This window comes from Lagopus muta, chromosome 2 (genome assembly GCF_023343835.1).
Source record: "Lagopus muta isolate bLagMut1 chromosome 2, bLagMut1 primary, whole genome shotgun sequence".
Lineage (NCBI taxonomy): Eukaryota > Metazoa > Chordata > Aves > Galliformes > Phasianidae > Lagopus > Lagopus muta.
Window position 1 is genome coordinate 43567813 of NC_064434.1, and position 144179 is coordinate 43711991.

The 144179-nt window shown below is 40.3% G+C and overlaps 2 protein-coding genes and 1 long non-coding RNA gene across 8 annotated transcripts; 1 reads left to right on the top strand and 2 right to left on the bottom strand.

Annotated features, from left to right (window-relative positions):
• The first annotated feature begins 2054 nt into the window (after positions 1 to 2054).
• ARMC2 (armadillo repeat containing 2) lies at positions 2055 to 66909 on the top strand. 2 transcript variants are annotated; one of them, XM_048937626.1, is made up of 18 exons: positions 2055 to 2162; positions 7069 to 7290; positions 8394 to 8466; positions 10389 to 10557; positions 11754 to 11961; positions 24836 to 24906; positions 26389 to 26481; positions 27670 to 27845; positions 30639 to 30741; positions 32018 to 32238; positions 37181 to 37326; positions 39716 to 39815; positions 53568 to 53889; positions 55153 to 55275; positions 57095 to 57208; positions 58569 to 58701; positions 60933 to 61090; positions 66133 to 66906. In XM_048937626.1, exons 2-18 carry the CDS (start codon positions 7097 to 7099, stop codon positions 66282 to 66284), a joined length of 2556 nt encoding a protein of 851 aa, XP_048793583.1. In that variant the 5' UTR covers positions 2055 to 2162; positions 7069 to 7096; the 3' UTR covers positions 66285 to 66906. The 2 variants fall into 2 exon arrangements, with proteins under 2 accessions (XP_048793583.1, XP_048793584.1); XM_048937627.1 differs by lacking the exons at positions 2055 to 2162; positions 37181 to 37326; positions 39716 to 39815 and having other exon boundaries at positions 66133 to 66909.
• A 2671-nt stretch (positions 66910 to 69580) lies between these two features.
• SESN1 (sestrin 1) lies at positions 69581 to 143901 on the bottom strand. 5 transcript variants are annotated; one of them, XM_048937630.1, is made up of 11 exons: positions 143599 to 143901; positions 77853 to 77918; positions 76779 to 76979; positions 75658 to 75840; positions 74680 to 74922; positions 73290 to 73437; positions 72731 to 72843; positions 72326 to 72516; positions 71917 to 72061; positions 71134 to 71187; positions 69581 to 70699 (listed from the first exon to the last, which is right to left on the bottom strand). In XM_048937630.1, the coding sequence occupies exons 1-11, from the start codon at positions 143860 to 143862 to the stop codon at positions 70613 to 70615; spliced, it is 1695 nt and encodes a 564-aa protein (XP_048793587.1). In that variant the 5' UTR covers positions 143863 to 143901; the 3' UTR covers positions 69581 to 70612. The 5 variants fall into 5 exon arrangements, with proteins under 5 accessions (XP_048793587.1, XP_048793590.1, XP_048793591.1 ...); XM_048937633.1 differs by lacking the exon at positions 143599 to 143901 and adding an exon at positions 143561 to 143581; XM_048937634.1 differs by lacking the exon at positions 143599 to 143901 and adding an exon at positions 83515 to 83534.
• LOC125689906 (uncharacterized) lies at positions 108578 to 116886 on the bottom strand. Its single transcript, XR_007375451.1, has 2 exons — positions 112765 to 116886; positions 108578 to 108799 (listed from the first exon to the last, which is right to left on the bottom strand). It is a non-coding gene; the product is annotated as an uncharacterized LOC125689906 (long non-coding RNA).
• Positions 143902 to 144179: the final 278 nt, after the last annotated feature.

The following is a 144179-nucleotide window of genomic DNA, read 5'->3' on the forward strand; positions in this document are numbered from 1 at the left end:
CTAGGAAGCAGATCTACAGATGTTCCTGTGAAACTTCATATCTATTATCTCAATAAAAGAAAGGTTGAGAACAAAATAACATAGAATGAGCTAACTGTGTATAATCTGGAAATAGCATATGCACACACAAATGTACATCTTCATTCCTTGGGTGTTTAAGGAGAGATATAAAAAGAAAAGCAAGTACAGCATTAACAAGGCTTTAGTTATTTCTGAGGTACTGAACTTTGCTGGAGAAGAAGGATGACTAGATATCTCATAATTGGAGATAAAGTGGAAGCCAGCAGACGTGAAGGCATATGTTATGGAAACCTGATAGGATTACATGTGGAGATCTTTTTACTATCATGTTCCTGTCAGGACTGTAAGAAGAGCATTTTTGTTCTAGAAGAAAGGGGTGAAACAAGTTTTTGGCAATACTGAGAAACATGAATTAAATTTAAAATGACAGCAGGGTTTTTTTTTTTCTAACAAACACGAGAAAGTAAATGATATCATGCAGAAGCAATTAGCAAAAGAAAGTTTAAGTCAATAAGATATATCGGTATATACTAATTTTAAATATACAGCTTGCTAACTTAAACTTTATGCATAAAATGAGCTTATTTGGAGATACATGCTTTCTGATATATCTTAAGTTTATTCTAAGGGAACCAAGGAAGAACCTTGATCAGATGAAACTATTATTTTTAGATTTTTCTGTTATTCACAGATAATAAGCATTGTCACATAGCAGATTTTATATAAATTCAAAATACATTCAGAGCAAGGTAAAGAAGAGTCACAGAATTGTAGAGGTTGGAAGGGACCTCTGGAGATCACCTAGCCCAACCTCCCCGCTAAAATAGGTTCCCTATAGTAGGTTACACAGGAAGGTGTCCAGGTGGGTCTTGAACAAAAATGAAACTCCACAGCCTCTCTGGGCAGCCTGCTCTGGTGCCGTCTCCCTCACAGTGGAGTTTTTAACTGACATTTGCATGGAAATTCTTGTGTTCCTGTTTGTGCCTGTTGTCCAGTTGCTGGGCACCACCAAAAACAAAGGCTGTTCTTGTCAGTCACAAACAACATGCTTACTGTAACAGGGCTGTCTTTGTTGCTGTTACATGTGTGGAGATCTTCTGATATGGGCCATGATCACATTACCTACTTACGGCAGTATGAGGGGCCCATAGGAAGATGCCTGGTGCAGTGGGAAAATGGGGTCTCATCAATGGGGTCTGGCTTGGGAGACAGCTTGGGGGGCACACTGCCAGTGACCCCCTCATGCCACCCAACCGCATGTGCGCATGTGTGTATGGCAAAGCTATCCAGCCTGTGGGATCCTGAAGAACAGGGTATCTCTGCCATATGTGCATGTGCATATGTGTAGCAAAGACACAATATGGAAGAATAGGAAACCAGTCATTTCTCAGTTTCTCAGAGAAGATGTGAGGAGACGTAATAGTGCTAACTGGAAGCTGTTGAAGTTGAGTGACATGCCTAGAGAAGCTGTGGTCCCCCTTCCCTGGAGGCACTCAAGGCCAGGCTGGATGGGGCCCTAAGCAGCTGAGCTGGGGGGTGGCAGCCCTGCCCACAGCAGAGGCTGGGGCTGCTTGGGCTTAAGTCCCCACCCAAACCAAGTCATTCTGAAACTGGTGCATGAGCTGGGTTTTCGCAGATGCAGCTATGCCACGATTTGGTCACCTTGGCATGACCAATGCTTGTAGCTGCTATAGCTTACTGTGTCAAAAAGGTTTAACAACACTCGTTTCAATCAGTACAAATCTGAACTTAGAATGCAATATAAAGGCACATCTCCAACTTTACCTGAATGAGTAACTTCTGTCAACACTAAGTAGATTTCATTGCCACCTGTTACTAGGTCCTCAATGGAGGCCAGGACAAACCTAAAGAAGCGCTTGCCATCTGAACCCCCCGCGGAGTCCTTCCTGAAGCAGGACCCCTATCCCCGCCCCTCTCCCGTGCGCGTCCGCCACAACCAACACCGCGCCGCCAGAGCGATGGCCCCGCACGCCTCAATCCACCGCGGCGTGCTGCGCATGCGCCCGCGCAAGCGTCCCGACGTCTCGGCGTTTGCGGCGTCTCCCCTCCACTCCCGCAGGTGCTCTGAGGGAGCGAGTGAGACGTTACGGCTGTGGCGGGGCCGCCGTCCCCTGCCAGCGGTGAGTGAGGGGCCCGTCCGTCACCGGCGCGCTGCCCGCGGTTCGGCGGCCATGATGTGTGCGGTTGCCATGGGAACAGCCGGCGAGCGGGAGGGGAGCCGGCAGGGCAGCGCCTGTTGCCGGCAGCAGCCGCCCCCCGCTAACTACCTCAGAGTGCTGGTTTGGCAGGCGGGCTGCGGGTTCACTCATCACCCGTGAGGACACTGGTGGCTACAGCACGGGCTTTCTCCTCGCTGGTGGCGGTGAGGCAGTGTGTGCTGCCTGTAACCGGTGGGGCAAAGCTCGCCGCCATACCTCGTTTTCATCCAGCGTGGTTGTTTAGTAGGCTTTGGAAACATTTTTGGTCTTCCAGATCAGGTTGGTGTCTGCTGAAGGTTATTTCTTTGCTGTGATGATTTGGTGCTTTTTTAAGCCTGAAGCTGGTACTGCTCTGAGACGCAGTGCTGAGCGTAGTGAGCGCCCAGAGCTCTGTGTGTATTTTAGTGGTTAAATGATCCCGTTTCTGAGATCTGAGCTACACGTAGCACGACGCTGGCTGCTGTCCTGATGTACTCAGCCAGGTTTTGCTGATTGACACAGAGTGAGTGCTGTGAGGGTGCAGCTATCTCACTGCTAGTGATAGCTGGGTCTGATCTTGGGTTCTCTGAACCATACTCTGAGCTGGGGCTCTCTGATCCTGTACTGTTATCTGCTGCTTTCAAATCTTTCTGTACAGTAAAGACGAGACCTCTGGAGGAAGCAAGTGAGGGAAAAGGCAAGAGACTGAGTACAGCTTTTCAGAGGCTGATGAGAGACAGAGAGGAGCATCACCTGTGCAAGTTAAGGGCTACCTGGAAAATGGTGACAGCAGCAGGGACAAGATCTGCACATGCCAGTTATGTTGATCTTGAGTCTGCAACATTGCCTTTATGTGTACCTGCTGGACTAGCGAGCAAAATGGGAATGTTGCTGGATTTTCAAAAAGAGGCACAGATAATTAGAATTATTTCTGATTTTTACCTAAGGTATTGTATTTTAAAGAAAGGCATAAGTAGAGTTTTTGAGAAGTGTATATATAGAAAATCTTACCAATAAATAAAAAACCAAATAGAAATAGTCTCCTTAAAAACAAAACAAAACCAACAACAAAACAAACAAGAGTAAAACTAGATGGCAATCTAGGCAGCTGATGCTGTCATCCTTCCTTCATCCTGTGTTACTGCTCTCTACTCATTGCTTCCCACACTACTTAGAAGGAAACTGGCATGATATAGCTAGCTTAGACTACTTGCTCAGAGCTTCTGGGGTTTGGGATGGGAGAGAGCAGGTGAAACTTCATCCTGGAGCGCTGCTGCAGCAGAGCAGCTGCTTGATACTTGAATGTTTCAGCCTTAGGCATGATAAAATAGGGAATAATAATCTTTCTGTTGGCCTTTTGAGAAAGAGACAGTGGTTGTATTGTCTGTGATGGCACACCATGTTGGCACAGCAGCCAAATTCAGATAAAGAATTTCCATGGTTCTTAATTGCTTGCAAGAAATAATAACCTTTCTTATCTTATCATGTATATATACATCTAGTTTATGACATTGCTTACTTGTTTCCCTGTGCTTTATTACATTTTCTGGCTAATAATTATGGGATACCAATTAATAATACACTTGTATCCTATCAGTACTACAATTCTGAATGTGCATAATAGTACTATATGCCAAAATTAGGAAGAATTAAGCTGTCATGGGATTGGTGCTAAACTTAAGTTGTGCTCAGGACTTCCCCTCCCCATGAAAGCTCCCAAGCCCACTGCTGTCCTTCTTGCTGGGTGCCTGAAAGCAGAGACCTGCCAGCTGCCACTCCTACAGCAGCAGAAGGGAAATGTGATGCACCAGAGCAGCAGAGTGAGCTCAGTCAGGCATTCAAGATAAATCATAGGTACCCTTTGAAATGTTAATTATTAAAACTTAACTCTTAATGAGTTGGAAGCATGATCCAAACAGTGGCCAAATGGTAGAACTTAGTAGTTAAGCTTATGGTTGAAAAGTTCTATTACCAGTTAAAATGAAATAGATAAGAAGTGAAGACAAATAAAAATTATTATACTGGAAATCTTAATTGCAACTTACAAATAAACGTACTTCTAGGATGGATGATTTGCAGTTGGTAATAGCATTTACAGCTGAAGGTAGTTGTATCAGAGATGGTACTGATTCACAGAAATGCATCGTATCTCTCAGGTGGCTTCTTAATACAACTATGGAGAACATGGGTGTAAATGCAATATAATACACATTTTAGTGGACATATGGGGATGATTGACAGTTGAGCTGGATGATCTTAGATCTTTTCCAACCATTGTGATTTGATGGTGTTCCAATGTCAAAGCTCCGAGACTTCAAGAGCTACAGAACATAGCACTCTTTAGAGATTGAATGTAAGATATTTAATCCTAAAAATTCAGCAGGACATCTGGAAATGCATGGACCAGAAAAAGAAAAAATGTGAATTTCTTCACATTTCTGATGTGTAGAATCATGCTGAATACAGTTTACTATTGTTTCTGTTCAACGTGGTTCTCGTTGCCCTTATGTCCTTACACATAAGGCCTGCAATTTGTAGGTCAAAACCTTGACTTGTTAGTAGCTGGGAGAATAGGGAATAGTGGTCTACCTTCCCTGTTCAGTGAGAAATAGCTGTATAATTGTTCCAAACACAATTCCACAGGAATTCCTTACTTAATGCTCTTGAATCATGATAGGAGGAAGAGTATGAATCGTAGCTAAATTCAGTTACAGTGAGGAAAACTAATGTATTAATTGTAATAGGAAAGATTAAAAATACTGACAGGCTCAGGCTCCTGATCTGTTCCTGTGTTGTGCTGTTCTGCATGCTGAAGTGAAAGATGTTGGTGCTTCTTAATTTGACCTTGTGTGGTTAACCTGAGGGGGTTGTATTGTGTATTAATTAAAGAGACTGCCAGCATGTGCACATCCTGAAAGAAAGAACAGAAGAGGCAGCTGGAAACTTAAAATTGTGGATAGGAAGAAATAAACTAAGAAACTAGAGAAATAGGGCTTTTTCTCCATGGTTCCTTCTGGTACTTGAGGAAAGCTTATAAGCTGGAAGGGAATGATGTTTTAAGTGGCTCGATAGTGGTGGGACCAGGGGGGGTGGTTTTAAACTAAGAGAGGGGAGATTTAGGTTAAATGTTAGGAAGAACTGTTTTTACTGAGAAGGCAGTGAGCCGCAGGCACAGGCTGCCCATAGAAGCTGTGGGTGCCCCATCCTTAGAGGTGCTCAGGGCCAGATTGGATGGGACCTAGGCAGCTGAGCTCGGGGGTGGCAGCCCTGACCATGGCAGGGAGTTGGAACTGGGTAGGTTTTAAGGACCCTTTCCACTGCAGCCATTTTATGATAGTTCAGAAATAAACAAGAAAGCAGTTTCTGATCTACTGTTGGCTCTTTAACAAAGCGCGTGGATAGAAGATAGGTCTGAGTCAAAGATGGTGCAGAAACAAGTTTATGTTTAGGTAAGTTTGAAACACAAAATGAATTTGAATGAATTTGATCGAGTATTAAATGTGGAGGTTGGTGGCCCTGCATGTGACAGGGGGATTGGAGATTCATGATCTTTGAGGTCCCTTCCAACCCTGGCCATTCTGTGATTCTGTGAATTTTTGATAGCTTAAAGTTCATGATAGGTTTGCTGCAAAATTACAGGAATGATATCTACAGAGACCTGCACCAGGATAGCCAGTGATTTTTTGGGGAGTTTTGAGAGACTGTTGAAGCAGGTCTTCCATTGCTCACAGCATTTGATGGAAGATGCAGCAGAACAAAAAACTGGTTGAAAGTTTGGGTTGATAATTTATGTTAGTGTTGTCTTTGTTTGAATATGCTTGGGGTCTTTGCTAATCAGTTACTGATAATAACACCTCAGACTTATTATAAAGCTTTCCTTGGTAAAATCAGTAACTTGCATTGTTTTTTTTCCTAAGTTCATTGGAAATAAAGTTTCTTTAAAAGGCTTATTATTGAATTCCTGTTTGGACTACTATATTTTATAAATATTCAGGTGTTCAGAAACAGATTTTCTGTTGTTTTTGGGAATTCAGCGTTTTGCTGAGAAAACACTATGGTACTAACATGGCAATTTTTAGTTCCCATTGGAAAAATACAGGTTCTCCATGTCATGTTGACATAGAGATTTTGGAAAGGGTCCAGAGGAGGGCGACTAAGATGATCAGGGGGCTGGAGCACCTCCCCTATGAGGACAGGCTGAGGGAGTTGGGCTTGTTCAGCCTGGAGAAGAGAAGGCTGCGGGGTGACCTCATTGCAGCCTATCAATACCTGAAGGGAACCTACACCCAGGAGGGGAGTAAACTCTTCAAAAGGGCTGACAACAGCAGGACTAGGGGAAATGGTTTTAAGTTGAAGGAGGGAAGATTTAGGTTGGATGTTAGGGGGAAGTTCTTTACTAGGAGAGTGGTTAGGCCCTGGAACGGGCTGCCCAGGGAGGTTGTGGATGCCCCGTCCTTGGACGTGTTTAAGGCCAGGTTGGACGGGGTCCTGGGCAACCTGATCTGAATGTGTATGTTTGGTGGCCCTGCTAGGCAGGGGGGTTGGAACTACATGATCCTTGGGGTCCCTTCCAACCCGGGTGATTCTGTGATTCTGTCAGATGCTTTCTGCTCTGCTTCTGCATTTTCCTGCAAAGCTGAGAATAAAGGAGGAAAACATAGAGCCAATAACTGCTTATTTTCCCTTATTTTTCACCACTTTTTATTCTCTGATACTTTTTTTTTTTTTTTTGTAATACCTTAAGGTAGAAGAAATATTAATATATATTAATATTTTGTAACTTAAAAGTTCCATTGCATTCTCTGCCTTTACATGTTGTTTTGTCTTCTTCCTGTACATTACTTTACAGACTAAGGCGAGCTTCAAAGAATGAGAACATGGAAAAGCCAGAGCCGTTCTACAGACTTCCAGTGTCAAAGCAGAAGACCAGTTCTGAGATTATAAATGAAGCCAGAAGTGTTCTACGAACACTAAGAACTCAGAGGCCATTTACACCTGCAGAGGATCAAAGGAAACTTTTTGGATCTGGATCTTCACGGGCTCCTCAAAATAGACCTCCTTCAGTTTTTAGGTACTGTGACTTTAAGATTTTTCAAACATCCTTTAGCAGCATGATTTGAATCTGTAATTATGTTTCTGGTGATTTTTCTCCTGTGTTAATCTGTATTTCTAATCGCATCCTTTGCCTTTTTCTAATGATGCTTACTGTTGGTGTTAATCTGCATGTCCCAGAAGTTCCTGTGGATTAGAGCTACCAGAAGCAGTTGTTAGAATAGTTTTGTATGCAGAGAATAGTGTAAAAAATATGGTCTGTAACACACCTTTCTTTTTAAGACAATATTTTAAAAATTGAATAATCTTTATATTTTTCTCTAGAAACTGAGAAAGCGTGTTTATTTCATCATAAACTGTTTGTGTTTCAGCACTTTCTCAGATCTCTTAAATACAAAATTATAGTTCTTGAAATTAAAAAATGCTTACCTTTAAACAGAATTTTTTGTACTGAAGTATTTCTTTCAAATCTATGTATGACTTTAGCACCTAACATGATTCACAGAATGCAATAGGTCTCTGTCTTTTTTACAGAAGAAAAAACTCTTTTACGTTGGGCTTTGGATATGATCTTTAATATTTTCTCCCCTTCTTTCTCTCTCTTTTTTTTCTTTAAATCTGTCTCCCCACTCATTTTTTAACTCTCCTTGTATGGCAATTATTTAATAGCTGTATGGAGCTGTATATCAGCTCTATTTGTAATGTTATGTGTGAGGCATGCCAGAAATGATGCTAAACCATGTCTGAATTGTGATACAAGTCAGTCAGTGGCCATACCATGTTCAGGCACTCTACCTCTTATGTTTCATGTTACATAGTGTACCCTTACATAAGAACCTGAGAGTGACTTGGCTGTTCATTGATGATCAAGTAATAAGATAGCTCAGGCTGGCATCCATGCTTGTTCTGCATGTGCTACAGCAAGAAGTGTGCTCATGCCTGTACAAACCTGAGTTTTCTGCCCTGCAGCTTATGTCAGATAGCTTGGGTGCTAACCACAGTTGTGTTTTTGCATGAAGTTAGGCATATATTGGAGAACTGTTACAGATATGTATGAAATAAACTGTCCGGTGGCAAGCATGCATCTGCTTTATTAATTTATGATTAATCTCTTTATCCTAGTCTTCATACTTCCAGTTTTGATTTGGCTGAATCAAGACCTGCTTCTGGTGTTCGTCTCAGCCCATTGGATTATGTGAGTACTGTGGATGTAACTCCATGCAATGCTGACATAAAATATGTAAGAATTTATGCAGTGCAATGTAATTCTGGAGTTTGATATTGTTGAAATAGATTGGAGAGAAAAAAAGTCTGTTAGAATATTAGTCTGAGACTTAGAAAGTCATCTTTGTCATTTTTTTAAAAATGAAGCTGGAAATAATGTCAACTATACCAATATTACTGTATTGCATCAAAATTATAAGTGACATTAACAAGAATTAGAAGATGGAAACTTTAGTCAGCTTTCTCATTTGAGATTACTAAAATACAGAAGGTCACAAGCATCAATATGAGTCAACAATGTGCCCTTGCTGAGTAGCATTCTGGTCTGCTTTAAGAAGGATGTTCCTGGCAGATTGAGGGAGGTGGTCCTTCCCCTCTGTTCAGGGCTGGCAAGACTGCACCTGGAGTGCTTGGTCCAGTTCTAGGCTCCTCAGTAAAACAGTGGTACAGAGCCTCTGAAGAGTTGGTCCAGTTAAACCCACAGATATAATGAAGGGACTGAAGCGCCTCTCCTATAAGAAAAGGCTGAGAGTGATGAAACAGTTCACTGTAGAGAAGGCTCAGCTGGCTTCCATCAATGTGTATAAATACCTGAAGGGTAGGGTGCAAAGTGGACAGAGCCGGGCTTTTCTCAGCCATGTTCAGTAGCACCAGGACAAGAGACAGTGGGTACAAACTGAAACACAGAAGGATTCCTCTGAACATCAGAAAGCATTTCTGTGCTGGGCAGGTGACAGAGCGCTGTCAGAGATTGCCCAGAGAGGTAGTGGAGTCTCCTGCTTGGTAAGATTCAAAAGAAATATAGTATTGTCACAATTGTTTGTTCCATGTCCAGAAGAAGAAAGCGTGCTAAAACAATGAAGTATGCTTGCTGTATATATCATTTCTTAGGTGGTATTCTAAATGTGATGTTTCATGGGAAAGTAGGAAAAAAATCCTCAACAATTTCCAAGAAATGTCATCTTCGTAATTTTGATAAATAGATTGTTTACATCAATAAGATTAAAAATACCATACCTACTTGTAGAAGAAGTGTATTTAAATTCAGATTTAAGCACTGGTATTAAATTTTTGTTTAGTTTGTGTGCGAGTGGGTGGAAAAAACGAAGGCTTTTTGCATTGATCTTATCAGTAGTTAAGCTGTCTTTTTCATACACTGTAAATACAGAGCTTGTTGTAGTTGCGGTGGCTGTGGGGTCTCACCTCTTGGGCTCTCTTCACTTAAGCTCCTGAGGGTTAAACTGAAAACCTTCAAATGGATTCTTTATTGAAGGGGAAAAAAAAAAAGAAAACCCAAGTATTGAATGGTAATATATTTATGTAAAGCATGAAGAAAATTCTAGATGTTCAGAGTGGTGTTCATATACTCTAAGATGCAAGATACTGGCCTGAATAAAATGAGAACTTGCATGTTTCTGGATCTATATGACTTGTCACAGTATGATAGGAAGTGGTATAGGGGATAGGAACATGTTTGAAGTGTTTTGGAAATGCTACTTTAGCTCTCAAAAAGAAATCACAAAGAAGGGATTTGTCTCTAGAATTGCACACTGCAGATAATGTTAAATGAGTATTTCTGAGGGAAGGAATTTCAAGTTTTAGTTACTCTACTGAACAGCTTAGGTTAGCTGGTTAGTTTCTGGGTTTTTTTGCATCCCCAGGTGTTTGCTTTTAAATGGCTTTCTGGGGTGATATTAGTAGAAGTGCTCCAGCTTTTTCAGTGCAATATTATCTTTAGATTTTAGATGAGTTTTCTTCTCGAGTCAACCTGTGTAACTCTTACTATTCTATTCTGAATATACCTCTTTTCATAATTTTTTTTCATTTTTTTTGTTTAAGCAAAACATAAAAAAATAGTGTTTTTATCAAAAATTTCTTTTATCTTTATGACAGAAGCCAATACTAGTCATTTCATCTAAGGATGAAGATTCTTCTGTTTCCCTTCCAAAGCCTGCTGTGGATGCTGCAGAGATTAGGAAAATCAGCAATGCTAGGGCACAGTTATTCAGAAGAACTTCTCAGGGAGATGCCTTTCCTGCTAAAATGGCTCCACTGGATCACCGTAAGAATCTTACTTCCTACAAATACAACTGTGTGATGTGTTTTGATATCGTATTAATTATCATATTAAAGAACCGTCCACTCCTTTCAGAGTAAATTTTTAAAAATACTGAATGGCTTAAAGCCAGTCCTCAAAATGATTTCCAAAAATGGTACTGGATTTCATTTCTGAAAATAAGTTGGAAGACTCTCAGATGCCTCTTTTTTCCTATAGCTTTTTAAGTAATTGAGGCTTTTTCCTGAAAGTTTTCTTCAGTGGGTTAAATGATGAGTAAATGCTGAAATATTTGAAGAGATAACGAGATGGCATCTTCTAAGGAGATTCTTTGATGGATTCTTGAGCGTAAAAGGAAGAGTAAATAAGGGTAATAAGTCTTGACAGGTCTCCAGCTACATCATATTTAGTGTTAAGTTTCATTAGCGGAGACTTAATAAAGGTCACTAAACATGTTGCTTAAGTCATTTTCTGTCTGCAAGAAAATTACTTTTGTGATCTTGATTTCCTGCACACAAACTCATTATGGAATGTGCTAGAGCTCTGTCTTTAATGAAGACTCGTTTACAAAAATGATAATTCTTCCATTGCCTGGGATTGTTACTTTATATGATAAATTGAATATCACTTTTAAAATCTTACTGCAAAATAAGTCTTATGCAAAAAGTATTAAATTTTACTGTGCTACTGTGTACCTCTTTTACAAGGTCCATTAGCCCTGATATATTGATGAAGAAGTTGAGAACCTAATGTAGCTATACCTCTTATTGCCTCCTTTGGTCATTCTGGTGTCCTGTAAATGTTTATGTAGCATTTGATTTCTTCCGTTTCTTTTCATAACGGGTAGATACTGAGGTGCAGGATTGCCAGTTACCTTTTACTTGCCTTCATAGTATTTAGATCCTGAAAAATAATCACTTCTTTTATGAGGTACAATCCTCCAGTCTGTAAAGGGGAAATAAAAAAAGTTGAAAGATTGAAAACATAAAGTAAAAATAAAGTTAAACCTTAAAGGAGTGATGTTCATAAAAATACTTTGAATGCTTTGCTGAAAATAGTCTCAAGTGCTCTCACTTTTCAAAGTGATGCGAGAAAATGTTGATACTATAACATGAGAAACAAGTAGTTCATTTTGAGCTCCCTCCTGTGTATTTATTGTGTAAGAACACTCCTACAAAATATATTTTCTTTGTCTGTTTCAGATGAAGAGAAGCTTGATTGTGAAGAACCAGCTATGATGAGTAGTCTTCATGGAACTAATGATAACTGCTTAGCAGAGCAAAGGGCATACACACCATTTAATGACAAAAGCAGGCAATTAATTTGTAATGAGCATAGTGGTAAACCGGAAAGGGAAGATGTTCTAAAAGGCACAGCAGGAAAACTTTTATTTCAGCTAAAAGGTGAAAGGTCAGTATTGTTTGAGTATGGTAACGTGCTATTTCCACACAACCTTTCTTTCTAGTCACTCTATTGTGTGAGTATCAAAATGTTTAGAATTGATGGAATTTTAAGGTAGCACTAAAACATTAAGACAAAACTTTGTTCACATCACTAGACAAAATATTCTTAAGTTTTTATAGTCAAAAGACTGATTTGTCCAAAAATTGTAGATAGGCAGTTGCTTTATTTACAAAAACTTTTTATTTTTTTCATCATCATCATCTCAAAACTAACTCTTCTAGTAATTGCATTTAAAATATTCGAGTTTAAATTCAATTATTTTTTTCCTAGTTCAAGCCTGTTGTTTTAAGATACTACATGTTCTTGCCTCATCTCCGTTGATGAGTAGAGGTAAGATTTCAGCTCTGGCTTTGAGGATATATGTTCATACATAAAGAATAAGCTTAAACTCATTGGAAATGCGGGCAGATTTTTATATTTTGTGAGCTTTGAATTTTTTTTTAAATCTTTTTTTTTTCTGTGATCAAGCAGCTGTAACAGATTAATGAGGTTTATGTGCATTTAGTCTGATTTTATTGAACCTAGATTATATCCATTCTGCAATTCAGAAGTCTTTTTTTTTCTTTCTTTAACTCAGATCTGAGCTCTTGCACAGGGTGGAACGTTGCACTTTGTAATCAGTAGATGTATCGATTGCTGCAATAGTAGCTGGGCAGACAGCTGTGAATAATATTGACAGATCTAACAATCTCTAAAGTAAAGAATAAATAACACTTAAACTTTGTAACACGTCCCATAACACATCCCATAAACAATTGTTCACTGTTTAAAATAAATGTTTACGAGTAAATATCTTCTTTCTAGCTCATTATTAGGCTTATGAAGAAATTATTTTTCTGGATATTCTAATGCATCTTCTATATTAAGGAGAATTTTCTTAAAGTTCTAAAAGAAAAAGCCTTTCATTAATTTACTTGATGATGATATAAAATACTTTAGAACGTGTTGTCTGCTGAAGGTGTTTTAGGAACTGATATGTAACAGAGCTATCATAATGCTCTTCTTTTATATTAAATTGAAAGCAAAATTAAAAAAAAAGATTCTAAAAGAAGGAGCAAACAAGAAGTTTCATGATTGTAAGGGGAGGGAGAAGGATCAAAGCTCAGAGATGGAAAAACCATGAGTGAATAAATGTAAAACTCAAAGAAAGCTTTGGTGTGAAATCATTTTCTCTCATTAAGATCAGTGACCCAAAGGACTTTCTAGCTAAAGACTGTATGAATTATCACACTACATAAGTTACTGTAATTTGACTTTTACTTAGTAAAACCGTGGCATGAAGTAATTTGGTACAGCAGTTGAAACAGATAGTTACTTAATGGTGTCCAAGCATCTCTAATAAGAAAAGGTCATTTGCTACTTTTACAAACTGGAGAGAATGACCTTTCTTCTGAGTCTTAATTTTAAATCTTGAATGTCTGCTTAAATAGGTAACTTAGAGCTCATTGTGCATTCCTTCTATCTGTTCATAAGGTATGCGCTTGTCTCTATAAGCTTGAGAGCTCCACACGTTTTTGGTTTGGATTTTTTGCTATTTGTGCTTTTCAGAGTTACACATTTTGTAGGGCATTGTGTGTCATAATCACTGTTTTCCAGTAACTCGAAGCACAGAACGTTGTGATTTTTACTTTGAAAATAGTTTAAGAGAATTATTGACTTCTGTTTTGAAGTATTTTTGTGAGTTGGCAAAAAAGGCCTGTTGCTGACAAGTTTGCTTATTGCAACATCCAGTCTTATGGCCACTTTCAGTTCAGATTCTCAGTGTAAGAGAATTTTAAGAACACAAAAAATAGAAAGAGGAAAATGCTGTTTTCAGTTCTTCAAATATCCTTATGCGCATTTGAAGGATAGGTTATCAGTGTTCATTTTTCATAAGCTCCACTTGCTTAATTTCCTTATGACTTATTATGTAATTTTCTCACATAATTATAGTTAGGACGCTAATGATTCTAACCATAACAAGTGGACTTCTAATGCTTCTAGCTTGTCATGTATTGTGTTCAAACTAGGGAGAATAATCCTAAAGGTAGTTGAATCTAAAACATTACTTTAACTACATAGATATCAAATACAGAAAAATGTTTTCGAATCCTGTTCTAAGATTTTTCCAAATCTGTTTTCTTCAAAACAGAAGAATATCGTAACATTCTTCTATCTTTTCTGTGTTGAACACAGGGTCTGTGTTTTGGGTGTGCATGCTATCTGTACTTGAGAAGATAATTTTTGCCAATGCAGCCTAAGAGATCTGCCTGTGCAGCTTATACCCCTGTGCTGGAGGTCACTAAGAATATTTAGGAACCCATATGGTTTTGAATACCAGAATACCTGCAGTACTGCAGTGTGTGTGAAAATAATACCAGGTGCTTTTCCTTTAGTAAAGTACAGATATCCCTCAGGCTGTTTTCCCAACTATATCAGCCCAAGCAGTTCACGCTGTTGTATGATGGATTGGCTCTAGGTAATCTTAGCTGCTCTCATACATTTGAAGTCATTACTAAGACTTACGCCAATAAACGCATTAGTTCAGTACTCAGAGGATACTACATGAGCCAGGCAGACTTTGATCTATATCCTTTTCTCAGTTCAGAGAGATCATTCTTCATCTGACAGAGCAGTTGAAAGCTATTGCAAATCTGTCCTTCAGTATATTTCCTGGAGTTTCTTCTGGATACAAATTGTATCGACAAGGTTCCATTACCATAGAGGGATCCCTGCAATAGAGTTTTGGTGTTCTTTCTCAATAGAACATTATATCTACGAGATGATAGCTGTGATTAAATTACGGCTATTTCTGTGTCATACATACTTAAATCATCTTGTACAAAGTTAAATGATATATTGCACGTTATATTCAGGAGCAGACTGAACTTACAGAAATGTGAAAACTTTAATATGGATGACTTTAATGTCATCCTTCCTTTTAAGCAGTTGTGTAAGCCACAATTCTATATCCTAGTGATTTACAAACCCTTGCAGGAATTAAGCATGAGGAAATACAGGAAAAGGTGTCTGAGACTCCTCATTAGGCTTTGCCTGCTTCTCCTATATGTGTACCAAAATATTTTTTCTAATAGTTGTTTTTCTGTTAATAATGAAACTGCAAAGCATGCATAAATAGTATGGCAGATCCCTTTTATTAGTGCTATTACATTTATTTCAAAGGGAACAAGCAGGAAGTGCTTTGTTCAAGCAAGAGGATTGTTCACTTTCCATCTCAAATTCTTTTGTCCCAAGGGCTGGTGGAAAGAAGCAGCAGCACTGACGAAGTCACTTTATAAAGGGGCTTTAAACAAACAACAATGACAAATGAGAAACCTCAAGACTTCTTAGGGAACAGTTATTTGCCATTTAGTTTACAGTAATGTTTTTTTTTTAATAACCATCTAGTTGTAATAGAAAAGGTATATTAATTTAAGCAGATCTGAATGTTTTGATGTGTTGCCTCTGGAAAGTAAGGAGGAACTTCTGACAATCATAAGGAAGCTGAGTTTTGTTTATATCTTTATCCAGGCATTGTGTCTTGCCGTCTATTGTGATTGCTACAGAGATGAAACTTATAAAATGCTTTCTGCATTCAAATATTTCAATGCAAGTGTCACTGGGAATGGCAGATTTGCTGACCAACTGTTTCCATCCTGAGAAAAGACAAATATTTTTTTCCTCCTCCTCCAATTTCTCAATATTCTGAAAGCTTCGATGACATTTCAGGGCTCCTTAGAAACACAGACGCCTTCAGCGAGGAAGAGCTTGGTGACAAACAGTTTACTTCCAAGTGGCCTGATCTGTGCTTCTATTAATTAAAGATTTCTATAAACATCTACAAAAGGATTAGATGGTGCTGTAAGGACGATGTAGTATGCTTTATTTTCTATCAGCATCACTGTCCTTAGTGAGTATGTGTTTGACACAGTCCTAAAGTGTTCAACAACTTCTTCTACATGATTAGTTTCTCTTTTTTGTGCTTTTTAGAGTTCTTGTAAGCTTTAGTAGAAAAACAAACAAACAAACTTGTAGACAAATGAATTTTGGAAGTAATTTCTATCTGATAACTTGAATGGGCTTTAAAATACTCTTTCCATTTGTCCTCAAGGAAGAGGAATTCTAAGGAGATAGAATGGATGCTTCTTTCAGGAAAGAAATCTGTTTTGCTCTGTTTGAAGTTTTTGAATTAACGGCATTGTATGAATATCAGATTGTGGTATAGTTTAGCTGATATTGCTGCAGATTATCTAGACTTCCTTTAGGATTTGTCTTTTCTCATTTCTCATTTCCTCAACTTTTTGTGTTCTTATGAAGACATGGAAACAGGAAACCACTCTACTCCTAGACAATCTTTTTCTAGTTGTGCTTCAGTTCCATTGGCTGTTAAGACCATTTAAGAAGGAAATGATAAAGTGGTGCAAAAATTTTCACAGAAATTTCTCAAGTGTTTGACAAAGAAAGTGTAATGCTTCCTCCTTCAAGAAGGTGTCTGTTTTTATATAGCTTTAGAAGATGTTGAGAGAAAATTGAAAATGAAAAGCTCTTTTTTTCAGAGTAGAAATTGTATAGACTGCTGAAGAAAAGAGCATGAAGCAGCAGTTACCTGTGATATTGACTCATGAACAAGTGGAGCTGAGGCTTGTTTTTACTGCCTACTGCAGAAGGAGTCTTTCCACTCTAGCCCTTAAATTCAGAGTAAGGTTATTAGTCTCCACTTTTGGGAAACCTAGGTCTTGAGAGCCCTTATTACTAATTGAAATTGAGTTGCCAGAGTGGAAGGGTGTGCCATGGAAGGAGTCAAGAAGGAAGGGCAATTCATAGTCTAGATAAGGTTTTAATAGTAATGAATTTAGATTGACATTTTCTTTAGAATAAGAATGCTTATGCAAGATTCAAGTAAGATAGATGAAGATGCCATGCTTTTCGGACTGAAATATATTTAGACTTTTATTTTAGGTGTTGGTTTTTTTTTTTTTTTTTAAGATTGTAATTCATCTATCAGTTGTCTGCTTGCCTAAAGATACTCTTCCACAAATAGGTACTGTTAAGGGTATTTTTTATATTAAGTATTAAATGCAAAGACTGTGAAGAATAAGAAAGTCGAGGTGAAAGTGTTTTAATCATCTTCTCTTATTCTTGTAAACCATACTATTTAACACGTACACAAGGTTCTTTAATAGTCTGTATAAACAGAATGCTGTATTCTTTTTATTGCTGGAGCTGTCGTAAGTAATGGACTGTGCTCATGATTGTTTTTATAGAAGAATTGTTATTTGTTCATCTTCAGGATGACTCAGAATATAGTTGGCCTATTTGTCGACATACTCTTTCAAATTATGTTACCTTTGTACTATTATCTTTTATCAATGGTATCAGAATCTCAGTTACAGTTTTCACTCCTTTTCTTCTTTTGTCTTTTCTGGTGATAAAATAATTTCAGGACATTTGTATCATCAAGTACACTTTTTCAATTATTTATGTGCACTTGAATATCGTAACCAAGAAACAGGACTGATTGGAGATTTATCTAATTGGTTTAATACTCTGAATTATGCTTATTTTAGCTGTCTGCAAGTAGTACATTGTCTCCTTTATGTTTACTAAAAGAAAAGTAGTCTTTAAAAATTGGGCTGTTATTCTTTTTTTCTTTGAGGCATATTGTGTTTGTATTTACAGTGTTTGTCTCCTGAGGTGACATCATAGAAAGTTTAGTAGTTGAGCTAAATAGAAATACGTTCTCGTAAGTAGCTCAGTGAAGTAGCACTTTTTATAAAGCCTTTTAGGTACTATGTTATGGGTCAGGAGGAAATCACCTCGTTTAAAATAAAACAAATTGAAAACCATATTCCCTCTTCAATCAATGAGTGACAAGACGGAAAACTTTTAGCAACATAAAATATCTGGATAGTATAATTAAGTGATAATAAATAGATTAATAGGAAATGCAAATATTAGTTGGCACGTGGGCATTTTTGCTATCAGAATGAACAGTAAAGCAAAATATTTTTTTTTCTGATTCTGCCAAAAGATAAAAACAATTCCTATTAGTTGCTTAGTTTCATAATATCAATTGAATTTTTTAGTGAACAGCATTTGCATAATAACATGCAGGTTTTTTTACATGTATCATCTGAATAGTTTCTTAAGTACCTATGTAACTGGTCTTACCTTTCAGGTTGTTTTATTATTATTTTTTTTTCTTGAATGCTTTTTTAAAACATTGTAAGGCCATCTTTGTGTTAAGACAAGAATTACAGCAGGCTAGATGGCTGGAGAGACAGGCTGAATTTCTGGTCCATTTTTTATCTGTAATATTCACAATGTTTAGATGATTGATCTCACTGTGGAGTACACTTGTTTTTATTAGAAGGCTTCAAGTAGAGTGTGTGTTTGAGTCTTGATCAAGCAAAATTGAGAGCCTTGGTGTGTGGTGCTGTGTTGTCTTGTTTTGTTGTTGTTTGTTTTCCTTTAGTGTGTTTTGGTTTTTGTTTTTTTTTTTTTAATTAATTAATTAATTTTTTTCCCCAGGGTGTCAAATTCTGATTGTTTTTCAGCTGGTGTGAAATTTGAGTTGAACTATGGATGTTAATCGGTGCTCTATTGCTGGAATACTGAGTGCCCACATTGGTCCCCTTGTATAATTTTCTGGTCTAGTCCTCCTGACTACTGCTTTTCTATCCGAGTGATTTGAGTGGTTTTGCTTCAAACTCAAAGTGTGAAATTTTAACAGCCATAATTTCCATTGCAATGGGAAAACTGCATCTTAACCTCTAAGTTACCATTGTCTTCATGAAGCACTCACATTAGAAGTATCTGGTTGGTATTTTTTGATGTTTTTTTGTTGTTGTTTTTATAATGGATAGCTTTTCTAATTGTATATCTAAAAGAAGCAAGGATAACGATCTTGAATAGTTGGCTTGCAAACTATAATTACCCCAGTGGAAGTTAGATGTTCAGTATAACTTTAAGTGGTGCATCTTTATTGAATCTTGGGGAAAACATGCAGGACTCAGTACTTAGTTTCCCTATAAACATCAAGAGCTCTAAGAGCAGTGTTGGACTGTTCAGTGTCTAACCCATTTCTGCCTTGAGATAACTTTTCGATTTAATGAATATTCTAGCACAGATGGGCTGTATTGTTCATAGCCAGTGTGACTGAGCCTTGTGTGAAATAAACATATAGCACACACAAATGCTTCTGAGTTGCTTGTTTTCTTAATGTTTACTCAGTAAAATTTGTAGCATCTCTTCTGAGTCAAATTTGCTACTGTTGATTTAGTGTTTTGTACAGCTGTAGCCCTTTAATTTTTTCTGACATCCAGAAGCCTTAAAAAAGTTACCCTTCCTCTAGGATAAAGGGGGAACATTTTTGTGTTTTGAAGGCTTAAGCTCCTTATCTGATAGAAGCATTCAGTTTTTCTGTCAGTGTACCGCGGCTAAGCAGGAAATTATGTCAGATATATGCATTGTTTATTTCTAATACTGATAAAAAATACCAGTGCTATGTTTCATATCTGCAAGTGCTGTGCATGGATAACATAAAGAATTCATTTTTCAGCAGTGTTTTTCTTGGAGGTTTGTACAGTTTGTGGGGGTGGGGAATATCAGGTGTTTAAAATTGGTGGATCATCTATGGTAGGTCTACAGTGACATTGAAGAATTTTTTTTAGAACCTGAGTATCCTGATATTCTGCTTGTTATACACATCAACAAAGAAGTTTTTGGAGGGAGTCTCCTATTGTCTAGTAAGGGAAGCATGTGTGTGTCTCCTGAATAGTTCCAGTTCCTCTTACTCAGTAAATTATTAAAGGTAAGATGTGGCAAGATGTGGTTTACATTTGGTGCTAACATAATCTATCCTGGTGGTTTTTAGGACCTCGTCTGTCTTTAAGTTTGGAGACACAGAACCCTTCCCTTGATTCAAGATCTCTTTTCAAAGCACTTGTATGCACCAAGCTCCCTGTCTCTCATTTCTGATTGTGCAAAAGTACTTCGGTCTGCTGTGAACATAGGAGAGCCTTTATTCTTAGCCTGTGCAAGAACGTATGCCTTTATCATTGGATAGGGGAGCAGAAGAGTTTCAGGCTCTTACAGCAGGTCCTTTTGTTTTCTTTAAGGACAAGACTACTTTTTTTACTGGCTTTGTATTTTTCTATAGGGGAGTATCAAAGAGTTTATTTTTCAGAGAGTTGAGTTTACCAAAGCTATTTGTCTGTGAGGTGTTTCCGTAGGCCATATTTTCCACAATTAGATCTACTTAGCAAGTGTTAGACGTTAGATGTAGCATTATTTCTTCCTATGTAGTCGACACAAACATTTTCAAAAAGACTTTATGGCTGCTGTTGATTTGTACTAGGAAAAATGCTTTTCGACCAGGGAAATTTATTGTTGATTTGTATGATAAGAGCTCTTCCTTCTCCCCTCCACCCTCCTGATTTTAGCTAAGTCTTTTCAATCACAGTGCAAGTAACTGCATGCCTGTAGATGAGTTCTGCATGGCTGTCAAGAAGTTCTGTTGTTCTGTTCATATTTTAATAGGCAGTGTGATCTTTCTGAAGCTTCACAGTGTAATGTTGTCCAGCTGAATGAAGACTCAAAGACTGAGACACTATTCCAGATTGTATTTTTTATGCCTGTGAAAATCATCACAATATGACTCCTTTTATGAAATCACACACAGAATGACAGGCGCTCGAAAGAAGAAAACTAGTTTACTTACCCATGAATGTTCTTATTAATAACTTACTGGTTTTGTATTACTTTCACAGCATATTCTTACAGTTTTTCCATTTATAGCCCATACAGAAATTTGGAATCTTTAGTTGAAAGGGAAATGTAGACTTGCTTAAGTAGTTAAATGATCTTTGTCAGTAGAAGGTATGTTGTCCTGTATACTGCTAGCATTAAAAATAAACCTAAATTATGGTGTACATGTAATCTCTCCCTGAACAGATAGGTCAGTAACATGTCAAACAGTCTTTCTTAAATGGCATAATTGTTTCAGGATTTCCCATTATTGGGGGAGACAGCTGTGATCTACTCTGGCAGGATTCCCTTTGTGCTTTGTAACCCTTTTGATACCTCTGGCTTGCCTGAATAGGCTGCCAGGATCTGCTTAGCATTGTTCTGAATCTGTTCTTATTACTGAGAACCAAGAATCCTTGATTTTGGATGTAGCTGTATCAAGTCTGACTTCCCAGTGCATTCAACGTATGTTTGTTTAGTGCTTTTACTTATGTATAAACAGTCTGCATCTTATTTCATTGCCTATTCTACTTTCAGAGCTTAAGAAAAGTTTGATTTTCTTCTAGATATTTGAAGACAAGGTTTTGGTTACTGTAAGTTAGCATTGAGGCCAATGGAAGTATGTGGGTGATAAGAGATCTTTCATGTGGCAGCAACACAGACTAGGGCTTATTATCAGGAAAGAACTTCTAAAGAGGTCTATCTGTGTCCATACTTACAAGCTTTATGATGTCTTTTTGTATACTATAAAGAGTAGTTGAAGATGAGCTTTTGGACAAACTAGACAATGTTTTGTTTCATATTTTTATAACGTGTGTGTAAAATGCACATGTAAGTTTTAGTGTTACTGTATATTCTGCAGATGGCACCTTGAGCAGACAGTGTAGTGTTTGTCTTTCCAAGCTGTCTTCTGAGTTGCCTTTTCTGGACTAAATGTTGCTGATGTTTGAGATTTACTAATATTTTGAATGTTTTGTATGGAGCTGAGGGAGGGAAAATGTTGTTTTGTTTGTTAGTCTCCAGAAACTCCTTGCATGTTAATTTCTTCACTTTTTGTCAGTGGAAAGCAGTTTGGTTCTTTTGAAATCTTCACACACCTCCTGCCTCCTAAGAGTTATTCTTATGCAGTCACATAGAATTCACAACAAAAGATGCTTATAAATGCAAAGTTAAAGGGTGCTCTGTGGAATCTAGTTATCTTCCAGATCACGTAAGTTGATAATTCATCTTAATTTCCTTGATTAAAAATGGAAAACAATCATCATAGTTAGAGCAAGCAAATGTATAAAAGTGGTTTCTGAATGAATGCTGCTTTCAATTCAATATACACTGTTCTACAGAGGAAAAATACTGCTGCAGTTCTCACTCATGTTCTTTTTGGAAGTCATCATAGTCTGAGTACATTCAAGAAAGCAATGTCCCTTGTAGGGAATGCTATCATCTCCCTTGTATAAGAGGGATAGAGATGAACCAGTTGTCAAGTTATTTCTCTTCTGTAAATCATCAGAGTCTGTCAGTTGATTTCCTTGATGAGTCCCTTCTCAGCTGATCAGATTTCTGCCAATTGACTTTGTTTCCAAGGCAACCACTCTCTTGACAAGCCAGTTCCCTTCAATATTAGGTAACTTGTTTCTTAGAGTAGGTTGATTACATTTTAACTGCAAAGTTCTTAACAAGATCTTGCTACTTAAGTTTCAATCCTACATGAAAGTAGAAAGATAACAAAGAAGCAAAAGTCTCTGACTGAAATGGAGTTGACAGCATGGTAAAGATACATAAGAGATTTTGTACTCTCACGAAACTCATGAATTGTACATACTCCCTGAAGATAAACAGGCCCACTAGTTTTAATGTATAGCATTTATGTATATATTCAGGGTATTCTCTTTCTGCAAATAATGAGAGTTCCTGGTAAGCTAATTAATTTATGAGGACATTTCTCAAGAGTATAGACAGGCTGCCCTGGGAGGTGGTGAAGTCCCTGTCCCTGGAGATGTTCAAGAAACATTCAGACATAGTTCTAAGGGACATGGTTTTGTGTGGAAATATAGGTGGTAGGTGGATGGTTGGACTTGATCTTTGAGGTCTTTTCCAATCTTGGTGATTCTGTGAATACCAGCAGTGCAGCAATCTCCTTTTTATGCATGCTATGTCTGTAAACCTATTGATACTATTGTGTAAGGAAGCACAGGTTCCAACCAAACTTTTTTTCCTCATTTTTTTTCACCCTCCAAAGTTCAAACTTTGATTGATATAGTCTTTCCTGGCATTGCCCATATGTATACTCTGTATCTGGTAATTGTTCAGGTTATCACATCCTTTCCTTCAGTGTCTCTTCTATTCGGCTCGTTTTATATCCTACAAAACTTGTAGGATTGTTTCTGTTAAAGTTTCTTGGATTCTTCCTACGGATTAATGTTTTAGGGGAAGAGACATGGATGGGATAAAGTTTAATTTTTTTTTTATTTTTTATTTTTTCTGAGGAAAGCAAACTCAGACATCTGTATTCATATAGGCAGGTAATGTCACCATGCCTGCATATCATTGTTGTTATTCTGATTTCTGAGTATATCTGTACTAGATGAGTGAAGTAGTTATTATTATCATACTTACTTGGTGTCCTTTGCCGAGGTTATAGTCTTCATTTCAGGGAAAGCAAAACCTCAGAATGGTTTGTAGGACAACTCACGTAAATGGCACCAAGTGTTGATTTGTATTAATACACTAAATTGTATTTAACATGTCCTGTAGAACTGTTTCTTAAACTATGTATCTACACATATTGGTCTGCTTTAGGTGTGCAAGTGCTTGTCTTTTTTTTTTTTTTTTTTTCCCCATCTTTCAAGTGTTGCTTCTTCAGCTGACTATGGACTGCCATACATGAGGTGAAGGAATTTCAGGATAGTTTGTATAAGCATTTGGATTTTAGAGAACTTTAATATTCATGCTCTAAAGGAAAGCATGACTCACCGTTGGCCATAATGAAGTGAATGTTCCTCTGTAATGATTGCTTGGGAAATTTTGACTGATAGCAGTCAGCTTTCCAGTCTCTTTGATAGGGAAGTGATCTTACACGAGCTTTGTGTTTTATTCTGTCTCCATCTGTTGATAGGATGACTTACAGCTCTGTCTGGACTGGCAGACAGGATTTAGGCCGCAATCCAGCAAACCACTTAAAAAACAGTTTAGCTTTAAGCTTTATAGCAACTAAGTTAACGGGTTAAAAATAAAAATAATAACGTTACTAACATGCTTCTATTAGCCTTAGAAGGAAATTTAGGGGATCAGGTTGTGTTGGTACATGGACTATAAATGGAATAAGGAGTGTTAAATTAAACATGTGCTGAAGACAAAAGTCTTCGTCTATATAACTTAAGGGAGGAAAGATTTCTATTTTAATAGCAAATTAATAATAAATTTAATAATATATGTAGATCAGTATTACTTGGGTGCTTAGGCAAACAGACAATACATTTATCAAAGATGTATGTAGTAGTTTCTTTTGGCCAAAGACTAATGATATAATCAACTAGAATCATGGTATTACTAACAAACAAACCAAAAAAGAGATACAACAAAGCATGTTTCTTTTACTAACAAAACCAGTGACCCTACTGTTAGAAACAGTTCACAGGCTGAATTTACATTAAGGTCTATCAAGGAGTTTGTTTCTTTGAAAATTCTTCTAATTGAATTTCTTAGAAGTGTTAATTCTATCAGAAGAAGCAATTGTCCTTGTGAATGAACAAACCTGCAGTTTAAAATTAGTTGAGCTCATATTCAGTTAATGATACTGATGATGAAAAATCGAATCTCTGAGTTTAGTTTGGTTAGCTTTCGGTGTTACTGTAACAAGTGGAAATGTGTTAGTTTGTATTCCTTAAGGGTGACCTCTTGTGGTGTAAAGCAGTCAGTAATTCTAAAAGAGCTTTCTGTAATACATGCAGGAGAATGTTGTTTTTATGTGTCAATTAACACATTAGTAAAGATAATGTATATTTTCCAGTTAGCAATACACAGATCTTGTATTGCATGTGAAGTAGGCATTGTATTCTGATGTACTTTCTGTGTACATGTATGTTGTTTCTTTTAGTAACCAGATGAAAAAGCATGGCATAGTTGCATCGAAGCCAAGGAGTATAGACTGGAAGACAAGATTAACAGGTATTTCATATAAAGCATTTCAGTCTCCTCTGGCCAAAAACTTTTTTTTTCTTTGTTACATCTTTTTTTTTTTTTTTTTCCTCTCCAGATGTGAACTACATTCAAACATACATCATCTAAATATTATGATTTGGAAATTTTTTTATTTTTTTTTCACTGAACAATATATTTGGTTTTCTAAATATATTGCATTTTTAGTGTTGTTGGTGTACAGGAACAACGTTCAAAAAGTTTTCCATTAACACTTCATCAGCTTATCACTTTGTGTAAGCTGACATAACTACTTGGAAATTAACAAAGCTTTGTCCTGCTATATTAGCTGAAGATTCTGGATTCCCTTGTAGGGATGCATTTTGCTAATTTTTATAGAACAGATTTTAAATGTTATTTTCTGAGAATTGACATGTTTCATGCATCTCAAGTGTATATTTGAGAGTCTGATATGACAACTTGAAGTTTTCTACTTTACTGTTACTTTATTACTGTTTTACTAGAACTGAGCAGTTGTGTGATTCTGGATCATTCTGACAAAGGCTGTGATGTGCTCTTCTTCCATTTACTTAGAGTGGGAGTTGCTATTTGAGGCTTTATCTTCTCCATTTACAAACCTTATAATTTATTTGTACTATTTCATAGGTAGAGGTTAGACAAGAAAAATGGAAATGGTTTGACTTCAAACTTTGTCATGCTTATTGGAGGCAGGGCATATTTCAGATGTCAGGAGTTTGCTATTTATCTCCCAAAATACCAGCTGTGCTAGAAACTGTCTAACATGTAACAAAAGAATAAGAAGTATGTATTTTACTTGAACTTTAGAAGATTTTAAAAACTGGTTGTGTGAGGCGGTTAGAGTTATTAACAGAATGTAATAAGTAGTAAGAATTTTTCCCTTACTTCTCAGTTGAACCTGATCTAGTAGTGGTTGGCAATCTTGGACATAGCAGGAGGGGTGAAACTAGATGATCATTATGGTCCTTTTCAACCCAGGCCATTCTATGATTCTATGAGAACAAAGTGTCAGCTAATCAATTTTAGTGTAATATTGTACATGTGGACTAGATAAAATTGTTACACTTAGAGGACTGTCTGTAGTATGGATGTTTTTAACACAGAATAAGCTGTCACATAGATACAAAGCTGAAAAACACAGTGATGTAAATGTAGTTGTTACCTTCCAGTTCAGCAGTCAAATGAAACATTGTCAGCAAACAGAAACAAATCTGGATTATAGGGCAGCTTTATATATCAAAACATTTCTCCATCTAATTTTGTGCAAAACTCTTGTTTTTGAGGAATTGTAGACAACAGCAACAACAAAAGCTTGAATTGGTAGAATAACCCAGAGTATAGCAAAATCAGACAATTTTAGCTTGCTTTTTTTTTTTTCCCCTGAGCGATAAATGAAGTGTTTGTAATTATTTATTTGTGTAGAAGCTGAAATCTTCACTGAATATGCGCTTCTGTTTTGAATGTGTTTTGAAGGATTAGAGGATGGTACGAGAATAGATGAATCGGAAGAGGAAAAAAGCTTTTGGCATTTGAAGGTTCTACCAATTCTGCAAGAACTGGAAAGTGGTGGGTAATAATGTTCTTGAAAGTATGTATTTTCTGTTTTACTTCCTGGAGGAAACACAAGACTCATTTACTCATTTACAGAAGAATAACTGTAGTTGAACTATGCAGTCGTTTATGCTTTAATATGTTCAGTGACTTAGTAGCATAAAATAAAAAACACTGGCTAAGAGAACATCTTGTGTAATGAAATTAGCTTGTTTTAGAGGCCATAGCTCTACCAATTTAACAGTCAGTGATGAGGTAATAGTTATAAAAATAAAGTACTTCGTAGATTCACTATTTTAAGTGTGGGCTGTATTTGAAAGTCTGAACTAAGTTTAGAAAAGTGAGGAATTCTCAATGAAAATTTCCCCTTGTGCTTAAAGTGTTAGATGACTCAGAAAAGTGTACAGTGACCCAGAATACTGAAGCAAAATTGAGTAAATTAAAGAAGGCTTGGAAGTCTTAACCCTGAAATCCATCTTTAAGTTTTATTTAAAAGTTTTTTTTTTTCTTTTTTTCCAGTTTCCCAGTATGAACATTATATAGAATATAGAAGTAGTTTTGTTTTTACAAGTAGTTAAAAGTAAATGTCAAATAAAGGGTTTGATTCTTTACAGTATCTTGAGCAGCATTCATTGTAGTATGCTACAGATTAGATTTTTTTTTTGCATAATTTTGCAGATGTAGATAAGTCTGGAACACTTGTACAGTTCTGAGTGATTCCCAAACTATATTGTTATCTTAGAAAGGCAGGATTCCGACACCTGTAACTGATGTGTAGAAAAGGCAGCTGTCAGAGAACATGAAAACAGCTGTGCAATTCAACCTTTCCTTGTTTAGTGCTGATACTGTGAAATGTGAGTTGCTGAACTTTCTTAAACTTTTAAACTTTTTCATAGTGACATGTTCTTTATAGGCAAGCAAAATATTATTCAGAAGTAAAATCGAATCATGTCCTTCCTGTGAAATGGCTGGAACTAAAGAAAATCATATTGTTGACCCCTTTTCTTTTTGAAAGGCCAACATACAATTGTTTCTGAGAATTGCGTTATCATCTTTGAAGATTTATTGGTTGCATTATTTTGTTCTTATGCAACGCATTCTTTATCTTGTTCTCTTGTGCTTATGTCTATTAAGATGCTCTGGAAAAGATGACAGTGACTATTATTTTGTGTTTTTCTCTCTTTTCCTACTCCCTTCAATTAGAAGACAACGTAGAAAGTCTTTGTTTGGCTTGCACCAAACTCTATCAAGTCTTGAATGAAGGAAATATGCTTGGAAAAAGATGTAAAAGAAGAAGTATGCTTCTGAAGACATTGTATAAACTTGTAGAAATTGATTCAGATCCACTTTGCCTGAAGCTGGCAAAGATTATTCTATCTGTAAGTTTTTCAAAATGCTATTTGATAGAATGTGAAGCTTAACACTGTGAATTACAACTTATATTTAGCTTTTCATTTCATCCTTATAAAAGGTGTTTAAAACTAACAATATGCTAGTTACAGTTTCTTGCCTTACAAATACAGCCATTCATTCAGATGGGCACCCGTTGGAGCCTATATTTTGCAGGGAAATTGCATCTGGGAAAGGAAATAGGGACTCAAAGTGTGGTAGTTGGTGTAGCGTGGTTGGCATATTCCTTGTGCATGGAAAAGAGATGGTGTCCTAAGCTGAGATACATATACTGGGATTTTAGAAACAATTTAAAAAGTTAGGTCTGGAATTGCAGTTTAATTTTGAATAATATATTGACTTTAAACACATTTATCTGAAAATATTAAAACTTTTTTTTTTTTTTTTTTTCTTTAATTAAGTAATTATAATTGTCCCTTTCTTTGTGAAAGCTGGAATAGCCAAGGACATTTTCCAAGGTCAGATAATGTTAGTGGCAGCCCTCTTGTTAAATTACACTCCTAAGGACTTTGTTATCATTTTGTATGATATTTGTATAAGCGAGCTAGGGAAACATGGTCTAAATGTAGCTGATAATTAAGGGAGATGAACATAAGCTGAAAAATTATATCCGAAGTGAAGTCATTTAAAGTACATTAAAGTAAAATACAATTAAATAAAGTAAAATACAAATTAAAGTACATTTAAAGTAAAATACAGTTCTATTCAAAGCCTGCAAGTATGTCTTAAATAGCCAGAGATCTGAAAAGCACATTTGATAGAGACCATCAAGTTTGTCTGACATAGAGTAGACTGAAGAAAGGTACATGCTAAATCTCGTCAATTATTTTGGAAAAGAAGGGAAATAAACTGTTTTTCCAGCATGACTGTGGAAGGAGCTGTACACTAGCGTAAGATATCTAGGGTGGATATACTTAGATTCTCATTGGAGTCACAGTGTTTGATTGTGAGACTGTGGATGCCTTAAAATAAGGTTTTTAAGATAGAGCTAGCGATTTTCATTTAAAAAAAAATCAACAAAAAAACCAACCAACCAAAAAAAGTACAGAAAGAACAGGATATATCCAAAGGCACAGTCAAGTGATTTTTTTATTTTTTTTTTATTTTTTAAGACAGATGTATTGGGATTGAAATAAGTAATTTTAATTTATGCTAAAACTAAGGCGTAAGATCAGAAGTAATATGAAGGTAAGACTGAATTATTAGTAGAATATGAAGTAGACAAGTGCTCAGTTTTATAGACGTGCACTCATGTGAGTCAGTGGTTTGGTAAGAGATTGTTTTGAATTCATCATTTTTGTTGCTAGCAGTGTCAGTATGGTGACAAGTCATCTCTGATTTAAGTGTGACACAACAGATGTGTGCTTCTAAAAGCTTTAACTATTTCTCATTCACGGTAAGGTGAGTCACCATGGTGCCATGTCCCAGTAGTTCCATTAATGTAGTTGTACTTAAGAAACTGGATGGTAATATATTTTTCTGCAATATTCCATTCTGTTTAAGATTCCTTTTCTTTTTATAAATTTGTGATTTACAGATTCACAATATTTCTACAAGGAGCAGGTTACTTAGTCATAGCATCAATACTATACATTGAAATCCCAGTATTGCTATGTTTTTTTGTATAATCAATAGGTTAGGAGTTTAAAATTATGAAAAAATACTGAAATCAGTGCTTAGCTTTAGCTTGTGTTACGTGTATACCTGTATAGTGTGATCTTGCTTGAATGCATTTCCTTAGGAGCTGTCCTTACATCCCTTACAGACTGCTTTTTCTCCCTCAGTAGCAATCTGCATTTGATTATTTGTCTGATTTTATGAAAGATTATATGTAGAATCTTTAATAATCTATAATTTTAGGCAGATGATTTACCCTAGGAGTTAGTTCATCTGTGCTGACTGAGAATTTTTAAGAACTGAATTTAGTCAAAATGTTGATGTGTTTTAAGATTTAACTTAACATGCTGGCAATGTTTCCTAATAGAACTCTCACTTAAGTTGGTGCTCTTAAACCTTCTAGTTCAGCTTCTATAAAGTATATATAGATTATTACTACTGAAGTGATACCAAGTGTCATTGCATTGTAGACATATTAGTAATTTTCTTCTTTAAGTTGATATATATTATTTTAATCAGAAAATATATATTCAGATACCGCATAGGTGTTACATGGTGCTTAAAAGAAATGTTCTGTTACAAACATTTTTTCCTTCTTTTTTTCCTGTCTTTTCTTTCCTTTTTCCATCTGTTAAAAATCCTGAGCAGCAGGAACTTGCCCTTCAAACCTTCAAAAGCAGAGACAAGGAAGAGATTGCCATTAGAGATCTAACTCTTGCTTTCCTTTCTTTCAGTAACCTTTAGCATGTTGTAAGATCTTTTCTGATATCTGAGAATTACTTTCGTTATGAGATATATTGTTGCATTGGATTTCCTTGTTGTATGGCCATAGATGCAGAACCAGTGAATCCTGTGTGGAATTTCTTTAGATGAGTGAATTAGGAAAAAGCAAAAAAAAAAGTACAATCATATACTACATGAAAAGCTTATATATAATCTGTTATTTCAAAGTCAGTCTCCACAATTTGCTGAAGAGAGCATAAACTAGCTAGTGCCTTTTATTTTTGCAAACTTTTCAGTGTGGCTGTGTATCCTATCATGGTTTTAACTGGATTTTAAGAGTTCAGACACTGCATTCTCACAGTAAAACTAGTATGCAGGTATTAGTTGAGATTCTTATGATTCTTATGACTTTTATCTTGCAGATGAAAGTGGATGGAAAAAATCTTCTCGGAGCCTGCAAGCTTGCATTTAAAGTTTGCAGGAATGGAAAAAATGACTACCTCATTCAAAATGATACATTACTAGGTATGTAGTTTCTTATTATTTATATTTTAGATGTCAAAACATCCACTGTCTTCTATCTCCTGCCCCTGAGTAGCACAGGGGAATGGAGCAATTCATAACCGGCTTTCTTTCACTCCTTCGTGGTCACCCTTTCCTCCTGTTCCTCGAGCTCCTCCATGTGTCTGCATGTGGAGACCTGCTCTGCACAGTGCCTAGTTGCACAGGGACAGGCTGGTCCTCCATGGGCCTCTCCTGGAAACTTCATTTTCATGCCTGGAGCACTTCCTGCCCTGCTGCTCTGACCTTGGTGTCTGCAGGACTGTTTCTCTCACATTCTCCTCTCTCCCATCTGCTGTCACACAGCAGTTTTTCTTCAATCTGTTCTCCCTGAGATGCACCCAGCATCACTCGTGTCTCAGATCTGGCAGCAGTGGTTCCTTTTTGGAGAATCTGGAGCTCGCTGAGATCTGGAATGGGTCAGTGATGGGTTTTGCACACACAGGCCATTCCTGCAGCATCTCTGCTACTGAAAACTTGCCGTGTAAACCCAATGCAGACAGAAAAACTTTAGAAATCTCTAATATCAAATAAGGTGGGAAAATACTTCTATTCAAGTGGATGAAACATAGGAAGAAGTATACGTAGCTCTCAGTCAGTTACAAGAAATTCAAAAGCATGATATTGGCTAGGTTTGCTTATTTAAAATACACCTGCCAAATTCAGAATATCTCCATTTGAAAAGATACACTAGGTTTGTACTAACAAGCATTCATTTAGCATTTCAGATGTCTGACAGTGGTGTCATAATGCAAAAGTATACAGTAACTTTATCAGTATAGAGAGTAAAGCTAAGAATTGTACGGACAGACTTCAAGTGTGAGATTTGAATTGCTCATCTGTGCTTTTTAATGCTCCACGTGAGAGTCTCTAACACATTTGATTTTTCAGCAAGTAAAAAGAATAAACCCCTTTGAATGTCTCAAGTCTACTACACAAAATTCCAGGCATATATACTTTTTCAAATCTTGACTGAAGAGTTTAATGATTACCACAGCGTGCTTACAACTGATATTGGTTCTTCAAGTCTGGAGAGAAAGAAGTCAGTTCTGTTATTCATCAATAATTGCTCCTTGGTTTTGATCCAAATACCTAATTTTTCTATCCTATTTATTAGAAAAGTATAGGATTTCAACAAGAGGTTTTTTTTTTCTTTTCAGTTGTTAATCTTTGTTGACTGAACTATATAAAACGTTAAATTATTATTCAGAAAGCCTAAAATTAATGATTTTTGTTTTAGATTGTTTGTTGGAGGTCCTGAGAACTGAAGATCTACAAAAAAACAATGAAGCTATCTTGTATTGCTTGGGAGCTATAAAATTTATGTCTGGAAATGCAGTGCTCCTTAATGAAATGGTCAGCAAAGGAGCTGTTGAAATGTTGCTGCAGTTAATGAAGCAGATTAATAATATAAAAGAAAATGACTCACATTTCTCCAGCTTGGGCCACCTATTAGTCCAGGTTAGCATTTACTTTCATTTCTAAAAGCAAACATTTCACAGGGAAATAAAAAACTTAATCAGAGGAGATAAGCTAACCTTGTTGCGCCACTGACAAGAGTTGTACCTGCATTTGAATAGAATTACTTTTAACAAGTTTGCATTAAGTTGTTCAGCACCAAAACTGAATTATTGCACATATTTTCAGTAGTTAATTTTAATGGCTTTGGACTTTCTGAGTAAATAGAAATATTTTTAGGTATTTAATTAAACAAATTTGTGATTATTACAGTATGGTGCTGACAGTGTTCTGGATCTTATAGTAAATGTGTTCCCTTGTAAATTCTTTAAATTGCAGTAATAAATACAAATGTATTCTGCTATGCCCTAGAAGATTAAGAAAAAAAAAAACAAAAAACTTTATGCATTTTAAAAAAAAATGCATTTAAAAAAAAAAATAAAAAAGGGTAGGAAAGCACATCTCCATTGGTTTGACAAAGTGTTTTTTGCCAGAAATAGAATTTAAGGAAAAGGCCAATAATATAAAAGCCAGCAGTAGAGCAACTTTTTAAAGGCAGCGGATTTCTGGTAAGGTAATCTTAATAAGCGGTGACTATAAAAAATAAAAAAATAAAAAATAGTCCTTTGCCCTGAAACTGAGTTTAAACTGAGGTGTTTTACAAAATAAAAAATAAAAAATAAAAAAATTGGTAAGTACATCTTAAGTTATGCATAGCTTGTGGGTTTTTTTATGTATTTATTGAAAATTTGCCAACTGCATTTGTGAAGTATGAGGTAAAGATTAGCCAGTGGGATAATTGTAAGCTACTGGCCCTTCACAGGGAAATGGATTAGGTGATTTTCTGAAGCAATGTTTAGAGAAATCTGTCATTTAGTATAATCACTTACAAACATGGGATTTGGTACTTGAAATTATATGAGAAAAGAATAGCTTATACCATCACCTTATTCTTACTTATTTTTTTGTTTTCGTGGAGCAATGTCTCTCCATAAGTGTGTATAATCTTTATATAAACATAAACAGACCGGGTGAGTTTGCAAACTGCAAATTAATAAAACAAATGAATCACTGTTTTGGGCTGGTTGACCGGCTGTCTGAACTTCCCTGCAACTTTGGAGGATTGCCTTTTCTTCCTTTCTTTGTAATTTGTATTCTGTATGTCTCCTGTAGTAGCACAGTGATTCCTGCTGCTATGGAATTCCTCTGTGACTTTCTCATGCCATTTTCTTTAACAAATCTACATAAAAGTGCACAATTTATTCTGTGCCAATTAAATGTTCAGTCACTGTCATAAATATAGGAACTGCTCCATTTTCAGGGATGTTGTATTGAAGACCTCGTCTTCAACGATCATATTTTGAGAATAAAGAAGATTTTGTGCCATACTTAACTTCTAGCAAAAGGTCAAATATGCAGTGTTGTACAGAAATAATGAACAAACATAGGTTTTCAGGAATGGAAGACAATTACAGTGGAGAAGAAAAACATGCTAAATATTCACAGTGATCTCTGAGGGAGTCTCTGCTGGCTCTAAATCCTAAAAACTCAAGTATTTCAGTTAAACGGGACTGACCCTTCGTTCTTTAACTGTATAATTGCACAATCACCAGATGGCAGTGTTATACATAATCTTGCCAGCTTGTTTTTATGGGAATAAACTTTCCCTCAGATGTCTTCATTCTTAACAAAGTATTTGTTATGCAGAAGTTCCAGAATACAAAAATAAAAAATGTTTGTAATAATATGTATTTTTCCATAATAGAAGACAAGAAACCAAGACAATCTCTGACTCATGTTGCTGCAGCTGATCATATTCCTATGAATTATGGTAATGCTTATTCAAAAGCCAAAGCTTTTGAAGTTTCACTGACAAGACTTAACAAGTACTCTGTGTTCCTTAATTGAAAAGCACTTAAAATGTCTTTCCCTTTAAAAATAGCATTTATCTGCTGTTAAATTTCCAGTTTTCATGAATTTGATCTTTCATGTGGCAACATGAGAATTAGAGCTGGTAAGATTTGCTAGAGTCAATTGTTTTGCATTTCTCCCTGAATCGTGTTGTCTGCTTGAAGAAATTAGAATAGCTCTTGAATTTGTTTGGCTGGCTTCTGTTATTTTGTGCTTTGTTACCTTCATATTTCACTTATGTGCTAGTTGTTGTTTATGTATTACCTGCACCATCTTTCTATGCAGCTGTTGTTTCAGACTGGCCTTTATTGTCCTTTCTAAGATTGTTTTATAGTTCTGTCTGAGCTTTCCTGCTGAAGTGTTAGGGGAAATGGGAGTACGTTTTCAGTAACTTTACACATATACTTACTTTTGTATTTTTCATATATTTAGTAGAATTACTCCTGGGCCATGCAGAGACTGCATGATACTGGTCACTAATAGTAAAATTCTTGATAGTTCAAGTTCATCAAGGTATTAGGCTTTGTAAATGCAAAAAGGCAACATGATTTTTTTTTTTTTTTTTTTTTTTTTTTTTTTTTTGTAATATCAAGAAATGAGTGAGGCAGAATGCTTGGAAAATATTACTAATGCTCTTTGAAAACAGGGTTTTCCATAAGCAGTAAATCTGAGGTTGTCTGATTCCAAATGGTTTGGGAACCTATGGAAGTTCATAACTTGCATAGTGATCTCTGACCATTTCCAACAGAATATTTCTGGATATTTGTAGGATTTTAGGAATGCTGTATTTGGATATTGCTGTTAAAATGACGTTTTTTCGTTTAAATAACAAAAACCAAGAATTACTCCACTAGAAACTAAAGGAACTGCTCTAATAAAATAATAACAAAATAAATGGTGAGTAAAGGAAGAAATGCAAAGTTGTTCTTGATACTTGAGCTGAGACTGTAAAACTTACAGAATTTGTGCTGCCATTGTGGATCTAGTGTAGATGAGGGCCCTGGTAGTTAAACAGCAGGACTGGAACATAGTGGATGGGTGGTTATAATATGCTGATTTTTGTAGAGACCTTCCATGTTAGGTTTAGAGAGTCATTCTCACTGCAGACCGTGTGGGTCTGTTTCTAAGTCTTTTCAATTCTTACGTTTTTCTTTTCCAGAAGGCTTTCAGCCTTGGTCTGAATTGTTGTAGATTTGCATTAATTACTTGAGGTGGTGTTTCACTTCAGCTTTGCATATCTAGAGATTCAGAAATGGTCCCTTAACAGAAGTAATTACTGTGTATCTTTGTGGAGTTTGATATTTTATTACCTTGATTTTTGTCCTGTGCTAATAAAAATAAATGGCCCATAGGATTTGAAGGGAGTGAAGTACTTTATATGTATTGATCAGTGAAGTCTGTTTTTGAACAGATTAACTTCTTGCATGTCTGAGCAAGCAGTACTTCCAACTTGCTTGCTCAACTTCAGCTACTTCTAGCAGCCCTTGAGCTCTTTCTCATTTTCTGTGCAGTCTGTACAGTTGGTTGTTGTTTCCTAAAACTTGTAGTGATTGCAGACATGCGTTTTTCATCAAGTGTATTGGAATTGGACAGAAAATTTAAAAGCAGTTGGAAAATGGTAGTGTTGTGCTTAGTACCATCTGAGCAAAAGCTGCTCAAAAGCAACAACGTAACCTGCTCTTTGACAGATTTTTCTATAAAATGATGTATTACTTATCACCAGACAATCACTGCACCTCAGTGATATATTTCATTTCAAGTTTTATGTGATTATGAGCAATTGGAACACTTAATCTTGGCCCCACTTTAATTTTGTAGTTTCTGGTTTTGATTAACTGTTCACTTACCTGTCATTGCTTTTCTAACATTGGTATTTGAATACCCTTGTTATGAAAGAGAACCACAACATCTCAAAATATGCAAAGCTGATTCATTGTGTATATGTATAGGTGACAGAATATTTCCTGTTTGAAATTCCTTGAAATAGAACAGTATCTTCTGAAAATATTTTGATTTCTCCAAAATAAACTTGGACTTCAGCTTTTCATTTTCTATACTGATTGTACGCTAGATTTCTCCTGGATCTAGATTAACTTTGGAATGTGTTAATCAAAGTGAATAAATCATATTGCCTTTTAAAATCAGTTCATCATCATTATAACTCACAGTTAACAAAATATGTGTCGAATGTCAGTATAATTTACAGGACTTACATGTAAATTTACAAGATCAGAATCATAGAATGGCCTGGGTTGACAAGGACCACAATGACCATCTAGTTTCAACCCCCCTGCTATGTGCAGGGTCACCAACCACCAGACCAGGCTGCCCAGAGCCACATCCAGCCTGGCCTTGAATGCCTCCAGGGATGGGGCATCCACAACCTCCTTGGGCAACCTGTTCCAGTGTATCACCACCCTCTGTGTCAAAAACTTCCTCCTAATATCTTACCTAAACCTCTTCTGTCTCAGTTTAAAACCATTTCCCCTTGTCTTATCACTGTCCGCACTCATAAACAGCCATTCCCCCTCCTGTTTATATGTTCTCTTCAAGAGCTGGAAGGCCACAATGAGGTCTCCCTGGAGCCTTCTCTTCTCCAAGCTAAACAAGCCCAGTTCCCTCAACCTTTCCTTATAGGAGAGGTGCTCCAGCCCTCTGGTCATCTTATACAAAATATCACTTAAACTGTCCATAGCATTTCACTTAATTTTCGATTGCTTTATGATCATATTCATGAATAGAAGATTTTAAAATAAGTGGAAGATGATGTTTTCCTCACAGGAAGAGTCTGCATGCAGGCAAAGACCAGTGTCAATCTTTCATTTTCAAACATTCATTTTAATATGCACTATTTTTTTACTTACATGTTTCTGTTAAGAGTTACTGATAAATACATACCTGCAGGATGTTAACAGGATATTCAGACTGCCTTTGACATTATAAATGAGACCTGAGCTTTATTATATTTTCAAAACAGTATGGATTCTGTAGTAAATAGCCACGGTTAATGAATCTTTAAATATTCTATATGCAGCTGACAGCTACTTTGCGAAACTTGGCTGACTTACCTCAGACGAGATGCCAGCTCATTTGCAGTGGTGCTGTCTGTGAGCTCTGTGTGGCACTGGAGCAGCACATGATTGACAAGGATGTGTGCACCTATATTGTCAGGATTTTCAGGTGTGTAGTGAATACAGTTCTGTTGACTTCAGCTTGCAATCAAGTCAGTGTTTCTGCCTCAAGTGACCTTAACAAAAGCAGGATCAAATGCTAAAATTGGAAAATTTATTTGCATTCATTGGATTAAGTTTGATTGATTTCATATGATAATGATGTCTTTATTAATAGCAATAGAATTGTTTTATTGCAGGCATACAACTTGGAGTCATTGTCCCTGGTATAAAATGTTTTGTTGCATTGTGTCACTCTTCATTCACGCAGATTCAGATCTTTAAAGTACCATTTCTTAAATTTTAGAACTGCATAAGTGATTAGATACAAATCCTATTTTAGGCCATGTTTTTTAGGAGGACTGTGTAGTATAAAATTCACAAGGGAGAAAATATGATCCATGTTCATTATTTTGAACTTTTTACAGAATGTTTGAGATTAATCTGTAGGATCAAGACTTGAGTGTGCAGGTAGAAATGCTGAAAGAATCTCTGTTTTATGAGCAGCTCAGTGGCTTCTTCCCAGCGTGTGCTTTTTAGTGGAAGATTGGGATGAGTGAATCACTCCAAAAGTTTTTGTAATCTGAAGTTGAATAACTCCCAGTTACCAAGCACAAACTTGCAATACCCAGTGCTAAATGGACTTGACAGCAGTCTGAGGATTTTGTACAAGTAGTGGAATTAGTTGTTGGCTATTTAAGGAGAAGTTGGATTATAAACACTATTTATGAGTGCCATTCTGGTTGAAATATTTGCCTTTGCTGCTTTACTACCTACGTGAGTCCTGTTGCCTTTGAGATTATGTGCATTGAGAAGCCGTCCAGCTATGGAATCTTCCCCTTATTCAGTTCCTCCAAATCATCTATTGCATTCTCCTTGATAGATGAGACTGAGTTGCACTTTGAATAGCTGCTATGTAAGGGTTTCTCATTCCTTCCTATTCACAGATAAAAGCAAGTTAAGTCTGATCCTTTGTCATGTATGCTCCCTGTAAAGCATTCAGATGAGCTTCCCCTTCTTAAGGGGAGTTTACAAACAGGAGGGAGACATGATAGGACAAGGAGAAATGATTTCAGTCTAAGGGGAAGTTAAGGTTAGGCATTAGGAGGAAACTTTTTACTTGGAGTGGTGAGGCACTGGAACGGGTTGCCCAGGGAATCTGTGGATGCCCCATGCCTGGCAGCATTTACATTCAAGGCCAGGCTGAGTGGAGCCTTGGGCTGCCCTTGGCAGTGGGTTGGCTTTGGATGAGCTTTAAGGTCCCTTTCAGCCTAGATCATTCTGTGATACTATGAATTGTCTCCCCAGCCCCCTGCCATCTTGTCCACTTATGCTTCTAAATTTGCTCCTAAAAATTAGTTGACTTCTAGCAGGGATCCCAGCACTTTCAGCATATTTCCTTCTAGGGAGGGAGCATTTCTTTTACTTGGGAAAATGCCATGGAAATTGAGGCTGGTTAGGCGATGGTTTTGTAATTGGACTGTAATTCTGACAAGGACATTTACTTGATCTAGAATTCAATGTGGAGCAAAAGTAATTTGTTTTATTTAAAGTTTCCTGCTGCTTCAGTTTTCGGTTTTTTTCTTCTTATGTTCAGTGAACTGCAGGTTCTCAAGGTAAAAATTTGATGAAAATCAATTTAATTAGCTTCCTGGAAATTGCAGTCTCAGGAAAAAAAAAAAAAAGTTCTATGCAGTATGGAACACAGATTTAAATTTTCTTCTGTATCATAGCAATACAGAATGATTATTCTTTTTTTCTTTCAGTCACTTTTACACAGCTTCTCCAAAGAGAATATATTCCAATCTATTCAAATTCTTCATTTCTCCAAGTTTATAAGTCTTGCTGGTAGTTAACATCAGCACAGACGTTTGCTGGTTTTGACTACATGGGAAGTAAGACATTACCATAGTTACTGTAGTATTTCTAGTATGACCAAAGCATGTCTGATTCTTTTTTTTGTAATGATAAAAATGAGCAGCGTAGGACTGGAGCAGTTAGGGAAAATGCAGAGGTAATATTGTGACTGCAGAAATATCTGATTTCTGTGTTTGGTAGTGACAGACGTGTTCTGTTGGTGCTGTTGCTAGCTTCTATTACCATATGTTAGAAAGGGAGTCTGACTTCCCATTTCACCTTAAGCTTATGATTCTACTATGAGCTTGTTGTGTCATAGTGGCAGGCAGGTTGGGAAGCTCCTTACAGTTCTTTCTTTCCATTATTCACACTCTTACATAACTGCATGTGCCTCTATTAGAAGTCAAAGTATTGGCATTTATTTAACATATTGGAAAACAGGGCTCTAAGAGTCAAAAGAAGAGTGATTTTTTTTTTTTTTAATCTTTTGTGGGAAAAAAAGTGCTTTCATTCATTTGTATGTTGTTTTTGTACCTTTGTAGCAAACTTTCTTCGTACAATGACTTCTGTGCAGCTTTAGCAGACTGCTCCAGATGTTACATCTTATTTTTAGCCCTACTAAACAAACACCAGAAGCAGCAGGTCAGTTTTTTTTTTATCTCTCCATTTTTATATATTAATCCTCTGATGCGTCTGTGCATTATTGTGTGGAAGCCTGTTTTCAGTGACCTACTTTTAGGCATTTTCCAAATAAAAATTTTAAGTGGTTGATGGCATTTTAAGTAGTAAATAATTGAAATGAAATCACTTAGATTAAATATTCAAAGCAATACAGAAGATAGACAGTTGATTCATTTATCTGTCGGCCGCATATGTCTTTTAGATACTTAATTGTTTTTCGTAGTTAAAAAAACCAAAAACTTTTAAAAGAAAATAGTTTATTTGTGTATTTGATAGTAGGAAACTGTAGGGATTTCTTCTGCTCTCCTCTCCTACAAAAGGAGGGTGAATTTTCCAGAGCTAAACAATTTCAAAGCAGAGGAAAGCTTGTTCCTTGGTAACTGCATAAGGTATCAGACTGTCTCTCTTCTGTTAGAGAAAACCATATGCCTGTAAGGCTGCATTGGAATCTTGCACCTAGAAAAACATGTTTAGAGTTTGTTAAAATGCCTCATCCTACTAGCTAAAATTATACGAGTTTATTTGTTACCAGATTCATTACAACTCAAAGTCTTTGTTGCTCAATTTTCTTGCTCTATTGTAGGGATCTTTCTTATGTTTACTGGAGCACTAGGCTCTGGGGATTTGGTGTAGGATCATAGTTTGAAAGATTGCCATGCTGGTAACAGCATTGTGCCCCATTTATGGCAAATTACACAGCTGTATTGCCAGGTGAGATTTAAGAAGAAAACTTCTTTGTAAAGCATAAATATTTCAAAAGTGGAATGAGATTTCAGAACATTGAGCATAAAGATTATTTTTAGAAGTAAAGAACTTTCTTAGCTGCTCCAGTGTCTAAACTGACTTGAGCACATTTATCTTGCCTACACAATTTGACACGTTTAGTAACGCGTGGTCAATTGTTGGAAGGTCCTTTTTGCTGCTGTTGTTAAAGATAGTTAATGAAGGTAATGATATCAGCTGTGCTATGCAATTTATTCCTTCTGTTGCCAAATACAAAAAATATTTTCTCCCTTTCCTGTTTACCTGCCTCTGTTTTCTGTGATAGTGGAAAGAAGGAGATGACTGGAAGAAGGAGAAAGGAGAAAGATTAATTACTTTCATCTGTTGGTTAACATTTCAGCAGCATTCTTAAGTATTTCTGGGTTCAGAGTGCTTTTGCATTGTGTAGTCTATAAAGATATTCAGTGAAGGACTACATAAATAATATGAGAAACCTTGAAGATGTTATGTTTCACTAGATTTGTAGCTATACTTCCTTGTGAGCACTGTATTAAAATCTCAACAAATGTTGGTCCTATGGGAGTAAGGAGCTTAAAGCGAGTAACATCTTCCTTTCAGCCTTCATCTGTAATTGTAAAAGGAAATGTTGACTTGATAGTTTTGTGTCATAATGAATTCTAGGCTCATATATAATTTCAAATTTCTTCAGGTAATTGTCAGAATTTAGCTTCTCATTTGTCTGCTTTCTAAACTAATCACTAGATTAGCTTTAGTTTTTATATTAAACTGTCTATCAAAATATAAGTTAGAGAAAAAAGAACTTGTATGTTAGAACAAAGTAGTTATAGTATTACAGTGATTATGTTCGCAATGTCTTCAGAATAGTTATTTCTTAACTGCAGTTTTTAATCAAGCATGCAATTGCCATTTGTCAGCTTAGTGAAGCCCTGCAGAATCAAGAAGAGGGCCGTGGGTAAGGCACCATTTTTTTTCTGTACGGCGTAATGAACACTTGAGCTGTGAGAAGCATGAGTGCTTTTCCTGGGGTACAGTTGGCACTGCTAATACTGTAAAATGCTGACAGCTAGTGAGTTATAGAATGAGGTGGTGCCTGTTGAAAAGTAAACAGCTAACAGCAGTGTGGGTAAAATTGTTTGCTGTGGGAAGAAGAGGAGAATAAATCAGCATTATTAACTCAAACCATTCAAAATCCTTGGGACTGAAAACTGATATGTTAAGAAAGAGGAAGTGTGTGTGTGTTTTGAATTTTAAGGTTGCAAAGTTCATGTTTTTTATTTATTGGCAATCATGACAGCTAGGAACATACTGGGGAAAAAAAAAACACCAAAAAACTTTCTCAAGTGCTGTGACTTTAAAAATAAACATTAAATATCATGCAAACAAAAATGTGAGCACTGGAAATGGGACTAATGACTTGCTCCCACACCATACACTGAATTCCGTAGCTGCCACCCAAATAGTCTCTGTTCTTCTCACCACACTGCAGTTCCAAGTCTTTTTAATTTTTTGTTCAGCTCATGCTCTCTCTTGAGTAAAGGAAGCAGAAGGAATGGGAGAGAAGGAATTTATCTCTGTTGAGAAAGACTTTGAAATTGAGTTGGCAGGACTTGCTTAATTCCATGTGTCATAATCTTAGGTAAGGAGAGGAGTACTGAGGATTGAATAAACTGGATCTGCAAGGTAGCGCTCAGAAGTTCAGCAGTGCTTTTCTGGGCATCTGTAATGTATTTTCTGTTGGACCGACTTGTGGTCGGTTTTGGAGCTTACTTGTGTGAAGTAACAAAAAAATCTTTGGTGGTTGCCAGATTCCATGAAAGCCTATCAGAAATGTTCTCGTAGAGCATCTATGTTGTGGGGTGAGTTTTGCATGCTTCAATTTCTACTCTGCTTTGTAGTCTGGTGCTTTACCCATCTCCAGGAATCTTTGAACAAGGTGTTGTTCCCCTTACCCAGATCACTATCATCCATAAGCTTTTCAGATAAGCTAAATAAAGTTTAGTGTTCTCAGTTTGTGGTTGATGTTACAAGTCGTGAAGAGACCGTGCTTTTGGAACAGGGAGATTACCTAACTAGGGCAGTAGCTTCTGTCAGTAGGTCAAACGCTGCCTGAGCTTAGGTGGCCTTGTGGAGGCCTGCCAGCACTTGTTATCTGCTCTCAGTATACAGTTAAGAGTCTGTTTTCATTCTTAAGTGCACAAATGCAGGGTGTCATGCTAAAATGTGCATGGAAGGATCTTGTGAAGAAGAGTCTCTTTATACTTCAGTTTAGCCTACTCTTTCTAATTAGAAAACATTTGTGAAGCATCTGCCATTACTAGATGCAGCAATTGCCTGCTAAGTAAAAGAATAATCACACCGAGTCTCGTGGAAGGTTCATCCAGCCTAGTATCTATGCTAAATAGTGGAGAAAATCAGATGCCTAGAGAACAGCAAAACCAGAACAAACCTATACGATACTTCTCATGCAAACTTTCCAAACTTTCAGCTCTTTCCAGATTTGAGAGTTCCTTAGCCAGGTGTGGTTCTCTTGTTCAAAATAAAATTCAGTGGTGTTCTTTTCCACAAAGTTCCAGTCACCCCTGCAGAACTTGTTATGGACCTATATATCACACACAAACTTCTAAATTCCTCAGCATCCATTGGCAAGGAGTTGCTGTACTAACTGTTACACAAATAATTTTTTTTAATTTCTTTTGAGTTTCATTTTTAGTATCTTTATTTGATACCCTCTGCTTCTTGTTTTGAAAAGCTGATGAAAATTTAGTCCCTAGTCATTCATTTTGCACTACTTCTTACTTTTTTGACTTTTATCATACAGTCTTTGAGTTCCCTCTTTTCCATGCTAAAAATTCCTTGCTTACTTAAGAGTCCTTACTTGCTTAGTGATTTCTGATATAGATTCCATACTGTTGTGCATCCATATAGTGTTTCTCTGAGCTTTTTACAATTTTTAGTCCTGTATCTTTTTTGAGATGAGGGGACTAGAAGTAGCTGTTGAGATATGGCCAGATCATATTTTTCCATGCTTGCATAAATTTATTTCTCAGTGAAGCTAAAAATTTGATTTGCTTCTTTGACCTTCTATGAGTACTACAACTCTGAGGAGAATCCAAAAAATCTCCCTCCAGGTGGTTATGGTTGGTTCAAAGGCTGTAATTTTGTCTTGTTCTGTTTCATTTTTATCCACATTTGAATTTTGTCTGTTATTTTATTATCAATTTATGCTCTTCAGTCAGCCTTTGTCTTTTCTATTTTGAATATCTTACTGTCATCAACAAAATCTACTGTATCACTGTTGCCACCCACTTTTCAGTGTTTTTTTATGAATCTGTTGAACAAAACAGGTCCCGTCACAAAACCAGGTGGAATTCTGATGGTGCTCTGCAATTGCAGGAACCATTAATTTATTGTTTCCCATCCTCTGAACATTTAGTGGTACAGAACATTCCCCTTATGGTATGACTGCTTAGTTTCACTAAGATTTTGGTGAGGGACCTTGTCAGAAGTTTTCTGGAAAGCAAAATAGATTCTGTCAAGTGGGTCTCCTTTATGTCTGTTGATTCCTTCAAAGAGCTCAAGAATTGGGTGTCAGAACTCAGGAGTCTTAAAACTGATTGCACGTATCCGACTGTTCACAAATTGGCTGTTCTTTTCAATGGTTTCTTCAAATTCATCAGACTTGAATCTCTTGGATCCCCTTCTAATAGTTGATTTCACGTTTGTTACCTTTCCTGTTCTGAGACATCAAGGCAGTTTTGAGTGAGAGGTTGCTCATCACTGTTAGTCATTAAGCTATTTAGTTAATGAGTTAGAACTCTTGAGTTATTATCTCTTCCTGGTGATTTGTCACTGTTTCATCAGTTTTTTCTTTAGAAGTTTGTGATCACTTTGGTTTTCAGCAGATTCCTCCGATGACTCTTCCCTGCAGAAGACTATAGCGTTGAGATCTCAGTTTCTTTCATAGTGGGCAGGAATCAATGCAAGGAACTCATCTAGCTTCTCTGGAATTGCATTTTCTTCACTGGATGCTCCTGATCATCAGTTAGTTCTGCCAGTTCTGGCAAACATCCTGGTCCTGATATGCATGAAATGATTTCTTATTATTTTTGTATCTCTTGCGTCAGCCAGTAGAACTGCACTAACTAACAATTATAATTTGCATGTTGTTTTACCTGTTTGATTTAACAATTTGTCACAATTTACTCTATTAAGTGAAGAATAGATTGAAACTGCTTTGTCATCCTCTTTAACAAGATGTCCACAGTTATAGGGTTCATTCTGCCTGGATCTGCACAGTTTTATTCCCAAGAGCATCTACCAAGTAGCAAGTATCAAATGAGTTTCGTGAGCAAGCAGACTTCAGCTTGTAAGAATTTTTTTTGTCTCCCTCTGAAAAAAAGTTATGCTTTTAGGGCTGTTGAATATTTTTTTTGCTCTTAGGATTGCTGCAGTGGGAAGATTGCTAAAGATGGCGCCTATAAATGCAGAGAAATTCTCTGCTTTGTTTCTAGCATTATTTATTAGGGAAAGACTTATCTGTATGCCCTGATTGACCTTTCTGAATGGTTTTTTGCCTGGCTTTTGGACAACTTTGTGATGAGCTTCCAAGAACTTGATATCTGTTTCAGTCATATAACCTAATAATACAGCCAGAGACTCTTAACAAGAATCCAGCGATACAGCCATTTTTATTTCAGATTTTCAAGTTTTTTTTCTTAAATGCTCTGAAAGTATTACTGGCACTCTGCTCAGTGGCATCGTCAGAGATACTGGAGATTTTCCATTTTTTTTCTTAATTATTTCTATATTTTAGGGGTGGGAAATGTTTGTACTTTTGTGTGAATAGCTTTATCCCTAAAGAATTGGCCATCACTGCTGTGTTTATTGAGCTTCCACGACTCGCTTTTCATTGCTTTTCTCTTCTGTGCTATCCCTCGTTTGGGATGAGGACAGCTGTTTGTATGACTGCATGATACATCAGCTCATAGAACCAACACAGCTTCCAATAATCTTAAAAATGGAGGGGAAAAAAGCAACGCTAAAAGAACCCCAGTCCTTTGCTGGGTTATGATCTATATCTCATTTCCCAGTTTAGTTTGATGAACAGCCACACAAATAGTATCTCAATCACAAATAGTGAGGAAACAACATGGGGCGGGAACCAAACTGCAAATGGCAAGTAGAGTGGGTGCTGGAATGCTTGGCAAGGTAATCCTATGAAATGCATTTTGGGGTAATGTGGCACTTTTCTGCTGTGTTTACAAATATGTATTTCACTTATATTCCTTTTGCCCAACAGTGTCTCTGCGATACAATAGTGTCCTGGATAATTTAAAAAACAAAACAAAAAAAAAACCAAACAAACAAACATGAAAGGGACACAGAAATTAACTCCTGGAAGAAGAAGAAAATATAAGAGTTATTTCTCACAGATTTCCTGCATATTTATAACCAATCATTCATTCTTTCCTGAATATTTTTCCAAGAAAGAAATGTCCATTTTAGAATAAATATTATGGCAACCTGCTAATAAATCTAAATGACCACATAAGGTCTTTCTCTACAGTATAATATTTGTGATGGTGTGCTGAGTTGATAGTTTGTTTGTATCTTCCTAGTATTCTGTGATTTATAGTTCATTTATTTAGATCTGAAAGCAAAAAGAGGGAAGTGGAATGCAGAAAATGGGATATGGTGAGGAATCTAGAACTCTGTAGTCAAGCAGCCTTTTTGGTATGTACTGAATGGAAACCAAATGCTTTGGTGTACCAGAGGATACAGCAGTGTAAATGTAGTTGCCGGATATGTGAGTGTTAGACTAACAGATGATAAGGAGATATTACTGCTTGGACGACAGATACTCTTAAAATGTGCTGAAAGCTTGCAAGCAACTCTGAAGAGAGCTATAAAAATGATGAATTTATTTGCTTAATTGTGGGGTGTTTTCTTTGGAAATCTAATAAATGCCTAAGATCAGCAATTATTAGCAAGTTGCCTATTTTGTTGAATTGTAAAGGAAGACATTTTTGTTTATAAACCGTCCTTTAACTTAGAAAGGTGATACCAAGAAATAGTTGTTGAAGCAGTAGAAATTCAAAGTAGTAATAAGAAGCAAGATTTTAACCAAGGATACCAGCAATCATTAGAGCAATACTATGGGGGACATAGTTTTCAACTTTTTTCAGTTAGCGATTTCTGAAATATTTTTCAATAAAGCATTTACCCTGCTTTTCACCAAAAGTTGTTCTGTTGAGAGAGTGATTGCTTTGTTACCTTTTCTAGATCTCCAGGTGTTGACAAGCCTAAGGACATGAGCTCTTCATTGCTAAAAGGCACTAAGTGCAAATGAACCCTTATCAGAAAAGTTACCTTAACAGGTTTTAGGGTATAAAAAACTGTTGGATATTTTCCTGTAGTATGTGGTATAGAGAAGCATACATTTCTGGGCAGCCTGCTCTAGATGCTTCTGCTTGAGCAAGGGTTTGAATGCCTGTCACTGTAGTAAAGCCTTTCCTCTCTGTTCCTTGCATCAGGTTTCTCAGAATCTTCTTAATTTGCTTTTGATACTTCTGATATATTCTCTCCCACTCCTTTTCTTTTTTCTTTTCTTTTTTTCTTTTTTAAACCAAGTTTCACATTGGGTGGTTTAACCAGGTGTTTTCACAGTCAAAATGTCACTGCAAGATGAATCCTTACTGTGTTAGCTTCAGGAAAGCGTAAGTGCTGCTACTTTGTTTTTAGACTATCAGGCTACGCAAAGAAAGTCTTCATCTTTCTTTCCAAGGATATGTAAAAAAACAGAAAGATAAACTTGTTAATTCAATTTGAATGAGCAGTAGGTGCAGTTTATACAGTACCTGAAGGGGATCTACAGGAAAGTTGGTGGGACTTTTTACGAGGAGCATACAGCGAAAGGACAAGGGGTAATGGTTATAAACTGGAAGAGGGTAGATTTAGACTAGTTACAAGAAAGAAATTCTTCACTGTGAGGGTGGTGAGACACTGCAACAGGTTGCCCAGAAAAGTTGTGGGTGTTCCCTCCTTGGAGGTACTCAAGGCCAGTGGGGCTTTGAGCAGCCTGGTGTCCTTGTACATGAAAGGGAGATTGGAACAAGGTCACAGAATCACAGGGTTGCATGAGTTGAATGGGACCTCAAGTGATCATCAAATCCAGTGCCCATGCTAAAGCAGGTTCCCTGCAATAGGTCTCACAGGTAGGCATCCAGATGGGTCGTGAATGTCTCTATGGAAGGAGATTCCACAACCTTTCTGGGCAACCTGTGCCAGTGCTCTGTCACCCTTACCATAAAGAAGTTGTACTGCTTGCTTATATGGAACTTCCTGTGTTCAAGTTTTAGGCCATTACTCCTTGTCCTATCACTACATACCACTGAGAAGAGTCTGTCTTCATCCATTTGCCTCTCATCCTCCTTTAGATATTTAAAAACATTAATCGGATCCCTCCTCGGTCATCTTTTTTCCCAGGCTGAACAGATCCAGGTTACTTAGTCCTTCCTCATAAGGGTGATGCTCCAGACCATTTATCATTCTTGTGGCGTTCTGCTGGACTTCTTCTAGGAGATTCCTGTCTTGTTTTTAACAGGGAAGAACTGGACACAGATGATCTCTAACGTCCCTTCCAACCCTTCACCATTTTATGATTCTATGATACTTCTGGGCATATGAGTGTTTGTTTTTTTTTTTACTATTGCTACTGATTTTGTGTAACATGAAAAAGCATAATTTATATACAGCTAGAGATTCAGTAGGAACCCTAATAGGAGCTTCTGGCATCTTGATTTCTTGTTTCATATCACCCCTCCCCTTCTGATGGATCCAGATGGACTAGCAGGTATTTGGCCAACATGTACAGATTCTGGAATAGAGTTCCTTCCCTTGTTTATCTATCTTGTTTTAATTAGAAATTACTGATCTAATGGTTGTCCTTTCTTACTCATTAGCAAACCTGTGCTATTTGTAGGTCTGTTCATCATGATATACGTGGAAAAGCAGATACATTTTAATTGCTCAGATAAACTGCTGTCAAGTTCTGTGACTCAGCAGGTACACTGAGTACCTTTGGTATTAGCACAGTACAAGGAATAGATTTTTAGAGTTAGAGAAATAAAGAAATTGTAATACTAGTAATAAAATTGTATGACTCCAGATGTCAGAAAACTAAGAGTTTGATGTTGATGGAGTAAGCGGTGCCTTTCCCCCTTTAAGTATGAAAATATTACAGATTCTTGATAGATGAGAAGAAAAGAAAAACATCACTTCTCCTTCTGGAGCTCTTCTTGACATGTTTCTTCAGAGTTGTTTTTTCCAAGTGAAGCTGTGTGGTTTTATGTATATCTTTCCCATCAAGTTTGGGTCCCTCTATGAGCAGTGCATCTCACATGAATGCCTCTAAATAAAAAGATGAAGTAACTGAGTATAATTCTCACCTGTAATTTGCCTTTCGTGCCATACGTACTAAAACCTATATATTATATAAATGAATGTAATAAATAAACAAACGCTGTAAGATGAGCCAGTGGGAATGAAAATCAGCGTGGATCAACAGGGAATTTTTTTCTGAGGCTCTGGGAGAAAAAGAGAGTCTCCTTCCTATGGAAGAAGGGATGGGCAACTTAGGGAGAATACAGAGATTTTGTTAGGATATGCAGGGAAAAAATCAGAAAGGCAAAAGCCCAACTTTAACTCAATTTGGTCATTGGGATAAAAGAGAACAAAAAGCTTTATAAATATTTTAACAGTAAGAGATGGGCTAAGGAGAATCTCCATTCTTTACTGCATGCAGTGAGGAATGTGATCTCTGAGAATAAGGAACAGGCTAAGGTTCTCAGTGTCTTCTTTATGTCTGTCTTTAAAATTAAAATTCCAATTATTCTTAGGGTACTCTACCCCTCTATACCTGGAAGTCTGGGATGGGGAGCAGAATAAACCCCCCACAATTCATGTGGAAACAGAGAGCTACTACTACACCTGGACTGTCACAAGTCCTTGGAGTCAGATGGGATGCACGTGAAGGAGCTGAGGGAGCTAGCAGAGGTGATTACCAAACTGCTTTCCACCATCTATCAGTGTTTCTGTTCAACTGGAGAGTTCTCAAAGGGTTGAAGGCCTGCCAGTGTGGCTCCCACCTACAAGTAGGGTCATAAGGAGGATCTGGGGAACTACAGGCCTGTGAGCCTGACCTTGGTGCTAGGAAAGGTTACGGAGCAGATCATCTTGAGTGATATCATATGGCACGTGCATGACAGCTGGGGGATCAGGCCTAGCCAGCATGAGTTCATGAAAGGCAGGTCCTGCTCGAACAACCTAATCTTTTTCTATGATCTAATGGCCCACGTGGTGGATGAGGGAGAGGTTGGTGGATGGTGTTAAATTCAGCTGGTGACTGGTCACAAGTAGAGTTCCCCAGGGATCTATGCTGGGGCCTGTCCTGTTTAATATCTTCACTGATGATCTGGATGAGGGGACTGAGTGCACCCTCTGTAAGATTGCAGTTGACACCGAGTTGAGAAAAAGTGTTGATATATCTGAGGGTAGAAATGCCCTTCAAAGGGATGTGGACAGGCTGGATAGCTGCGCTGAGGCCAATGGGATGAGGTTCAACAAGACCAAATGCTGGGTCCTGCACTTTGTCCACAACAACCTCAGGCAATGCTACTGGCTTGGGGGCAGAGCGCTGGAAGACTGTAGAGAAAATGGACCTGGGAGTGTTGATTGACACTCAGTTGAATGTGAGCCAGCAGTGTGCCCTGATGACCAAGAAGGCCAATGGCATTCCTGTCTTCTATCAGAAATAGTGTTGCCAGAAGGAGCAGGGAAGTGATTGTCCCCCTTTACTCAGCACTGTTGAGGCCACACCTCAAATTCTGTGTTCAGTTTTGGGCCTCTCACTACAGGAAAGACATTGATGCCCTGAAGCATGTCCAGGGAAGGGCAATGAAGTTGGTGAGGGGTCCAGAGCACAAGTCTTATGAGGAGCAGCTGAAGGAATTGGGATTGTTCAGTCTGGAGAGGCTCAGGGGAGACCTTATCAATCTCTACAACTCCCTGACAGGAGGTTGTGGTGAGGTAAGCTCATTCTCTTCTCCTGCATAACCAGCCATGGGATTAGAGGGAATGGCCTCAAGTTGTTCCAGGGGAAGTTCAGGCTGGATATTTAGAAAAATTTATTCTCTGAAAGAGTGCCAAGGTGCTGAAATGGGCTGCACAGGGTAGTGGTGGATTTATAGTCACTGGAGGTGTTCAGTAAATGTTTAGATGTTGTACTGAGGGACGTGGTTTAGTGCAGAAACATTGGTGGTAGGTGGACAGTTGGACTAGATGATCTTGGAGGTCTTTTCCAACTCTTGGCAATTCTATGAAATGACTGGTATGTAATTTTTCTGCAAATGTCCAAGAGTCTGAAGTTCCATATGCAGCTAATACTCCAAACATTTAGAGATGCGTAATAACTTTATTTATTATACTGATTTTTTTTTTTCACTGTGTACAGAAAGTCCCCTGGGCCTTCTACAGGCTTAGTCTTGCAAGCAGTTTCAAAATGCCATTCATTTTTACGTGCATTTTTTTACAGAGCAAACCTAAGCTGGTGTTAGCAACTCTTACCCTAAGAGCATTTTAAACACAAAGGGCAAAAAGTAGTATGAACCTTAAAGCCTTATGTTACTTGAGATAAGTTGTATGTACTTTTCTCTTTGTTCTAGTTAAATTGTCACTGGAAGATAAGGAAAGTTCAGTAATATGCTATTAAAACCAGATGTGCGTGGCTAGAAAGAAGTTATATTCTAGAAGTTTGTTTTGCTAGCCTGTAGGTGGAAAGAACAGTTGAGATCACACTTCTCAAAATATCGGTGGATTGCTGTACTATACCTGTTTGTCTGTTTGCTGATTGGGTAGGGCTGTTGCTGGGCTGATACTGTTTTGACCAAAATTAGAAAGTCAATATAAACGAGTCAAACGAGACTGCCTGCTTTTTTTTCAGTTCTCTCTTCTGATTCATCTGTTGTTTGTTTCAAATTCTTACAGCCTTTGTGAAATGGGGGCTGTGCCAGCAAAGGTGAAAGCTCTTAGTGGTTAGTCAGGAAGAACGTGCAGAAAAATTTTGTCTCAATGACATTTAGAAGCTAGCAAAAATATGATGCCTGTTTTAGAGGGGGAAAAAAAAAGTGGAAGTGGGTCCTGCAGAGTGGTCATATTATACAGAGAGGGGAAGAGAGCTCACGTCTCCATTAGGAGACTGCCTGCCTCTTGAATTCAGAGATAGCGTTTGTCTTTACCTTAGGTTGATGTTCTTGTCAGCTTCTGTGGCAGAGGCTTGGGACCTGAAATTTGCTCATGAGGGAATATGTGAAAAAAGGATTGCTGCTTACACATCTTTTTTTCCTTAAGTCTACTTCAGTTGGAGTGTGTCTGGTTAACTTGTATTATTAATACCATCGAGGGTTAGAATGTCTGTGATTATAGCTATTGCATCTGAGGAAAATGATCAAAATACTGGATTAATGCAAGCACAGCAGTCTAACAGGTATAAAATGCTGGCTGCACTATATCTGAAGAAATGGTGTTCTTTTACCTGTGTTGATACAGCTATGAACTCTTTAAAAATAAGCAGGTTTTGAATAATATGTTCTAGATGTTTTAGTTAGTTTGTACCTGGCTTAGTTCAGATTTTCAGAATCTTTTTTTCTTCTCCCATACAGGTGGGTCAGAAAGAGATGGGGGAGTGTTGAATAGCACTGAATTAAGATCCACTCATTTTGCAGAAAAATAGCTGTAGCTCTGTCTGTCCAAAATGAAGCAGAAAGAGATGCAATTCAGTATCCCACTCAAGGGCAAGGATAGGAAGTGCTTTAAGAGACCAATTTGGTTAAATCATGAGATCTCGAGATACTATCTAAAAACAGAAAGTAGGTCTCATTTAGCGATGATAAAAATAAGAGGGTGGCAAGAACATTTAAAATCAAAATCAGAATAAAACAGCACAAGATGAGAAGCATCTAGAAGGGGACATAACAAGAAGCACAAGAACTTACTATAGAATATTAATTGCAAGAAGACAATAAGGAAGTAATTGCTTCTGTGTTCAGAAGATAAGATGAGAATTACTGGCGGATGACATTAAGTAGTGAAGCATGGAATGCTCTTTTTTTCTTTTCTTTTCTTTTTCTAAAAGATCTGAGTATGATCAAATGATTAATCTCTATTCCAGCCTGAGTTCTTTTATCACTGAATAATGAGCTAGAGTGTATTTAAGTGTCTTCAGACCAGGTGGACCTCAAGAAATTTACTTTCTGGTGCTTACAAGAGGGCAGAAAGGGGTAATGTCTCGAGTTCCTGAGAAGTTATGTGGGATGACAAGGCCATAGGACACCTCTCTGGAAAAGAAGAAAGGGGGAATTGGAGAACAACAGACTGGTCATATTCTTGGTAAAATTCTGGAACAAGTAATTCAGCAATCTCTAGACAATTGAAATTAACAAGGGAATGATACGGATTTAACAGTAGCAGAGTAAGGTCCAGTAGTTTAACCTCTGCAACGGGTAGCAGGCCTAGAGAAGAAGGGAAGTTAGCAGTCTTTGGCCATATAGCAGACATTTGCTTGCTTGTAAGATTAGTAAGATCTAGCTCATAGGATTATTCTGGGCTATAAAATGATGTTTTAAAATTACTATGGACTTGTTAAAAACAGGTTACAAAGCATATTCCATTATTGATTAGTGACCTCAATGCTGTGGTAGATCTGTGAGATGCTTTATAAAATTTTCTTCTGTAAACTGATTTATGAAAGATAGTAGCATAACAGTTGTCTTCTATTTGTTGTATTTGGCATTGTTTCTGTGTTTTGGGACCTGCTATTAGATAAATTCTGAAACAAATTATTGCCTTCTATTTAAGCAGCTGATAGCTTCTGATTTTTTTTTAATTAAATACGGTTTGTTTACTTTATTGCAGGACTTGGTTATCCGTATCATCTTTATTCTTGGTAATTTAACAGCAAAGAATAACCAGGCCCGTGAGCAATTTTTTAAAGAAGAAGGAAGTGTTAACACCTTGATGTCATTGTTCCAAACCTACCATGAACTTGATTTGAATGAAGAGAAACGGTACCATGAAAGAGGAAGAGAAGAAAAAAAAAATCCAAAGCATCCTTCCAAAGCAGAAGATGTTCTGATAAAACTGATACGAGTGCTGGCCAATCTGTCCATTCATCCCAGTGTAGGAGCAGCTCTGGCAGCTGCCCATCGTGTTGTAGAATTACTTGTTACAGTACTAGGTAATAAAATCTATGTTGCATGTGTTATCTTCATTCGATCTGCAGGAAGAGTTTAGGATTTTTCTGCTTAAGCTTTTTATCTAGATTGAGCCATACCTAAGTGGATTCTGTTGCTAAAATAAGTCAATTTTCTGGTATTCATAAACTGTATTATATAAAATGCTGTTTGAGACAGTGAAAGCATTGACTTTTCAGTGTCTGTGCAAAGAAGTTGTAGAAGTGCTTCATTCGGTGGTAAGTTTCGCAGACTTGATCACTAAAGAGAAGCAAGTTGGAATTTTAAGTATGTCTGCCTGTGAGACTTCACTTATAAGAAGATCCATTGTTCTACTTATTTTTAACATTCAACATTTTTGTCGCTGTTCTGGGGTTGGTTTTACCACTTACTGATCCCTTTGTGAATCTAAATGCAGGCAAGAACTGGGCAGACTGTTCTCCCACTAGCATAGTTCAGCAGTGAGGAAATATATTTCAAATAACTCAATATATTTTAGCGTGTGATGAAAACAGTAAGACTACATAAACACAATCAGCCTGTTTATATACTAATTTACCAGTCTTATCTACCACAACTGGCATTTAGAGACAAGAAGACTCACAAATTCATCCTCTCTGTCTTAAATCCTGTAGGAGGTACCAGGGTTGGAACTGTCCTAATAACTGTGTAAGCACCTTTGAGCTTTAAAGCTTCTCTCTGACCCTCTCTTCTTTTCATGAGTGCTCTATCAGTTTACCACAAAATTTTATTTCCTTCACCCTTGGTTTCTGAGGGCAGAAACCTCAGAAAAATTCAGACTTGCTAGCATAAGAGGAAATTGCACATCAGTGACATTATCAGGAGCTCTTTAAGAGAGAGAATGTCTCAGATACTGTTAAAGACTACTTTTTTAATTTTAATGTGTCATAGTAGCTCAGTAGTCTTTGTTCTCTTTGTCAGCAGTCTGATAACTGTAATACAGGCCTGTTTCTGCATGCAAATCCTCCTCAGCCCCATCTCAATGCAGTAAATAGGATCTGTAATATGTTTTAACTAGATTTTACATAATGTCATGTTAGTCACAATCATTTCTATAGATGAAGTCAGAAAATGTGACTTTGTATTGCCACTTCTGCATCAGCTATTCCTGTTAGCCTCTACCCTTTTAGTGAAAAATAAAAATGATCTTTAATAGTGACCACGTTAACTGCAATTCAGTTCACTCTGAGCTGTTCTTCTAAGTTATGTGTCAGTATATGTATGTATGCTTTCTTTATGTACATTAGAATATAAGTCAATTGAAGTCTGCGAGGAGTTGGTGATCAATGCTGCAACGACAATCAACAATTTATCCTTCTACAAAGTGAAGAGTTCTGCAGTTCAAGACAAGAAGCTACGCATTGCTGAAAGTAAGGGCTTCTAAACAGTGCCTTTTGAAAGTGAAAGTTATGCATGCTATGCTTTTTCGCTACAGAAAATGAAGACGCTGATAGGATATTGTGGCATTATATTGCAGGAATATGCAGATGATAGGGCTAAATTATTCCCATAGGGATTTCTAATTCTTTTGGACATAATCATATAACTTGTGTGAAAATATTTAGGTTGTGACAAAACCCCTTCTTTTACTCCCCAAATGAATTTGCTGTGATGTTTTCTCTTTAGCAGCTTTTGCTAGACTCATTCATGCCAAAATAATAATTGCTACCTTCTAGACCTGCAAGATTTGTTATCTGAAACTGTTTTGTTTCTGGATTATAAATCTGTTGCCAGTATAGGGCTTACGTGATTCACTCCCCTCTGTCAGTATGGACAACAGTCATATTTTAGTGATGTGAAGGAGCTGCATGTGAGTTCTGGGATTTATTGTATTAATCATATAGAAAAGGCTGTTGTTATACAACAAGTCTTGCAAATGTTACACTCTAAATAGACAAGATATGGAGGAAAGGCAGAGTCTGAAATTTATGCAAAGGGCAGAATGAGGAGTAGGAGAAAGTATTATGTCTGTCCACATAGTGCCCTGACTACTAGACGTAGTTTCCTCTCTAGGTTAACAGTTCTGCTGTTCTGTCATGAGTGATTTTATTTCCCATACGCTAGCTCTCTCATAATGCTAGTCAGAGAAATGTGGAAACAAATGACTTCTCTTTCAGTCCTATCTGCTCTCCCTCCCCTGTTTTTATTGTTAGAATGGGGAAGCAGTCCCATTGCCTTTCCTCTGTGAGAAATGAGGAGAGATGAAACCTTTTAACACGAGACCAGCACGCTTCCTTCAGGAGACATTTTGAGAATATTTGCTGTTTGATACAAGTGTGTGGATCCCAGAGATGCAAAAAATAAAATCATTTCTGTTGTCTCTTTAAGGCATGTTCAAGGCATGTTCAGTGTTGTAACGCTCCAAGAAGGAAATAATGGGAATAAAGCCAACCTCTTTTCTCATTTTGTATTTCTCACTTTTCTGTGGTGGAAGGGTTACTGGTTCACCGATCTGAGTCCTTTTATGTGGTGCGCTGATTTCGGTGATTCACTTCTTCCTCACAGAAGACTGATAAATGCACTTTCTGTAGCGTCATTCCTTTGCCACATCCCAAAAATCTAAACGATGGTAACTCTTCCTAGGAAATGCTGAGGGTCTCATTCTATCTGCTGAAGATTGATGCTAATTACAAGTGAATCTGCTAAGCAGGAAAGCAGCAAGCAAATAAATGTTTCAAACCGGGGTGATATTAAGTAGCTATTCAGAGAAAATGTATTTGCTTGTTGGTGCAGCGCTGACTGAAAATACAGCTAATGTCAGAAAATAATTTTTGTTTAAAGAGGCATCCCACCATAAGACCATCTGTTCAGGATCTAAATCAGTTTTCTTAAATATTACAGCATTTTTTGTTCTGTCTTTCTGGATTGTCACATGAGCCCACTCAAAACTGTACAGCAAGATTGGTTCCCATTATTACAACTGTTCTTAGGCTATCTTCATAACTCCTCATCTGTTCCTTTGCATTTAGTCCCATATTGGAGCTCTTTGTCTCATCTTCAAAGCCTTACACAATTTAGCTCTTCTTCTACCATCTGCTCATCCCCTTCACTGCAACCAGGCTGTTAGATAGATGTTCCCAATTATTACGTGTATTGCTGTTACTTCTCGCATTCTGATATTTATCGATAAAAAGCCAAGCGCATTTCTGATATACAACTAATTGTTTTTATTTCTCTGCAAATCTGTAGTGCTTTTGAAGCTGTTAATGAGCAACAATATGGATGGAGTTGTGGAAGCTGTCAGAGTCTTTGGCAATCTTTCCCAGTATCATGAGATCTGTGACTTCATCGTACAGAAAAAGAGTGAGTTTTGCATTTGTAGGAGTCCTGTTTTTAAATGTCCATAGTTCTAAAAAGAAAAAGCTTATTAATGAGCTGTCTCACTTAAAGGGCAGAAGCAGTCTTATCTGAAGGTTTGCATATCGTGCCAGTCTTAGAATCCAGCAGTAGTCATTATAAAGACCATTTTATTTCAGTTTCATTAAGACGGAAGTATTGGAGTAGGAAAAATGTGCCATGGTTTACCTTCACAAAGACAGATACTACAAAAAAACCCTCTGTTTTCCCTAAAGATTATGATTTTGAATTTCCCTTCACTCCTTCATTTCCTGAAGTCATACAGGTTTGTAATGATTTGATATAAAATGAATATCCAACTTAACTCTCATTTAGCTTCATAGTCTTATGATTCCCATGTTCAACAGCTTGTTAGTGCTTTGTAATATGCAGTTAAGATGTTTGCCTCAACAAAGAGGCTTCCTCTTTGCCCCTAGGTGAAGTAGAATACAAGTCTTCTCAAGTCCTTTTGCTTTGGTGCCTGAAGAGCTTTGGGGAAAAAAATGGCAGCTCCTTGCTATCCAGAGAAGGTGCAAAATCAGTTTAATTAAAAAACAATTCACTGAAAATATTTTCCTATCTACCTATCAGTGCTCAAAGTGTGGTGATTTGCAGCAATATACAATCCCTTCTTTCAAGGATGAATCTATAAAGGTTTGTGGTGGTGAAGGTATCTGCAAAGGAAGAGCTGACACTTAGTAGCTGCTTGCTAACGAGCTGTCTCAGAATTTTACATCTTGGCGAGACCGCGGTGTCAGCATGCCAGGTTCAGGAGGAGCTGGGAGTCTGCCTTTACTCTAGACAGGACTGACTCTCTGGTTGAAGTTGCCTTCCACTGCTTATTGAGTTTAGATTCAACAAGTGCTGCGAGATGCTGCATGCCCAGCATCTGCTTCCTGCAGGAGCCCCAGGCTGCAGCAGTCCCAGCTGGATCTGATGCAGTGTGAGGCAACGCTGCCTTGCATGGAACTTCCTTCTGTGAGTGCCAATGCTAAATCCTAGCGGTTTATGCTGACTGTGTGATTGACGTGAGAGTGATACTTTTAAGAAGTAACCTGCAATTCAGCTTGGTCAACCTTCTGACTTGATTTTCACAATACTTTGGTGTAGAATTTTGTAGGTGTTGTGTTGAAGTATCTCGTGTTGAGCTTGCGCTAATGACTCTCTGATCCTGTTCTATAAGCCAAATGCAGTAACTTCACACTACTGTGCTACAAGGTTACAATTCTGGGTTGGATATCCTGTGTCTGAGCGTTTTCTGACTGTGTATACTGCCATTTGCATGATTATCTTCTCAGTAATGCTGCTTTTTTTCTTTACAACCCAGTACACAAGTTCGTGATTGCTTTACTGGATGCCAAGAATCAAGATGTCTGTTTTTCTGCCTGTGGAGTCTTGCTCAATCTCACAGTAGATAAGGACAGACGAGCTCTTCTGATGGAAGAAGGAGGAATTGGGAAGTAAGTTCCTGACTATATTTTACCAAAAGTCACATTCCAGTAGTTTGGCCAAAGATCTTTAATCAGATTCTTTTTCATTGGGACCAAGAACTTGTTGTAAGGTTGCAGACTATTAGGGATGTCATGGGCTTCAAGAGAAAATCTTTCATATCCTTCAGTATGTTTTTTTGCAAGAGCGTCAGAGTGCCTTAGCCAAATGCTGCGCCAACACTAGTAGAATAATCTTCCAGAGATCCTCCTGATCTACACAGGAGCATACAACACAATAACTAAGGAGTGGCTGTACAGTAGCCACTTACGCTTGACCTAACTGAATCCTATGTGAGTTAAATGTACAATTAATAGACACCTTTGATAGGTACCTGTGAAAGAAATGGGGTGCCCCCCATGGTGTTTTGTCATTTTGGTAACTGCTTAATACTGCAGAGAGAACAATCTGAGGTATCCGTGCTTGGTATAACAAAGCTGCTGTGTCTCCTCTCTCTGAGAGTTCATTGTTAAAGCACTTCTACTGTAAGTGAAAAGATCTTGAAAAACCACTGTGGATGCAACACTTGTGGCTTTGATGTTCAGATAATAGCGGATCCAGCTTAATTGGAGCAACATGAAAGATCTTGTTCTTACACTTGTAAAGCAGCTGATACAACCCACATTTATGAAACAATATGCTAAACTTTGAAATGCTTTCCTGTTCATACATCACATAATTATTTATTCTATACTGTGTAAACAAAACTTTTTGTCTGCTTATCTTTCCTTCCCGTGTTCTGGTTAACTTTCAAAATTTGAAAGCTGAAAAGCGGGAATAAAAATAAATGACAGGTTGATTGAAGAATGAATGTGAGAAGTGTCTGTATATGTTCCATATATGGAATTTTATATAAAATGGAATTAGTAGAATTTCTGTTATGTAGAATTGTATAAAGTACAGAATTGCCTGTCAGTTTGAGAAGCGGGAAGGAAAAGCTAACAATATGGAATGAATCTAGAGAATACACAAGTGGTTACACAGTCAGGATGACCTCCTTAAGAAAATCAGCCCTATGGATTTTTGAAAATTGGGTTATTGTACCTATATATAGTGTTCCTAATAAAACAGGAAATTGGTTTCATCAGAGGGATAAACTTAAAATAAATAAATAAATAAATAAAAAAGTTAGAGCATGATCTTTTGGGTTTTTATCAGATGCTGCCAGTTTTCTGCAAACCTCATTTTAGTTGCTTTTCAGTTCCTGGTGTTTTCAGCCACATTTGAAAGTGCTAGATACCCTGTAGTTCCTTTCCTCATCACTGGATTATAAAGCTCACAGTGAAACAGGGAAGTGAGAGAAAGAGTGTCATAAGGTTGAGGAAGAGAACATCAATGAAGGATTAATGTTAGAGAGCTCGCTAGGGACAGCAGGTGAAAAAAAGCATTTACTTCTGCTGCCCTGGGACTTGTGAACAATGCTGTTTGGAAATGGGAACTCTGGACATGTACTGTGTGTAAACTGGTGGAAGCAGAAAAGTTATAGCTTAATTTCAGTGTCCTGTATGATCTAGCCTGCATTTCTTATCTGTGAGGAGGTGAGACTAGAAGAAAGGCCAAGAACCTAACGGTCCTTAATAAAACTGGCATTTCTGAGAGGAGTCTATTGGGCAGGCTAAGAAAATACAAGAAAGGGTGAGATCTGCAAAACAGTCAGACTTCACTGAATCTAAGAGGTAAATCTGTGAGCCATGGAAACAATTACTTCGGATGTCTTCAGGTTAGATCCTCTGATGTATAATAAACTGTAAGCATTGACAGAAGATTTTTCTGCTTTCACATCATCTTCCCAGGTGGATTCTTGGTGACTGGTAAGGCTGGTTTGCATTGCAGCCTTGGCTGTAGTGGTAGCTACACGTCTGGAATGGTCACATATTGCTATGAAATCTGTTGGAATTGAGCATCTTTCATTTGATTGTATTTGTGACATGTAAGATTGAAATAGTTCAATTGGATTAACAACTTATTTGATGTGGTCAGATTCAGGTAGGCATATGCACTTACATACAAGCAAAAGGCTCGTTTGTATCCTGAGGGTATAGACTAAGTGAAAAAGAAGAGAGTAGCATCAGGAGTTTATTAATGTAGAATTTTCCTGCAATCCCTCATAGAATCTGCACACACTTCTAGACTGCCTAGATCTTAAAGGACTCCAGAGAAAACTATATGGAGCAAAAACACTGTTTGTGTTTGTTACTGACAGGTTAGTTGACTGCTTACGAGACTTTGGGCCAGCAGACTTGCAGCTGGCTTGTTTGATATGCAAAACCCTCTGGAACTACAGTGAAAACATCACAAGTGCGGCCTTGTGTTTTGGAGAAGATACTGACACGTTGCTGATGCTGCTCACATCACTCTTAGGTGAGATTCACATTGTTGATGTATTTTCCGTAATAAGTGAATTAGAAGGAGCAAAATCAAAATGGTATTGTTTGGATGGGAAGTCTGTCATGGATCTGTAAATGGGTTGGCCAGTATAGACTGTCCAGGAACACAGTGTTTTATTGACATACAGCACATTTCCTGAGATTTTGCAGATTGCCAAGATGGAGTTGGCCACTGCTACTCCCCTCTTTAGCCTGTCTAATCAGCATGCCGCTCGTGCTTTTCACCAGCTGCTCTTTGGCCTGCTTGAGCCAACTGTCAGCACAAAACATGCTTTTCTCTGGATATGAGCCCTTCTGGCCTCAAAGGTATCACACAATCACAGAATGGCCAGGGTTGGAAGGGTCCTCAAGGATCATGAAGCTGCAACCCCCTTGCCACATGCAGGGCCACCAACCTCCCCATTTAATGCTAGACCAGGCTGCCCAGGGCCCCATCCAGTCTGGCCTTGAACACCTCCAGGGACATCCACCACCTCTGGGCAGCCTGTTCCAGTACCTCACCACTCCCTCTGTAAAGAATGATTTCCCCCTGGCATCCAACCTAAATATCCCCTCCCTCAACTTCAAACCATTTCCCCTTGTCCTGCAGTTATCAACCCTTTCAGAGAGTTGATTCCCCTCCTGTTTGTAGGCTCCCTTTAGGTACTGAAAGGTTGCAATGAGGTCACCCCGCAGCCTTTGCTCCAGGCTGAACAAGCCCAGCTCCCTCAGCCTGTCTTTACCTATGAAGATCATCTTCGTGGCCCTCCTCTGGACCCTCTCCAGCAGCTCCCTGTCTTTTTTGTACTGGGGGCTCCATGCTTGGACACAGTATTCCAGATGGGGCCTCACAAGAGCTGAGTAAAGGGGGACAATCACCTCCCTGCTGGCCATCCCTCTTTTGATGGAGCCCAAAGAGTGAAAGAGTAATTGCAGCTCTTTACAGAAGCAGTTTGGTGCTGCTGCATAGAATCATAGAATCATAGAATCACCAAGGTTGGAAAAGACCTAAGAGATCATCCAGTCCAACCGTTCACCTATTCCCAATAGCTCCCACTAAACCATGTCCCTCAGCACAACATCCAGCCTTTATCAACCAGCATGGCACATGCTGGGCTGTCTGGGGAATGTGGCTGTCCCTTCAGAGGCAGAACTGTATGACAGGGGTCCCTTACTGCCTTGCTTTTCTCACCAGGATCTCCTGAAGTGCAAGGACAACATCCTGACCATTTCTTTTCTGCTCCACAAAGCTGGGGAGGGTGTGCTCCTTCTCCACAAATACATATACTGGAAGGTGCCTGCAAGTGAATGTTAAGACCTGAACTCATTTACCTAGTTGGATCTTTGCATCTGCATGTTTTTTTTTGCTTCAGATTTTACAGTTTAATACTGTTATTTTTTCTTCTTTACTTTATGAGCACTATTTTGACTGTGTTTTTATTAGAAGTAGGTCATTTGAAATTACCTTTTAAAATTTAAAATTGAAATTACCTTTTAAAAAATCTTTAGAATGTAAAGAAAAAAAAGAAAAAGAAAAAAGGAAACTGAAGCAGGCCTTAACTAGTTTTGATTTGGTTTTAGAGGGTAATGAAGTAAAGGGCCATGCTTGCTGTGGAGAAGGCTGCATGTGGACCCAGATACAAAGTGAGATCCCTATGATCTATTTTGTTTTGGACAGTGGGTGGTTCTTTGAGGATCTTCTTTTCCAGTTACAGCAAAATTACTGTAATTCACCTTTACAAGCCATTGCTTTCATTGGATCCCTTGCTATGATATTATGGCATATCTTAATATGGGCAAGAATTCCATCTATTTACCTGAAAATACTGAGTACCTCAAGGTCATGAGTGCTCTATTTAATGTACTGCAATGGAACTGGAAAATTTAAAGCCATGATCATACTTAAATTTTCCGACATGCAGCAATGAAAGTATCTTTGTTTTGGATTCTGAAATATTTCTTCCTCTACATTTAACGTTGCTTATTCCAGCAATAAATTTGACTGCAGAGTCAGGCTGTGTAGCAGTTGGAACTCTCATTAAATAGTACAGCTTTCAGGGTCTGGACGCTCATGTACAATCACCGTTCCAATTACAGAATGTAGCAGCAATTAATTACAAATAGGTGAGAAGTAAATCAGAAGGCTGGTCTTCCTGCAAGCTGTAGTCAGGAGAGTAGCTTTAGGAAAAAAAAAAAGCAGCTCACTGGATCTGGTTCCTCTGCGTGTTCATATCTTAACAAATTTTTAGCAATAGCTTCTGGTTACTATTGTCCTACATCTTCCTCCTCCCATTGTGTCCAGTAACAGCCTTGAACTGTCATCACTCTGATTCTATCATTCAGGAAGCAGGAGGCAGCTTCTGAGAGACATTGGACTGTACTTCAGCATTGGCACACCCTCAGGAAGCTGAACAAGTACTTCATGGCAAAGCAGATACCTCTGTTCACCTGCTGTGCTTGACCTCCTCCTCTGTATTTCTCTTTTCCATACCTGGAACAAGATGACAGGAGATTGGAGTGAGCCAAAGGGGAGTGGAAATAGCATGAAAAGATGTGAGGACCAAGGAAGTGAAGCAAAGACATCACTTCTCCTTTCTCCCTGCCTATTCCCAGCAGCCTGAGCTGCCGTGGCACTGCTTTCCAGTAACGCTGTCATTTGCTTTTCTCAGCTGCTCTCGAATCTTGTGTCACTCTTTTGGCTCAGAGCTCCTTGCAATTGGCTTTTCGTGGCCCTGCGCAGTGGCTTCACCTTGCCCCACTCCCTCAGGATTAGCAATGGAAATGAGTCTCCATCCTGGGAACATCCTTCTGTCTGATCATTCAGTGAAGCCTTCTTTCTCTCTCTTGTTACAGACATTTCTTCTGCTCACTTGTACCTCCCCTTTCAATTCCAGGAGGTTATTTTGGAGTCGTAGTACCTGTGAATTTTTACAAGGCCAGTGCTCCCAGCCCCTGTCCTGATGGAGCTGCAGGGATGGGGAACCCTTGCAGACCAGAGACTGTACACTATTTTTCAGCTTTCCCTGTGGCATGTGGACCCAGTGTGCATGTCCTGTTCCTGGGCGTGCAGCCAGCTCATATGCTGTTTTGACCAGTATCCAAATTTGCTTGTTTTGAGGAGGGTCGTGGGAAACTTCTATTATCTGAAGATGCACAGCTTGCATGTGGGACATTGGCCCTCACTGATCCCCCAGCATTACTCATGTTCTATTGTGAGAAATTTACTGTTTTGTTTTAACACTTCAGCTTTGGAATGATTCTGCCCCTTTTTGCTCTGGACTGGTATCACTGATTCCACGTTTTAGACCTATAAAGACACAGTCAGCTTCTGGGTAGGAAGTCATTTCAGGAGTAGGCAAGGAATTCTGCCTGAAGAGAAGAACCATAATCCCCTATTTTTCTCCTCAGGATCTCTCACTGCTGGTCTGCAGAGATTCATTTTGCATACGCTGGGCTAACGGGCCATTAGTAAGGCAGGAGCCAGTGGGCACAAGCTGCAATAAGAACAATTCCAATTAAATATTAGTTAAAAAATAAAGCAGAGGAACAGGTTGCTCATAAAGACTGTGGAGATTCCATTCTTGGAGATTCTCCAAACTCAGCAGTAGCTGGACCAGAACAATGGGATCTAAGGTGCTCTGGTCTGGGCATGGCTTGGCCCAGGTGTCCTCCAGAGAGCCTGTCCAACTTAAATCATCTCATGGTTCCACCAAATACAGATCAGATGCCTTAGGCTGGATTTTATCTCTGATTACAGGGTTTCTTCTTGCAGAGATGTGATGTTTTCCTTCTTGAAATAATGAGGGGTTTTTTTCCTCTTTCTTTTTTTACGTTGTCTTAAGTGGCATCTTCCTTCTGTGTAGAATGCCATGTTAGACTAACATCTCCTTCACAGTCAGCAGGTCTTAATTTTGATCATTGAGAAACACCGTAAGTGGCTTGGAAATGTAATATTGTTTGCTGTTACTGGTAACTTCCTGTGAGATGGAGCCATCCCCATGCACGAGTAACACAGTTCTTACAGCTGTTCCAACTCAGGGTATCTGCTCTGCACCAGCAGCCTTTCTTTTACACATGAATAGTTGCTATTAAAGTGTTAACTCAGTGTGAGTAACCAAAGCTTCTCTCCAGCTCCGAGCTGTCTTTTACTGCTGTGAGAGTGCAGTAAGCTCTGCTTAGGTTTAAGAGATTGTGAATGTGCTGCTTTCACCATCTCGGACCAAGATTAATCATGCTGCCCGTTAGTTGGAGGATTACATCTTCATTTTTGGCCCACTTGTGGCCTAAGTGCTGTCAGATATCCTTTCTGTTAAGTTATGCTGAACTCCTGGATGGAAACGTTTGTTCAGTGTTATCATTTGTGTTTGTAGATTCCTGTTGTAGGTGTATTCTACTGGCTGCAGACTTGCTTCTTTTTTCCTGTAAGGATTTGTTACTTTGTTACATGCAGGTAAAACAGAGGGGGAAGAACACTGGATGATGTCTTCGTTTCATTCCTAACATCACTTGTCTCCGTTAAGACTGCCCAATTGTTTTATTTATGCAGTTTGTGAGTAAGGGAGGCCATCAGTAATATATTGACTGGTGTGGTTCAAATGCTTTAAGTACAGTAATGGGTATGGCTTGATAAAGTCTTCAGAAACCAGATTGGCAAAGAAATTTGTGCTGCAGGAAAAAAAAAAAAAAAAGCCATAGTTAAATGAATAGGATTACTGGCATTAGCAAAATTGCTTTGGGTAATGCTAAAACTGATGTAGTTTCCAGGCTGATAGTCACAACAAATGCTTGGGCTCAGATGTTGACAGTGTTGAGAGAAGATTATAACCTGCTATGTGCTTTTTGCCATTTTTCTGACCTCAACATCTTTTATTTCCAAGTAAAGCTACGTCCTTCAGAAAGTGACTCTTCATTTTTTCTTAAGTGTAGAATTGGTTTGAAGCTGTAAACATAGACAACTGCTAAGTTGTATGTGCTGTGGTCATAAAATACATCGTTGGGTGAGTTCAAAACTGATGATGATGTTTTCCTTGGTTACAGATGAAGAGCTTGCGTTGGGCTACAGCCTTGACAGAGGGGACCACCACAAACTATACTGGGAAACAGAGTTCAAACCTGTGGCAGAAAAACTTCTGGACAGAATTCAGAGCCATCGCTCCTCTGTTTCCACTGCGATCATTACTGCATTTTAATCTGTTTGGGGCTTTTGTTATTTGTGGGTTGTACAGATATACTTTTGCAATGTATGTTGCCATTGGTAAGTGTATTGGACAGCACAGGAAGTTAATGTTTAGAAAGCTGGTAAAGCTTAGTATTTATATAAGGGATACTATCTTTTAATGGGGCTTGCCTGAAATTTTTGCATTGTAATTACATTTTAGAATATATTTGAGTTTCTCAAGCACCCATTCAGTAAGATTTTTCTTGGCTGGCAAAAAGAAAGAAAACTATTTGCTGAATCTCTCATTTTAAAAGGGGAGTTATCAGTGGATACCTGGATCCTGTGTCCCATAAAGGAATATTGCTTGTTAGAAGCAATCTGTTACCAAAAGACTTGGACGCACTTTTACTCTATATGAAATTCTGCAACAGAATAACCCAAGTGCTAGGGTGGGCATACTGGAGTGTTACATCATGGGATTTGCTCTTCACACTGAAGGCTTTCACAGTCAGGAGGAAAGTTGCTCTTCTGCGATCCCCCTTTCTTTACCTGATGCCATGTCTCACATCTTTCTTTACCTGATGCCATGGGCTCACATCTCCATCCACGGGGTAAAACCAGGGCAGCCCCTTACATAGTTCACATTCCTTATGAGGCTTATTAGGCCCTTGGCCTGTTCATTGGCTGTGTGGTCGCCTCCATTGCAGCAGTCTACAGAATAGAGCTTAGTACGGTTTGGCTCTGACAGCAGTTCTGCTGAATTCAGAAAGATTATCTTTGATCTATTCCTTATTGTTCTTTCTTTTGCCATTTTAATTTTAGCTAAAGTTGAGAGATAAACAGCTTCAATGCCCCGTTTGCTCCTTGGCCAAGAGTGGATGTGATTTTCAGGCATATGAATGAAGGCACGATGGGTAAGAGAGCACTGGAGGCGTTTGTTCTTGGCATTTGCATCAAGGCAGATTGCAGGAGAACACCATGCTGCGTGGTGCAGGGTGGGGATGCAGCAAGCAGACCTCGTGGCTAAGTCCTGTCAGAAGCTCTAATCAGAACTGAGAAATCCTCAGTGTGTCTGTCAGAAGGCAGACGGAAAAAGACTTCTTGCTCAAGTCCTTGTGATGGTAGAAATGTAGGCAATTAAAACGAGTTCAAAGAAAATGTTAGTTATTTCAGTAAATGCAAGTAATTGCAGTAGTTCAAGCAACTGAACTGTAAACAGCAGTGTAGGGTGTCCTGTAGCACAGCAGAACAGGATGTCCCAAACTGGAGGGAGAAGCTGGGACAGCCCATGGATGTTACCTCTGTCCCTGTGTTAAGGGTTTGTCCTGTGACAGTCTTAAGAAGAGACATGCATAGGAATGCTAAGGAGGGCAGAGGACAGCTGAGGCCTCAGAGAACCTGTGGAGCCTCACAAGTCTTGTCTCTTTTTCTGAGCAAAACTCTTATTAATAATAGTGAGCTCCAAAATGCTGAATTTCTGCTGTATTCCTATGGCATCTTTTACCATGTGGTTGCGTTTATGACAAACCTCAATGCAGGAGTTCTTTTGTGATGTGAGGAGCTTCTATTTAGAGACCAAGCACATAGCCTCTTGCACTGTTGTTATTTTTTCTGCCCTGGGAGAGTATGTTCTCATGGGCACGTGCAAAGTTTTGATCTGAAACTGTGAAGATGTAAAGCCAGGGGCTGCTGGGGAGGACTGTGAATTGCCCATGGGCAGATGGGTCTGTCACACTCCTATGTGTGGAGATAGAAAATGCCGGGTTTGTTATTTTATTAGTGCCTCATGTGGGCCCATGCAGCAGCCAGCCATTAGCTCCCACCCCTCCTGCTAGCACAGGCTGGGTGTGTTCACGCTGTCCTGGGAGGAAGGCCACAGCCACGTGGCCTTTTGGACAGGTTCCCCCGCCTACATCTTCTGGAGTGAGTTGAGTTGCTGCCACTACTTGCCCACGATGAATGGGGAGCACTGAGGTGTTGTTTCTGCATGCACAGAAGCTGCTGCACTGTGTGGCCACGGGCTGAGGCTTTGCAGGAGCTGCTCAGGGCTGACAGCCTGCAGCAGCCACTCACATTAGTGTTTGCAGAGGTGTTGCAGCTTCTTCCTCACCCCCAGCATCACACACAGCTTCTGCTCCGTGCAGCAGGAGCCAACTGCCACTTTCCTGGAGTGTGACTGTCACCAGCACCTTCACCATTTTCATGTGTATAAAGAAGACGCTGCTCTTAACAGCCTTGCTCCTCTTGTTCTTAGGACCTCAGATTCCTCAACACCATTCATGGGAAAGCCTAAATGTTTTCAGACCCTTACTGTCGGGTAAGCAGCTCTGTGTGTAGTTAGGATTGGCTGTGAGCACTGTTTGAAAATGTGGCAGGAAGAAGCCCTTTGCACACACAGTTTGCTCTTTGAAAAGGAAGAGGGTGCTTGCATATGCCAGCTTGTGGCTGGAGATTTCATGCTGGAAATGGACAGGTGAGGCTTTGTGGAAGACTATATGTCTGCCTCTGAGCTGACAAATGAGCACCAGGAGCAACAGATGCTCAGAAAATCAATTTCCAAAGTGGGAAGACACTTTTTGTTTTGTTTTTGTACGTCTTTAGGCTTAGCTTGGTTTTGTGATTTTTTTAGGCAGGAAAGTTTTGCACTGTTTTTGGAACATCAGAAATCCTGTATTTTTAGTTAAGAGGAAATAACAGATGCTTCCTGTTAGTCACGATTTTTGACAGTTTATTAATCTTTCTCCCCTAGATCATTTAAAATGTTTTAGCTTCTTGGACTACAAGCCTAAAACTGTTGTCAGTGTCCTGCAGCAGCAAAAACCAGTTTGAGCTAGCTCAGTTCTACTGGTGGGACTGGGTACATCCATTTATTTCCTGCCCTACTATTGTAAGTTTTGACACGTGAGGTTACTAGAACCCCATCACAGCCAGCTGCAGGAGTGTGTCCAAAGCGGTTTGTCACAACTCTGTCTTTCAGTGAGGCCTTTGAAACCCTCTCTCCCAGTGTCATTTTGGACACACTGTCCAGCTCTAAGATAAACCTGTGAGGAAAAAGAAAACCCCACACAGCAGAGCAAGCCTGAATAGCAGGTAGAGAAGTAAGGGAAAGAATGAGGGAGGATAGTGGGCAGATTGATGACAGGTCTTCCCAGTATAGTGAAGAACTTCATTTTTTAAACTTTACCTCCCTCCTGTTGGAAAAGTCACGGTACTTTCAGTACCTTTGCTCAGTTACTGTTTCAAGCATTTAAAACCAGTCTTTAACAGAGCGAGCGTGTAAACCAGTAAGAGCAGAAATGCAAACTTAAACCACAGAAAAAACACCAGGAGGAAAAAGTTGTTATCTTTATTTAAAAAATACCAATAATACTGACATATTTAAAAAGCAATTCACACTCATACAAAAGTATTCATGTGTTCTCCAAAACCACTGTATATTAAATGTCAGCATTTTAATCATGTTTTGATTTACTAAAAATAGATGGTTTTTAGCCTAGTTATTTAAGCAACTGCAAAAAAATCAGTAAGACCAGCATTGGGCATGTAACGCAGTAGGACTGTTTGGCAGCCTCGAACAACATTCCCATCCCTTATCACAGCCCCTGAGCAGGGAGCAGCTCACCCTGAAGAAGCCAGATGAGGGGCTGAGTGACACCAGACGTGGTCAGAGCTGTACAGAGCTCTACAGACCACGTCCTCTTCTTTCCATTGCACTTTGGAGCTCACCAAATAACGCCGAACGAATGTCCTACAGCATTTTAAGGCTATACTATTTGAGAAAATTGACTGCTATCTTTCAAATCATCAGTGTGGACAGAGGAGGTTTAGTTCTGATTAAAAATAAATCTAAATAACAAGGCTTTTTGGAAACCACGCACAATAAAGGCTCAGACAATAGCAGTGCTCGCTTTCACTTTGAGCTCAGCTGGAACAGCCTCTCTGTTTGCTCCACCAGCACAAATAGCAGCATCAAGATTTTCTAAAATTATTCTCGGAGGGAAAGTAAATGTTACCAAGTCCCACTTCTTTTCACGCTCCAACTCCTGTTGCGTTTGCCTGACAAGATCTACATAGCTGTGGTTTGCGATATTGCCACAAGTCCATAGAGCGCCCCGTGCTGGCTGAAGCCAAACCGCCCCCATGGGGCAGCACTTCGGCACAGCCCCGTCTTTTCAACCGCCAAGCATTCACTGCCCCTTGGCAGCGGTGACGTTCCAAACGTGGAAAGAGCTGAAACTAAGGGAGTTATGGCACAACGGGCATCTTAATTTATAGCTACCATTGGTCCTGAGGCTTCGTATCTTCCTCTGCCATACTGCAGCTGCACAACATTCCAGCGTCGACAGGCAGCCGGAGACATCAGGTCATATAGCGAGTAATAGCTCTCAGAGCATAAAGTAGTTCGGCTTGCATCCGAGCTTCTACCAGAAGCAAATTTACATGGACCTTTCAAAAGGAAAAGGAGTCACTCTTCAGCACAGTGCTCACAGAAACGTACTTCAGTAAGAGGAAGCCTGTGGGGCTGTGGTTTTCAGATTAGCTTTTGCCTTAGCAGCGGGGGAGAGCTTTGCGTGCTTCAGCTACCCAGAAAACTAAATTAGTTCTATCAGTAAGGCTTGCTGCAGGAGGAAAGATTTAAGAGGTGCTCCACTGCTGCAGCACAACACAGCAGCAGAGCACGGGGGCGTTCAAGTAGGGCCAGGGTGGTAAGAAGAGCTGGGTAACCTATAGCAGGCCAACTGCTTTAGCTGGGAAAAAACCAGACAAGCTTTCAAGCACAGAAGCCCTTCAGCAGTAGCTGACTACGTGCAGCTTGGAAACGACTGTGGAAGTTTAGCTTGATTTAGTTAATTAGTTGAAGGCAAAAGGGTGGTTGGTACCTGTGGAGCGGAGGGGGTTGTTAGCAAAGGAAGAGGTGGTAAGGTCGTTTGCCCCTGTGGGTCAGAGAGAGAAACACACAGCTAATTACACACAGGTAATTATTGCCTGGACAATGAGGGAGTGGGGAAGCAGCAGTGAAGCACGGGTGGGAAATCTTAACATGCCGTACAGCTATTGCCTCTGCTGAGGGAGCGGCTCGCGGCTGCTACCAGAGGCAAGAAGTTGGGTTGCCCAGCCCATCTCTCAGTGTAAACACTGTGCTTCTGTGGAGGGGAGATGAAGAACCATGTGGTGGTGGGGGATGAGAAAAGTTTGGCTGGCTGTTCTGGCTGTAATGCCTGTGCCTGGCTTCCCTGGCATTGCTTCCACAAGGATGGTGGGAACAGCTGCTGAGTGCCTGCAGGCACACATACATTTACAGGCTTTGGGCTTGGGCACGGAGATGCAAAGTATGGGCTTTAAAGAAGGGTTTATGTGCTTGAAAGCTTGTAAGTCTAACAAAAAAAACAAAAACCAACATATGAACTATTTTCCTTCCACCCTTACATCATCATTTATAGTACCCCTATTACAACTGGGTATCTCAATTATTTTCACAAGGAGTTAAACTATTATCTAGCAAACATTCAGCATGAAAATTATTTCAGTCTGGGGAGTGCTATTTCCTGAATGCAAGCAGAAGCCCAGTACCAGCGTTAGCCACATGCTGGCTGGGTATGTGTGCTGCTAGCAAGGCTAACAGATCTCCCACCCCTACCCTTCAGAACGCACACAAACTGTACCTTCTCAGAGTGTTCAAACTGCCTCCAGAAGCTATCATACATTCTTTTTGTGGTCTTTTCAGGAGTGCAAACCACAGTCTTGATATAAACTTTAAAGCTGCGGTCCAACAACTGATTAATTTCACCATAGTCATAATCATCGTATCTGTTCGGAATTGAAAGAAACACTTTCATTTTCAAGAAGCAGTTATTTCACTTACACTTTTTTGTAGCTTCCTATGAGAAAAATCAACTGTTGTATAATTTGTACCACTATTCAAAGTTTAAAAAGAAAACAAAAACCAAAAAAGCAACCAAACATGAATGTGTTTGCTTAATAAGAGTTCTGCTTCAGTGAAAAATAAAACAAAACAAAAAAAAGCCAGTGGTAGGACATCTGACATATGTAAAAGAAAGGAATAAAACTGACCTTATTCCAAACATACAATGAATATAGTTCCAAATAGCTCGTCTTAGCATTGAGGTATCCACATCTTTGTGCATGGCCATTGTGTTGTAAGTCAGATTATAAGCAATGTGAAACTTCTCATCAAGTAGCTGTCCCACATCTGGGTAAAGACGATTAACCAAGGAATAGCCGTGGTCTTCCCAAGAGTAATCCTTAGAATAAGAACAAATGCAGACGTGAACTTGTGAAGGTCTGGTGCTTTAAAGACATTTATCTTAGGGCAGGTAATTGTAGGGGTTTTGTTCACTTGCTCGCCTTCTCAGCCACGGGGCAGTAAAGTGCAGCACAGCGATTTCTGGGTCTGGTGTGTGGCACACCAAGCAGAGAGCACTTGAAACGTCCTGCGAGCAGCTCCATCCTGCTTACCTGAGCTCGGAAGGTGGGCACGTGCATCCCGTGTCTGGAGAAGTCCTTGTAACCATAGCTGGTGTCCTCAAAGTGACGAGACACATCTCTTGTTGGTGCCGATTCTTCATCTTCTGTTAATTTCAAACAGAATTCCACACAATTTCACTAACAACAAACCACGATTGGAACTATTACAGAAAAATGGCAGTTTTTGTGGTTTTTAACATAAATACAGTTTCACCAGACTACCCAGATTAAAAATCTTTGGTACGGCTTAGTATGACTGCACCCATGCTTCCTTAGAGGAAGCTCCTTGAAAAACATCCAGATTCTTTCTTACAGACAAGCATCTTTTTCTCCCTTCTTTTGTGTACATATCATCAAACCTGGCACTACTTTGTTTTTTGTTTTTCTAAAGCATTCGCAAAACAAAACCAGGTGCTCCCAATCTCAATCCCTTCAATGTAATGGTACAGTGTTTGTGACATCTAACAGCTTTTTTCCCTCTGCAATGGTATGTATGTCTTCAAGCAATTTGGAACACTAAAAACATGTACACACACTACATCTGCCCTACCTGAAGAACACACAAACATGCTTTCTCTCTTCTCTCTTTCAAAACGTGTAGCCATCTCCTCCTGGCTGGCTTCCTCTTCATCTCTGCACTCCTGCAGTTGCTTCATTTTCTCCATAAGAGCTTCAACTTCACAGACAGACTCTGTAGTCTTGAAAAAGAGACACAAACATTTCATTTCTTTGTGTAACAAAAACTGACAAGTATGGCAGAAATCATCAAGCCAGAAAATTTAAGCAGTTGTGTTCTTCATTTACATCTCTAAATACTGATTTCTCTAGGAAACCAGCTCTTGAGAGAAATCTGTACTGACTTAAGAGTTCACATTTAGTCATCACCTTTTCTGTCAGATCCCTGGTATTTTTGGTAGATTTTAAGAGTCACAGCTTTTTGAAACAGGCGGTTGTACTAAAATTGAAATAATTTCTCTTACTTAATCTAAATGTCTAACAACTGAAAAACGAGGGGCTGTAACAGAAATTCTGATAGAGGAAGTAACCACAATTTACTGCCCAACTGTTACTTTTTCTCCTACCCTGCTCACATATTGAAGAAAACATTGAAGAGAACAGTTAGATTGAGTGTAAATGCATATGCAATGAAGTCTCAAAGGCAGGACATAATCTTATTTCACAAGAGTTGTTTTGTCACCACCACATTATACCATTAATTCAATATCTGATGCTGTAAAAATCCACCTGTAAAGAGCAAGATGAAACTATCTTCAATTCATACTGTTTTCCCCATTTCCTCTTTGCCTTTTGCAGTCAACTTGCTCCTTCAGAAAACCAGCAAGCTCATCAGACAAAATCTGAATGCCATCTGCACGATTACAGTCAAGTCTCACCCCGCAAGGAACCCATGCTGAAAATATGTTATCAGTGCACTCACATCATGCTTCTCACCAACTGGAAGCAAGCACACATCAGTGAGCACAATGCCGCAGGCAGGAAGCCCTGTTTTAGATACAGGGTCAGAAAATGGTGAAAGATCTGGTGTGCGACGCATCACAAACACCTCAAGGCATCAAACGCTGCACTCGAAGGAAGAGCCAACTTTCCACTGTGCACGTGGAAAAAAAAAAGCACTTCTGGACATGGCTGCTCAGGCTGTGCATCGCAGTCTAGCTGAGGTCAGCAGCAGTCATTCAGTTAGGCGAACAGATGAGACACAAAGAGCAGACAACAGAGATTGTATCTCTGTCTCTTCCTTCGGTGGCTTCCCATAGCGTCACTTCAACACCTCCTAAATGTCTCTTTTCAACTGGTTGCTCTTCATCTAGATTAGGCTAAGCCATCCCACTCCCACTGAACAGAAAGGCATCCTCGGTGTGTTTGGTTCACAAAGAAACTACTGCTACTGAAAGAGATTGTTTGTTCAGACAGACACTTACCGGAATACTTGCAGCTGGGCTGGCATGAATGTCATCCACCCCGTGGTAGCCATTTGTGATATCACACAAGCAGTAGTTGCTGACAGAAGGTGGCCTGAAGGTGTGACCGCCTTCACAGTCGATCTCTGGGCTGATTCCGCAGCCAAACGTGAAGGAAGCAAGGGAGTGGTAGTGTGTCAGCAGAACGACAGCGTGGATCAGCTCTGCCAGGGACCAGCTGTTCTCTTCTGTCTTCAAAAGTTGCTTTAAAAATAACGCAAGACAAAAGCACGAACTTTAAAAAAGGGTTCAGGTGACTCCACCTTCATGCAATTTATCAACACATTTCTTTGCCCGCTAAAAGTATTTTTCCTATATCCACAGTTGCTTCCTAACTCTCTGCTGCTGCTAGCATGCTCTTGTCCCAGCTGCAAGTTAAGCCACACTCAGATGACTTCTCTCCCCTCTCCAGCCCCCAAACAGCTACTGAAACCACTGCAGTTTCTATTTAGCACCATATGGTTTGCACCAAAGCCAGGCCAAACTGTGTTGAAATCTCACACCTCTAATGAAAAGGCAACCACAAGAATTGCATATTTCTTCTGCTGGTCCTTGGAGACTTGGAAAATCCTGGCAACTCCTGGCAAACCAGCAGCCTAGCACCAGGGCTGGCCTCCCTCTGTCTCGTCCTTGTAGGTGGAATGCTCTACATTTGGTAAGAAGCTTCAAACCCCTACTTCCCCTTCAGGCAGGAAAGTGTGGGAGGTTTGGGGCCTCCTGGCAGAGCGTGCATCCTACCCCCAGCCTGCTGTCATGCCCCTGCTCTGCACCTGGCAGGCAGCACTCAGCAAGCACCAGCACCTGCCTCCTCTGTGTTAGGGTGAAAGGGAAGGGCAGAGAAGGAAAGCTGCTCTAGCAGCCACTGTCAGGACAGAACACCCCTCACCCTGCCTGGCTGAAAAACAAGCATACGTTTGCATTACTCGCTGAAAAATTTACCTCGATGTGCTCCTTGGTGATGAGCCAGGGTCGGTGAGCCAACATTTTGTTCAGTTCTCCCAAATTCTGCAGTTTTTGCGGTGCATTTTCCAGACCGTTCAACCATTTGGGGTCTCCACCAACATGCAGGAAGTCATTCACATGGAGGTTAACAAGGTAAGAGCACTGATGTCTGGCTGCAGCCTGGAAGGGAAAACATGATTCTGATACAGAAAACATAGTAAGTTTGCACTTAAGACAATTACTGTAAGTCATCATTTCCCATTTCCTCCAAATACTCAAAAATAAGACTTGCAGTGTTCAAAGATTGAGTTAAAAAAAAAAAAAAAAGGAGGGACATCTGCCCGTTTTGAGGATTGTTCTCCCAATATAAATATTCCTCATTTGTATACACTCTAATGATGCTGGCCACAGGTGCAACATGCCTACACCCAGGGAGAAGTACAAGCACAGACTCACTGCACTGCCATACTGCACAGTGGGCTCCAGAGTGGAGGAAACAACAGTGCTTCTAGATGAATCTTCGCCAGTTAGAACAAAGCAGGTTTAAAAGCACATACAGCAAGAACAACTAAAGGGTAGCTTTGCAGCAAAGTGTCATTTTTTCAAACAGTAATGCTCTTCCCCTCAAATTAAGCTGCAGCCCAAATCTTTAATGTAACTTCAGCAGCTGAAGGCCACTGCGCTGTCAGACTGGAAATGAAAAATTCAATCACTTTGGGCAGATAACTTTCTCAGAACAGATTTGTAAACAGAGGATGGGACCACGATGTCAGAGGGAGGTGCATTTGACGGACCATGCACACAAAAAAGCTGTCTTGAAAACCAGTTTCTGAGATACTAAGGAAACCAAAAATAAGCAACTGTTTATATTTTTATAACATTTTTTTGCTTCCTCGCATTCGCACTGAAGCTCTGAACATCAAGAACATCAAGTACCGGTCTTACAAAACAATTTATACAGCAAACAGGAACAAACCTACTCTGTTCTTCCCCTCAGCTTCTACCGAAATGCCTCAGCAACTAGAAAGTGCAAAACACAATAAGAACTGCTAGTAAAAGAGATGAGAGATAACTGCCCCAGCGGCCTCTTCTGCTTGCTGCCGTGTGCTCCAGCGTACCATTATCCCGATGTAGTGCCGGTAATGAAGAGGGAGCGGGCCGTCCATCTGCAGCAGATAGTGCTGAGTTTTCAGAAAGCTTTCCAGATACTGTGGGTGGAAAACCATCACCAAGGTAACGTTGTCCAATCGGCCCAGCGTAGCGAAAGAGTCCGCGAACAGCGTGTGCATCATGGCGTCTTCGCTTCCCACTTGAACGGTCTGATTTAACAGAAAGAGCAATTAGCAATGTTGTCTCAGGAGCGCCAGGAAAACAGTAAACAAATGTACTGCCACAGCACCCAGAGCCCCGGTGAAAGGAATGACATGAGACAGCTGTTAATAGCATTAAATCAGCACGCATACAGCCGGGCACACAAAATCCCAAACATTCATACCACCAGCAAAGGGAGACTTTTGCCTTTTTTGCTTTCTCTAGTGCCAAACTTACTTCTCATTTCTAACCCTCACCACCACTTTCCCAAATGCCCCAAATTCATCTGAGCTTTCTACAAAAATAGCAAGCTAGCTGAGAAGAAAAAATTTCACTGAGAGAAGAAAAGAAGGAAACAAGAAGCTAGCTAGGACAACGAGGGAGAAATAAAGGAGACTGAAGTTTAAGGCTCAAGAATTCCCAGAAAACCACAGGCATATCACCAACTTTTCCTCTGCTCCAAATCCTCCTACCAGCTGACGAGAAGCACCAGAAATGCTCAGCCACAGCACTCCAAAGTCTGACAGACAGAATGGCAGTGGCAGCTCCAGAAAAAACTAACCCCAGAGCAGAGGGGCAGGTACCTCGTGGACCAGTAGGAAACTGCATCCAGACATTCACAAGGAAACAGACACTCCTCCCCAGAACAGTATTGGGTTTCTCTACTGCTAGACAGCAGAACAGGATGTTTTGTAACCATTCCAGGGCTCACTGCTTTTGCATATCAGAACCGTGGCCAAAATCTCACCAGGACTGAATGTGAACACAAGTGAAAATGTTCTGCAGTTCAGCAGCTGTCCTGAAACCAAGTGTGGGTTACTACTAAAAGAGTGTTCCTTAAAAGCATAAAGTTCACTGTGTACTTGAAAACACCACCGCACCTCCTTCTCTGGGATGAATCTGCTTGGTCCGTGTCCCAGTGGTCTAGGAATTCTTATGCCGAGTTCCTAGAAAAGAAAAACACACCATCTCAGCATTCGGTTATAAACAGCTTTTAGCTGCGGTTGCAAGAAAGAAAGGAATATGTCATTCAGAGCAGAGCTTATTTGGGTACTTCGGGTCCTCTGCCATGGGAACTTTTACTGGTACCGCTTGTACAAATGCTGATTATTTTCCTCCAAGTGCTTTATAAGTAGCGCACTTGTTTACAGTGCACAGTCCCACTCCAGCAACAGAGAAGTGCATCAACAAAGGCCTTGTCAGCTGCAGAAAACATACACAAATATACATATGCACACATGCTCCAACCTGGTTCACAGCAAAGTTGCACAGAGCATTTTTGGCAGGGTGTCCAGGACAAGCTGTTCAGTACACAGCCGGCCGCTGTGCGGTTGTGCCACTGATACAGAACGAGTGCGGTGCTGTGCATCTGTCAGGAAACCAAACAGCTGTAACCCTCGTCAGATCGCTTTTTCCCCAGCCTCAAACAGGTCCTAAACTGCCAAAAGTACCCGATCTGTGTTTCCATCAGCTTTCTTTTTGTGATAAGTGGCTGCTAGCAGAGGAAGGGGTTGTTCCCTGCATGCTGCCGTGGCTCCATCCTGCTCCCAGCTGGGGCTGGACCCACGTGTGGCACTGGGGCACTCTGGGCACAGCAGAGCACCCACAGCTTATCCAGGCTTTGTGCAAACAGAGCCCCCAAAAGCTGCCTGCCACATCCAGCTTCAAGCTTTGCTGCATTTTCCCCACATAGATAAAGGCTGTTAGAAACAAGCAATCCCAGTCTCACTGTTGCATTTTTTTCTCTTTAGCTGAGGTTTCTATTTGCACGAGCAGAGATGTTATTAATCAGTTACTGTCCCCTGAACTTTCCCCTAAGTTTTTAATCTTCCAAAAGCTCACAAACAGCAGTGCATATCCACGTCAGAGCTGCCAAAGCCTATTGGACTGCAGTGTCCCCCAGCCAGGTGCCCTCACTTCTCCAATCCCACTGGGATAAATGGAGACCACAAGCAGCTCCTACTGCGACCTCTTCACCTTTCCATGGGACTGCGAGGCCTGTGAGGAAGTTTTCCTCCTCAGGGTCCTGACATTCACAAACTGCTTTTACTAAGCTGCTGGCAAGGCCACTTGTCCCTGTGGAATGGCATTTAGAACGTCCTCTCTGCAGAGCTCTGGTACAGCTCCTTCTCCCAGCTGCTATGGTACCAGCAAATCAGGGATATCTCACATGCGGACTTGAAGGAGACATCTGTGCACACGCTGCCATTGAGCAGGTGGGCTGCAGCATCTGCCAGCTTCAGCACTCCAAAAGGAATACCTTGAAATTTGATTCCTGACAACTGCATTTTGCTCCTCTTCTGTCCCAGAGATGAGGCCAAACTACAACGATTACGCTGCATGTAACAGATCCATCAGGAAGGCTGAAGTGAAAGCACCCCCCCCCTCCCCCCAACTTCCACAGGATGACACTGTGCTTTCTGGGGGGGCTGAGGAAGCCGTCTTGCTTTCTCTCTGGTCCACAGATCCTGGCACCAGCTCAGCTCTCAGGAAGCTCTGATCCACACTTCCATTCTGGAAGGGATGTAGCAAAGGATATGTGAATGCTGCACAGCTCACTGCCTTAGTTTCCAACCAGCAAAACAGGGGTGAAAAATCTTTCTTCCTTGAGTACTGAGAGCAGAACTATACCTCTTGATACAGGGCATTTTCCTGCCACAGCCATAGGGCATACAAGATCTTGCCCATTAGAAGTCTTCTGAAAACAGTCAGTCATAGAATCATAGAATGGCCTGGGTTGAAAAGGACAGAATCACAGAATCACACAGAATCACACAGAATCACACAGAATCACACAGAATCACACAGAATCACACAGAATCACACAGAATCACACAGAATCACACAGAATCACACAGAATCACACAGAATCACCCGGGTTGGAAGGGACCCCAAGGATCATGTAGTTCCAACCCCCCTGCCTAGCAGGGCCACCAAACATACACATTCAGATCAGGTTGCCCAGGACCCCGTCCAACCTGGCCTTAAACACGTCCAAGGACGGGGCATCCACAACCTCCCTGGGCAGCCCGTTCCAGGGCCTAACCACTCTCCTTGTAAAGAGCTTCCCCCTAACATCCAACCTAAATCTTCCCTCCTTCAACTTAAAACCATTTCCCCTAGTCCTGCTGTTGTCAGCCCTTTTGAAGAGTTTACTCCCCTCCTGGGTGTAGGTTCCCTTCAGGTATTGATAGGCTGCAATGAGGTCACCCCGCAGCCTTCTCTTCTCCAGGCTGAACAAGCCCAACTCCCTCAGCCTGTCCTCATAGGGGAGGTGCTCCAGCCCCCTGATCATCTTAGTCGCCCTCCTCTGGACCCTTTCCAAAATCTCTCTGTCTTTCTTGTACTGAGGGCTCCACACCTGGACACAGTACTCCAGATGGGGCCTCACAAGAGCCGAGTAGAGAGGGACAATCACCTCCCTGTCCCTGCTGGCCACCCCTCTCCTGATGGAGCCCAGGATCCCATTTGCCTTTCGAGCTGCCAGAGCGCACTGCTGGCTCATGTTCAGTCTCTCGTCCATCAGGACCCCCAGGTCCTTCTCTGCTGAGCTGCTCTCAAGGACCACTCCTCCCACAGTGATCATCAAGTTTCAACCCCCTGCTGTGTGCGGGGTCGCCAACCACCAGACCAGGCTGCCCAGAGTCACATCCAGCCTGGCCCTGAATGCCTCCAGGAATGGGGCATCCACAGCCTCCTTGGGCAACCTCTTCCTACAGCAGACCTTTCAGAAACCATTTTCCACTACTTTCACATGCAGAATCAGCATTTAGCCATGCTCTTCCCACACTTGCGAAACACCAGGCACCTCCAAGTGCTCCGAGCATCCCAGCATCTCCATACAATAGCAGCAGCACAGCAGTAACTGAGCGCTCCTAGAGGCTCTCCCCTTAGTTATACTGCATTCCCACACTTCACAGCTGCTCTTCTAAACATGTTCATCCCAAGGAGCAGCATTCCCAGCCCCCCCCTTCCCAGGCACACTGTGGCCAAGGCAGGGTGCAGCACCCAAATCTTCCCATGAAGATGCAACCCCAAAAGCACCCAACCAAGTAAGGATGAGCAAACAACCACTATTCTGCTTATTACAAAAGCATAAGCGACTTTGATGGTGTTCCGGGCCATCTGGTTGCACACCAAAGTGGCACCTCTGGAGGGAAGTGAAACTTTGGCTGTAAAAATGCTGTGAGGCCAGAAGAGATCACCTCAGAAATCAGAGAAAAGCCACCCCTGGTAGCTTATGTGATGCAGTTCACATCTCTGTATTGCTACTGTTTGTATTTCCACAGGAACCACGTATGCTGGATGCTTGACATTTCTGAATCTCCACATCCATCATCACTGCCATATCTGTGCATCTCACCTATTTTATTCATGCAATATTTCTGTGAGATAAGGCACGTGAATGATCTCCTATTTAGAAAACAACAAAAAAAAGAGAAACAGAAAGGCAAGGTGTTTAAGTGAGGCTGCTACAGGGAGCCCGATGGCTCGAGCCGAGCTCTCTTGAGCTGCAGGCTGACTTCCTAACTAGCAGACTGTGCCTGCACAGAGACTTCTCAGCCAGGAGATGTGTGTTCTATGCAAATTCACACCAAGACACAGCACTTCTGAGGGGAGATGGAGAAGTAACGAGACAAGTCTGCAAACTGCACCATGCTTCCCTCTTACTCACCATGCTTCCCTTCTCTCTCACCTATCTGGCTCACTTCTTACATCCAACTCCGCAATGCCAGAACTCTGCACAGTGTGCACGCTTGTGCTCAGAAAGCAGCTTATCCAGGGGCATCCCCTTTACTTACAGCTTTTCTGTATCTTTAAGACTGTGAATTGAGCCCATTTTCAGGGAAATTTTTGAAGTATCTTGTCAGGAACAGCACTGCTAACAAATTTAAGGCAAGTCAAAGTCCTGAGATGGAGAACTGAATGGCAAAGGCTTAAAGGGTGTATTTAATAATTGAAGAACAACGTGCTTCAGCACTGTTGGTAATAGAACATCATCAGCTTTGGTTCCGAACATCTCCAAAACAAGTGCCACTTTTGAACAGACACCTGACGTAAGAGATTTCACCCTGAAACACGGAAGCAGGGATGCTGGGCTCTTGGAATGGGCACAGCTGCTGCTCCACAGCTAAGCCTAAAACACTATGTCAGCTCCCAGCCCTTCCCCATCTATGGCTCCCAGCAGCCGAGGCCCTTCCTTCTGTCACAAAACCTCTCCCAAAACCCAACTACTTGGTTGGAGGGGTGTGACGATGGCCACCGAAGTGCAAATTTTCAGTGCTAATCAGGACACACGACGTTCAGGCTGCCCTGGACTAACACTGTGAGTCACCCCGCTCTCCTCACCTACAGTCAGCAACCAGTACCTGACGCTGCACCTCCCTGACATCCCCAAGGAGCAGGGAATCATCTCCAAGGCTCAGCAAGCCGGCACTGCCCTTCAGGCAGAAGGCGGCACTCTTCAGCCCTTGCTGCCCCCTCCGCGAGCCGCCGCAGTGGCGCGGACCTGGAGTTTCCCTCACTTCTAAGGATAAGCTGCTGTTTCGATCTCCCTCTACGTTTACCACCTCCGGGCTGACAGGCGCTCGGCTTGAAAGCCGCACTTTCGGTCGCGCGAATACGGCAGTCCCGGCGGCTCCCCCCCTCACAGACGGGTGGCTTTGGGAAATAAACAGATCCGGAAACAAAGAGTATGGATTAAAGACCGTAACTTCTTCTCTTTCTAAGAGAGAAGAAAATATTCCTTAACACCTACATCGTTTCTAAAGACGGGGCTAGACAGAACCGCTGGTTTGTCCTATTCTGTTCATTTACCTAACACTCAAAGCATCCGCGGCGGCCACATCCCCGGAGCGCATCGCGGTCGCTACGACGGCAGAAAGCGGTGCAGCCGCCCGCCCCGTGCCCGCCCCGGCAGCAGACATGCCCGCACATGCACGGACACGGCCCCAGAGACCGCGGCACCGACCCTCCGGCCCGGCGCCGGTGCCGAAAGGGCAGACTCGGAAGGAAGGTCCGCCACCTCCCCGCCGCGAGCACCGATGAAGCCGGCGCTACGTGCGAGGCGCAGAAGGAAGCAAGTTTAACCGAGGCGGTCACGGCCGGGCGATGCCGAAGCCGAGCAGCCGGTGCTCCGAGGCGCCGTCTGCACGGGGCAGCGCCGGCAGCAGTTGGAGCATTCGGAGTATGGTAGAATAAAAGCCCCGACGTGCGGAAACGAAGGATTTCCCAAACCGGACTCGAAGGAGCGTTTATTCCTTCCCAGAAACGACGCTGTCGCCCAGCCTAGTTACGCCTGCAACGAGCTCATCTCGAGAAACCCGAGGCCACGTCCCCTCCCCACTCCCTACCTGCCGCTGGGGGCCCGGCCTGCCCACCCTCATACCGGCTCCTCGGGCCGGGCCTCACCGCGCTCCGCACAGCCCCGCTCGGCTCTGCCGCACCGCCCGCCGCAGCCGGGCCGCCCTTCTCGCCGGGCGGGGCAACCCCGGCCCGCCCCGGCCCGCCCCGCCGACACGACCCCGCACCCGCCCCGCGTGCCTCCTCAAAGTCCCCGGCGCTGTGCGGGCAGCGGCTGGGCTGCTCGTCCTTTCTTAGACCACCGCAGCTCCTTCCCTCGTTTAGCAGAGGGTCCCCGCCTCCTGTCGCGCACCGACATCGCGACGGCTTTTAAAGGGCGAAGGTGCAGGAGGCCCAGCTTTGCAGGTAACTGTGTGACTAAGCACGCTGCTGCACAGATCTGGCCCGGCGCCCGATCCCGAGATCGCGGCAGCTCTGGGCAAACAGACGTTTTGCAATGCCGTCAGCAAAACATTCGGCCTTTGTTTGCAGCGCTCCGTGCCTCTGGTCGACCCCCGGCGCTGCCGGCTCCTACCTTGCAGGCCTGGGGCTCCGTGACACCCATTCACACACAGGGCGGTGACAGGTTGCCCAAGGAGGTTGGATGCCCCATCCCTGGAGGCATTCAAGGCCAGGCTGGATGTGGCTCTGGGCAGCCTGGTCTGGTGGTTGCCGACCCTGCACATAGCAGGGGGTTGAAACTAGATGATCATTGTGGTCCTTTTCAACCCAGGCCGTTCTATGATTCTATGATGAGTCTCTAAAGCAGACCCCAGCATTTTTTAATCTCTCAAAGCAGTCTTTGATATAGAGGCAAATTCTGCCAAACCGTTTTCTATCACATATTTGGAATTAAAGTAAAATGATGGAGTGGTTTGGTGGGTACCCCTGAAAGTACACATCTAGGGGAGAAAGGCTTCTTCCTGTGATTGGCATTGCCACAGAGCCAATCCCAAGCCTTCACAAGCTGTGGTGTAGCAGCAAAGTGGGGAAATTCCACAATTCTGAACTTTACACTTCTGTAAAGTATAAAATTGAAGGCTGAAAAGCTTCACAGGTGGCTACAGGTGGACAGATCTTGCAACCAAATACAGAAAACACTGAGGATGGTACTGAAAGCACCAATGTGGCTCAAAGCACTGATTCTGCACAGTTTTAGTGTTAAATCTGCTATAGGGAGGCCTCATTGCAGCCTTCCAGTACTTGAAAGGAGTTTACAAACAGGAAGGGGACTGACTTTTTACCCAGGTACACAGTGATAGGATAGGGGGGAATGGATTTAAACTGAAAGAGGGGAGACTTGGGTTATATGCTAGGAAGAAATTCCTCACTCAGAAGGTGGTGAGGCACTGGCACAGCTGCCCAGAGAAGCTGTGGGTGCCCCATCCCTGGAGGTGCTCAAGGCCAGATTGGATGGGGTCCTGGGCTGCTGAGCTGAGGGGTGGCAGCTGGATGATCTTTGAGGTCCCTTCCATGCAAAGCCATTTTTTCTTGATTTTTTCTTTCCCAAATACCACCACCTGTCTGAGCTGCAGATTTACCCTGCGGAGCAAAGGGCTGTTCTGCCTCTGAAGGCTTTGCTGCTATGCTAAATTACCTGGAGATGTACAAGTGTCACAGCTCCATGCACACAGACTCGGCAGTACACTGCTCAGTTTCTCTAGAAGTGAAGTGTGCTTTATAGCTACTTGCACTTCATAAAGTGCTCAGCAGAAGCATGGGAAAAAAGAATGTGATACTGGCAAGGAAGGTTCCATTTGGTGAGCTAATAAAACAAACGGATGAAGATCATGGTTTTAATTCCCACTGGCTACTTTCTCACTCCTGGCCAAAACATAACAGAGAGACAGAATGGGCTCCCCCTGCTACACAGACAGAGGGCTGGCTTGGGCTCAGGAAAGCTGTTGAAAAACAAAGTCATTACCTGAAAAGTTGAAATGCAAGAAGATGCCTGGCCCTAAGAAACCTTCCTGGATGTTAGATGAAGTGTTATGCCCTTCAGTGAGTTTGTTAACATCCTTGGAAGAACAAAATAAAGGGCAGCACTGAGCAGTCTGAAGTGCTTTTCTGTTTCCCCACAGCGGCTGACTGCCCTGCCTGGACATTCATGAGGAAGCCTGTTCACACACACAGAGACTCAACAGATGCAGATTTTTCTCTACTGTCATCCCAGGGACATTTTCTCCCACCAAACAGCCAACTCTACAGCAGAGTTCTACCACGTTCTTTGCTTTCTGCATCAGGATAGATGAGGGCAGGGACATGTCAGAACAAGCATGCACAAAGGGAAGAGGAAGTCGTGCAGCTGCCACAAACAAATAAGAGTGTTCTTAAAAGCTCACCCATAGACCCTGGGTCCACAAGCTCTGCTCAGGCCCAGGTATGTCCCTGCGGCAACTTCTCAGCACCCTTCTCTGCTTCGTCCTCACAGTGCTTGCACGTCTGTTTCCAAATTGCAAGTCTCCTAGATCAAGAAATGGACAGAACCAAGCCACGTGCTGATCTGTAAATCGCTACGCAGCTGCACACTGAGAGGGCTTCCCTTTCAAGGCTACCCTGCGTGACCTGGGCAGTGTCAGGAGGCATATAGCTGGACACTGGCACAAGGCTTGCTTGGGGATTGACAAATGTGGCACCCCGTGCAGCTGGGGACATGGGACAGACCTATGGACAGTTTGCATAACTTGAGCTCATGAGCCATTCCTCAGTATGTTTGACCACGTATGTATGCAAGTATACAGAGATCCAGTGGAATGCTCACGAAGGAAAAAAAAACATTTTTTTTTAACATGAAAATACAGATCATAGAAAGGCCTGGGTTGAAAAGGACAATGATCATCGAGTTTCAACCCACTGTTATGTGCAGGGTCACCAACCACCAGACCAGGCTCCTGAGAGCCATATTCAGCCCGGCCTTGAATGCTTCCAGGGATGGGGCATCCAACCTCCTTGGGCAACCTGTTCCAGTGATACTGAGTTTCCTTTGAAACAAAGCCCATATGATAGATACGCTTATGAAGTCACCTCAAGCAAACAACACCTAAAGCAAGGAAACTTACATAAAGCTTTCATAAAAGTTGCTTGTGTAAAAGGATGGCGTTCAGCATCTGTGCTCGCTAGGTTAAGACATCAGAAATGCAGCCTTTCCTTATCGCCACAGCAAAAGAAACGCAGAAATGAAGCTAAAAGGAGTCAGTTAAATGTGAGAAGCCTCGTGCTGCACACATGTCTTCACTTACCCTCTGTCACTTGGGAGTGGTGCCATTTCAGCCTAACAGTGTCTTTTGGAGTAAAGTTCAGCACAAACAGATGACTCTGAAGAACTGGCAAGCCAGCATCTTACATTCTTTCCATACAAAAGCTATCCAAGCAGGAGCGCTTAAATGCCTGTTGCTGCAATGCCCCAGATATCACATCAGTATCTCTGAAGATGATCAGATGATTCTTCCCGTCAAAGACTTAGAAATAAAAACAGGTGATTCCCTTGTACTCTGAGGTACTTGATTTAGTTCACAGAATCACAGAATGGCCAGGGTTGGAAGGGACCTCAAGGATGATGAATCTCCAACCCCCCTGCCACATGCAGGGCCACCGACCTCCCCATTTAATACCAGACCAGGCTGCCCAGGGCCCCATCCAATCTGGCCTTGAACACCTCCAGGGTGTTCTTAGAAATGCATTTCTCTCTATAGTATTTTTTCACACGGCAGTGCTCGCTTTGGCAAGATGCTGTGAGTTCAGCAGCATGGATCTAAATGCCAGCATTTGAGGCCGAGTGCCCTTGAGCCCCGTGCTGTCTGGAGGCTGCGGATGGTGCTGTGACCCACACACAGCTGCGCCTGCTGAAGGGTCACTGCTCCCTATGGGGACTCTTCCCCTAAGAGCTCCTGCTGGGAGCAGGATGCAGTGCTGCATTTGGTCCATGCAAGCCATCCGGTATTTGTTAGCGGAGATTTGGTTCCGTTTGTATCTGTTCTATTACTCTTATTTCTACAATTGTTTCAGCTCAGTCTGACTAGTGGAGGTTAGGCACTCCTAACCACAAAAAACCATCCTGGGGGACAGTGACTGTTAGCAGAGCAGCAGGAATAAAAGCATGGGGGCAACGATCTCTTCAGCCATAAGAGCTGGAGCAGCCCCACCTAAGCTGGTGCCCCGATGAGCTCACCAGGTGCTTCAGCTGTGACTAAGCAGTCCCACACCAGCAGCTGTGAACCTTTCCTGGTGGATTCTTCTCATTCCTGCCTGTCCACAGCCACTGCCCTTTTCATAACAAACTTCTCACCTCCTCTGTCCCTTTGTTATTCACTTATTTCTAAAATAGCAAAAATGTTTCTCATGATAACAACAGGGGTGGTGCAGCAATTAAACCATTAATTACAGTGATGAAAGAATTTAAATTAAATAGAAGAATATCTCATTCCATCAACGGGTCAAGAAAAAATTACCAGAATTTCAAAGCATTCCTTTTTATATAATCTTAACAATCTGATCTGTCAGTCTTCAAAAAGTGTACTCTATTATTAGGATCAGTACATAACTCCAGGGAGGAGGGTAAACCATATGTGATAGATATACCTAAGTCTAAATTCTTGTTCTGTGTGTCAAAAGGAACCAGCTCTGAGGAATGGAACCGCACCTGGCACTCGTACAGCAGGGACAAAAACAACTTGTTTAGGAGGAAAAAGGATTGAAAATGGGCCACGTTGTGAGGTAAGTACAGAGCCGCACATAGAAGTGTTCCATCTCACAGTCTTTAGGACTGCAAGGCTGGCTATGACTAAAACTGCTACAATATTAAGAGATGATATTGTCTCTTCTTGTAACCATATGCCTCTTTGAAATGCAATTTTTTTCTGTGCATAGCTCTTACTCACATGCTGCTCACTACTTACAAGGCAATATCTTCAGTTCTGGAGGGCAAATTAGGTGCTACTAATCAAGGGGTTTTGAGTAATTACAAATGAGGCAATTCCTAGCCCACTGCAGCCCCCCAAAGATGCAGCCTCTTTTCTCTCAGAGCTGGAAGAGGCTGTAAGGCTCAGTTGTCATGTCTGAGCTGCTCTCACATCTGTCTGACTTCAACTCGCCAGGCTCCAGCAACTCCAGTGGCTTTATCTGTTCTCTGAACTATCTGGTTGGTCACTTAGCTTGTTCTGCATTTGCTTACTATTGCTACAGCTCTCATCTCTAAACCACGTTGTTTTGTTTTTTTCCTCCCCCTCAAACTCTGCTCAAATTTAACCTCCCCTTCTGCAATTATTAGGTAGCAGAAGTATGAGGTTTAATTTATGGAGCTACAAGAAGTAGAGATCTTGAGATTATTCACACTTTGGCAAAGACAAAAACAGATTTATGATTTCTAAGACTACTCCAAATAGGCAGATTAAAGCTTAATAGATTGAAAGAATGCCTGACTAGATTATTCTTTCCCTTTTTTTGTGAATGTATACAGCTCCTCTGATGCTGATAAATAGCAACTGAGCTACAGGAGTTGTTTGTCTGGCTTGCTGTGAATATTCCATGTCAGAAATGTGGGTTCTTCTACTGAGAAGGGCTTGTGCATTACAAAGGAATACTCTGGTTAACATCCCACCCCTCAGACACGTCTCTCCCAAATGGAAAGTCTGTGTTAACTGGTTTCAGAACTGACCTTGCTAACTCACTGATAACTTCTGATCTTCCAGTGGATGGAGACTGCAAGGAGAAGGGATCAGTTGTCCAGCAGATTGCCATTCTCTGGGAAATGGAATATCTGCAGGCTGCCAACCACCCTGCACTCTCTCTCAGGAGTAAATAAACAATGAGATTTAAACAGCCCCACATACACATTTTACCTAAGTTTAAGAGTATATTTGGAGTTTATACAATTTTCCTTTTCTTAAATGAAATGCATAGCTGTCCAGCACTGGTTTAGCCTACAGATTTCTCTGGTCTCCCCAGACTATCAGGCCAGGCCACAGAAACACCCATGGCTCTTCACACACTTGGATCTGGGATTCATTTTGCTCTTTCTCAGGCACTTTCTCCCTGAGATGAAGAATGTAAGGAGACAAACACCCTTTCTCGGTTGAATGAAAATTCACCCTTGGGAACTGTCTGTATCTCCAAGTCCTTATAATTGTTTCAATTAAGAGCAAGGAGATAATGCAATACCTTATTTGCTACACTATTTGGAATGCTGTCAGACTGTTCTTCACCACTGTTTGTGTGAAGATGCTGCTGGAATGCCTGTCCTACATGGATAGAAGTTGCCTTATCACTCTGGGCAATCTACTGCAAACAAAACCTTTCACACAGTGCAAATGTGCCCCTTCAAAGCAAGAGGAGGCCAGCTGAATCATCTCTATATGAATTTGTTTCCTATTTCTTTAGAACTGCATCTGACCCGCAACAAAGCCTCATAAGAAAATGGAAAAGAAAACAGGGAAACACAGCTTACTAATAGCTTCTCACAGGAATCAGACACAGTGGCAAGCACTGGGGAAATAAACAACAAACTTTAGGAGTACTGGAGCATTAATCTGGCTTATTGGAATTGAGTGCAACCAAAGCGACCCAGAGCTGCAAGGTTGTGAAGTTACAGTGAGCATGCAGGAGATGCTGTGTCAGTGTCCTATGAAGAAGTTGCTGCAAAAACCTGCAGCACGTACAGGTATACAACCCAGTTGTTGTTCTCCTCACTGGATATCATCTTTGCCCTTGTTGGGGCACAGGTGCGGATCTGGAAAATTGCTTGGAACTCTGAAATGAGGCTCATACCTGACTGTTTTGATGTTAAAGTACAACAAACAAAAAGCTTACTTCTGCAGAGCCTTCACAAAAGAACAGGCAGAACAGCAGTTGGAAAATGCTTTGTTACAGTTAGAATTGAATTAACCCTTAAACTCACATATATCCACAGTACAGCCAAAACCTAAGTGATTTTCCTTTTTTAAATAAATTCGGTGTTTTTCCTAAGAAAATAAAAATGACAAGAACAGAATGCAGTGAAAGAATGTCACATCACCTAACACACTTCTGGATCCTCAGCTGTTTTTCTAGAGTTTGATTGTTAAAGTAAGATAAAGTCAAATGAAACAGTACAAAACAAATATGGGAAGTACTCCTAGAGGTTCAGGGACCCTTAAATCAGTAAGAGCAGTTTGAGGAATCGTTCTGTGGCTTTCAGACACTTTGCACTTTCAGGCACGTGTCTTAACACACCTCAGATCAGTTATTAATACACCTCAATCAGTTGTTTTGTTTTCAGTTTCCCCATCTAGCTGTGAGCCAAATAATATGTGGTATTTATCTAACTTTGTGAGCTTGGGAAAACCATCAGACCTTTATTAGGAAAAAAAACCCTATGCCTGTAAAGCTGTATTCTCCTAGCATCCTCTGACCTATCTTGATGTTGTAAGGTTCTAAGTTCCTCGAGACCGATTGATTCTATCTCTCTATTTAATATACACAGCTGAGAACAGTAATACCATAGCATTTATCAACTCCTTTAGAACATTATCTTGGCAAAAAAGCGCAAAATGAAGTAACATAATCCTAGAAGACTATCCCACATCATTTATCTAATTACAGCAGTTAAAAAAAACAGATCATCCTCCACCCATCATTTCTCCAGGTCCCTGTGGGCCCAGCAGGGAGCTGCCCCCTGAGGACCATCCCTGCCCTGCTCTCATCAGAAGTGGCAACTGAGGAACCCCAGGGTGGGCACAGAAGGCTTCCAAACACTACTGAGGAGCGCTTTGTTATAGCGTGCCTCAGTTTAGCACAGCAATGCTTCAATATCTCTGTAGATCCTGGAGTTCTGTGGAGCTTGGAGCTTGCTCAGGGTGCCCAAGACAACCCAGCCTGTCACTGAGCTGCATGCAGAACTACTTTCTTGCTCTCCTATATACACTGCCACCTCAGTCCTCTTCTACTGGCCACAGAGAACTACAGAATCACAAAGTATCCCCAGTTGAAAGGGACTCATGTGGCTCCTTAAGTCTAACTGCCAGCACACACAGGACAACACACAGGACCACTCAAAAATGAACCCACATTTCCAAACCATTCTCCAGATCCTCCTTGAACTCCAGCACTCAGGGCTGGGCCCACCGCCCTGTGGTGCTTTATGTCCCTCTTACACCGAGGCACCCAACCCACACCCAGCACTGGAGATGAGGCCACACAGAGCAGAGCAGGACAAGCCCTCTCCTCACCCAGTGATAGTGCAGGGCTGGTGCCCCCAGGGTACAGTTGGCCCTTTGGGCTGCCAAAGCACACTGCTGCTCATGTTCTACTTGTCCTCAGCCAGAACCCTCACAAACAATGCCTTCAGGTCCCTGCAGGACAGTCCCAAAATCACGGCAAGCTGATACTTGTAGCTGAGCTGCTTGGGATCTCAGCAAAGCCACAGACTTTGCTGAGCTTTGCAGTGCTCCCCGCAATGATGGCGTTTAAACATTGGAGCTGCTTGTTCCTTCACCCACTTACCTTCTCCAATACGTATTTACTATTGGAACTAAGTTAAAACAGTCTTGAAACCAATTCTCACACACTTTCTGTTCAAACACAGTGAAGTGTCTTTATTTGTGGTTGTTTTTTAGTTTAGGGTTTGGGGTTTTTTTTAATAAATTAACCACATACTGGAACTTAGCTATAAAACCACTGTTTGTTAACAGTCATCATTTTAAAATAACCACATGCTATATTATAAGAGGAAAGGCCACCTACCACTGTTGGACCACCCTGGCTAGTTACTGTACAGCATTTTAAACGATATACTTCACAAGTCTTAAAGGCCAGCACTGTACGTGTAGCCCCTCAGACTCAAGTGTGCTGCAACCACACAAAGTGCATACAGCAGACATACCACAAAAGACACAACACTCTTAGGTTTTGATAGTAAAATCAACATTTTTGCAAACTATCGTTAAAGCATCATAGCATTTTCAACTGTCAGAGGAATTACGGCACAATTACAAGTAAATAAATACAAATGCCCACACACAATAGTAAGCACGTACAAATTTTACTACGAGTATTAAAATGGGGATGGTGTCCTTCAAGATGGGCTCTGGTGTTTATAGCTGACATTTGAGCTTATGAATCTGTTATACAGAATACGAAGCAATAGCATTCAAACACTTCCTCATGTTGTCAGTAAAGCTACAAATCTATGCCTGCCCTATTTCTCCCCAGAGTGACATCTGCCAGTGTGTAACTACTCAGCAGGGCTTCCAAGGCAGCAAGACAGCACAGCAAATGAAAACTTGGACAGGCCTGGACCAAGCTTGCACTGCCAGTGAAGATGCTGCCATGTTCACTTAAGTCTATACCCTAAACTACTAGCAACAAATCTGGTTTGTTTGCTGACATGCCTGTATTACTAACAACAGCAGAGAAGATTTCTCATGATTGGGGTGTATTTATCATCTTGCTGAGAATTTCTCCTCATGGGATAAACTACCACAAAAATCATTAACTTCTTTATTCCAGAAAATGAGCTGGCCCTAAGTATTTGCAATTACTCATGTAAATGTATTTTCTCTTTTAGAAGATAAACTTTATAAGAGTTGCAAATTTGACTTTAAAAACGTAGACATACTATCACACTCTTCTGAAGTGGGAATGGCTGAGCCTAACCCAGATTAGGACAGCAGCCACCAAAGGCTAGAGACTGACTCCTAGAGCTGTGGCTAATAGGGAATTGCTTGGCCAACTTAGAATTAGAATTGTGAGGGATCACTGCATGGTGGTTAAAGCAAGACTGAGCTGAGTCCGGGAGAAATCACTTGGGTGGACTTAGACGTGGGGCTCTCAGAGGAACCAGAGTCAGGGGCCTGCACTGAAATTCGAACTGGCAATGACTGACAGGTCAAGCAACAAGCTTGGGATAAAGTGAGAACTCCCGAGGATAGTTAGAAACCTGGCTAGATTTCAGCTTGAGCTTGTATGAAGTCATTTTGCTAAGGCAAAGTGTTTGAATGCCTGCAGCCAGCAGGTGAGGTTCAGAGCTTGTCCCACCAGGAACCACAAAGGTAGGAAGGTTCCTACCTCTGCGGTTCATCTGTGACAAATGAGAGAGTCCCTAAGGCACAGTTCTGGCCAGGACAGTTAACATTAAAGAGCAACAACTTCTTGTTAGCAGCCATGCACCCATCTGATTGTCATACCATGACTTCTGACCAGCAGCGAACTAGGTCTGAGTTGAACTGGTGATTTGACATGTTTAAAAAATAAAACTATTGTGTGTGATGTTGCTGAATGTTGTTTCCCAGAGGCTGATTCTCTGCTCTGTAAGAATAAATGTACAAAGACCCACATCTCCTGAATTCATATTGCAATATGATCTATATTCTTGCTTTTCTTTCACATGTAAGGGCCATGTTTTCTACAGTAAATTCCTTCTCAGGGCTATGGAAGCCTAACGCAGCATTACACACCTACACAGGCATTTTCTTAATGGTTGTCTTGCATTAGTTCTTTTCTTGAAATATAATCAAGACAGTACTGGGAGGAAATGTTATATACCAGGGCCACTTGAGACTTCAGGTTGTTTCTGGCAGTACACTGTCCTGGTTCAAAGAAAGGTCTCATACAAGCCATGAAAATTCATTGTCTGACCACACCTGAGCTGACCTGAACAGGAAAGAAAGATATCCCCTACATAAACTTGTACAGCAAATATATTAGGAGTGATGGACTTTGCCCTATTTCACATAGATCAATTGGACAGTCTCCACATCTGTGAACCTTTCTTAAAAGTAGCTGGTCTAAGTGACAGAGGGAAGAAGAAACAAGCCAGGGGCAAGCTGCTTCCTAAGAAGAGACTCAACATAAAGTCACTGGATAGAGGCATTGTGTTTCTGGATGGGGATGGAGGCACAGCCCAGGCAGCCAAGAATACACGATGTAGATCAACAATCTTTGGGAACACAGAAGCCACAAGAAGTAACTCCACTGCACGCAGAACACACCCGGCTCACTGGGCACAGCCTATACCTCCTGGTATCACATGTACAGTAGGTCTGTGTGTGACACACAATCACAGAACAACTCAAGTTGGAAGGGATTCATGAGTTCAGCTCCTGGCTCCACGCACGACCTCCCAAAACTCAGACTGTATGTGTGAGAGTTTTGTTCAGACCACTGCCCTGGGCAGCCTGTTCCAACCACACCCTGGTGAAGAAACTTTTCCCAACACTCAACCTGACTCTCCCCTGTCACAGCTCCATGTTGTTCCCTCGGGTTCTGTCAGTCACCAGAGAGAGATGATCAGTGCTGTTCCTTTGTGAGGAAGCCATAGGCCTGGGTGTATGCACACAGCAGTCATTTCAGAGCCTTGCTAATGAACTACCAGAAGCCACAAGTGATCACATTCCTTTTTCTCTGGTCTATACAATCCTCTAGGAGGGGAGGAGAAAGCAGGGGCAGAAGGGACAGGAATGTATGTGGGTTATGTCAGTCCTATTTATGGGGTCCTAAGACCAGACCAATTTTCTGCGAGGGCACTTGCTAGTGAAAAAAAACAACACGACCGTCTGCTCTGCCTTATAACAAGACAGATGCTCTCATAAAACAAAACATACATTTAGATTTTTGGCTCAATGTTCTTGCCTCTGAATTGTTGCTGTATATATCAACAAATGATCCTTTGTTTTAAGAAAGCCTTACTGGCCACAAGTTTCCCAAGAGAGGAACGCTACAATCCTCAAGCACAGACAAGCCTGCCTGGCAATAAGCAACCAGCATGTATGGGATAGATGGCAGGAGTCCAGGTCTGACTACAGAAGAATCACAAGATTCCTCTCTAAGAGAGGGCAAGTTGAGAAGGCATCTGCATATAGGAATGACAGAAAGGTGCAGGCTCCAGTCATCCTACAGCCCTGCTATTCCACTGCTCTGCATGCCAGCTTTTTGACATTTATGCTGCTCTTAAAAAAGAACAGCCACAAACAAGTCACTATGCAAAACTTTTACAAAAAAGTATGCCAGTAAGGAACAGCACATGCAAAGGCATTCAAGCCAATCTTCAAGCAATCACCTTCATGCTGTGAGTTACCGACCCACAGTTCTCAGCTAAGAACAGCTGCAGACAAGCCTCAGCACCTAGGGCATGGGCAGGACCACAGCCCATTGAAAAGTCAGGGATATTACCAGGAGTGCAGGAGAAACAGAAGTCTAAAGTTGGCAAGCAAATGCCTCCTGTACTCCTTTTTTATGTTTTCTTTGTCAAATAGTGGAGTATCATTAGATGTTTATTTGCATTTACTGTTCTATTTTGATCATCATCAAATTTGCAGAAATACAACTGCCATGTACTTTTCCCTTATGTATTATACAAGCCTCTTTCACTAAAAACACAGTTTTTCTCCTTTCCTCACAAAAACATGAGGGTCTGCTATTCCAAGATTCTACTGTGAACTTGCTGATCACACCAACCTTTACCCTGTGTTGTTGTTCCCAGTGGTCTCATGGGCAAAGGGAGTGGGCAGCTGCTCACGGTGTTTGTAGCCAACAGTGTGTTGTGAAAGGATCATGGAGTCAACAAAACAGAAGATTTAAGTGAGCTGCCAGGAGAAACAGAGCATATTTTCAGTCTGGTAACAATGTCCAATGTTACACGAGTGCATGCGTACATTACCCTGGAAAGCATTCAGGTTGTGCGGTGGAAAAACACTTCACCTCTGTGGCTTGGTGCTTATCAGGAGCAGTTCACACCAAGCAGAGGATGCCATCTTAGCTGCCCTTACCCCAGCCTGAATGCTTACTGAACTGTGCTACAGTGGGTGTGGGAAGGCCCAGAAGGAGTGTTTCCAAGGTTTTCAGTTAATTTCTCTGTGACGCTTCTTCTAGGAATTAGCACATCTGTTCTGTGCTTTGAAATTATTTTCCAGCTTTTGCCTTTACTCAGTATTGCTGAAAAGTGCCTAGCACAGCCAAACACGGAGAGTGAGCTGAGAAGAGTACAGAGTGAAAGACATTTCAGCAAGACTCCGGGTTTGTGACCTGTTTTATGCAATCAAAAGTTACACCTGCTTAAATATATATCAAATGCAGATAATGGAACACTATGTTTAGATGATACTGACCTATGCACGTATCCCTTAACGCATATGTGCTGGAAGGGCTTGCACAAAGTTCTTTCTTGTTCAGCAAATGTGGTCACAAAATTCAGAACAGAAAAGACGGTTCATGAAATAGACACTTAAGAGGGATGAAAACCTCCAGAGAATAGCTGGGCTTCAGGTTCAGATCAGTGCATGCTTCACCACAATTCAGTCACGAGCTGACTTCCCTCTCAGCTCTCTCCTCTCTACCTTATCCCCTCCTTTGCTTTCACCTTTCCTTCCACTGCTTCTCTATTGCTGTGAGCACCAGGGGTTACCTGGTAGTGCCACGCTAAGAACAGAGGCTCTCCTCTCTGCAAAGCACAGCTGAGTTTCAGTGAGCATGGAAATGTAAAGCAATGCTTGGTCAATCAAAACCAGGCAAAACCAGCAGAAATCAGAATAACATTTATCTGATGTTTTGTGGTCTCAGTCTCTCTTGCCCTTCCTGTCTCCTGAACGAGGACAGCTCAGCTCTTCCATGACACAAGAAGCAGAGCTGTAAAAGGGGATGAAGTGATATACTAGAGCTTCAATGTCAACAAGCAAAGCAGACCCCCAGTACCCCTCTAAAGTTCACCTTGTTTCAAGGTATGAGAGGCTGGTGTCTGCTGCGCCACAAGTTGCTGCTACTGCTGTGAGGTTTCGTGCACTACAAAAACAGGTTGTTATTTTGTTGGTGTCTCATCATCAGAAGCCCTAAGAAAGTGAGAATGTCTGAGGTGCCCCAGAAACACAAAGTCTGGCAGAATTTCCCTGGCTTTGAGCACGTTATTATGAATCTGAAACTGGCATGAGGTCACTAAGTGCAGACTGAGTTTCAGCCAGCATCACACCACAACTTCCTTTTGCCTCTGAAGGGTAAGCTTAAAAACTTTCCCTGTGCATTCTGTACATTTCAAAGAAGAAATCAGGCTGGACTTCTTGTCAGCGCCTGGCATCTGGATCCACTGGTCAATGAGGGTAAAAGGCAGATTATGAAACTGAAGGATGGGGAAGAGTGAGAAAGAGCATCTTTGCTAAGGAATCCTCAGGAAAAGCATTCCTTTACCTGTCTGACTTAGGGATAGCCCACTCCCTTAGTACAGGGACTGTAAGCTCTCACCAGAACAGAAGCTGCATGAGTTGTTATGCCCTGTGTCAGCAGTTGATGGAAACTAAGCATCTCCGACTGGAAGCATTTGGGGGGGGGGGGGGGGGGGGGGGGGGGGGATGAGGTTTGTTATGTGATTGTTCAACAGAGCAACTTCACTCAAGTTTCAGATAGTGAAAGTTTTAAGATAGGGGACAGGGACCGCACAAAAATCAAGCTGTTATTTGTGTGACCAAACTGCAACTCAATCCTTCCCAGTAGCCTGAGAGCTTTGCTGTGTAAACTTTGCTAATAGATGCAATTCTTAGAACTGAGCTATCAAGTTTTGTTATGTAGCAGAGCTGCTAGCAAACAGAAAAGCACAAATTCAACATGAAAAAAAGTGGTAGCCTATCTATTCCTTGCACTGTGGCTACCGTATTTGTTTTTTTCTCTTTGGGCAAACACTCACCCAAGGTTGGAACAATTCCAGCTTGTTAATCATGGGTTCACGCAGCACCGGCAACACAAAAATACAGAACAAAAAAAAAGGCCACAATCTAACACTACAGGCCAGTGATAAATGATGTAGCTGTACCTGCTAACACCATTTAACATTGACAGTTAAGTCCCCAAACAAAGATTTTTGATAGGCAAGAAGCAGTGGGCAGCTGGCAACACCAACAGATCTAATGAATACAACAACATTCTCGAGCAATTTGAAAACTGCCTGTTTGGGTATGGCTTAGTTATTAAAAATTGTCTACTTATAAAAGCATTGATGGAATTTAAAAAGCTTTTATAAGAAGGACTAAAACCAACCAGAGCCTGCACAGATAAAGACAAAAGAAACAGTGCCCTCAAACTCTGTATGTGTATTCACCTTATCTGTGATTCATTCTCCTGGCACACAGCAAGGATAAAACAGGCTGCCCTACGCATAGCTGCTGAGGTGGGCTCCAAGTTAGGCCTGTTTAATGCCTGCGTGATGGTTTGAGCTGTACTGTCCCCTTCCTTTCCCCCTTTAAAGCTACTCAAAAATTATCATTTAGCATTCTCATCAGGATCAGATACCGAAAAGAGGCATAAATTGCAAGAGTCTGTCCAGGCATGTCATGAAACTCGGTGTTTTCCCTCCTTTATGTAACAGATGATCTTGCTGTTCTCTGCCAGATTTCTGTAACTGTGCACCCTCAACAGAACTAGTTTAAATATTGACACTGGGGGAAGCAAGTGGGGATTTCTGGGAGGAGGAGCAGTGGGTAGGACAGAAGCAGGCTTCAACGTTTTTTTTCTCTTGCCTCAGAAGTGCCCCTTATCGTTCGGCTTTAGACAAAAGTTGCTACAGCTTTCAATTTCTGCATCACTACTTAGAATTAAGAAGATGGGAACATACAACTAGTTCTTTTTGTTCTTTAATCCCTCCACTATTCTTTCTCATCTTTGCTCCAAACTCAAGCCTGTTCTGGTAACTGAAGTTGCCTATTGCTGATGTGCCTTTTGTAAGACAGCCAAAACTAAGGAGCATTCAAGGTGAAAAGGTACAATACCACCTCTTGTCTTGCTTTCCATAGCCCGTAACACAGCCTAGCATTTCATTTGCTTCCTTTGGTCTCATCCAGGGTACAATAAGACCTTTATGAAAGAGCCTTGCAAAAATCTGGGCCATTGATTTGAACACAGACTGTTTAGCCACGACACAGAGCACTGAGAAGCACCGCTCAGTAAGTGGACCCTGCAAGCAGCATCCCATTTCAAGGGAGTGGTGCAAGTCAGCAAAGCTAAGCTTCTGGGACCCGGGGTTACCCCTGTGCAGCCCTTCCCTGCACCGACCTGCCTGCCAGAGCTAGTGCAGGTGCGCCCAACACAGCACCACAAAACACGCTGTAAACATATTCTGATTGCTTATCTGTGATGATTATCATCTGATGCTTTTTTTTTTCCCCCCAAGGGATCACACAAATAATTACATAAATATAACCAGAATATTGCTTATGGAAGAACACAGTATTCCACTGGGAAGTGGAGTCATATTTAAGAAACAAACAAGCTGTGGATATTTGTGAGTACATTGCCTCCATGCAAATCCAGGCGGAAATGAAGAACATCAGTGTACAACAGCCCTAGGGAGATTCAAATGGCTAATCAGCTTACCTACTGCATTTTGGAAACCACAGAAAACATTCAGATTCTGATGGAGATGTACTTCCCTAACTTTGATGACCGCAGAGCTAATCTTTTAAATGCAGTTTTACTGTAAGTCAGCACACCCCTGCTTCCACTGGTCTGCTGGAGCGTGAAACTGTTGTGTTAGCAGGAATTTCTCTCACCTCCCATATCTTCATGTAGGTGAGAAAGAAAAAGCTCTTGTCTAATATTGTTGGGTGCCTCCTTCAGCAGATTTCATCACACAACTGTTATCTAGTTACTGTGTACCCTTGGCATTCATGAATGTAAATCGTTGCGTTTTACAAGTACAGGTTCATATCCTGCAGAGTAACATTGGTGTGGTCATTCAAAACATGTTTGTGACTATTCATTTTGCAGCAACATGTTCAAAGTCCAGCTCTTACTCTGGAGGACAGACTCAGGCAATCTACCTTAAGGAGATGAAAATAAACGTAGCAAAATCAATCCCTCCATAGTGATATCCATCACTCTTCTTTAAGAGTTCCTGCTGCTGAAAAAAGAAGGATTTACTGATACTTAGTTCTGTTTGGCTGCAGAATCAGCATAGGTCAGGTAGTCACATCTCTGTTTCTTAGTGCCTGCACCTGTTTATATGGCAGCAAAAAGAATGGGATTGCCATTCTATAAGGGATATGAAAGGTGATCTAAACGTTAAACACTGACTTGCATTTGAATGCACTCAGGCAGCTGCCTCATTGAAACTCCTTATAAGTATTAGTCACAGGCCCTCTGCCTCAGTGCACGTAGTTAAGAGGGCTATGAGCTAAAAAAGTGCAGTTTGGCTTTGTCACTGTAACCTCATGATGTTGTTTGGGCTTTTCTGAACAGTCCGATCTTCATGCAGGAGAGCTGCTAATAGCAGGGCACGTACTCATCACACAGCACAGAAGTGATCTCACCTAGGCAGCTTGAGTAAACACAGCACGGACATAAATATGACAAGCTTTTGACAGTACTTAAGGTTATTCCATGAAGAATATTTACTGTGTTGCCCAGAAACACACAAACAGGGCTTATGGAAGCTCTCTTTCTTTTTTTCTCAGCCCACTACAGAATTTTCCATAATCAAAATTTATGGAAAGAACAAGAATTCCATCAAAGAAAGGTTTTGCCATTGTGGTAGATTACTATCCCATACTCTGAAGAATAACTTTTCTAAACAGCGTTTCCCAAAACACCAACTTTCCTTTTCAAGTACCTGTTTCCACTTGGAAATACTCCACTGTCAGAAACAAGACCTGCCAGCACTCCAGAGTGTCCTGCTTGAGCACATGGACGCTGCTGGAACAAAAGACGTCCTCTCCACAAATGCTATTTAGAAAGGAACTACTTATACCTCCCTGGACACAAGAGAGAAACTGAATTCAACAAAAAATATTCAATTCCTCTAAATATTCAAACCCTTTAAAAGAATTATTAGAATTTGTGGACATCCTTTCTTAAACCAATGGATGTTACTTACATGTTTGCAAAATTAACAGGAGAATTAAATCTTTGCTTATTCACAAGGTCTACCAGGGAGTCACTAAAGTCAAGGAATGAGTAGATTTAACTCTCTGGTGCTCCCACAGAGAAATGGCCAAACCCTCATTTAGCTTAGATTATCTGCATTTAGTCTTCACTATATCATGTATCCCATCAACAGCGCTTAGAGCGGGACTCTACTTCACGTGGAGCTGTGTTACAGAATGCAAATCTCAAAGGAGTAAACACAAAGACCACTGCCCCAGGAAGACAGCTGATGGGAGAAGAATCTGAGTTGACTCTAGGAAGGATAAACTGCATTTGTTCCATCGGGCAGAGTCTACTGGAAGTCCGTGAAAAATGAGGCTTGCATCAAGCTCAGAAAATGCTGTAAGCCATCTTTGAAATGCCCCATTTGTTAGGAACTCAAAAAGTTGGGCTTTAAAAGCTATGGCTATTCGGCATAGCTTATCTCCCAAAATATAAAATGACATACAGTGCCCAAGAGGTGTGTGGACATTCATGTGTGGTTACCTTGTCATGATAAAAGGTAATAAAAAGAAATCTCATCTCAATAAAAATAATAACAATAATAATAAACATAAATTAAAAATTAATTAAAAATAAATTAATTTTTAAAAAGTCTTCTAAATATAAAATAATTGGTAAAAACTTACTTTATAAACCATATCCAAATTCTTCACATTTATAACAAAAGCTCCCAAACCCAAACGTTTTAAGTTTGGGCTATTGAATTAATCGAGCCTCTCCTTTAGCAACCTCACAAAACAAAGTGCAAGTTAGCTGTCTAGAAACACCACAGCAGAGGCATGTTTTGCTAAGTGTAATCAAGACTTGAGATCCTACACTGACACTTCACTGTGGCAGATTTACAACCAAACGCCTGTGAAAACAGTTGGAAGAATGTGAACTATGGCTCAAAATATCTTTAACGGGCAGCATTTCTTAGAAAACAGAAGCCACCTCTGATGTTCTTATCCCATCCTGATTTATGACGCTTAAAACACATCAGTTCCATCACTGGTTATGAAGTTGTTGGTTTGAAAAACATCTGCGACAGGTAGAAAGAAAATAATACCACCTGGGAGTAAATAAGGTTTATCAGAAGAATTCCATTAGGCCAACTAATGTAGCTGGAAAACCACGGGGGGCAAGCTCTGCTTCAGATCAGGCTTAAAAGCTTATCTGCTTTTCCCAATTGTATGAGCTGATCTAAGAAAAGCCACTACCTCTCTCCGCAAGTCTGGGCTGCTCTTATCACAGCTACAACACTACTTCTATTTAAATTAAAAAAAAAAAAAAAAAAAAAACCACCAAAACCAGGCTTACAACATTTGCTAAAAGCTTTCAGATGCTTTTTTTCCCTATCAAGACAGCAATTAATTATTTCCTTGAAGGCTGCACTGCTATACATACCGAAGCAGAAGAAATACTATTTTGTAGATAGATGCAATGGATTAAGTAGGATTCCAGAGAAAAAACTTTGTGCCAGCCAAGTGATAAAGAGCTTTAGCCAAGGGCGTTGCTATTTTGGAGGTAACATAGGAAGGTGAGTGGCTGTTTAGTTTCAACATACAATTATTGAACTCTACCTGTCTTGTCTGATGGGAACACAAGTTGACAGAAGAGTATTAGGTATTTGTCAATGATTTAATCTGGGTAGCCACTAGTAGAAGCACATCTGAAAAATTTGTAAAGCACAGCTTGTCAGATACTTAGGGAAGGGTCACAGATGAATTACCAAATTATTACAGCTGTGGCCAAAGTTCAGAGAAGAGCCGTAATGGCAGCTCATGGCAGGCCAGCCTCCCCCTCAGCAGGATCCACCACTGCTGTGCCATCCTGCCAAAGGTTTGCCTGACCTGAGGGCCTCCAACAGTAGACATGCCTGGCCTCTCGAAGTAATCAGAGCTTCATTATCCTTATCATTAAGAACTAATTGGCACCACGACCTGAATTAATCTGTGAGCACAGGATGACTCTTCAATGATAAAAAAAAATAATAATAAATTGTTTTTCTAAATGCTGAAGTTCACTCACTGCCAGTTCTTTTTCACTGCCACAGTGCATACTGCCAAGACTTCATCACACCATTACTGACTGACTACAACGCTATTTTCATGCAGATAAAGCGAAACAAATGCAAGTCAGGAAAAAAGCAGTATCAAGCATAAAGCATGATGGAACAACAGTTGATAGCAGGTATTTTAACTTAAGCATCATTGCGCTCACTTCTTTTATGGTCAAGGTGCATTTGTGACCAAGAAGCAGGGGGACAGGGATAAAGAAAAGGGTGATTTCAAATTTCTTAACAGCCTGCAATGCAGCTTTCAGAGCAGGCAGGAAGGCTATGAGGAAAGGCAGCAGCTGAGCCTTACTGCTCCTCAGAACTAAAATCCCCAGTTAGAGCTAAGCACATGGTTTGAGGTAAACATCTGTGAAAGATTCCAAGCACTTGGATTTATGAAAGCCAGGGTAAGAATAAAGGGAAAGAGACAGGACAGCTTGCTGAGGGGAGGAAATTGAGGGTGACTTAGCTGAGCTGACACAGTGCTTTTTGTCAGTTGAGAAAGCCTTTGTTGCCTTAAAAAAAAAGTTGGGCAGTCTGATACTAAAGAAGAGACACACAGCAAATCCCCAGAGAAGCCATCAGCTCTTTTTCCCCTCAGTTTGTTACACCAAGTGGCTCTGTGGTGTGTTCTGTTATGCCATTAAGCCATCCTCGTATGGCCAGTGATCGGTTCAGTTTGTTAGCTGCTGCATCCTGGTTTGTTACCAAAGAACAAGTGCAGATCAGTAGAAGTGGATACATACCAGGGTGTGTGTGCTCATCTACAGGGATATTCCAAAATGCCATTGCAGTCTCAGGAAAATCAAGGACACAATTCAGTACGCATCTCCCATGCTCTTTGCCTGAATATTGTAGCTCAGGGATGCTACTGGTTCCTGACCATTTACGTAATGACAAAATCAATCTTACAGGAAAAAAAAAATCCTGTCAGAGAGTTGTGTAATGGAGGTGAGTTCCAGCATAGCCCTGGACTGATTTATGAACTTTTGCTCTGGAGAGAGGATACATGTACAGTGGCAGGGCAAAGATGGGAAAAGAACATGCTCAGAAATCTGGAGATCTCCTTAACACAGTGTTACTATTCTTCCACCTCCTCCCATCATATCAGTAACCTGGCACTTCTGCTACCTTTCAATAATTCCTTAAATTAAAAAAAAAAAAAAAAAAAAGTGCTTATTCTGCTGCAGTAACATGCTGAAGTCCTACTTCCCCTTTTATCTGTGAACCAATGCTTTGTTAAACTGGCTATTTGTTCATTATTATGGCTCAGAATTTCTGTTAATTGTAGAACCGCTGTTTGAGGTGATGGTCAGGCACATCAATCTACAAGGAATAACTTCCCATGAAGATGAAGTCTTAGAACGACACTTTTTTTTCCTCCCCTACTTACAAGCTATTGGTCTCATCAGAGAATAAGCACCAGAGAAAAAAGTAAACATCATGCTGGAGAAGCTACCACAGTGGGAACCCCATCAATGACTGCAATGTCTGGAAGCTGCTGTAATATAGCAACAAATGAATGCCTAGGGAAAATGACTGAAATCTGTTGTTTGAAAATGATAATATGAATTAGCATACTAATCCACCACGGAAAAAAGCTTACATATGTCATCAAGCTCAGTGTGAAATCCCACTGTACAAATATCTGATAAAGATTTGTTACAGTTATTGTCCTCTAAATATGTTGCTTTTATTTATCAAAGTGCTGTATCTAACTGAAACTAAAAGTTTATCATCAAGAGAGGCAATTCTTTTTTTTAGTTGTCAGTTTGTGTTTGAAAGATTTCTTTTTACTGCTTTAAAATGTAATTTTGTTCAAGCAGCATTTATTAGGTAGCCCTTGCATTACATCTCAGTGATTCCATATGACATACACTTAGCCCATAAACAGAAGTTCTTAAAATTGTTTTTAAACTTATACTGCTAGGCTTACCAATGCACCTGGTTCAAAAGTCTGAAGGGCATGAGGCACGTCTGCAGAGCAGTCTGACATGTACTGTGCCAGTGCAACAAGGTGCCTGAACACAAGCCAGATTAAACCCTAAAACTGTACAATCACAGCGCTGCTGTCACCATTTCAGAGCTAATAAACCGTGTCTCTTAATGTGAGAAACAGGCCTGCACCTCCTGGCAGACACCCAACCATAATGAAGGTCAAGTCACAGCCCAGACCCATACTTGCAGTATCACTCTGTTCAGTTCATAAGCAATCATGCAATCTAAAAATGGTATCTGACTACAAGCAACTCAGCTGGCTTTTGCCAGTACTTCTCACTCCTGTCCTACCACCACCCAATTCACTCATACAGTTGACAGAGCTAAGAGGAGCTACAGGTAGTGAGCATTCATGTGAGTTGCTGTGCTCAGCAGATAACTACATGGTGAGAGGAGATGAGATTTATTGAGAAAGCATCCTCTTCCCAGCCTTAGCTGTATGCAGCCCTTCTAGTTAAACTGCCACCAATTATTTAAAAGTCGTTTGGTTAAACTGTCACAAACTGCGTGTGTCTTTTTAAACACTATTTACAAATGGCTTAAACAAGAAAGAGATAAAACTAAATCAATAAGAAGCTTTTACAAGCAAGCGTACATGTATTTACGTCGGGACTTAAACTAGCTTATATCTTACCAACAAGTTGGGTATGTACGGAAGACCATTTGCAAAACAGACTCCTACAGAACACGCGCTGTCTGTTGTTCGTGCACTGCTGTCAAGTCAGCCTGAGAACAGCTACTGCTGCGGTTTCCTTGTGAAAGCGTAAGCATTTTGTGATCTGATAAGAGACACTGTAGGAGTATATTATAATAAAGGCATAATTCAATTTCAAATCATCATTCTAATGAATATGCTACGAAAACAAAAGCTCTGTGTGACATAAGTGCCAGTAACTCAGGCCTTTCAACAAGAAAATGACAAGCCTGAAGCTTAAGTATTTGAACTTGACTCTACCTACCAATACTGTATAAGCCAAACATTCCAAACCTTGGTCCCTTTCAGTGTCAGACAATGAGTTTATGAAAACCTTAGTTTCCAAATTAGCAAATTAGTATACACATAATCCAAATATCTGCATGTTGTTTGATTGTGATCCAGGCCTACTGAGCAGCTCTCTGTAATGGCATTCAAAAAAATTCTGCTGATGTCAATTTATTGTTGAAATGCAATTTTCATACATTAAGCATAAATGGGAGAGGACAGGAAAAAAATACAAGAGTCCACCACTCAGTTATTACTCAGGCAGCTACAAAATTTGCTGAAGGACCACCTCCCTTATTTCTCAGATACAATAATACGTGCTCTAATACAAAAAGCATATTACCTGAATTGGAGTAACAGTCTCAGGGGGATAGGTAAGAGATATATGATGGGGAATTGGCTCTCTCCACTGTGTTGCTTTGGGTGTTGCAGAATCACAGAAAGGCCTGGGTTGAAAAGAATCTCAAGGCTCATGAATGTCCAACCCCCCTGCCACACGCAGGACAACCAACCTCTCCATTTGATACTAGACCAGGCTGCCCAGGGCCACATCCAACCTGGCCTTGAACACCTCCAGGGACGGGGCATCCACAACAAATCACAATGTCAACACAGAAGCAACTTGCTTGCTGTACAGCTTGTGTGATAACAGCTTGAAATTATATGGTAAATTTTGGTATATTTTGTAATCTATCATTGGAAAAATCTGTCTATGATAAATACTTGTGAAATAGAAATACTTTGAAGCATATAACTTTTCAAAATTAGCAAAGAGACATCTGTTATATTATTCAAGAAGAATGTGCTGCATTGCTCAGTGAGAATAGTTTTAAAGCAGTGGAGATAGTTTATGTGATGTGTTCTTCTTCCCCCATTTAATAAGTATAGGAAAGGTTAAAAGTTTTAATTGCTAAGCTTGGAAATTCAGGTCTTGTCTACCTGAGCTGCTAGAGAAATAATACAATCACGCTGCAATTTTAAACAAATAAAAGTGACTATAAATTATTGTGTACATAACTAAGCTTGGTCTGACTCACCCATTTTGCCACTGTGCTTTAATACTGACAAGGCCATGCTAATCAGCCTGTCTCCAGGAATACCATCCTTTGGGCACATCTGCCTAATGGTTTTGGAGTAGAATTTCCCTGGTTGAAGGAGCAACCTCACTGACAAGGCCTCCAGACTCGTTGGTCCTCTGATCCAGTTTTGGACCACACAACTTGACTGCTAAAGAATATGACTCATTTGGATATGCACAGGTAGAAAAATTGCCATGGAGTAGATAAAAAGGATTTCATTCTGGATAAAAATGGGATTTAAATGAATGAAGTAGAAGATGATTGTTTTTGTAGAATGCACTCAGCTCCTGGTAAGAAAGGGCCTGCAGCTGCACTGTGGCGTCCTCACGAGGGACGGAGCCAGAGCACAGTAACTGTCAAAGCACAGAACTTTGGAGATGAGCAACATCCAGAGCATTTCTGTACTTCAGTCAATAAATGGAAATATGTTACAAAGAACAGAAGCAAAATATACAGCTTACATTTTCCTGTGTAAATTAAATCCATTCCTAGTTTTATTGAGAATTTAAGTAGCCCTGATACAGCCACTCCTTCAAAAGGAAATTTTTTTGCTCATTTTGAACAGGAAATTTCCTTTTCCTCTTAATTAGGCCCAAACTGTCAAGTGGTCTATTACCAGGAATTTCAGCTGTTTTTCTGAAACAAAGATTCACCTTTTCAAAATGTGTCTGCACACACACACACACACACACACACACACACACACAAAAGCACCCTAAATCTTTAAATTATCTTCAAATATTACTGTAGTTCATCTAACTGTAGAATACTGGGACTTTACTAAGCAAGTCACAGCTGTTTGGTAACTGTAGAGATTACTGCACTGGTTAGTTTACATTTAAAGATCGAGAAGTCCTTTCTCCATAAAAATAGCTTATATTACAGAAGTGCTTATACTTTAAATATAAATATTTTGTATTCAGGTTTTTAACCTGTTGAGCAGTCAAATATTTTTGTGTTAACTTTATTAAAATGTGTATGTGTGCACACTGCATATATTTTTAAAATAAAATAAAAGCATTTTCCTGACAAGGAAATTGGTCTTGGCAAAAAAGCCATCATTGACTTCCTGCTCTTTCATTAGATTCAAATAAGTGAAGGCAAATAAAAGTACAGATTCCTGCTTCTTCAGGGAAACACTGGTACAAGCCACCTAAAATTCAGCTAAAGAGTTCAGGTATTGAGGCCAAGCTAACCTGTTATTATCCCAGTCAGCCTCATTTGCATCTTCTGTCCATTCTCCAATTAGAGACGTTATTATTGTTTGCTTATCTTCTTTTGGTCTATATTGATGATGGTAAAAAAAAAAATATCACTTGGGCTGTTTGCTGCAGCTGCTATTTTGACTAACATACACAACTGGGACTTACCAAGATGTTGTGATGTAGGCAACATCATTTGTATGGCCGTATCATGAAATACACATTTATATAGCCCCAAAAGGTGATAAAATTTGGAAAGGTGCCAAACACTCAAATTCATCAGGCTCAGTATTTCAGCATCTCTTGCCCTCCTAACCTGGAATTAAAAGCAAAAGCTTTGAAATTTGGCAATGAGATAATAAGTAGAGCGGAAAATAACAGGGTAACATTACTCATAAAAACCATCTGAATTTCCATTTTTTAACCACCAGAGCTCTACATCAACATGAAGTGTCAGACTAGAAAAGGGAAAGTCAGGCTAGAGAGAATTTAAGTTACATCTTCTTAAATTGACTCAGCTTCATTAATTACACTTTTAAATGCATAGAGAACTGACTGAAGACAATTGGCTAGTGAAATCAGCATTGGCCAGTAACGGTTTCAAGAATCTACAGAAGATGGAAGAAGGATCAAAAACCAGAGAAACAAGAAGCAGTGCCTTTATTTAAGGAAGAAAACAAAAAAGGAACCAGTTGAATTTCAATTCCTTAAAAAAAAAAAAAAAAAAAAAAAAAAAAAACTGAAACAAAACAAAACTGACAAAAATTCTGCAAAGCAGTTTGTAACTGCCTAAAAGATAACACACAGCTGAGTGAAAGCCAAAAATCAGTGACATACACATGAGGATAGCTCCTCAACAAATCTTTCTCAGTTGTCTTCTTCAATAGGATAGCAAGTCTGAAAACAAGGAAGAGCTAGCACATTAGGATCATGATTTCAAGGCAGCTAAGGAAACTTTTTCATGATGGGGCTGCTGCAATTGGACAAAAAAAACTGTCTTATGCTGAATAAAGTCATTAATAGCTCACCACCAATACAGAAAGATGTAGCAAGTGGGACTGCATAGGAAACACCCCTAAATCTGGTTCTACACAGAATGATTTATGGAATCAAGAGAATGCTTACATTAATGATGTAAGCTCAATATGCTCACAAGGGTTGTGGGAATCTGAGAGGACAAATGAACTTCTAGAGGTTCTTGAAAACTGGAGAATTGTTCTGTATTCATCTAAAAAAAAAAAAAAAGGGAATAACAAGGGAATACCATTATCATGAAAGAAATACATTACTCTACAGTAGGAACTATCTACTTACAAAGACAGGAAGGGGAAACAAGATGCTAGAGATGCTCTGCTTGAAGGGTGAAACATCAAGGATTATGGCATGGTGAGGTCAACATGAAAAAAAAAACCAAAGTCCCAAAAACCATACCGTGATTCATACAGAGTAACTTATCTTCCAAGACAGAGGAAGCGAGCCTCTGTTCTGCTCAGCAGGATACCCTGTCATTTTGGTCAGTGTATATCAAAGATGTGAGCTGAATACAGCCCCCTGTACTCTCACCAAGAATAGTCAGAGGCCTAGAAAAGATGAGGGAGAAAGATCAGGAGCGGGGAGTAAAGCCAAAACACCACAGACATTTCACCTAAGGAGGAGGAGACAAAGAAGAGAAAGGAGATTCTGTAGTCTTAACAGCTGGTAGTCTTAAAACCAGTCAGAGGAACTTCCCAAGCATGGCCTAGATATCGTAACTGAGTCTTCCCTGGGGCATGTTGACATATCTAACAAATCTCTTTGGATCCTTTCCTATCTTATTCTATGGTTCTACAGAAACATTATTTAATATAACAAGCTATCCCACACGTAAGGAAAATATAACATGTACACATGGGAAAGTAATTTGGAAATCAGACTCCCAAAAGAACATTGGGAACTGCCAATCACACTCCATTGTGCATTTAAGCACAGTTCAGCTGCTCAGAAGGTGAGTTCGATCTCAAGTGTATAAAATAGGGATATCAGGTAGAACAGAAACAACCTGTTCTCCACACACTAGGTTGATAAGATCATTTAAGAGGATGGCGACTTTCCTGGTGTCTCAAATGATCTGGAAATACTGGACAGATAGTTAAGGCTCCAGTTGGACTTGATAAAGACAAGAGGCATCTTAGTACACAGCTTAAAGCAAAATTATGATATAGAACGTCGAAAGAGAGCTTGATTTTTTGAATATGTATTTGCACATATTACACATTGGTACATACACACAACTCCTAGTCTTATTAAGATTACAGAAAAAGAAAAAAGATTGAAAAAAATTATATCTTTCAGATTCATAAAACCACAGAAAACTACAGTGAATGAAACTGAAAAGTACTGAATGGAAACTGATATTACAAATTCTTCTTGAAGTACCACCATTTCCTAGCAGCAAACATACACCGCAATCTCTTACTATGGAAAAAGGACCACTGCTTCAATTTATTAAAGCAAGAGAACTTTCAGAAAGATATGCCTGCATTCAGCTGCTGGGAGAAAAACAAAACTCCATGACCTACATATACAAGAGATCAAATCAGATTATCACAATTATCTAACCTGGCCTAACACAGCCTGAACACCTATTTCCTTCAGCTATTCTACACGATGCTTCCTACTCTCTGCATTTTGCAGCAGAAAAGAGTCAAAAGGACTGAATGCAAAAGAAACCTGATGCAGAAACAGGTAGAAAGGATACTGTTTCAGATCCCTCAAATGTCAATAGCCGCAGATGGACCACTCCTTAAGTTCCACAGAGAAAGAAAGGAGCTGTAAGTCTTGGCAAAGTAGAAAACTCAAATGGTCACAAGGGGAGGGAAGAAATAAGGAGAAATATGAACGTAGCTATCCACCACGGAAGGCAGAAGTGGTGACTTTCCTTCTAAAAAGGCTCTGGGCATGAAATACGTGCAAAGAGAAGTGAAACTCATCTTCCCCCAAGGACACAGAGAATTAAAAAAGACAGTCTGCTGTCTCTCATGGCTTCCTGCCATGCTTTGTGTTAATTGTATCTGAGGCTTCCTAGCAGCCCCTTATAAGCTGTGAGGCCTGGCAGAACAGTTCAAAGTCACTCTGCTTTTAGGGAAGTCACAAAAAGCAAGGCTGCATTTCATTGTTGCTGTTGCACTGATTAATCCATGTCTAAAGCTACACTGTAAATCACACACTGTCAATGTTGACAATGTTTAATTACTGTATTAGCAGTTCCAAAAGAATCTTTCCCTTTCCTATATTAACAACCAGGAGGGAATTTTCCAACAATAGATTAAGTTTCCAAGTGTGGTTACTGTCATAAGGACTTAACCTTCAGCCCATCCTAACAACTGCTGCTAGAACAAATTCTCCCCTTGGCCAACGATGCATCCAACAGTGCTCCAAAACACTGTCAAGGGCTGCTACTGGATGTTCAGCAGAAAACTTCAGCAATGTAACTAATTCATGGCACCTGTCTGCTAGAGAAAATTTATAATTAGTAGTACAGCTGGTTCTTTTCTGTGATGGCAAAATAACACATTTGACAGGCTTGTAACTTACAGCTCCCAGGGTTAAGGTGTCAAGATTTTTGCAACAATGTTCTCAAAAACAATAAACTAACCAAACCAACCAACAAAGCCTAACAATAATGAAATCTCATGTCAGTGGTTGGAAAACAGAATGTGAACTTTGCTTAAAGATTTATTGTGTTGCAAACACATAAATGACTGCAGAGCAGGCAAGGCAAGATATTTACTCATAAAAGAAGAAGGGGGAAATTGGGACTTTGTTGCTGTTTTAGAAAATATTTTGCAATAAATTAAGTGAGAAGAGAGAGAGAATACAGTCAAGCTCTCTAGCTTAGAGTAAGTGCATTAGTGACATTTGAAAAAATAAACGATTAACCACGATTGGACAGGAACACTTGGAAAGAAGTCCTAAGGGATGGTGCTGTGAGGACTGGAAAGTCCCTGAGCAGCTGAATGGAAGGATGTGACGTTACAGCAGCCTCCAAAAGCTTGAGAACCCTAAGAGGCAAAGGGAAATGCAAGAGAAACAGACAAATTAAGTAAGTGAGGTACATGTTAGACAAGAAAACAGCAACAGACAGAAAAAAAAACTTTGTGATCTGGAGCTGTCGTATGCAGAAGAATAAGATCTTGAGTTTCTTCAGAAATCATGATTTCATTGTACTAGCTAGAACTACAATTTTCTTACATTAGTCTCAGTAATAAAATAATTAGGATTTGAAAACTTCTGTATACGTACCATACCATAACACCAGGAGTGCTGCCTGTCCAAGCTTCCTCAGATCACAGTGTCATATGAAAAGGTTTAAAAAGTACAGTTCTCATGGGACAGAAAAATAAATCCTGTTTTACACGTTGCATGGAAGCTACAGAAAATGGAAGAGTTTATATCTGTGAGGAAATACATAAATCAGGGAAGAAAAAGGAATATACAGCTTACATTACAGACTTCAGTAGTGAAGAGAAGGAAAACATAATCAGTGAGACCTACAAGAAAAGAACAAGCTGACTATGTTAAAGCACTGCTGGAGCTAAGCCATCTAACAAACACGGGAAACATTCTGAGAAAAAAATGCTGCACTAAGCATACTGAGACAATGTTTGGTCGTGAGTCAGGGGTGATTTTTCACATTAGGTAGGTTCTGCTCCATTTTTTAATCTTTTGTCTACCTTACAGTCACTCAAACAACTGCCAATTAAATACTGTGTTCTTATAAAACCGCTAAGGTTACTTAAATATCTAAAATCATGATTTTAAACGTGCACAGCATTTGAATTGATCTTTGAATGTCTTAAAAACAGTGCTTGCTACAGAGAAGAACAAAAGCCACAACTAAGTCAGAAACCTGAGTAGCAGCCTACCCAATCAATGACAGTTAAACAGAACCACCACCTTCCGAAAGCATTTTGGAAAACAACTTTCAATGTAGATACTTAACACTAGCTAATATTTCCTGAGCCCCTACCTTACTGTTTAAATATCCATTTTTAAAGCTGAATGTGAAATTCAAAGCTCCTGCTAATTTCTTATCCAAGGGCTGCTTTGGCAGCAATACCTCTGTACTCTTACATCACGCTATTCGTTAGCTAAACAAATCAAAAGTCATCTGCTTTGGTCAATACTTATAATTTTGGATGGAAGCTAAGAGCACACACATCCTACCTAGGAAGAACCACCTTAAACTTGGCAGAACAGTCAGGCAATGCACCCATTTTTTACCCCAGTATCTGTCCCGATACCAGTAGTGCATAGACTCTTTCCTAGTCAAATTACTTTAACCAGCCAATACAAAATTCCTGGGACAGATCAAATGTGCAATTGTGCAGAATCTGGAGCAATTTGTGTTTTCTACTTAGTGTTATATCAGCGTTATGAAGCTGTTGCTCTGAGAACAAAACTGAAAAATCCTCTTTTTCCTAATTCTGAAACTATGGACAAGGAAGTGCCACTCATAGACTTGTATTTTAATTGCTGTTGTGGAATTGTTCACCCCACCACTTATTGTTTTGTAGTGCTCAAACAGTCCTAGGAAAGGTTGTAACATTTACATTTATGATTTTCATATGCAAACTATATATTAAAATTGGGTTTAATTACAACTTAAATTTCCCCTTCTCCTCCCACAATAAGGAGATACAGCACACAGCTCTCACTGCATGATAAAACTGATGAAAGTGATTAAAACAGAACATGCTGTAAAGCTGCTCAAAACCACACTTGTGCTTTCTGCAGCTTCAGCACTTCCAGAACTTGCAGGAAGGCATAAATAGACTACAACAATGCAACAGAGTTCCACCAGAGATCTGAGACAATGTAGGCAAATACAGGAACTTCCCCCTTTCAAATCCAGATATTACCTGATCCACATAATATCCTACATCAAAAAATTGAGAAGATGTAAGTTGGGCACTAAGAAATGCAGAACTTGCCTTTGACTAAAATTTTAATCTGCATTCCCAGAATTTAATCAGAGAGTGGCTGTGCTGAAGATCACATTCAGCACATAATTTACTGTGTCATGTCAGCACTTAAGGGGACAGAATTCAAGGTGCATAAACAATTTCAAATACAAACAGCACCCTGCAGAAATTCTCACTAAGCAGCAACCCTGGAAACTTTGTCACCGTGGCACAGTGCTGCTGCTGGTACCCTGGGGTGCAGGGATAATTTTAGTCATGGACAGAAGCTTCTTCACTCATCACAAACAGATACTAGCGAACAGCAACTCTTATGTCCTTCCTCCACTGCAGCTCTAGAGGAAAGATAATCTATCAGGGTTAACAGCTGGCAGCTTTGAGGGCAGAGCCCACTCTGACATTCCTGTACCTCCCCCTGTCATACGTGATCTGAAAACTCCCTCCTGCTTCCAGACAACACCTGGAACTACTGCAAAAAGAGGTTTAACTCTGCAAAGGGAAGTCCTTCTTTTTAATACTTACATCCTGACAAATCTGAGTGGCAGTCATGGGACTAAGAAAAGGACTCATCTGTACTTCAGCTGCTTCTGTCAAAATATCTGCAGCAAAAACACACAGTCAAGGCTTTCTCAAAGGAAAGGTCATAACTATCCTTTCCAAGGAAAGATTAGGTCATATCTGTGCAGTGTGGGCTTGGTTTTTTGTGTTTTTTTTTCTTTTCTTTTTTTTTTTGGTTTGTTTTTAACACAATGCCTCAGTAATACAAAGCAATACAAATTTAGAAAGAAATATAGCTGTAAAATCCCCAAATGTAGACACAGTAATGTACAAAAGTACTTCTATTGCTGTATTTATGGCTATGGGTAAGATGGAGAAGAATATTTCTGAGCAGCAGTGTTATAAAATGGAGGGAGAGGGAAAGGGGATGAAGGAAAAAGCCCTAAAAGGTAAAAAAAAAAACAGCAAACAAAAACCCCAAACTTATGTTGATGCACAGTGCTTTCTATGTTCTATTTAACATTCAGGCCAATCAACCAACCCATTTTACTTAATTATGCAGCTCTTCCCCCCAAATTAAACTGTACTCATTATCTTCTCCAGCTTTGATTCAGTGATACAAGTGTTAGATTTGTCACCTGTAACCTATCCTTTTGTTTCAAGTCCTCCTTTACTCTTAAATACATTTACTTTGGGGATTTCTCTCTTCTTCATCAGCTTTTCAGCAAGGTGAGCTTACAGCCACCTGCTCACATAAGTAAAGACAGAAGGGAGGGGTTTTAAGTATCTTTTCAGTCACTGTAAGATCTCCAAACTTTGCATATTTTTGCCTTAGTTTCCCCTTGGAGCAGAATGTTCTAACACAGCCAAATCCCTGCGTGCTGGTGCAATTATTTATCAGCTTCCTTTTGGCAAAGATTTCTTCTACCTCTTATTTTAAGGCACTGAGGGTACCAAGGTGTTTCCTGTTCAACCATTTATCACAGCAGCTTATGATTTATTTTAACAAGAAACACAACATAAAAAGGATATCACAGAAAGCATACTGCCCCAGAGTGCAGGGAATACAGTTCTAAAAACCACCCAGATAATTCCCAGCTATGAACATTTTCCCACCAAAGGCAAGCATTGTTGTAATGTATGTTTAGCCATGACACTGGCTAAAGTATGGATTTCAGGAATTACAGCCTCTTCCCCACTCCCCCAGATTAGACTGTTCACAATACCACCAACAGGTTACATCAAACCCTACAGAGATCACTGACACACAGATGTATACACCCTAACACCCTACACCATGTTACTAAAATTCTGAATTTCCTTTGCCAGGACTCACCATCTAATATGTGTGGTACATGCAATTCCAAAAGGTCCTATACAGCTTCCACTTCCACTTCTAGATTAAGATATATCATTGCAAGCAGCTGATGAAGTTAATACACAGGACCTCTGAAACCTATACTAAGTTCCTTGAAGTCACTACAGATTTGTCAAAATCTATTTCTTTATTTAGCTTTTAATTGCTGACAGAACAGACCATGTTTCTGCTTCCTCCAGGAGACATGTAATTTAATCTCAGAATTCACTAAATGTGCTCTGCCTATTCCCTGGGCTGCATGACAAAAGATCCTGGCCAAGCATAACCTAAGCTAAACATTTCCCTCATTCAAGGGTAAACTTTTGGCCTATTTTAGCTTCTAAAAAAATCCAACCTTACTTAAAAAAAAAGAGACTTCACTTTTTCTTTAAAGACTTAACAAGAGATACTTGTACACAAAAGAAGTTTTCACTTTTTTCTCTTAAATTTACTTTTATCATTTATAAATTAGTGTTCTCTCAGCATAAGGAATTAATGAGTTATTTGCGCTGCTCAACCAGTCTACTTTCCATTTTCCCAGCCAAACATCTGTAACTGCCCTCCTCCATCTGTTCCTTTCGAAGCAGTTACATTACCGTCTTAATTGCCGCAGCTTCCTTTCCAGTTTCACCAGACAATGGATTGGTGCTTTCCTGAATGAGGATGCCTTCCTTCATTTCTATCATTCCATCTTCTCCCCTTTGCTAAATAGAGGTGATAAAACGAATCACAACAAGCACAGGCTTGTCCCTTCTGCTTGAAAAAATTGCTTTTGTTTCATTCTGAGTAATCCATCCACATTAGCTGCTCCAAGATTAAAATAAAGAGACTGAAGAAAATAAGACAAATTCAAAACGAAGACAAGAGTAAGATAAAAAGACACATTTAGAATCCTATCTAAAATACAGGTTACATTTGGTCTAAACAGGCTGGAGAGAAGGCCTGTAAAAGGCTGTTCACAATCCATGTGAACATGTTCCTATAAAATACTGTAACCACTGTTCAACATTTACATGTTTTTGCTTGTGTTCAGTGTTACTCAACTGGCCATTTTATTTAATATACTCAGTGTGATGAAACGCTACACTACTCAGTGTTCTCAACTTAGTCCATACGCTACGCAAATATTGCCCAGGTTGTAAGAAAATCTGTAAAGGTGAGAATATTAAAGAAAACAAAACAAATCTGTAGAGCAACAATCCCTCATGCTGAAGAATCAGACGGTAATGTGCAAAATGTACAATCTATTTCTGTATGTCTCACATCACAGGGACTAACAGATCAGACTGAACAACAGAAATTTCTCCACAGCATACTCAGCAGCTCTGAAACCAAGCCATTTCATCATTTTATTGATCTAGGGAAAAGTGTAACTTAAAAGAACGTTCATAGATCACTGCTAAACAAATTAAGTAATTCCCCGGGTCCCTGGATCTAATGGATATAGCTAAAGGTCTAAAGTGCACTTCTTGGGTTTTTGTTTGTTTGTTATTGTTTGAATGGTGTGTATATAAATGGAACTATAAAACTCATACAGAAGGTTATTTTCAGATTGATCTGACTCAACAAAGTACACTTAAAGCCTGCTTACACAGATTTTGTGTGGGATCCTCTTTTGCCATTATCAGCACATCAGTGCCTTCCATACAGCTAGCTGTATGTAAACGTCATTCTGAGTTAAGAATTTAAACAAAGAACATTGACTTGCGTCTCACAATTTTAAATATATTCCCTGGTAGTTCCTCCATAAATACAGGTGTTATTATTTCCTCACCACTTCTCTCCAAAAAGCAAGGAATCTGAATGGGATCATTTGAAAACTTATGAAAACCATCACTAATGGTGCAGATTTAAGAATGTAATTAGGGCTAAGCTACACCAATCAGAACTAACATAACAAGGCAGGCCGTTCGAAAATCTTGATGTTACATCTATCCACATAAGGATAATAGATTGTTATTCAAAAGCAAACTAGCAATTATAGCATCAACAGCCACAAAATTTACTCATGTTTAAATGGAAAAACAATTATTTAGGGGAAAAAAAACCCAACTAGCTTAGGTTTAAAGAACTTTCTGGAAGTTTTCCTGTCTTGCTTATAATCTCTCCCCTGATCCGTTTCTCTCCTCATCCTTCTATGCATCTCTGCCTTTTCTTGAAGGCAATTACCTCTACAAGTCAATATTCCTGTATTTAGTGTCCATAAAAACTTTGATTACTTGATAAATATGTTAGTTCCCCTTTCACAAACAAGCATTTCACAACCTTCTGGTTCTGAGTGCATCTCATTTGAACCATAACAAAAGTAGTACTTATTTTCCATATTGTTGGTCTCCTTTGGTTAATGAGTCCTGATGTATTGAGTTATGCCAGATACTTACAGCTGATCGTTACAGCTGATCTTACAGTCGTTACAGCTGATCAAGTCTCTCATTCAGTAACAACCTATAGAAGTGCAGGGTTTTAAGTCAACTTTTCTTTAAATTAAAAAAAAAAAAAAATCAACAAAACAAACAAAAATAAATGCAGATCTATTTAAATTGATTTCAATTAAAAAAAAAAAAAAAAGCTATAATTCACTGAAATATGACCAGGAATAGATACTAGGCATTTGCAAAACAAAGAAAAAACCACGATTGCAATTGCATACAGAACATTACAAAAGGAACATAAAACAACTTTAAAAGAATAACTCCTTTCACAACAAGCTGAAGTCAGTACATTATTATGAAGCCTGAAAAATAGTTTCAGCTGTAGTAAAGATGCAAACAAGTTATTTAATATCATGTATACCCACCCATTAAAATGTGAACAACAGTTCTAGACAACTCACACAGGCCTCATTGTGCTCAGGAGAAAAGCCTGAATTCATTGCACTCATTTAGCTAAGCCTTGCAGCAGTTCCAAAGAGGTTAACTGTTTGCTCAAGCTTATTTGGCTATTGAATGCAAGATAAAAGATTTCTAAATCAAATGTTACATATTGTACCTTATTTTTAGGAAATGAGCAGATTGCAGAGGTGTGTTCCTAGTGGGCCAATCCCAAGGCTGTGGCAGAGAGCTGTTTCTCCTGGCTCCACAGCAACTTTGAAGGGAAACTCGTTGGGCTGTTTGTGTCGACAGCACTGCTGATGGATGGCTGCTTCAGGGGAAGAGATCAAGCTGTGTGGTAAATCTTTCTATTTGTCCCATCTGCTTTTCTATTTTAAACAGCTGCAGTGGTCAGACAGGCACTCTACATTAACTACACATGAATTGCATAAGAGAAAACATTTATGTAAGTGAAAACATGGCTTAGATTCATCTTTCTATTCTTAAACTGAACATGGGAACTTCTGCAAGCAATTGTGGAAGTTTACCATTGTTTCCCATCTATCTTTAGGAAAGAAATGACCTGGCCAACATGATTTCACAGCTATGAGGAGGTCACTGCTGCAGTCATAGCAGGTTTCCAGATGATGGCATTCTCCACCCTTCTTTCTGCTCCTGCTAGCCCCACTTTGCAATGAGACTTGTAAAATGGCAGAAGTAATAGGCAAACAGAGTATGTTTATTAAGATACACCCTTCAAATATACAAAGGCACAACACAAACCTTACTTAGCCCTGTAGCAAAGGACTTGGAGATTCTGGTGGATAGAAAGCGTGACATGAGGCAGCAGTGTGTGCTTGCAGCCCAGAAAGCCAGCTGTGTCCTTGGTTGCATCAAAAGAGGGGTGGCCAGCAGGGTGAGGAATGCGTTTGTTCCCCTCTCCCTCACCCTCATGAGGCCCCACCTGCTGTACTGCATCCAGGCCTGGGGACCTCAGCACAAGAAACACATAGAGCTGTTGGATTGGGTCCAGGGGACTGTGAAGACCATGAGAGGGCTGGAGCACCTCTGCTATAAAGAAAGGCTGAGGGAGCTGAGCTTGTTCAGCCTAGGGAAGAGGAGGCTCCAGGAGACACCACTGCAGTTCTCCAGTATTTAAGATGGAGCTTACAAACAGCAGGGAAGCTGAGTTCTTTATACAGTCAGTGATAGGACAAGGGAGGAGAATGGCTTTAAACTAAAACAAGGGAGATTAGGTTAGAAGGCAGGAAGAAATTCTTTAACTCAGAGGACAGTGAGGCTCTGGCACAGGCTGCCCAGAGAACGCCCTACCAATTCAAGGGTTTCAAGGCAAGGTTGGATGGGGTCCTGGGTAGCCTGATCTGATGGGTGGCAGTGGAGCTACATGGCCCCTAAGGTCCATTCCAACCTAAGCCAATCTACAATCTTGTCTTGCAATTGCACTATGGTTGTGCTAGCACAAGGCATGTCCATTTAGCTTTGCTTCAAATGTCCTCATTTCAAAGGACTGCTGTACAGGCACAGATTACTACCAAACACTAAGTTGAGGAGGCTGCAAACATATTGAGACAAGCAAAAGTTTTTTTTGTTTGTTTTATTTTCAAAAAAGGTGATTAAATTAAGCCAGGTTTTCTGATCAGATTCCACTTTGGCCAAATCCTGCCTTCCTGTACACTACCGGTATGTTACTTTTTGTATCCTAAGATACTGTGGAGTTCTATTAAACAGCTTCCTTACTTCTTAAAGCTAGCTACATTGCCACAGCAAGTGAGAAAAGCTCAACACGTTAAAAGATGAGCTCCTCACCATTCAAAACAAAACAGTCTTAGGGTTCTAAGGAAAGAAAATGCAGGCATATGTGGATGCAAAGGCTATTAAAAAAAGTTGCTTTCAAGTCCTATTACTTGTGCTCTCTTCTCCCCCAGCTTATTTTTCCTTTGAAAGCTTGAGTATGTTTGAGCTACTTCTGAATTACAGCAAATTAAAAGTTAAGAATGAAATGAAATGGCAATAGTGCAAATAGCAGCATTACAGGTTGCCTGTTCATGGTCTTAGGAGAGATTACATCTCTTGGGTATAATGATTTCCACTGTGTTCTATCTAAATTTAAATTTTCTTCACATGCAAGTTACACTGTAGAAGCTTTCTGAAGTGCAGTAGTGTATAAAAGTTAACTGGAAATACTGCTCCTTCAAATAAAAATATCCCCATAACTTTATCCTAGCAGTTCTTCTGCATAACTTAAAATAGTAAGAATAATTTCCATTTTACATATAAGCAAACTGAGATGAGGCAATAACTCATCTGCCCCCTACCCAATCCCAGAACTTCTTTGCTTCAATTTCACTAAAGAAGGTGCATTTTAGAGAAAAGTGCCAGATTTCTTTGTAAGGAGTCTTGAAAAGTCACAGAATCACAGAATGGACAGGGTTGGAAGGGAGCTCAAGGATGATGAATCTCCAACCCCCCTGCCACATGCAGGGCCACCAACCTCCCCATTTAATGCTAGACCAGGCTGCCCAGGGCCCCATCCAGTCTGGCCTTGAACACCTCCAGGGACGGGGCATCCACAGCCTCTATGGGCAGCCTGTTCCAGCACCTCACCATTCTCACTGTAAAGAACTTCCCCCTGACATACAACCTAAATTTTCCCTCCCTCAACTTAAAGCCATTTCCCCTTGTCCTGCTGTTATCAACCCTTTCAAAGAGTTGATTCCCCTCCTGTTTGTAGGCTCCCTTTAGGTATTGAAAGGCTGCAATGAGGTCACCCCACATCCTTCTTTTCTCCAGGCTGAACAAGCCCAGCTTCCTCAGCCGGTCTTCATAGGGGAGGTGCTCCAGTCCCCTGATCATCTTCGTGGCTCTCATCTGGACCCCCTCCAACAGCTCCCTGTCTCCAACTCCAGCTCTCTGTCTTTCTTGTACTGGGGGCTCCAGACCGGGACATAGCACTCCAAATGGGGCCTGACAAGAGCAGAGCAGGCAGGGACAATCACCTCCCTGTCCTGCTGGCCACTCCTCTTCTAATGAAAAAGTCAAAGAACTCAAAGAAAACACTCACTTGTCAGCTCCTTGAAAGATCAAAGCCTTATTATATTTCCCTCCACTCTGTGAGACAAACCAATATTGAAAGAATCTTTCAACAGAAGAACACATGAAGTTGGTAAAAGCTTCAGAAGTTAAGACATGATCTTAGAAGTCATCCACCATAACTTTTACTGGCAGACTTTGAAACTGACAAGTTCATAGTTCCACTGTAAAACTTCTCCACTATGACAATTCAACAACAGAATAAATAACTACATCTCAGGATTAATCTCCTACAGTCAAATCAAAAGTTACTTTATTAGAAAACTGGCTGTTTGTGCAGCTTATATTACTTCAAAAGTCTCATTTTAGAATAACTTTTCATCTTTAAATCAGTTTGAGGCTGTTAGAAAAAACTTGCACCTTTTACAAAGAATTCTGGGACAGGGATTGTCATCTTCTATGTTCAGATGGACCCAAACTAGAAATCTTGAAGTAGTAATTCTAATGACAATATAATACAATGCTACCACCAGAAAGCACTGGGTAAATAATGCTAAAAAGTACAAGCACCTTGACAGAGACGTATTAAAGAAATCTACAAGAAGTCACAACACACTGGAACAGTGGATGCCCCATCCCTGGATGCATTCAAGTCCAGGCTGGATATGGCTGTAGGCAGCCTGGCCTAGTGGTTGGCAACCCTGCAACATGGCAGGGGGATTGAAATTAGATGATCTTTGAGGTCCTTTTCAAACTAGGCCATTCTATGATTCTATGAAAAACAAACACACAAAAAATTACTACTTACCTACTTTTGGCTCTTAGTGCTGTACCTTAGATTCATGCAGATGATGCAGACTATTTTGACAGAGTACTACAACTTAGCAACATCAAATTTTTACTGCCCAGAGCCTGAAAGTTTTTTCTTCATTTGTGATTTCAGACAGCTAGATGCTATTTGCCTTATATCCTCACTTCTCTCTGTTACGCTGTCACATGTCAGAAGCGCACATTGCTGCAGACCTGCACGCTGCATGATGCAAGTATGTGCTATCAAAAAGGACAGGTACTGATACAGGCTCAGCACAGAGCACATAGACACACATCCTGTCTGTGCAGTCAATACAGAAATCAATAGTTTCATGCTGTAAGCACCAGTGGAACTAAACATAGGTTCTGCATATACAGAACAAACAGCACTATCAGTATAAAAACAGTAAGATGATGGAAAAAGTTGTAAGCAAAACCAGCGAGAACACTGAAAAACATAATGAAAACTTGGGAAGAGGAAGACTCAAGATTTCAAGACTTGCTGGTTGTTAGGCATGAAGTGTAATAATGAAATTGGTCTAGGCAGAGTTTAGACCAAACAATATGCAAATCAGACATCAGGAGATTATCTACTTCAGCCTACAGGGAACACATTGGTACAGAGTAAGTATTTAGAAGGCCATAAGAGCATATCACAAGCTCAGTTAACATGGACAGAATTTACACAAGGCCACAGCCATTAAAAGAAAACCCAACTCAAAACTGTTTTTAGCCAAGCACAGAGACATTTATTGAATAGTTGTTACCATTCACATTCCTTTTGTTTCCAGATTCTACCAACCTAACATTTGTAGATTCCACTCTTCACTCATGATAGCTGGCTATTGAGCTGTGAAATGACTGATTGCTAACTGCCAAGTATTCTTTTGTCTTAGCAAGATATATACATATCAGCACGCACACACAACCTACTTTGTTCCAACTGTATACTTTCACAGCTGACATGAAACTGGTGTGAATGACATGTTTCATTTTTTGGTTATCACAACAACCCAGCAGAGAATGAACTACCCATCATTTGGTAATCAGACTATTAAGAACCCAAAACAAGTAAAGAAAATCTTGTCTACCAAAACCTGTACATTCCACAGGACACTCTTCATGAAAAGAACACCCAACAACTGGACAAAGATGGATGCATTTCAGGGAACATTTATGATATTACTATTAGCTATACTTTTTCCCCATACTTTTCCAAAGAAAAAAAGCACACTGATGTGAGATGACTCAACAAGTTTCAGAAATATCTGCCTAACTTCCCAAGCTACTGTGTTGATCCCCGTTAGCCAACATACGGTTCTTTCCCACTCCAGAAATGGCAACCAGACTTCATCTCTTACTTCAGCTCCATCTTCTCTGGACACAGCAAGGAGCATACATTACATCTCTGTTCTGAGCACAGCTGGACAGGGCTCTGCCCACTCCAAACCCACATGAAGCAGCAAGCTCCAATACCTCAGTCCTTCTAGAGGCTGGATCTTGTTGCCAGAGGTTCAACTGTTAGATTACCATTAACTCAAAACCTTACTTTATATTTTTTTACTTTGAGATTCTTATTTCATGGAAGTCTAATATCATTTATGCGTGTGTTCTCTCCTTCAGCTTGTAACTTTATATTTTTTAAAAAGTTCATAAACTAGCATTTGGACAATGGAAACATAGGAGCCCAGAGAGCTTGCCACTCTTTTGTAATATTCCTGCTATTCCTGGACTCGCTTTGGTCCGGGCACAGAACCAACAATCTCAAAGCTTCTATACTAGTCACTCCTTTCCCATTCAGCTGAGTCTGATAAGTCCAAAGGGCCTGGGAAATGTACCATTGTGGGCCTAAGACATTCAAGTCATTGTGCCATAGATTCATTTAAAAACATACAAAATCCAGGATAAAGAGATTCCCAGCATGGAGAAATCAAACACTAGCTGTGTGGCACATTACACAAGCAAAATCTCGCTACACACAACTCTGCACAAACTACTGCTTCCCCTGGTTCCATACAATCAGTACAATTCACAGTAAAGAATTGAACAGTCTGACTCTCCTTTCAAAGAGGCTGATAACTTCACCTTAAAAGGAAAGCTACCTTCTTTGTTTCTGTTTTGTTGCTCATTTCTTCATTTGATTTTTTGAAGATTAAAACTTCAAAAGAGGAGGAGAGGAACTACCCCAAAGGCAGCCTGCTAATCTGACCACAGGTCAAACTTCATTTTAATACTAGCTATTAAAAAAAAAAATCTGAAATACTCACACAATTTTGAAGTCCAAGATTTAGATGATTATTGTGGTCTTTTTCAACCCAGGCCATTCTGTGATTCTACGATTTTCAACTCTAGGCTTCTGACATTCATAAGAGCTAGTACTACTAACACATACTAGATATTCACCCCAGGAATTGTGTAGCTAATTCATGTCACTTAGCGGGTGTGGGGAATGACGGGAGAGGGGGGAACTTAGCTTGGTCTCATGGGAAAATCGGGAAAGAAATGACCATGGTCTGCCATCTATAATCTTGTGCCAAGAAACTAAACCAGTAATTGTCTGCAGCATCACTTTATGTTTAGCTTGTTCTAGATCTTCTTCCTTTCCAAAATCTTTTGAGAAAAATATAAGATGATGGAATATATGCCTTAGCATGCAGATTTGCATGAAAGGCAAAATATGCATTAATAAAAGCTCTTATCAGAATAAGTTCACACAACTGCAAACAATCAATTCACCACAGCCATGTGAGTTAAATCTTGTCAGTTCAGCCACAGGAACTGGCAGGATATTCCCCCTTAACACATTTTACACAGCAAATCAGACAAGTCAGCTTTACAGATGAGTTACTCAGAACTTCATTAAAACACTGTAGTTTAGTTCACATGCACTCAAGCAAAGAACCTGTAAATCAGAGAGCCTGAGAAGGAAGGCAAGTATTGCAGCATACCCTGTGAGATCAGTCTCAGAGAAAGACTTGGTTGTTCTTCAGGTTCCAGATTTTCACAGCACTTTTAACAGAACCTCTGGTTCCATACTGCTTGCAGCTATCCACTGTAAACAAGACTCAACTGCACTCAGATCTGTGTTCAAACGAAATTCTATTAAACAGAGTTGAAGGACCATGTCACTAAAGAGGCATGTATTTCAACTCCTATTGTTCAGTATAATTAGGGGGGGGTGAGGAAACAAGAAGGCCTCTGCACATTTAATATATGCTATTATGTCATCTAGTTGCATGTTTGCTAGAGGCTTACTTCATTTGGCCTGAATATAAACTTGGAAGAACTTCAGGTTCTTTTAATGGTAATGATCTAGTTCATGTATAGTACAGTCAAACAAAAAAGCTTGGCATGAATAAACTTAAACAGCAACAAGAATATACTTTTGTCTTCAAAAAGAATTTGAACTTCACCCTGTATTAAACTCTCTGCAGTGTACAGTACTTGTTGACATGGTTTTGCTCTTCCTCCAAACCTCCCTCCCGGTTCTGTAACTTCACTTCAGCCACTCAGCTGCATTAGTGCAGGTTACATATTGACATCTTGTTGCACCTGGGTTTCAAAAACAAGTTAAAAGTCCACTAAGGAGGAATTATTTCCTTTCCAAGTGCTAAACTGTACAACAGTCATACACAAACAACACTGAAATGCTGAAGCACTGTTCTTTTCTAGATCAGAACATGTTCCTCTATAACATATCTATAAAGATAAAGAGAGAAAACTCAAAGGAAAGGATTCTAGAGACACTCAATTCTGGTTCAAACCTCCACTAAGACCTTCTACAGCCATTCGAGGGTAAGAGAGCAATGAATCTATAGTGCCCTCAAGCGTGAGGGAGTGTGAAGTGGAAGAAGGACAGAAATATTTTAGAAATAGAAAAGCTCTTGAGCCTTTGGAAATAACCTTGGCTGATGGAAAAATGTACTTTCTTGTACCAAAAACAAAACAAAAACAACTGCACCTGTCCTTATAAGTTATAGACTGTCCAAAACAATTTACAAACCTCCATTTTAACTGTCTTTTCAAATGCTTTTGCACTGGAAGTTTCATGTTCATTCTCAGCATAGCAACAAAACAAAGAAGTTACCTGATGCAGAAGCCTTAAAAAGTATTTAAAAGGAGGAGCATCTTAGTAGAGAATCAAATTTTATACTGCAAGTATGTAAATACATAAAGTTGGACAAGTTCAGTGCTCCTCTAGACAACAACACTCTCAGTGCCTGGACCTTACAGCACTTTGGTCTATCACCAAGGAATACAGAAATAATATTGCATTTAAGTGAATGTTGTCTGAAGTGCATTACCCTCACTAATATTCACAAAATACTACAAATCAAGCCAGCAGGGAGCACTGAAGAGAGGAGTGTATCTCTCATAGTGATGGGGCTTTCTGCCCACAGGCATCTATTCAAGAATGCAACCAGAAGCCCAGAGACTAGTTCATTCACCTCAGTGGTCCGGTCACCAGGTTGCTTAAGAAAGACAAGCCAAGTTCAGGTAATTAATCAGCCCAAAGTGATTTCAGCTTCTCCGCCCTAAAACACAAAGTTCAGCTGCTTAATGATGGCAATACTGTCAGCACTTTATTCTGCACTAGGCTTGTTTTACATGCAGTTCTTAAGCTGTTCAATGGCCCAAAAATGAGAGCAAAAGCCAGTACAATACACTCATCTCGGGAGCACAGGCATGTACAAGGCAGGACTTGGAATCACCTCGGGCAGGAAAGGTACTGAACCTCGAGTCCACCCTCTTTGAGAACACTCTCACCACTAAGCTGTTTTTTGGCAGTGGGAGAAGTAGCTGCTTTGTTTTGTGCAAAGCCCATCTGATAGGCCTGCTATAAACATGCTGCAAGAACACCGTGTTCCCTGAGCTCTGAGACGAGATAGAGAGGGAACCATTTAATCTATGGATCCAGGGCGAGTTTGAGCATAAGCATGAAACTACTGCCCCTTTTCAAAACTGAAACACACACGGGTGAATGGCTGCTGAGGTTCTGCATTAGTGCTTGCTGACTTTACTTGAAGGGCAAGAAGGGTGATGAGCTTTGAAGAACTGAGTTAAAGTACGAACACAAACCTTCAAGAACTCAGCTCCTGTCTTTGGGCTGCTGAGTTCTCTTTCAGTGACTCAGTATACTAAGACCAGGACCTTTGTCCTGTATGATGATAATTCAACCAAACACAAAGTTTCCCATGTTGCTGACCACAGGCGCCACAAACATTAAGACTTCTCACTCCATTTTATAGAAGAAACTATGCTATAAACCCACCAATTTGGAAAAAGCAAAGCACTCTGGTATTTCCTTGCATAAGAACTAAGTCTCCCTAAATTATTCCAACTTTCAGCCTTTAAATTTATGTTCTGTGGCACAGAAAACCTTACTTTCAGCATTATCTCTTCCTAAAACCTGTTGAAAATCCTCACTTCTTTCACTGTTATTGTGAGCTAGATAGTGCAAACAGAGCAAGGACAAAGCAATCAGTGAAAATGAAGAGTCACAGTGATGATATAAACATATATCAAGCGTTTGAATTACTGCTCAAATCATCTTCAGGAGGCTAGGCAACACCCAGAGCTGCAAAAATTTGTACCGCATTGCATATGGGAACATCTGAAAAATATGGCTGTGTAACTTTCTTTAGCACGCATATAATAAAGGAATGGAAACAATTGGAGGAGTATTTAAGTGGCCATTACAAGCTCCTACACTTTTTTTTCTTCTTTATCTAGAAATAATACCTACTTTCTGATGCACTAGTGTCCAGGGGACACAGTCTGTCGGATCATGGCCATAGCTGGGGCTCAGCTACATAGAGCACCACTGCAGATGGAAGAACATTTGCCATCAAGTCATGTGGCAGGAGGGAAGCCAAAACACCGCGCAACAGCCAAGAAGCGTCACCTTGCAGGGTCACTTTGAGCCCATCTGAGCAAGACCTACGTAATGAAACACAGTCACAAAACAAAATCTAGCTCTTTCCCATGCCAATGAGAAAGAAATTCTATCTTCCACTATCTTACTTTGTAATAGTGGAAGATCAGGCATTTCAGTAGGGTTTTCTAAAACTCAGACTGGACAGTGCAGAAGTAGTTTTGCATAGCTTGCAACAGATAAAATAGAACAGCAGAGAGTAGCATGCGACACATGATTTTACAAATAACATAGTTCAGCAGTTTTGTTTTAATATGAGTTAAGAAGTCCCAGAGCATTAAATGTCTGCCTTATCACCAACTAACTGAAGTTTACTTACTGTTCTGTGATTTTCCAACAAAGAAAATTTTAGCTGCTTATCTTTAATTAAAATTCTTCCTTGTTAGGTTCATAATTTAAGCTAGGAATCTAGAGAGTCACAAAAATTCTCTGCCAGTTCTCTTTCCCTCTCTTGCTGGATTCTTTGGAAAAAGGAAACAGACTGATAGCTTTTTTTTTTCCCCCCCCCTGGTACCTACATTATTATTTTCTCATTGCATTTGGAAAAGTCTACTCCATGTCCAGCAACAGAAGACACTGCCATATCTTCTGAGAAAACTGATTTTCCCAATCACAACAGTTTCAATGATGAAAACATCGCTGTAGTTGGGTGGGGGGGGTATTTTTTTTTCTGGAGGTGTGGAATTTTTGTTTGTTTAAATATGAAGCAAAACATATCTCCTGCATTGAGAAGAGGTTGATAGTCTGTATGTGTACACCTTCTTTATTTTCTTTTAAAGATATACTGGTGCAAAGTATGGATCGACTCAAGGGAGAAAACCCAGAAAGTTTCAGCTGAAGATAAATTCCCTATAATACTGAGATGCTGAAAAATCCAGAAATAAAACAGAAGTATGCAACTAATATAAGTGCTCATAACTGTAAGATATGAAGTGCTACAACTACCTGGTTCTCCCACTATCACACATTTTTATTCGTACATAATCTTCTTCCCTTTCCTCAAAAAGGTATCACTCATCATTGCTTTTGTAGCTAGGTAAAGATGAAAGTCAGTTACTATCATATAATTCTTACAAACTTCGGTAAGAAATGACCACAAAAAAAAAAAAAAAAAAAAAGAAAAAAAGAAAAAAAAAAGAAAAAGAAAAAACCACCTTAAAAATAGAAAAGCAGATGCCTCTTTCTCAAGGAGCTTTCAATAGCAACTATTCTGTAACCAGAAATAGTACAACAAAATAAGGACAGAAGTTTCATTTTTCGAGAGCTTCACAATAACAGGCCTCAATTCACAATGATGTTGCTTCAAGCAATCAAAAACTGGAAACAAAACAAGACATGAAGACTCCCCCAAGTGTTTCTCCAAATTCATTACATCTATTTGCAGCGAGTGCATCACGTTACATTCATGCAGATTACCTACAAGTTAAAACACAATACATGTAAGAAATAAAAGGATATAGATACCATTCAAAGAAAACAGTTTGTCCCAGTACAGATGGGAATCTGAGCAACTACTACTCCAGTCTCCAAGAAGAGCGACAAAAGCGAACAGTAGCAGGCTGTCATTTTAAGGCACCTAACTGCTATGAAATCCTTTTTGTGTGGTATTCTGATGCAAAGCACACCATTCGGCAAGAGTTTGCTTAAACTAATTTAAATGTAAGCACTGGCTTGGGTTTATCTATTTACTGCTATGGCAACTAACGCACCTGGTAGCTCATGGTCAGTGAACTAATTTGGTCCCGCAAACACTGCAGCTGCATTCACATGACATTGTATTTAACCTCCTAGGCTCTGCTAAAAGGTTTGACAACACAGAGATAGGGATACTATGCCTCCAGGCTAAATGCAGCACATCCCCTAACTCCTTCCTTTACCAAAACTCAATTCTTTGACCAGATTGTAGCCTTCTGTAAACAATTCCCATTGCAAATGTGACCAAGGCAGCCAAAGTACTACTGCTATGACAACCAATATTCCAATTCAAAATGAAAATCTTCAGGAAAACAAAACAAAGCATAGAGAGTGGTGTACAACAGCCCTCTAATTAAACATTTTTTATTTTTTTTTTTTAATATCATAAGGGACATCATCTGAATAAAAGAGGAAAAAAATGCTTTGCACTTCTGGTACAAGAAAATACTGACCTATTCCTGTAGCACAACAACAACAAAAATATTTTATATTTAAATTTATATATTTATTTTAATTTATAAATTTTATATCTATTTCCCTGTATATATATTATTCCCTGTAGCTCAGCTTTAAACAAACAAGCTATATAAACCTATCCTGGTTTTCTGAAGTTATAAATACTTCAGTGTTCTAAAAAAAGCTGCATGGTATTCACATACTGAACATTACGATTGGCAAAATAATTTTATCACATGTCAGACTTAACCAAAACCTTTTTTAAGCTCACCTCATTAATCTTAAAACTATTACAACTACTTGGTTGGGTAAAATCCACAGTCCCACTTCAGAAGGCCTTAGAACCTTCTTCACCACTTAGGCTTTGCTATAAGGCACTTCTGCACTGAGGGAAATCTATTTTGAAACAGCTGAACAGCAGGTATTCTCCTCAAACCCAAGGAAGTTCTAAGGCCTCAGATACTTATTTCACCATCTGACATCCTGTCAACAAATGAGACCTTCCAAACTGAGTTAGGTCTCTTATCTGAAATGAGAAAGACCAGGTTTTAAATTCCTGTTCAGTCCAGATTCTACTTACGCTTAAAATGAGATACTCACTCATGCAAGGCAAATGCTCTAAAAAGATAATTACTGTTTAAGAGAAAAACATGCAACTCCTACTGCTTGAGATCTCCTCTGTCTATTCAACCGCCCGCTGCAGTCACTGATCTGAGATAGGCAAAGAACACAGTGAAGGTCACTCTGGCAAATGACTAGTGGCATCTGACCCATTTCATCCAAGGAGTCTTGCTGATGACTTCTGCATGCAAAGAGGAAATAAGAGATGAAAAGTATTACTACTGCAGAATGTCCGCAAGCAGGTCAGACTTCATTACACAAGACAGAGCCAGATGAGCTATGTTAGCAAAGAATGACCTGAGATAAGTCTGTTACAAAGCTGTATCTTTAGCACAAGGTGGTAGACTTCCACAGAAAGAAATTGCTTTGATCCTCCCATGCCAGGATCTCCAATCAAAGGCAGATGTACCACAAATGCAGCTTATGACTGCCAACTGAGACAGGCCAGTTTAAACTGCGGTTAAATGGAGCAGGCACTGAAAAGTCATCTGTCAGCGATGCCTCAATAAGTTTGCAGCATTACCCTGGTTTATCAAGAAAAGGTAAATAGAATCACAGAATCACCAAGGTTGGAAAAAAGCATCCAATCCAACTGCCCACCTATCACCAATATTTCCCCACTAAACCATGTCCCTCAGTACGCCTGAACATTTCTTGGACACCTCCAGGGATGGTGACTCCACCACCTCCCCAAGCAGTCCTTCCAATATCCCACCATTCTTTCAGAGAATAATTTGTTCTAATTATTATTTTTATAATTATATTTTATAATAAATTAATATAATTATATATTATAAATTAATCTAATTATTAATATAAATTAATTATATTTTATTGTTATAATTTGTTCTAAAAACCTGAACCTGCTCTGGCACAATTTGAGACTACTCCCTCTAGCTCTATCGAAGTACTGATGCATTTAGTCCAGCCAACTCCGAACAGAAAAGTTTCCAAACAATCCCCAGGTAGCACACCAGTATTCAACCTTGATAGCATTCTTATTTATTTAAACAACACTAACTGAAGGACATATACGCCACTGCTGCTCTACTGGGAGGTAAATCAATACCAAAAGTTAAAGTCCAAGAATCTTTCCTTCTTGACCAAAGACACTAACTGGAAAAGAATTCTGTCCTTGTTTCATATACAGCTTATTTCTGAAGACACAGAACAGCTCCATGTGGTCTGTACCCCCTGCAAAATATCTAATATTAAATCTCACAATACATTTCTTCTTGAAATCATCTTTAAACAGACAGTTTGTGTGCATACATCCAGGGAAATTCTCAGTTCATCTCCCCACCATGAACTGCTTTAGTAGTCATCATTCAAATCCCAGCTTCCACGTAAGATTTTCAGAAGAATCTACCTCATCATCTTAGCATGCTTTTATGCACATACATGAAGACCTGTAACATTTCTTACTGCTGGGAACTGATTTTGGCTACCCTATTCAAAAAGATTTTGCATTTGGGAATTGCAGTGCTCTAGAAACACACAAAATCGTCGCAAACTTTGCATCACAGACCTCTGACTCAAAGAGGTGGAATGTAGGTACACACAGATTATAGATGCTAAATTAATTTTTGCATTGGAGCATCATGAAGCAGTCACTTTTTCCACTGCTCATAAAAGTGAATACCTATCTACTCTCCAAATTCTGAGTGCAGGAGGGATGCACTTTCCCCACGTCTGCTTACGAGTGTGAACAGAGAACACTAAAGAGCAGAAAACACACAGAACAGTGTATGCTTCCACATTGGGTATTCACTGAACACTTCAGTAAAAGAAATTAACCACTACTTTCAGCACCTAAAATTTGAAAATATCTTACATCGTGCAACACAAAGAAATAACTGCTACATAAAAAGAGGCAGTATCTATTCCTACTGAAACCGTACTCAAAAACTTGAATTCTTCAACAAAAAGACTTGACACCAAGTAACGCAAAACAACATCTGACCTACCCAATTTAAACATACTTTTCTTCCAACAGATTCCAGAAAACATCCCTTGAGCAGAGCTGCCATTTTCTAAACAGTTAGAAAAGCAGAACGCTAGAAGCCCAGACACCAGTACGGCTTCTGAAAGCCAGACAAAAAACATTTTTGTTTGGCTGCTTTTCCTGTATATTGAAACAGACCAGTAGCAGTAGAAATGTCAGAATTAAACTTTTCTTACAGAACGTGATCTGTGCACACATTTCTAGGTAAATATAAGCTACTGTTATAAGTTCTGTGTTTAAAAAAAAAAAAAAAAAAAAACAACAACCAAGAAATTAAACTGCAATGGTTCCAGTTCTCTTCTGTATCATGTGGAAAGGGCAAAATGAACATACGTAGGTTGCTCCAAAAGTAATGCCTCCTATTTGCATGGAAAGTACAACAGCTCAAAGACCACGTTAACACTATTTGATAGAGCAAATTCTCACTACAAAAGATAGTTTTTCAATGGAGTCGTCACCATTAGCTATGGACTTCCACCAGCAATGAACAAGAGCCGGCATGCCACGCTTGTAATAATCTGCACCACTGTTGCCATCGCCACAGCTGAAACACACCACCCACAACCTCACTGTGCTCACATCCACTGTTTGGTCTCCATCATTGTTCAGCAAGAGTCAGTGAATGTCAGTGGATGTCATTTTTTCCTGCATGGAGGAATTCAGTGACACACCTTTGCTTCATCTGCACTTCCATGTCAGACACCATTTTGTCAGACCGCCTCTCTGCTGCCGTCTGTCACACAGCAACAACACGTAACAAAATATTGGTGGGAAGGTTCAGTTTCTACCATCAGACCACCAACATCTGCTTCTGATACATAATAAAACAGGAAGCATTATTTTCAGAGCAGCTTTGAAAGCATCTCAATCGTGCCCTGATAAGGACTTATCTTTACAGCATGATGAGCTGCAGGAAACATTAAGTGCATGGCAACTGCCAAGTGTTTACTGTTTAACAGTACCAGACATAATTTTGCACTCAGCTGAGAAAAGAAGAAGGTTGGGAAAAGCTTTTTCCTCTCCTCCATCTTTCTTCTACATGGAAATCAATGCAAATCTAAATTAGAACTAAAATTTAAACAAATGTAAGGTCCAAACAAGCAGTTAATCTGAGTGGAATGTGCTGTTGGCAAATGAGCTGCATTTTGCTGCTAGACAATTTGTTGCACCAGAACACCAGAAACAGTGGAGACTCAGCAACAAGCTGCAATGGAAAAATCTTTTGGAAAAGAGGTTCCCCTCCTCCTTCAACAGAAAAAAAGAATATAAAAGGGTAGACAAGATGCTTTGGAGCTTTAAGTTTCCATTCTCAGGTTTGTTCCTGCTTCAAAACAATATATTATTTTGTGTTTACTCTCCAGGAGTTACAGAATCCTTAACTAAAACACTCATTTGAGAAGGAAAACCATTTAAAAACAATCCAACAGCAAGCAACAGCGCCCAAAAGGAGGAAAGGTATAATAATGTCTTTGTTAAACTTGAGTCTCAAAACTTAGGCTCACAGTGCCATGAGAAAAATCTTACTGCTGACTCAAGAAAGAATTTTAAAAAGTAAGGAACAGTTCTAATTCCTAACACATTTTCAGCAAAAATTAAAAAAAAATAAAATAAAATAAAAAAATTCATCAACATGCTTTCAGAAGCACTGTGCTCTCTTTCACACAGTGCCTACACTGAAAACAAGCCCTTGTAGATGCACAGAAGACTTATATCAGATTACATGACATAATTAGCAGTATGCACTGTCTCTATTTTTAAAATAATACCAGCCCAATGTATTTTGGGGTAATAGTCAGGCACTAGTAAACAGCACTGGATATTCTCCACTCAAAGCAACTTGAAAGAAAAAGTTCAGTTCCTACAGAAAGCTAGGGTAATGAAAATGGTCAATTGCTTACTCAGCTTCAGCAGAAGTAAACTAGTTCACCTTCCCAGCCCAACTTCTGGCAGAGATATAATCCAAGCTTTCCAGAAGAACACAAAGAAAAAAAGTCAAAGTTGTTGGAAACATCACGAAAGTGGTAAACAACAAAAACCACCACTTAACTTTTTGGATTTAATTCACATATGTAGGTCCAAGAAGATCTGAAAAAAATTTGAGTTGATTTCTGGAGGGAGCTCTATGTCTTTTTTTTTTTTTTTTTTCCCTTTTCATCCTTAAACTGTAAACAACTTACTGGAACATGTGTGACAGCAAATCATATTTTGGGAAGTTTCAACACTTGGTATCCACAGGAAAATATACTCAAGCCTTCATAACTATTTTCTGACCCACAATGGTATATTCAGTACTTTTCCACGTGTTTATTTTAAAAAGGTGAAACCCCGACCTGAAACAGAGACAGAGCAGGAGCCAGAATTGTAACCATTTCTTCAATGCTCATTTTGTGGCAGTGACAATGAGACTACACAACTTTCTTTTAAACAATCCATTTCAGTCGAATTCAGTGAAAATTTGTTGCTTCTCTTTGCATAGGAGCCCATACTCTCATTTTATTTTCTCTTAATACTTTGCACATCTTATGTTAATTTCTAAAAAATCCCAAATTCTTAGCATTTTTCACTTTGATCAAACATTTCCTTCAAGACAGATAAAATTTCTCCATATGCAAGTAAAGAAGCATTCAAATGCAAACCAACATCCCAAAATGAAGACAAGTTGTTTACATTTTAGACATGGAAACTCAATTACAAAAATCTTGAAGAGAGATGAGAAATAAGTTGGCTTTTTTGCAACTTAGAGCAGAACCTTTTGCAAAATCACAGTAAAGGTACAAAGGATCACAGCTACCCATGCATTGGCATAAGGTTATGAAAAGTAACTGAAGATAAAGGCCTGCACTGACACTAGAATACATCAGTGTAGGCTGGAAGAGATTGTTTCCAGTTAGGAGTCTAAAGGCACAGTCAACTTCTGCAGTAACATCTAGAGAGAAAAGCAGAAGCAAAAAATAAGTCTAAAACAGAGTTAGTGTGATTTAACACCTGCTAGATCAGAAAAGCAGATGCTCTTACTTAGAGAATGCATTCAAGCTCAATTATTTCTGGTTCTGCAGGTCTCTACATATTACCTCACACACAAAAATGTAGGAAACAAAACTTTATTCTCCCCTTTTTGTGTAAGCAAAAAATGCACTCCCTTACTTCACCACTGAGGTTGATTACCTCAGTAGTAAATAAAGATGAAGTGCTTGTGTTCAAGTTTTTCAGTTTAAAGCATTTCAGTTCATTCAGAAAATTAAAACCCATTAAGCCAGCATCAAATGACTGCTTCACTGCACACTTCTGAAAACAACACTTCCAGTTTGATGTACTGAAGATCAGAATCTCATAAAGCTGTAAGTTTGCAGATAGAGTTATCCCAAACAGCTATAAGAAAAAGCTGAGTAAGCAAAGCACATTCCCATGCAAGAAGAAAGGTATACAGCTAGCATGGAAAATTATGGAAGGGCTCCAAATACAACAGAAGAGCATTAGAAGTGACCCAGATACCTCACTTCACATCACTTTGGGAAGCTCTACTGTATTCAAACAACTCTTTATTCCAGCCAAAGACATTCTCAGGGTCAGGCAATTTTGCAGTTGACAAGCTGAACAACAGAAAACTTCCTTAAATCTCTCAACAAGCAAATTAAAGCCTTCAAAAGCAGGCCAGTAGGAGGAAAATCAGAAAAGGCTAGTAATCTAAGCATTATCAACAATTCAAGTTCTAAAAAATATGTTTGCACCCCAGCTCAGAACATTCCTTGACAACTGAAGATTAGGGCTTCTCCCTTAACTTCTCTAGGCAGCCTTGCCAGGCATACACGATACAGCCCCACCATCAGAACATGTTTATTATGAGCACTGCCGAGCTACCGTTCTTAAAGGCTAGCAGAAGTTGTAAATAAGACTTTTTTAAGTGCATCATATCATGACTTAGTTATTTCTCCCAATATTGAGAAGAGCAAGAATATGTGAATGACAAACAAAGAAAGCCAAGAGACGAATATTTTATAAATTAGCAGTGTGGCAGAGCAACACGTGGCTTTTGAAAGGAGTACCCTGCAACACATAATTAAACCCACTCCACCTCATGTCTGGAAGAAACAGAACTTTTACACTGAAGTGAATTCACAACAACAACAAAAAATGTTTTCACTTACTTTACATAGGAGCCCTCTGGGAAACAGAAACCCATGTGGGTATTTGCATTCTGCAAGAAAACCAGTCAGCTTCCAGATGGATCATATCCATCACCAACAGTTAGGAAGCTATAAATTTATAGCCTTGAACAGTTGATAAATTTTGTCTGAGACACCTTTCTACAGCAAATGACCAACAGCAAGCATCACAGGGAAACATCACTGTCATGCAGTAGGGCACAGTCAAATAGAGCAGACAAACTCCACCATTGAGTAGACCTGCCTAACACTTCTCAGCTACAGATTTTCAAGTTGACTAAGGAGTTATTTCAGGAAGACTGAAGACAAAATTACACAGCCATTTACCAAGGACCCCAGATCTTTTGTCTGCTTTTGGTATCAAGTTAGCTTATCCTAACAGCCATCAGGATAAGCCATGTGAAAACAAGAAACATAGTTGAGTTTCCAAGAATACATCACAGAACTCAGTGATGGCACACAAAGCAAAGAGACAGCAAATTCTTATGAAAAAAAGTCTAGCAGTGAAACATAAATGTAACACCCCTTTTGTCCTTTATGGAATACAAAAGGCAAAAATCACCTTCCCTCCTGGCAAAGGTCCCTCACACATAGAGGAGCAGGGGGCAGGACACCCGCCCTAGCTGTGACTAGACAGCTCACCATCTTTCTCAAAGCTTACTTCATCCAAATTCATACAAATACTTTGCCTAGATTTGGAAAGGGAAGAGCACTCTCATTCATATCCTCTGCCATGCAAGCCTATGTCATGGCACGAGAGGGTACTTAACTGGCTGCTGCTATGTCTCATCTCCATACAACCCCCTGTATAAGCAATGTGACTGCTACACTCATTCTCTAAAGCAGCAGACCAAAAAAAACCCAATGCCAACGTACCTGAAGTCCTTCTAAAGCCACCCTCTGCTTTTCACTAGGAAACAGAGGATCCAGGCCACAAGTACTAGCACTACATATCTGGTAAGTATGATCTTGGAGAACCAAGGGAAAGCCCTTAGAGGATCCCCCAGCACTCACAAGCACAGAGAGGTTGGAAGTAAAAACCACCCAGTTAGTAATATTCTCCCCTTCCAGGGAGATAACAAATCAACATATCACTTCCAACTGATGCATAAGAACAGTCTGGACAAGTTCTAGAGATGAATGCGATTCTTCTGCCTTGACAAGCTGTGCTATTGCTTTAGTTCCTTAATTCTTACTATTTTTCCCCTCCCAGAATGTCTAACCCATGCCTTGCTGAACTTCAGATCACCATCTTCTTTGCTGCAGATTCTTCAGCCCCTTCCACCCACCGTTTGTCTGGGAATGTACTACTTCAGCCTCCTGTTCAGCTGACTGTATCGCCAATTCCTTCAACCTTTCTTCACAAAAATAAAAGAAAAAAAACAAGATCTAGAAGATACGCTACAGCTCCCCCCTCCAATATTAGCATCACTTTAAATTCCTTGGCTGCTTTCCAGCATTCTCACCCTCTCTGTCAGCTTGTAATCTTCGGTCAAACACACACACATCTTTGTTCAGTGAGGTGGTGCAGGGCAGAACCTGCCCAAACCACACCGAGCACTTGCTACCTGATCTTGCTGTCCTTCTGAGGATGGTTTTCCAGCTAGCTTTGCTTGCTGTACAGTACTTACTAGATCATAATTCTCCAGCTTGTGAATGATAATACTGCATGAATATTGAGGACTTTGGTGTATCAGCATATTAACGCTATAAACTCTCAGCACCACAAGGCCTGTTATTCCATCACAGAAGTAGTAAAAACTCTAGATTTAAAATAATTTATCCTGGTTAATAGTATTTTGTTGCACAACATTTTTCATCACTACTCTGATACTTTTTCTTCACAGCTAAATTAGGACCCATCCATTCCTACCTCATCTAACCCCACTGAGTTCCTCCTGGAGAGGTACACGCTGTTACTCTTCTCCAGCCTACTCCTCCTGTCTGCTGTCAGATCTGAGATTCCTTCAGCTACATTTTTCTTAAAACACCTAGGAATGAATGCTATTATGTCCTAACAGTCTGAAACAAAATCCATTGCTTATCTAAGCAATCTGCAGTCTTTCCCCTAATCTAGGCCAAGCACTGTTTACCATTTTGTCCTGGCTATTAACTACACTGGCTGGATTAACCATTTCAGAGAACATTTCAATCACCTCAGCATCATCTTTTAATCCACTAATCTGTGGATCTTTTCATTCTTACTTTATTCCAATACCCCTTTTAGCTGCACCTCACAGTGTGTGAGCAAAAAGAGGACAGCCAAATACTTCCTATTACATTTCATGGACATCCTCAGCAATTTGTGGTTTCCCATTTTCTGTATTTCTTATGTTTGATGTCAATGAAGCGGTCACTGGAGAGCAATGTCCTTTCTCATTACTAATATGCCCCTTCAATGGAAGTGCTTAGTGCAATAAGGTTACTTCTCAAAGAGGTTGAGACCAGTTTTACACACCAAATTCTGAATTTTAACAATCATGCATCAATACCTTCTATTGCTTTTCAACCCCCATGCTGGTATGCAGACATCTGGTGGAACAAGCCACTATTCTGCAGGAGCAACATGCTATAAATAGATGCAAAATACTGTATATGCAGGAAGTCATCAAAAAACCTGTGATATATCTGGGGGTTTATTTCAAAAACCAAGTATTTTTAAATATAAAAGCACTTAAAGTCAAGCTTTTTAGTTGGTTAAAACACTGCAATTGAAATAAGTTGAAATTACTTTAGAAGTTGGGTAGAAGTGACTTTATCAGCTTTATATCATGAATAAATGCAAGAACATCTGAATTAGAAAAATGGGGGCCAACATACTGCTACTTTCCCCTCCCCGGACGCACTCAAGGCCAGGCTGGATGGGGCTTTGAGCAACCTGGTCTAAAGAGAGGTGTCCCTGCCTATAGCAGGAGTGTTGGAATGAGGTGATTTAAAGGTCTCATCCAGTCAAAACCATTCTATGATTCATTCTGATTCTATTTTCTTGGCAATAATTCTTGCAAAAACAACTTGTCTCATCAGAATGAGTAATTAGTTGCATTCTCTTACACTAAAAACCTGTTGCTGTATATGCACGCAGTTAGGCAGCACCTATACTAAAGAACTCACCATGCTCCATACAAGCCAGAGAAATAGGATTTAGTTTTAAGCAATTATTAATCTCCTATAGCGTCTAATAGAAACAATGCTACTATCAGAAACAAGGAAGAAAGCTGCACACTTAAGATTCCACCATACTTCAGAGTGATTTTTTCTCCAGAAAACAAAAACAAAACCTTAACAAAGGCAGACTCAGAGGATGCCAAACCAGGATCCTAAAAAGGAATCATGCTGACACAGTCTGCTGCCAAGCCTGCAGCTCACACTAGCCACATGCTATATGCCACTAGCCTTGCTCCAGACAGAAATCCACACAAAGACGAGCAGCATAGCTGCTCATAGATAAATATTTAGTGGTTACCCCAACAGGCAAGAAGGCCCTAGCCCCAGAAAGAAATATGGCACAAGGCTACATGGAAAATTCAGATCTCCAATTTCCTCACTGATCTATCCTAGATGCAGGGCAGACGGATGAAGAAAGCAAAATTCCCAAGTCTGCATTTCAACAAATCCAGTTTGGGCTCAGACTACAAGTCTGACACAGAGCGTCCCACGTGAGGAGGGCAGCACTGGTTCACAGGAGAACCTTTGGGTTCAAAGTTGCCTCATCCTGTCCTGGGCTCTTTGTCCTTTGTAACTTGGTACAGAATTGGCTGTAGGCAGCAAAATGATACGTACCATTGTGGACTTATTTTTTAGTATCCCCACACAGAGAGGTTACATAATTCAACTGATTCCTCAAACTAATGTTCTGAACACATTGCACATTCATAATTTTATTAAGCTATTCAACCTTTAGAATCAGCACTGAAAGTTCTATGGGGTAATTACATTTCATTTAATAGTTCTCTTATCTGATATCCTCATTGAAGGGATTTGAATAAAATTCCTCTGAAGCCAACAGAAAGCCATTTTGCAGACCCACAGTAGTCTGCAGCATCCAAAATGGAATATGTGCACTGGATTACTTCCTCCACAAATGCAGATTCGAAGAGTAAAATAAACATTTACATTTCAGAGTTCAATCTCAAGAACTAGAGTCTGCCACTCTGTAATCATATCTAATTCTTCTTTTAGATCTCCTAAGAAGAAGAATTACAATAGCAGCTTCTGAAGACTTAAAGCAATGCTGTACTTGATTTCCTTAAACTTCTAGAAAACCTTCACTGCAACTTGTGTATATGCAATTAGTTTTGTATTCATGTACTTATTTTGACAGCCATAAGACTTGGACTTATGCTCGCTGTATGGAGAAGCAGTGGACTTGATTGTTTACTGGAACTGTTTGGCCCATCTAAACAAGCCAGAAAGAAGTTTCTAATCAAGACTTGTAGTTAAACATGCCAAGAACTTGACACTGATACAACTGAAATAGAGACATCAAATCACATAGTCTGACCTCCAAAATTTAGGATAGAGATAGTCATGTTTTCAGCCTTTGATTAGACTGATAAATGGTGCCTAATAAAAGCAGGTCTTCCTTTTGCAGTCTGTTCCAGTGTCTCATACTGTCCTCACTGGGAACGGGCCACCATTCTTCCCATCTGAATCTTTAACAGGGAAGACACTGATGAAAAGGCACCAGACAGAGCTTCCAACTTAATAAATAAGGTTTTATCATGGGTTTCTGTTACTGTTGTTTGCTTTTAAGAGAAGTATTATAAATGCCAAGTCTTTCCCATACATATGACACACACGTATTTGCAGCTCTTACTGGTCAATTTGCCTTGAGAAAATGCCCCCATACAGCCTAAACTGCATAAGTTCAAGTTTCCTTTATTGCACATTAGTGAGGAGCTCTGCAACTTAAAACAGAGCCTATCACCCTGAGTAATCCAAAGCCAGAATTGCTTTGAACCAGTTCAAAGTAGGACAGAGCAAACCACAGAACTACATACAAGTTCATTCAAAAATAAAGAGAAATAAATAAACATTTCTCTTCCCTAAATTCCCCTATATTTAGTCTGTTAATGTTCAGGGAGAAAAAGCACAATAGTGGGAATCAGGGAGCTAACTCCAGGCACGGCTCTATGCATGCACTCTGAGCAAAAGAAACACCTTAATTTCCTCTTCCTACTCTGTAGTATTTTTAGCAGTACTGCTGCGCTCCTTTGATGGAAGCCTCAGCTTCAGGACTTTTGCAAAAAAACCTGGTGAGGTGAGCAAGAGAATTGCAGCGTCAGTAACTATAATTAAGCTGTAACAGGAGAAGAGTACAAAGTAACACTTCTATTTGTTAGCTCAGGCGGTTACTGGGTAAATCTCGCATTGGCTGGACTATCTCCGAGCTGGACAGGAGTTTGAATCTCACTGATTCCAATGGAGGGAGAAAAAAAAAGAAATGAAAAAAGAAAAAAAAAAAAAAAAGAAAGAAAAAAGAAAGAGTTTTGACAGGCTCTGTTTAAATAGCATTGAAGGCGACACAGCTATTAAAAGCTCAGAAACCTCCCACATTGATATACAATTTTAATTGGTAACCACGTTCGTGGTTATCCCCCAGTCCCTCCTGAGTTTGCACGAAACAACCCGGCACTACCGAGCAACGCAGACCCGAAGCAGAGCACTAAAGCTGTCAGTTCAGCCCTTCTCCCGGCCGCCCCTGCCCAGCACTCACCCCTCAGAGCTCAGAGGTCGTCCCCCCCCGTCGCCCACCTGTACGCTGCTCAGAATGGCCTCGCTCCTCTCCCTCACGTCGCGGAAGGGACAGCGCTTGGACAGCATCAGGAGGCGGACCAGCGCCTCGCTCAACCCGTCCCGGGCGGCGGCAGCGGGCAGCCCGCCGGCAGCGCGCCCGGGAGCGACGCTCTGGCTGCGGCGGAGCACGGCTTGCCCGACGTTGTCCAGCGCGGCGGCGCGGGTGGCGGCGTCGCGGCTGCAGAGACCGTCCCAGCGCAGCTCGCCCTCCCGCTCCTCCATGGGGCCGGGGCGCGGCGCCTCCTCGCCGCCGCCTCAGCAGCCCCGGCGCGGCCGCCCCATGGCGGAGCCGCGCGGCCGCGGACAGCCGGCCCGCCCCCCCGAGAAAACGAGCCCAGAGCCGGTGGCCCGCGCCGCATGAGGGGAGGGCGGGCGCTCCCTCAGCCCCGCCGACCGCGAGCCCAGTCGCTGGGGCTTCGCCTCAGCCGGCGGGGAGCGGGGCGGCCACCGCCCCGCGGTGCCGGCGGCTCCTCCTCCCCGCCCCGGGCATGGAGAAGAGGGGAGGGTACGGCCCCAGCCCTGCCTTTCCCCCCAGGCCC

Bases quoted from the DNA above. Each gene is read 5' to 3' on its own strand.
- ARMC2 (XM_048937626.1), top strand. From the start codon at position 7,097: ATGGAAAAGCCAGAGCCGTTCTACAGACTTCCAGTGTCAAAGCAGAAG. The intron at 24,907-26,388 runs GTATTTCATATA...TGTGTTTTGAAG, and splicing joins CTGGAAGACAAGATTAACAG to GATTAGAGGATGGTACGAGA. The intron at 26,482-27,669 runs GTGGGTAATAAT...CCCTTCAATTAG, and splicing joins TCTGCAAGAACTGGAAAGTG to AAGACAACGTAGAAAGTCTT.
- SESN1 (XM_048937630.1), bottom strand. From the start codon at position 143,862: ATGGAGGAGCGGGAGGGCGAGCTGCGCTGGGACGGTCTCTGCAGCCGC. The intron at 73,438-74,679 runs GTAAGTGTCTGT...CTCTTTTTCAAG, and splicing joins GCCCAGCTGCAAGTATTCCG to ACTACAGAGTCTGTCTGTGA. The intron at 71,188-71,916 runs GTACAGTTTGTG...TCTGACCCACAG, and splicing joins AGTTTGAACACTCTGAGAAG to GGGCAAACGACCTTACCACC.